At 45.4% G+C, this 142,568-nt stretch overlaps 6 protein-coding genes across 8 annotated transcripts in view; 2 read left to right on the forward strand and 4 right to left on the reverse strand.

Annotated features, from left to right (window-relative positions):
* The first annotated feature begins 8,139 nt into the window (after positions 1-8,139).
* On the forward strand, positions 8,140-86,651 carry LOC115381379 (pre-B-cell leukemia transcription factor 1). 3 transcript variants are annotated; one of them, XM_030082711.1, is made up of 9 exons: positions 8,140-8,370; positions 8,862-8,935; positions 61,512-61,756; positions 69,638-69,828; positions 72,710-72,845; positions 74,298-74,346; positions 77,138-77,250; positions 79,025-79,114; positions 83,965-86,651. In XM_030082711.1, the coding sequence occupies exons 1-9, from the start codon at positions 8,183-8,185 to the stop codon at positions 84,055-84,057; spliced, it is 1,179 nt and encodes a 392-aa protein (XP_029938571.1). In that variant the 5' UTR covers positions 8,140-8,182; the 3' UTR covers positions 84,058-86,651. The 3 variants fall into 3 exon arrangements, with proteins under 3 accessions (XP_029938571.1, XP_029938572.1, XP_029938570.1); XM_030082710.1 differs by having other exon boundaries at positions 8,141-8,370; positions 74,298-74,457; XM_030082712.1 differs by lacking the exon at positions 77,138-77,250 and having other exon boundaries at positions 74,298-74,457.
* A 10,824-nt stretch (positions 86,652-97,475) lies between these two features.
* med8 (mediator complex subunit 8) lies at positions 97,476-103,900 on the reverse strand. The gene is made up of 7 exons (XM_030083253.1): positions 103,831-103,900; positions 103,203-103,324; positions 102,564-102,708; positions 102,311-102,451; positions 102,124-102,211; positions 101,767-102,006; positions 97,476-97,834 (listed from the first exon to the last, which is right to left on the reverse strand). The coding sequence occupies exons 1-7, from the start codon at positions 103,834-103,836 to the stop codon at positions 97,764-97,766; spliced, it is 813 nt and encodes a 270-aa protein (XP_029939113.1). The 5' UTR covers positions 103,837-103,900; the 3' UTR covers positions 97,476-97,763.
* A 1,779-nt stretch (positions 103,901-105,679) lies between these two features.
* Positions 105,680-109,780, reverse strand: aldh9a1a.1 (aldehyde dehydrogenase 9 family, member A1a, tandem duplicate 1). Its single transcript, XM_030083529.1, has 12 exons — positions 109,691-109,780; positions 109,382-109,541; positions 108,790-108,935; positions 108,397-108,526; positions 108,170-108,304; positions 107,325-107,521; positions 107,110-107,250; positions 106,830-107,018; positions 106,661-106,748; positions 106,203-106,344; positions 105,913-106,025; positions 105,680-105,801 (listed from the first exon to the last, which is right to left on the reverse strand). The coding sequence occupies exons 2-12, from the start codon at positions 109,521-109,523 to the stop codon at positions 105,707-105,709; spliced, it is 1,518 nt and encodes a 505-aa protein (XP_029939389.1). The 5' UTR covers positions 109,524-109,541; positions 109,691-109,780; the 3' UTR covers positions 105,680-105,706.
* Positions 109,781-124,442: 14,662 nt separating this feature from the next.
* tmco1 (transmembrane and coiled-coil domains 1) lies at positions 124,443-128,915 on the reverse strand. The gene is made up of 7 exons (XM_030083097.1): positions 128,705-128,915; positions 127,563-127,640; positions 127,429-127,488; positions 127,298-127,344; positions 127,152-127,219; positions 126,878-127,022; positions 124,443-125,629 (listed from the first exon to the last, which is right to left on the reverse strand). Exons 1-7 carry the CDS (start codon positions 128,772-128,774, stop codon positions 125,531-125,533), a joined length of 567 nt encoding a protein of 188 aa, XP_029938957.1. The 5' UTR covers positions 128,775-128,915; the 3' UTR covers positions 124,443-125,530.
* A 4,693-nt stretch (positions 128,916-133,608) lies between these two features.
* On the forward strand, positions 133,609-140,366 carry uck2a (uridine-cytidine kinase 2a). Its single transcript, XM_030083198.1, has 7 exons — positions 133,609-133,724; positions 136,163-136,322; positions 136,401-136,497; positions 136,938-137,080; positions 137,366-137,463; positions 137,632-137,680; positions 139,040-140,366. The coding sequence occupies exons 1-7, from the start codon at positions 133,620-133,622 to the stop codon at positions 139,177-139,179; spliced, it is 792 nt and encodes a 263-aa protein (XP_029939058.1). The 5' UTR covers positions 133,609-133,619; the 3' UTR covers positions 139,180-140,366.
* Positions 140,367-141,880: 1,514 nt separating this feature from the next.
* The window catches only part of aatf (apoptosis antagonizing transcription factor), a 1,930-nt gene continuing 1,242 nt past the window's right edge, over positions 141,881-142,568 (reverse strand). The window contains exon 1 of the mRNA XM_030083179.1: positions 141,881-142,568. This exon is cut by the window's right edge and continues 1,242 nt beyond it. Coding sequence (XP_029939039.1) covers positions 142,174-142,568 — 395 coding nt within the window. The 3' untranslated portion in view covers positions 141,881-142,173.

Below are 142,568 nucleotides of genomic sequence, written 5' to 3' on the forward strand. Positions count from 1 at the left end.
CATCACATGATGTGACCCTGTGCCTGGAGCAGAAAGGTCTTCCTCTCTCTCAGGTGCCATGGAAACCAGCCCACCTCTGGCTGGCTGTCCCTCAGTCCCCCTGTCGAGGCTTCCAGCCTGCTGACTGTCTGAGACACTTGGAAAACACAATATTACGGCTGTGACAGAGGCCTTAAAGGTGCAAGATGGAGCATTTCACCACTTGATTAGTGATTCTGTTGGTTCAAATGAACCTCGCTGATAGATCTGCCTCTTCTCGCCTGCGCCAGCTGCCACACACATGCAACTGAAACGTTTAAAACTTCATAACAGTGGTAGTATAGATGTACAGTTTGTCTAAGAAACTAAATCACCAATATTTAAAGTCCTGATATGATGTTCCATGATGTTCCGTCGCCCCTTTCTGGTGCGCTTGGCTCCGTGGTTAATACTGCTAACATGTTAGCCTGACTCCTGTTCTGTTCACACAGCAGTTTCAAGTGAAATGCGAACGTTTTGTTGCATTTTGGGAGTCTGGTGTTCGGAGCCACAGGAAACGCAACTTTTTGAAACGTGCTCGCACCGTGGAACTTTTCTGTCAATGCTCGGGCTGCTGAGTGAACGGGTGAAAACATGACTTTCTAACTTTCCGTCTCCATGGAGATGGTGGAAAATGCTCATCATTTTCAAAAAGTTGCTGTGTAAATGCAAATGAAAACACAAAAATTCCACATATGAGAGCATGTGCCACTATTGATAGGTGGCTGTATGACAGTGAAGCAGCTTTGAAGACTTGGAAAAAAAAGATGCAACAATCATTTCAGGTAGCGACTAGCGGAGAGGGAGTCGACAATTAATCATTAAGCTGAGTAATCGTGTGCATCCTTTCTAAAAGATGATGCCATATGTGGTCCCACCTTTACAGCACATGAGAGAATGTTCAGAAATTGCATTAAAAAATGTCAATTCACCACATTAGAAGTCCCATATCTACATAGATCTACATATCTGTATTTACGGTAAATTATTCTTTAAATATTGTTAAATTAACTTCTAGCGAAAAAAAAAAAGAATTGACCTACACATTTTGATTTACTCAGCTGAACTTACATCAATTCAGTTAACTTTATATGATAAATTATCAAATCTCATCCAAAATAATTAAACTAGTACAATTTAGCATTCTAGTCGACAGGATGACACGAACTGATCAAATCCGTCCTGCCTCATGCTGTTCACAGTTTTTCCTCTTATTTAACAGCAATTCACACGTTTATTGATAACATTTACAAATAAGCATTGCATGTTAAAGTACAATATTTTGTGCACGACATCAATAAAAACCTCCTGAAATAAAGCACGTCATATTTTCAGTCACGTAATATAGGTCACAGAAGCCCAAAAACATAGTATATAAGTTTGTTTGACCCAAATTCATGTTATGTTCGGAGTTTGAGCGGTCTAAAAAGTGACTCTCAGGAGCCCTCCTCCAAACAGCCTGATTTTCACAGCCAACTTTCGGGGGCGGGGGAGTCAGAGGCACATTCCCTCAACCGTTTTGTCTTAAGTTTCAGTTTCATTTTCAAAAATGTGGTGTAGTGACACAAGGAGGAAAAAGACAATTTTCAAATGAGGCTATGGCAACACATACTACTATAACCACCTATCCGGGGCCCCCCCAAAGGCTGGATCCTCTTCCGGAGGGGCGTGGTATTCCTCTTGTTGACGTAGACAAAAGTAAGATTTCAGAATCGCGTTTGAGTGTATATTTTCTTAAAAGTGGAGTGTGCAATTGAGGGAGGTGACTGAATTTTTCACTTCTGGGGGCTCATACAGAGGCTCTGGGAGGTAATATGACTGTAAAGACACCTTGTTAAAGTGAATTTGGCATAATATGACTCCTTTAATGCTGTTTTGAAACCTGGGGTGGGTTTAACAGTCTCACAGAGGCTGTATTTGAAATGAAATGAAAAGGAATAATGTTAACCAAAGCAACATCTGCAACTTGTGTGCACAAAAAAAAAAAAAGCATATACCATGTTCTTTGTTTTTGGTCTATTCTCATGAGCTGACACTTCAGAACAACCAGCTGCTGCAAAAAGTGAAACTGTATTGGAAAAAAACACCATGTTAGTTAATGTTTTCCGTGCAGACTGGCAGCAGCCCCATTTTCTCATTTCTCTTCAAATCGCTGAATTTTATTGATAAAACTAACAAACAAACAAGCAAACAAAAACATAATTCTGGTTTTCTTTGGCAAATGGAAATGTCTCTGAGGTTCCACTGATGGCCTCAGATATCTGTTGGCTCCTGCTCACTTTTCTTCTCCAAAAGTGTGATCGAAGACTCCTGAGTGACCAGTGATGAGAAGGATCTAACAGTGTCAGATGAGAATGTGCATTTCAAACATATCCTTTATTAAAAACACCTCATGTCGATCCGTGTGTTTACATGGGACTTTTCAGTTAAGTTTAAATCTGAATAAAGCCGGATTCTGCTCTAAAATGACTTTGTAAAGGCCTGAAAACTTTATTCAGAATTAAGTTTAAATCCAAATAGACCGGCGAGTTTATTTTCCGCTGGAAGCGGAATTATATACTAATAATTAGGTGCGACTTCATTCTGGCCGGTCTGCGCATGCTCCGTCATGATGACGCAATATTCCAACATGGCGGCCCGCATCCCGCGGTTCGACTTGTACGGAGACGGTTTATTTAACAGGAGTTTTAGAAGAATTGGACATAATGACACGAGGGGATCGACGGGCGCTTAAAACGCGGACATCTTCAGCTGCTGCATCAAATTTCATCGGAGAAGAAAGAAGAGAAAAATCGACGCCAAATTTACTTCCGGGAGACGTAAGTACGTCACGGCTGCCCCCTGTCCAATCAGAACGCTTCACAGCCAACAGAGGTACAGGGGATTTCATCCTTCGTTTTTCACGAAAACACTGTCTTTGTAAATGGAAACAGCAGAAACATTGAAAGCAGTGTAGTTAACATATTGGTCCACTAGTGGGTGCTGTTGGTTATTTTCGTAGTGAAGCCACACATGTTCAAAGAGAACAATACTAATAATGGAGAACACGGAAGTTTATATGGACAGACGACCAAGTCGGATTGTTATTGTCAGCTCTAAAACTATCAAGTCCAGGAGAATCTGGACTGGGAGAAAAACTTTGTCCTTACTGTCCTTCTACGGAGCATGCGCAGAAGTAAGATTTGCTTCTGCCGTGGTGCTCATGAACAGTAGCAGCGTTTTCAACATTTACACTCCACCTGAGTCTGAACGCTTCCAGAAAGTTGCCTTTTTAGCACGTTTCCGCGGAGAAGGAGTCGGGGCTTTTTTGAAACGTTCCACTGTGGAAGCTGGTTTCAAAAAGTTGCGTTTTCCCCTGAACTGTTGTGGCGTCAACGCGGTCTTGAATGAACCGGTCATTGTGGTGCCAGTTCGGTGGACGGTGCTGATGATTCTCTGAACCGAGGTGTGTTTGTACCAGGAAATGTCCAGAACATGCAGCACAGTGTCTCTCCCGCTGCAGCGTGAGAGAAAAGAATGAATAAATCTCTTCTTCTGGCTGTGTTTTATGTATTCAGGTAATCAGATCACCTTGTTTGAGCTCTTTTTAACGGGTGTGATTTATTTGCAGTCATGTTTTGTCCTCTGCTGCGTGTCTACGCTGCCGAGGTGCGAGCTGCCGTCCTGTCCTACACCTGGGCGTTGTATTTGCCACCACAGTTAGAGTCTGCCTTTGTTACTTTTAATAACTGTGACGCTCTCACAGAATCCCACTAGGGCCACCATGGCACTCAGGATCCAGCCTCGCCACTCTCTAATAATATACACCGCCTGCGTCTCTGAGCGCTGTACAGGTTGGGCGGCCATTAGCATCTCCGTCTTTATCACTGGTGAGCATCAGGCTGGGAACCGACGGAAGGAGATCACTGCCAACCTCTGTGATTTTTCTGCCTCGCCGTGCAAACCTCTACGTATCAGCATATATTTAGATTTCCAAATGCCCCACGAACATAACTTAGCAGATGTTGGGGAGTCATATGGATGTTGGTGTACCAGAGACCCCCTCAGGTATTCTCATTATTCTACTACTGAGCAGATGGCAGGGAAAACTTACCACACTTACCATTATCCATCATACATATTCTGCTCCCAATTTACATAGCCGCCGATTCGCCGGCGCTCCTGCGGGGAGGATAGCGAGCTCCAGGACCGCACCGTGGCCCCACCTGAGGCTTAGGGAGACCGTCTGAGATGTCACTGCCACTACGCCTCAAACTCAAATATGCTAATGGCTGTACAGCGAATTCCAATGGGTGCGCTCCAGCGGTATATTTGGAATTGGGAGGGAGAACAATGTCCAGCTCCATGATATTTAATTCAGTTTAATATCATTCAGGGAATCCTTTTCGTTCCCGAACAGCCTTAATTGGATGGTAAAACACTGACTTTTACTCAGTCCTGAAGTGTTTGCACAGCCAGTCACTCAGATTTTTCTCTGTCGATGCTTTTGAACTCTGTATTGTGTTTCTGCACAGGAGAGCTATTTCTTTGTTTTTAAACAGTATTTCTTGTGTCAGGTTTGTGTCCCAAAAACCATTTACCAGCATAAAACTGCTACAACCTTCATGAGTTTAAATAATACCTACGGATATTTCAGGGTCGTTGTGGTTGTTGTTTATATTTGCAATAATCTGCATGTGGCACAGACTTTTCAGGGAAACTGGAAATATGTCAGTTTGAAAGAAGAGCATAGATGAGGAAGTACACCATTCACATTTTTATCACTGCAGTTTTAGCAGTTTGGTTCTTGAAAGTGAAGAAATAATTTTTACAGAGACACTTAATGTAAACACAACTTCTGTCTGTTATAAATTGTAAAATGCTGGCATCGAAGTGTAACTTATACTTCAGTGTGTTTAAAAAAACTCATAAACTCCAGTGCATTCAGTAGGCATACCCTTTATTTTCCATCCAAACAGCCTGTTTTAGATATAAGACTCGAGTCACACTGAAAGTCAGATTATTGTGAGGATACAGGAGTTGTTAGTTTTATCAGTTGGTTTGTGTTGATTTTTAACTTTTCTGAAATACCACCTTTAATACAAAATTATTAAGACTACAAGCAGAAACTGTTCAGTATTATTAATATTACAGTTAAATCAAAGCTCAGGAGACATAGAGCAAAAATACACTTGAGGAGAAACAAGACCGACATGGAAAATGAAAAAGACGTGAACATGAATAGAGACATCAGACACAACAGGAAACAAGAAAGCTGAGAAAACAGACATGAGCAGGACTTGACACGAACAGAAGAGGATGAAAATATGTCTGACCAAAATGTAAATAAATAAAAAGTACAATATTGAAACCACAATAACAACTAGCAATGCTCATTTTAAGAGGTTGAGTGTGAGTACCACCCTTTAGCTACAGCTGCTAGCTGATACTGAGTACAGATATCAGTACTTATTAAATATCATTAATCCTATTTTATACTCCATAAGCAAATGATACGTGAAGGCTATGTGTTGCCGTGAACCACCTCTGTGTCGACGCTACGTACGCCTCCAACAGCCTGGAGGCTCCAGTCTACAACTGCACCCGGAACAGTAGTGTATCGTCTGTATACACACTGCGCTGTGCAAACTGCAGACTGAAGACCGAGGGACCCAGCGCACCGTCAGTGAGCGTATCAGTCAGACTTTAATCATGTTTAGCACTGGTGTGTGAGCCCAGAAACTCTTTAGCATGTAGCATCACTGGTGTGTGAGCCCAGAAACTCTTTAGCATGTAGCATGTAGCATCACTGGTGTGTGAGCCCAGAAACTCTTTAGCATGTAGCATGTAGCATGTAGCTCCTCTTGGAGTAAAATCCTCCTGGATCCACTGAGCAGTGAACCCACTGATCCACATCGTTCTAACTCTGCTGCTCTAAATGTCTCTGCTGATTAAACTTCTGGTGATGTACTCAATACTAGTAGCTGTATCAGTACATCCCAATAACAACATTAACAGTTCTGTGAAACTATACATTTTCAACCAGAGGAATAATTAACTTAAGATTAAACTGAAGTGCTTTCTCAGCTTTTCTGTGTGGAGTTTGCATGTTCTCCCTGTGTGTGTGTGTGTGTGTGTGTGTGTGTGTGTGTGTGTGTGTGTGTGTGTGTGTGTGTGTGTGTGTGTGTGTGTGTGTGTGTTGGTTTCTTTTTGGCGCTCCAGTTTCCTTCCACAGACTGAAAACATGCATGTGAGGTTGACTGGTGGCTCTCTGTGAATGTGAGTGTGTGTGTGGTTGTTTGTGTGTCTGCATATGACCTGTAAAGGACTGGAGACCGGGGCTGTCCAGGTCTGTCCAGGGCTGTCCAGGGCTGTCCTGGTCTGTCCTGGTCTGTCCTGCCCTCCAGCCCCCCCGGCCCTCAACAGGATCAACATGATGGACGGATGAAGAATATTAACCTCAGGAGTAAAAGCCGGGTGCTTTAATGCATGTGTTATTTGAATACAGCGGGATGAACAGACCCGATGCTTCCTCTGGATTACTAAATTGACGTCCTCGCTCTCAGCCTTCTTTTGGATCACGTTCAGTTGCTCTACCTGTTTTTAAACTTTTTAAAACGGACTCTTATAACCTCCTGTCAGGTTTTCTTTTGGTTCCCTTGAATAAAGGACCTTACCATGTCTACATGCGGCCCTGAATGGGTGTCTGCACATGTACATATCTGATGAACCCATTTGCACAGCAGTGTTTATACTTGGGTTCCACACTGGAGCTTATTTCACCCCTCCTCCTCCTCCTCTTCCTCCTCCTCCTCCTCCTGCTTTCTTCCCTCTGAATGGCTCTCAGTGGCGAAGGGGGAGCAGCGGCAGTGAGGCAGCACTAGGCCTGAAGGGCACTTTTCAGCCTGGCCAGACACACTCGGGCCTTGCTGCTTGGCTGCGCAACATGGGTCACCGCCTTACATTAGGAGGACCCTGCCAAAGTCAGCCAAGCGGCGCCCGGCAACATACCTGAAAATGAATGAACAGAGTGCCCACTCACTACAAAACAAGTGCACCTCCGCAGCAAGGCCGCGCTCCCAACGCCCACATGAAAAATTCATGATATCAGAAAGGTGTTTTTCATTACGTCTCATTAGCAGATGGATTCTCCCGGCCATAAATCGTTACCTACATTATCTGTGTCATTTATTTTTTAACAAACGAGAGGGCTCCGGCTCCAGCTCCGTATCGGCGCGCCTTATCTTGGCACGGCGTGGAAATGAAATGGCCTCCCGAGGAGGCGGCGGAGGCTCTGGAGGAGGTCAGACGGAGAAGCAGACCTCTCGTGTCGAGCATGGTTATTTATTTAGAGACGGGGCTCCATCCATCACGCTCCGGCTGCGCATCTCTCCCCAACTTCTCTGCATCCAGCGCCCTCAGTCCCGATAATCGACGTTTCACAAGAGGTACCTCAAGGTGGGGCTAAGCGGTCTTACAGTAGGCTGTATTCCCACTCATGTCGCCGGGGCGGAGTCAGAGAGCGGCGCTGCTCCCCTCCCTCCGCCCCAGCCTGTTACAGTACATGACAAAAGCTGAGAGGGGATGGAGTGAGCCAAATAAATCCACACTTCTGATTCCTCGCAGCCACTTTCCCTCTTTTTTTTTTAACCTGGTAACTGCACAGACAGAGAGAGAGGGAGAGAGAGAGAGAGTGTGTGTGTGTGTGAGAGAGAGAGAGATAGAGAGAGAGGGAGAGGACAGGTGGACGGGAAGGAGGAGGGATGTTTGGATGACTGCGCGACATTACAAGAAAACGAGCGTGTCGGTTGTAGAAAGCAGCAGCCTATCTCTCTTTACGCACAGCCTTCTCCGGCAGCGCAGATCAGATTTCACATTCAGCTCCGACCAGCTGACAGACAGAGAGCACGGAGGGCTCATTTTCTCCGCTTTCCCTCCTCCTCCTCCTCTTTTTTTCTTTTCTTTTTTTCTTTTTTTAAACCCCGATCGCTGTGCGCAACATTAAAACAATATTTAAGCAGAAGACGCACGCCGGTGCGCCGCGCAAATTTCCGGATTTTACCTACTTGTGGGGTTTTTTTTTTATATTATTGCTTTTTAATTTTTTTTTAGATACATATTTGCAGAATTGTAAAGAGCGATAATTTAGAAGGCAGGAGGTTGGGGGGGAAAGAGCGAAGCCGCGATGGACGAGCAGCCGAGGCTGATGCACTCTCACGCCGGGGTGGGCATGGCAGGGCACCCCGGCCTGCCGCAGCACATGCAGGAAGGCGGCGGGGCGACGGACGCCGACGGCAGGAAGCAGGACATTGGAGACATTTTACAGCAAATCATGACCATCACGGATCAGAGCCTGGATGAAGCCCAAGCCAGGTAAACCAGCTGACAGCCGGCGGAGGCGGAGGCGCGGGCGGCGGCGGCAAAGTAGACAAATAACATGTGTGTGTCCAAACTATTAAATTTGTCACGTGTGCGTATTTACGCAGGTGGAAAGTCCCGGCGCTTTTCATTAATCCTCATTAAAAAAAAGCTCCATATAAAATTATTCAATAACTTAAACTGCATATTAAAGTGGCGTTTATTGCCAACGTGTCCGTTTCAGTTTTTTAACTCTTTCTACTTATAATTATGAAAAATATATATCTGAAACTGTCGCCCCCAAACTTTTCCATTTGTCCTATTTCAAGTTTAAATAGTTTTATCAAGCTTTGTTTATTAAGCATTTATTAAAAAAATATTTTTCATTGGAATAATTTTAAAATATTCTTTTCGGTTACTTAAAAAAATATTTCTGAAGTAGTTGGAATTAATCCTTTAAATTACTGTTATTGAGTCACTCATGCAGCTTCTCGCCTCGTTTGCAGGAAACACGCGCTGAACTGTCACAGAATGAAGCCAGCTCTTTTCAATGTCTTGTGCGAAATCAAAGAGAAAACAGGTACGTCTTCACACACCGATTTCCTGCAACAATTCCCCCAATTAGAGGAGCTCCCAACTTACTTTCCAACGCGGCTCCCCGCACACACACACACACACACACACACACACACACACACACACACACACACACACACACACACACACACACACAGGGCTGCCTCTCTCCAGCAGCTCAGACGGGACAAATTCAGCTGTGTGTTAGGGAGCTGCTCACATAAAGACACTCATTATACCTGTGTGTGTGTGTGTGTGTGTGTGTGTGTGTGTGTGTGTGTGTGTGTGTGTGTGTGTGTGTGTGTGTGTGTGTGATATTCAGGCTCATAATCCCATTGTGGCACCTGATGTTCAGTATTCAGTCACAACACAATTCTCCATTTAAATTTCCCTGACATGTACGGATGTGTGTTTCCTCATGCAAGCTTTTAAGTCTGCCTTTTCCCTCCTCCACCCTCCTCCACCTCCCCCCAGCACCCTGCTACAATAAGACCTGTGGACAATTACCTCCAGCAGTCCTTATCAATTATGGTGTCAAAACAAGAATGAGGACTTTTTGATGTTATTGTGGAGTAATAGAGTATTGAGCAGGATTGTCGCCGGGCGCGCTGACGTCTCCCCTCGTGTGAGTTTAACTGTCAAGCCTGATGAATGCGTCTCCTTCTATTATGTATTGTGTCGCTCCATTAAAGCACTCTTGAGTGAGAGTGTGTCAGCAGGATAATTGGAAGGACTGGAAATAACATAGGATATGTTGTTTTTTTTTTCTTCTGTATGTGTGTGTGTGTATGTGTGTGTTCCCGCCGTCACATTTTCTTTCATTCGGCCCAGGTTAGATCTTATCTCCTGCAGCAGGACGCCTTCAGAGCGAGCAGTCAGTAGCCGTGCTTCCTTGCAATGAGCCTCACGCTCATCCTTGACCTCTGCGAAGGCAGCATGTTTATATTGTTCCCTCCCCGGTGTGTGTGTGTGTGTGTGATCCCCACCTCACCTGCTGCTCTCACTGGGGTCCTCGTTGAGGTTCAGCTCTGTGCCTCGCACCCCTGGCGACCCCGCCTGGAGCCTGGCGCTCTCTGCTGGAGCAGGGTCGGCGTCTGGGTGGAGAGGAGGGAGGAAGAGGCTCCTCCAGCCTGCTGCCTCACACTTCTCTCTGTTGTCTTGAGAGGTTTTTTTCTTTTCTTTTTTTTGAGAGTTGGGGGTTGTAGTGACAAGGTTATGTATAGTGTTTTACTCCCTGGCGCTCCTCGGGAGTTCATCCAAAGTTCGGCGCTGGTGGGAGCTCCGAGTGCCTCGGACTTCCTCCTGCCTGCACGCCCGTCTCTCTTCTGGCTCCGAGCCGCCAGCCTATAAACGCGAGGTGTGCATCCTGTGGAGACCCGGGCCGCCGCTCGGGCTGCTGCTGCTCGGCTTTGTTGTTGCTTCGCCAGCAGGGAGAGAGAGAGAGAGAGAGAGAGAGAGAGAGACGGGGGTTCACCACACGTGTTCCTCAAGTTTGATGGTTTTCATTCAGAAACTAGTTTAGCTGAACACGCTGAGAGTCGACTCTTCAGCCGTCGTTCTGAGCTTTTCCCCTGCTCTGTGATCGAGATCACTGATCCCACACTTCAGCTGTGCTGCCGGTTTGTGTTTTTATAAAAGTAGACTGGCAACAAGACACATCTTCTCTCTCATGTATAAAGTGTCCAAAAGAAATTATCACTCATGAAGCTGTACTCTGAAATTCACAGTGTTTGAATACTTGGAGGCATTTTACAGCAGTTTCATAATAGAAGCACCTGAAAATGGTTGATTGGGGATTTTGCATTTGGACGTGACGGGAAGACGTTTGGGAAAACGGTTTGTCTGTGAATCAGTTTATTTATAATATTTACAGTCTGATATATCTGATGGTGGAAAGTTGGTTTTCTCTCTTTATAGTCTAAAAGTGTCTCAGATTCATTGACATTGCTTTAAATTTAAATTAATACATTGTAACTGATATGTATCGACACCAACATTGCTGAGATTTTGTTGGATTATTTTTGGTATTTTCTACATATATTGCAGGATAATATGGATCATATTGACATAGAAATTAGCCAGGCTGCTCTTTGCTTCCTTCAGTGAAAATAACCCCATTTGTTCTGTGGCTTGCAATGAATATCATATTAAGAAAAAATATATTATGTGAACTCTACTGCAGGAGAGAGTTGGTTTTGCATTCCCGTTGCTGTTACTTGTGTCAGCATCTGAAGTCAATTAAGAGGATTAAAATATGTATTGATGAAGCTTCAGATTCTTCCTGAAATGTTGTCTCAAGTCCCAAACATCAGTCCTGGACCTGGAGGACTGAAGGAAGCCCCAGTGAGACTGTTAGGTTTTATTTTGGAGGGGAAGCTGTTGTTTTATCAGATTATATGCTGGCGGTTCAGTGTTTTATTCACTCACAGGTTCTCGGTGTTTAACTGAGCCTCTGCTTGGTGAGTGTTCTGAGTCTGGACCTCAAACGGCTCCTTCCAGCTGTAGCCCGCCGTCCTCGGTAGCATCTTCCCCTCGCGGAGGAAGACGGCGTGAATCCGGCGAGCTGCTGCTCGCTGCCTGCTGCTGCTCGTGTGTGTGTGTTTATTTTGCATCCAGTCCCGGCCGTGTCTCCGGGCGGCTGACAGCACCTGCAGGACTCCGCGCTGATCCAGGGCCCCGGCTTCTCCCAGCCCACTCTCTGTCTTTTATTCTTCTTTTCTTGTTTCTTATATAGCGGAGATGAAGTGAAGGAGAAAAGCTGTGCATCATAAACAAGCAGAATACTTCTCTGACACATAATTGGAGGGAACACTTTCTTTAAACCCCTTTTTCAGGGGGTTTCCTTCCCCCCTCTTTCTTTTTTCTAATGTTTGACAGGCATCGTCTTTACCCAGTTTCATTCCAGGCATATTTGGGCTGTCTTTTTCACTTCAAAGGAATGCTGCTTTTCTGATTCCGTGTGTGTGTGCGTGCGTGTGTGTGCGTGCACGCGTGTGTGTGTGTGTGTGTGGCGCGGTGCCTTCCTAAAAGGAAGCGAAGCATAAAATGTATGAAGCATATTAATTGTCCGTGTGTGTGTGTGAAATGTGGAGCGGAGGTAGAAGCAGCGGTGTTTGTCTGTGGTGGCGTTCATCCTAGCAACGCGGCGCCGCGCTGCCTCCCCTCACCGAGACCCAGCAGCAAAGCACCCGGCGGTCTGACTCCGGCTCCGTTGCGCCGTTGATAACTTCAGCCTCCCACAAAGCCCGGCATCAGGCGCGGCGAGCACAGAGAAGCGGAGCGCTAGCTCCCACCTATCCGTCTGTCTGCGCGGCACATGGCCGGCCGTCACTTTTCAGCTGTGATTGATGAAAAACGGCCCTCTGCAGATAAACAAATGCCTGACAAACTGATTGGGAAAATGAGCTGCCTTGACCTCTGTAAACACTTGATCAAAATCATAAATCTCATGCGGAGTCAAACAAAAAAAAAAAAAAAAGCCTCTGCTGGGCCGAGCCGCTCGCTGAGCGCGCCGCTCTGACTTGCTGTTTAATTTTTTCTTTCCCCTCAACCTCAACAAAAGGGCCAGCCTTCTCCTGGCCCCTTGTTTGTGTAGTGTAAGGTTTCGAGCCTAGGGGATCCTCCATTTATAAAAATGACTGGGCGAGTGATGTAATGTTATTTTTTGAAGGGTGAAAATGGGGTGTTTTACGGCGGGCGGCCGAGCAGCGTTTGACAGGGTGAAATGAGCCAGAGGTCTGATTATGGAAGGTGCGTGGAAGTCTACACTACATTGATTTGTCAGAGCGCTCGGGATGCTTGGCATCTGCCTATTTGTATTACGGAGGCCGAGCATAGCTCAGCGCCGCCGCGCGCCGCTGTGAAAACAGTTTGGAGCGGCCTTCAAGGTGATCGGCTGTGATGTAATGTGTGAGATGTGATATAACCCGGCGCTCCGCTCAAACAATGGGTCAATTCATTAGAGGAGGAGTGACGGGGGAAAAAAAGAGACCGAAGAGAAAAAAATATATCAAATGTTCCCTCTCTCTAGCTTCTCTTTTCATACTTTGGTTTGCCACTGACAGTCAGCAGATTTCACTTAGCTCTCTTAGCATGCCTGTAAATGACAGTCACGGCGTCTCCGTCTCATCAATGGGTCGGGTTGTATTGACGACGGGGCTTCGTAGCTTTGGCGTAGTACTGAATGTTGATTATAGCAGCGTCAGCCCGGCGGAAAAGGTTTTCCCTCCACTGCTCGGAGGAGAAATCCTCTGTTGAAGCTCTCCGCTTTGCCTGGCTGTCTCTTAGCATTCAGCAGCAGAACCGTCTTCAGCTGGTTTCAGATGTTTATTTCACCGAGTCCTCCGAGCGTCCGCGATGTAGTCGGCTTAACTGTTTGTGAAAATGATTTACTAAAATGAGAGAATAACTGCTCATCAATCTCTTAAAGTAAGTCACGACGAGACCGAGGAGTTATTTTATAGGTTCATAGTAGATAGAGAATGTTTTTCTAAACAAAACAACAGTTGTTTACTGGCTTGATGTTTCCACATTTGACATTTAAGGAGTTTCACTTGGTTTTCAAACAGGTCACAGAGGAAAGTATTTGCAGTGAATTGAAAAAGTATCATGTTTATTGAGTAAATTACATCATTTTACACATAGAAACGTCTTATTTTGTGTAAGAAAACCCAACAGAATTCAAGTGAAGCGGCTAGAATTTCCAGGCTTTAATGTGTTTTTGGTCGTTTGGTGTCTTTGACACCAGGAAAACCGAAACCTTCAAAACTCAGGAAATGAACTGGCATCTGCTAATTCAGCAAATCAACAGATTAATTCTCAATGGAACAGGGACGATCATTTATTTTTACAACTTGACTCGCCATCCTTAAAAGGAAAAAAAGAAGTAAATGTGTATGGAAGCAGCACTTTAGTCTGCAGTTTATTGACCAAGCGGGTCGTCTGTCAATTGAAGCAATCAACAGGCGCTTGAGCGCATTAAAAAGAGCCGGTTTGACTCATTCATCACCGGGTGTGTGGAACGCCAGGCCGTGGTGAGGGATGGCAGCGGCGCTCAGCTGCGGCCCAGGGAGCTTTGTTTGGGTGATTCCCCTCTGGAGCGGCCTCCAGTTGTTAGGAGCCGCTGTAAACGCCAGCAGATACCGTCCTCGCGCCGTGGCAGCTTTTGTCACCATTGCAGCAGCAGCAGCAGCAGCATTCGGGTGGGGGGGTGGGGGGGTTGCAGGAGGGGAGGGGGGGTGCCAAGGTGGCCGCCACAGCTGTTTCCCCAATTTCTCCCGCTTAATCATCCACCGAGCCCGAGAGAGCGAGGAAGAAAGAGGAAGAGCCCAAGTCTAATTCTGCTCTCAGGATGTTGACAACTGTGGGGGGATAATGTGCTGTGATTAAGCAGCAGAAGGCGCACGGCGACTTTTCCCTCCCGATGCCCAATCGGAGCGCCATCGCTGAGTGACAGCACCGTAAATGGCGAGTTAATGCCATTACAGTACGGAACAATGTGGTTACATTATACATTATGCAAATTGTCAGTGGCCTAATTGATACATGTTAATCATATTAAGGAGCTTAATTATAAGAATCTTACTGTGCTGCCGTTTGTTAATTAACACTGACATCGCATGTAGCAGGAGAAGTGATCCTTTCCTTTTTTAAATATATCCAGGAAAGGCTTCTCCGCCGCGATGTTCCCTTGTCTCGTAAAGGAAACTGTTTTCGTATTTTTAACTTTTGAATTTCCCCCCAACCGATGACTGATTTTCTTTCCCTCCCTCCTCTTCGCCGAAGGCCATCAGAATGCAGCAGCTCATCGAAAAATTACACTCAGCCTGAGAGACAGGCGGAGATTACAGAACGGAGAACTTGTAAAAGAGCACAAGCCTCAATCTTTTACCTGAATGTCGACGACGACGGCTAAAATATAGCTTTTCTGCCATTTACCTCCATCAGCGCTCGCTCTCTGGGAGCAGCCCCTACAGGTCTGTTCTGCCCTTTTATCCTGCCTCCCCCCTTCCTCCCCCTCCTCCTCCTCCTCCTCCTCCACCCCGGCTTCCTTAATATGTTACGAATTTAATCAAGTCTGCAAATTTGTTATGCACGTTAAATTGAACATGCAATGGCACATTTGAAAGCGGTGGCCATAGCAAGCGACCCAGCAGCCCCCCCAGGAGTTCATTTTCCATAATATAGTGTTTGGAATCTCATTTCCTCCACTTTCCCCCTGCTGCTGCTGTGCAGACGCCACCCTCCAGGCTCCCACTGTATGTTCACTGTGAAAGAGGCTGGAGCTGCCACGGCTTTTTCAAACACTGGAGGGGAGGAGGAAGAGCGAGAGAGAGAGGGAGAGAGAGGGAGGCCTCTCTCCACGTAGTGGAAATGACACAAATTAATATACACTACTTAAACCAGACCAAGATTAATGGTTCCCTTTCGCTGCAGCTTAGTCCCACTGTCAGTTGCCGGGTGCTCGTTGGACAAAATCAACACTAATCAACATTTATTCCACTTTTGCCCTGGGCTCTCAGGAGTCTGGCAGGACTGCTTGGCTCTCCCCACCCTCCCTCTGCCTCACCTCCTTCCCTTCCCTTCCAGCAATCCGCCCCGCGCCCCCTCCCTCCCTCCCTCCGTCCGTCTCGCTACGCTTTTCACCTCTCATCCAGCTCCTCCATACATCACCCTCCTCGCGCCGCTCGGCTCCTCAGCTGAGAGTGCGCCCCCTCCTATCAGGCCACATTAGAGTCATGATAGATTTTCTCTTTTCATTTGCATCTGATATTTAACACAGCAAAGCAGTTGCTCTGTCACTTCGCGGCACGGGTGCTGGAGCGCGGTCTCCGCTTGGCGTGCACGTCTCTTTTCGAAGCGGCCGGTAATCTTATCTCGCACTCAAGTCGCCGCTGCATTATGAGAAACAGGATATGCTTTCACTGTTCAGCCAGGAGGCAGTTAGGAGTGTGTGTGTGTGTGTGTGTGTGTGTGTGTGTGTGTGTGTGTGTGTGTGTGTGTGTGTGTGAGGCAGTGTATTTACAGGTTTTTGTTTTCCGTTAACGTAACCTTTTAGATTTCACCCCATCCCGGGGATCGCGTCACGCCATCAGCCCTGCAGCTCATCCTGAAATTACAGCACATTCGGTTGATCAGTCCTGAACTCCCGTTCAGTCCCAGTCATTTCTGACGGTGGTTTCCAGGTGTGCGCTCACCTTCTCGCTTTGAACGCTTGTAATGGTTCAGACCAGTACAGTCCATCCGGTTTGGCCTTCCTACTTTCATTAAAGTTCAGGATTTCCCAAGACAAACTGCTTAACGTAATAAAATAATCAACAGGATGTGAGTTTTAATTAAAAAAAAAGTTTTATTGTCACATCAGCATTGAGTATTTACTTTATTATAAAAAGTTATCAGCTTAAGTAGCATCTAACCTGAAGCCTGCCTTAATGGTGATTCCCCTGTGTGCCACATGGTGGCGTCATGAGTCACTTTTAACTGGAATTTAACCAGAAGATTAAATTACATCAAGAAGGCGATTTGCTGGTTTGGAAGAAAGAAAACATCTCTGGTCATCAGGAGTAGAAGAAGGCACCGACATCTCATTATTTAAATTTCTCATTAAAAGGGCAGATGAAATAGCTGTTTTGTACGATAGCAGTGTCGGGTATCAGGTTCAATGCTCAAACTCATAAAAGATCCCAAATACACCCCGGTGAGTCTTATATGTAAATTATGTTCTGACAAAATATGAAGTGATAGTACAGTAGAGTTAGCACCATGTTGCTCATTAGTTTAGCTGCTCAGTATGGAAAAATGAGTCGTGCTACATGCTACATGCTACATGCTAAAGAGTTTCAGGGTTCACACACCAGTGATGCTGCATGCTAAACATGATTAAAGTCTGACTGACACACGCATCAACAGCTCGGCGCCTCGGTCTACTGTATGCATACAGCAGTGTGTACATAGATGCTACACACTGCCCTGTGCGTACTGTAGACACTCACATAGCCTCACTAGCTAAAGTTTAGTCCTCACTGCTAAAATCACTAGCTAAGAGTATTATTTTGGGGTGTTTGTCGTTACCTGACTGTGTTGAATCAATTCACAGTACTGCAAACTGCAGAGTAAGGAGCTGTCCTTTGTCAAAAATAAGAAAAATAAACACTTAGGTTGATGAACATGTGATCATATGTAATATGTTCGCTGTGACCAGTTCTTGTTTAAGTGGTTCAAACTGGAGAAAACAGTGAAGCGTGTCACATGTGGACTGTATGAAGCATGTGGAGGATTTCGGGGTAGATGGATGGGCGAGCCGTGACCTCGTCTCTCGTTATTAGGTTCGTCACTTAAAGTGGGCTCATGTGAAGTATTCCAAATTGACGACAGAGTCCAGCTTCTTGGACCTGAGAGATGCTTCCAGGTAGGGCTGAACGATATATCGTTATCATATCGATATCGTGATATGAACATTCAGGACATTAGTTTCTCAAAATCAACGATATCAAGATTTCCCCTGCTTGCCCTGCATGTAAGCTTGTCCATGCACAGGTAAGGCCAGCCAACCACACACCTCGTTTACTGGTTGACAGCTGATGACAGAGGGCGGTTGCAGAATCTGCACAAACGAGTTTGGTGGTAGTGGCAGTGAGTTCTCATAAATAAAACTGCTTTTCTTTTTTTACATCGTATTATGATGTTTTTATTTTTCTGAAAAATGCTTAACTTTCACTGAATCCATTGTAATATATCGTATCGATATCGAGATATCTGGCATGGATATCGAGATATGAAATTTTGCCCATATCGTTCAGCCCTACTTCCAGGGTTATAAAGTAATATGAAGGGCTACTTGTTACCCACATCCTAGTTTAAGATCAGGTCTTATGTTGACCACTGATTGAAGGGGGTCGATGAGCCCGGTGCTGCCTGCTGCCGGATTGAAAGTGGAAATCACGAATCCAGTTAAAGACACTAAACATTAAAGACTTGGAAGTCTCAGCAAGACATGGTGAAAAAGCTCTGAAACGGAAATCAGATCTGCTGAATGATCTGATGGCTTATGGGAAAGAGTGTGTGTGTTGGTTTCGCCCTCGCTGGGACTCTCATTCATGCAGCTATTGTCTTGTCCACTCGGTCCTATTTAGGGAGCAGGAGGAGCTGGATCTATTCCCAGCATGCATTGGGCTGAAGCCAAGGGAACACCCTGGACGGGCGAACGGTTCACCATCGCGGCGGTTCAGGTTTTATTAATGTCCGGTAACCGGAGGTGGGACCCAGGCTCTAATCTGGGAGTGTGCGTGTCGCTTTGTTTCCCCGGTCCTGAAGATGAAATTGTGCGAACAGCTGATGCCTCCGTTCTGCCCGCCTTTGCCAAGATACTCAGCGCAGTGTTGTCCATCTTGTAGGGCTGCGTGGCCGGAGGCATTGTCACGGCACCAACTGGCTTCATCGAAGTGACACTGAATGCTTTGTCAGCTTTGTGTCCCAGGTGCCAACCTGCGCCTCCCAAAATAAACTGTCATGCAATGTGGCACAACAGGAAAAAAAAAAAAAAGAGCTGGGGTGGGGGCAAGGTTGATGGCTCCCCTCCTGCAAGGAAACAAATGCTCCGCTGCAGAAATGCATTGTGGTTTTTGGCGGGAGAGTTGAAATCGTGTGATTAATTGCGCCGTTGTTGTTTGTGGTCTGCTCGGGTTTTCTTCGCCTCTCTCGTCCCGCTCGAGTCATTTAGTAGATTTTTACCTCACTCCGGGCCCGTTTGAGTTTGACAGCGCTTTGTTATTTGCAGACATCCTCTTCCCGAAATAGCTTATGCTTACTGTAGTTACCTCCTCTTCCTGCTTTATAAATGGTCTGTCATTTTGTCTGTGTCGTGCAACGGCACACCGGCAGAGGATAAACAGAGGATGTGCACTCGGTCGGAGTCACTTTCAGCCTGACGCCGTCAGAGAGTCCCCCCCCCACCTCCGGAGTGTAACCGCCGGCCGTGTCTGCCCCTGTTAGCTCCGGCCCCGAGCGCGCCGTTCCTGTTAGATCTCCCCGTGGGCCCGCCGTGTTCCGCCGCCGCCGTGACATTTTTATGATTAGCGGCGAGGTAAAGGTGGGACTCACAAAGGCTTGAAATGGACGCTCAGTCCGCACCTCTGTAATGAGGAGCCGGCAGCTAATCATGCAGACAAAGGGAATGATTCTGTAGGCTGACAGCCAGAGATATAATTATGTTTCACTAAACATGGACTGCTGAGCTGGATAGGTTGTGATTTGACCAGTATTGGAGTCAAGAATGTAGAGGAGGCGGTGAAATAGTCCCATTAATACCTCTCCCAGGGGGCGGCAGCTCCATCCAAGTGAGACAATAAACAACGCTGGTAAAAAACCCTGCATAATATACCCGACAGTTTTATTCTCAACACATAAAATTATTGAGAATTTGTCAGAAATTATAGAATTATGTGTGTGAGACTCACAGTAGCGGATATTACAGCTCACTGGCCGCACTGTGCCTGTCTTCAGTTGGGTTAACTTCTATTCTGCTGCCGTCGGGAACGCAGGATCCACGAGCTGGCGTTTAGATCGGAAGTGAATAACGAACAGCAAAGGTTCTCGTCACGTCTCCTGCGCTCTTTTCTTTATGCGTAGGGAATAAATGCACCTTTAAAATATCTAAATCTATTAGAATCTCACGCTCACGTTTTGGTTCCTACTACTTACATTTACTGATCGGCGACTATCAGCCATATGGATATACACAGTAATTCAAACATGACGGCAATTCTTTGGTTTGGTTTTAAAAAGCATTCTGAGTTCGACTGTGTTGATTTCATGTTGATTTCAGGCGTAGCTTTCTTTACTACTTTCCTGATTAGATTAATATCTTCACCTTTTTTAAAACTGTCGCTCTACTTTGTTGCTACAGTCACTTGGTTGCTATCGAGCAACAGATTCACCCATATTTTTAGAATTGATAAAAAATTAGGAGTGAATGTTTAATTGTTCTGGTGATCCTCAAAGCTTTTTAATATAATAATTTCTCATTAAAACAATCTGATCAGGTGCATAGCTTCAATACAGGAAAACAGCTATGAAATTACAACTGAATAGTGTCTTTTTGACAAGTTCTCATTTATTAAACTGTTTAAGTTAGTCAATTAAAAAAGGCTTTGAACCATTGTATGTACATTTTATCTGTCTGCGTGGCAGCGTGGCTATTTTCTGTGCACGTAGAGTGAGCACATGGCTATTTTTAATGTCAGTCCGATAAAACAAGCCATCAGGAGCATCGCCGTGAGCCAAGTGAAATCATGATGGGCACTTTGTGACTATTTGCTGACATTTCGTCGACCGCACGATGAGTCGGGTGATTAAAAAGTAAGGTTTTTTTAATTGATAATCACAGTAATCATTAGCTTGAGTTTAAAGAGCCAGCTGGCTGCCCTCTGTCACTGCTATCCGAGCTGATAAATACCCCCGGCTCCTGCCTCCGCTGTAAAGAGATTGTGTTGATAAGTTAATATTCTGACAACAGAGACGAGATAAAGTGGTTTTAGGAGTTTGGAGGATAGTGTAACCTTGATAAAATGCTCATCTCAGTGACACTGATTTTCCCCATCCATCTTCATCTGATTTGAAGTATGCAAATGGTGGCATCGGCTGGGAGTGGAGTACAGTGCTGTTAAATGGGCCATTTCAAATGTTCTTTGTACCATGCTGACTTCCCAAAAATTCACTGTCGGCCGGCTCGGCACATACTGAAGTCTATTTGGAGACACTTTCCTGCCTTCATCTTATATCTTTATCTATTTCTCTCTCTCTCTCTTCCCCCCTCTTTCTCCTCCCTCCCTCCCTTCTCTTCATTTCCCCCTCTCCTTGCTTGCCATACAAATTAGGTAGACAGTGACAGTGTCAGAACAGCTACTCATGAAATATTAACAGCTTGTAGAGAATTTTACATTGCCACATCTCTCTTCATTTTTAACTTTGTCAGCTCAGGCTGTGGGACATTTATTTGTGTGAGTTCAGGAAGGCTATTACCCTAACAGCTTTTTTTTTTATATTAACGTTGTGGATGATATCTATCAAGCTCTGCTCCCGCTGCATGCAGTCTGTCTCACCCCAAATACCTTTCTCTTTCAGTTCCAAGAGGCTCGGTGTAATATTGTGTTTATTGCCCTGCGAGGCTGGTAATTATCCCTTTATGCATAAGATAAGACCAACACTTTGCATTAAACAACATATGGATGGTTGTTAAAGCGGCTGCATGGAAGGTAAAGCATAAACCCACTGTGATAAACAATAAGTCCAATTAGAAGTCGCCTGGAGTCAGTATTCCCGAACATAAAAGAGAAGTCTAAGAGGCATTGCGCTGGAAGACAGCTGATTTTGCTTTTATTTATTCCACGCCGGCGACTATTCTCTAAGCAAATTGGGCTGGGTGGGCGGGGACGGCCTCTCTCTTTCTGCCTGTTCTGCCGGATGGCCCCTGTTAAGATGGAGCTGTCAATCACACACAGGCTTCCCGAGTCCTGAGAGGCAGCGCCGGCTCCCCCTGCCAGACGACAACAATGATTTTTATTGTCGCGCCTGCATTCTTCTGGATATTTCACTGGACGCCGCCTTGGATTGTAAAAGAAATTTGGCGTAAAAGGCCTGATTGCAGCTTGTAGGACACAGTCTGAATAAATAGATACCAGAATATTATGGTATTAGGTTTTAAATCTAACCTCTCATTTTGGGTTATTATAAAAATAAATATACCGATCATATGGAAATCAGCGATGTTATCGATGCCTTTACTTGTCATTGGATTGGAAAAGAGATCAATTGGTGTCGCACATTAAAACTATTTATTTGCTAAAAGCAGGGAAATGGAATCTAACCTTTCTTTTTTTGAGTTGTTTTCACCAGACACTTTGTCATTTTGGTCTTTAAGGCTATAATGGGAACATCTTTCCAGTCAAAATGCATCGTGCGAGTTGTGATCGTCACTGTTTTTAATACATACAGCAGATGGTTTTAGGCTCTGACCTTGAGTTTTATCCATTGAATTATATGGCAGCATGACCAAAATAAAGAAAAAAGTAATTTTTAATGGTATGTTTCTCTCTGCTAAAAAAAAAAAAAAAAAAAAAAAAGTGCTGCTTTCCCATAGCTTTGAAAAAGAAATGTGTTTTTTTACAGCCTTGCAAACCTCGCAGTGCATCATCAAGCCTCGTCATCTAAAGTCGCCAGTAAAGGTTTTCATGGCTCGTATCGGCACATTAATTGCTAGTTACTGTCTGACCCCGTCCCCAGACGGTGAAATGAGATTAATCAACTGACTCAGAGTCCAGTAGATCAAGGTGTAGATCTTTCCTTCTGCTCTTGCTTTTGTTGCTTAAAAAACAATAACAAACTGAGGGGGATTAGTTAATGAGCGGCGTCCTCCTCCCTTATTAGCCGGGGCTCGGGCTTCCTTCTCCTCCAGACTAATGATGATGTGTGGCACAGGTAGCTGTCAGCAACCCATGATTAATTAAAAGGAAAAGTAGGACGATTTGTCATGTTGTTCTGGCTGTGGTCAGAGTGCATGGCGAGCGGCGCCGCCGGCTCGTCCACGCCCCTCCGCTGCTCCGCCCAGACGTCCACAACTTGTTGGGTTCTTCCAGCTATTGGTCAGAAGTCTCATCAGCTCTTTTTCTTCTCTTCTTTCTTTATCAAGCTCAGACTGTCTAATACACACACACCGCGATAACAATTAGGAAGGCGTCTGCTCAGGGATGGTGCGCTGAAATATGAGAGCCAGGGGATGCTGACATAATGAGCAGATCCTGCACCAGAGGAGAGCGCTCCCTTTGTCTGAGGAGTTCTGAAGTCTCCACGCTCCTCGCTGCCTTTATTTCTGCCGCTAACGCAGCCCGGGCTGCTTTTGATTTGTGGTGTTTGTGTTTTTAGAGGTCCGTGCATGCAACAGTGATTAGCGTTGTCGAGGGAGCCACGGTTTCTTTGGCCCTCTCGCTCCCTCGCTCGCCCTCTCGCTCGCTCGCTGGCGGTTGCTCCTTCGCCGCCGGCTGTGGGTCTCACTTGCAGACCACCCTGTCATATCTGTCTCCGGGCCTACGCCCGCTCTCCCACGTCACGCCAGCAGACTCGTCCCGGGAAAGACAGGTGTCAGCAACTCGCCTTCCCACGACGATCCACCCCACACACACACACACACACACACACACAGATGCCTGCTTGCAAACTGAGTCCGGCGCTTGAAGCTGAGCGTCTGGGAAAGAAGGGTCATCTCTGCCACCCGTTCGCAGTCGCCATATCGCAGGAGACCGAAGCCCACATCAGCCTGAGAGAGAGAGGGAGAGAGAGAGAGAGAGAGAGAGAGAGAGAGAGAGAGAGAGAGAGAGAGAGAGAGCGTTCATGTCAGATATGCAGCATCCACCAGAGGAGACTAGTCCCAGTCCGAGAGCGTTACGGAGGGGGGCTGCGGTCCTGAGTGACTGACACCCTGACTGACAGCTTTATTGTGTCCTTTGAGGAACGAGGATGAAAGGCTCTCATGAAGAGGCCTTCCAAACACAAACCGTTACTCACTCCAGCTCCCAGAGCACCACTCGCTCTCTTTGTATGCAATGCTGTTTTTGTTTTGTTTTGGGGTTTTTTTTCAGCAATTCTTTTAGTTGACAACACCCCCACCCTCCTCCCCTCCCCCTCTTCAATTGTCTTATGGAGTCTCCGGCTGAAAGACAATGGTACAGTTTGTTCAATGGGGACATATTGTCTCCGTGTATTTGTATTGATGTTTGTACCCGTTTCCAACGAGGTACACAAACAGCATGATGAGGATGAAATGAAACGTATCGATTCAGCGCCGGTGTCACAGATTGGCTGGGATGGGACTGAACCGAGGTCTGGACTCCTCTACTGGGTGGGCCAGGTCGCTCTTTAGAGACGTGTTCAGCGTTTTCCTGTCTGTTTGAAAATAACCATCTATCATCCAAACATCCCTCCATCCACTCATCCATTCATCCATCCACGACGAGATACGTTGATCAGCATCATTTAACAGGATTGGAACAGCTTTTTAAAGACATCCAGTCAAATTTTTAGCCTATTTAAGAGATGATTTTAGTTTTTGTGGGACATTACAATGTGACTTGGTCAGCTTGACACTGACAATAGGGGCAGCAGATTTCTATTGCAGTGGTTTTTAAGACTGAATTTAAAAACCGTCGATGTCAAATTAGTCCGAACCAACATGCAGGTGTTGAAATTTTTCAGTGACAACCCAAAAAGTTAACTTTTTAAATGTCAAAGGCATTGAATATTACAAACATTTAAATGGATTTTTTTTTTTTTTTTTTTTGGAACTAAAACTTACTTGGTTAATTAGAGTCACTTCAGATAATTGAGCTTGAGGAATTAAAAAAAAAAAAAAAACTGCATTGGGTTGGAAATACATGAAGAAGAAAGGGTTCAGTCATCTGAGTCACTGACGCATTTTTACTTGGATACAAAAATTAATATCCAGAGACTTTATTGACCGGTTTCATCCAGACAGAAATCTACAGTCTACCAGCAGGTGGTTTATGAAAGCTGTGTGTATTTTGTTTATCGTAAAGCTGTGGTTGAAGTTCAGTAAATGCATGTTAGGAGTGTGGATTGTTTATTGTAGAACGGACTCCTGATCCCAAAGTTAAAACGTCTCCCCAACACCGTGAAACAGTGCATTTCTTCCCCCTCAGCCACTGGACCTCCACACCAGCTCATTTAAGCACGTTGTTGTTGTTGTTGTTATAGTTGTAGCACACATCTAAATAACAAAATGAGGCAACAGATTAACAGGTTTTGGATTTTAAAGAATAAAAATCTGCCAAAGGGTGAATGGGGAAAAAACCCTGTTGGACTATTCTTTAACAAAGACTGCAACAAGTATGTCTGCAGTGCCTGAGCTGAAGCAGTTTAGTAGCATTAGCTTGTTGCTCAAACCCAGTGAAGTCCAGACATGGTTGAAGTGTGAAGATAAACCCCTTTCCCGCACAAACTAGCGTGTCGACCCGCTAACGATCAGCAATTGACTCATTTCCCACCGCCTGCAGACCCGGGTCTAATCGCCTGCAGGCGAGCTGCGTGGTTACGTTTGTCCCACGTTGATGACATCATCAGCGCGACAGAGCACAGCGAGGAAAACAGTGGAGCGGAGCACAGCTCCCGTTACCTGTCGACGAATCTCCTCTTCCCCGCCGATCAAGAGAAGCTCTCTGATCTGGCTATCTTGCCAGTGCTGGGTCATCCTGACGAACACAACAAGACCCGCCATTGTTGGCTCCCGGTCCCCCCACCTGGCCACCGCGTCCCCCCGCCGCCGCCACTGCTGTCCCAGTTTGAGTGTTATTTTTGTCCAGCATCTAAATTGATCCGCAGCACGGCCAGACAAAGATTGCTGTATATTTAATGTCTTTCAGCAGCCGCATTAGAAGTGCGGTTTCTATGTTGGTGGTGGGTGAGCGGGGGGAGGGGGGGGGGGGGGGGCAGTGTGACATTAATAATTTAATTGCAGTCGTGTATCTGAATGCTGCAGGACCGATGGATGATGGATATTTTTAATGATATGAAGAGCAAAGCCCGGAAAGATCAATGCTAGCACACGTGCGCACACACGCACGTGCACGTGCGCAGAGTCTCTGTCAGTGTGAACCGCAGAGCCTGGTGAGGATGATTGTGCTCCCACATTAATATTGTTTTGGTCCATAAGCCGTCTTGTCTGGTCTGATCTTAACGGGGCTGGAGGTCTCTGGCCCAAATGACTTTGTCCCCCCCGCCAACCTCCCACTCCCCTCACCCTTCCTCCCACCCTTTCCCCTCACACACACACACACACACACACAGACACACACACTTTTATTTCCTCAGCCGGTGCTGTCAGAACTGACAGTCCTCATGTTTATTTCATTTTGCGTCTGGGCTGTCTCGTTTCCCTATCCTCCAATGTCATTAACGCTCCGAGCCAGGACCCTGCAGTGGCGCGCCTAATGAATTCCTCTGCGGCTCTTTGCCTCCTCACCTAGTTACCCCCAGCTCAAGGTGTCAAATTAAAAGGGGCTGAGAGAAAGAGAGAAAACAGTTTGTGCATGTGTGTTTGTTTTAAGTGGTTATTACTGAGAGAGGCTTGATTTCCTGACCACTGAGAACAAGTGAACTTTTAATCTCTCAATTAAAGAAAAATGAACCAGCAGCAGTGAGCACAGAGGAAAGCCACCTCTCTGGAGCGGCAATGAGTCTGAAGCTGCAGCTCCACAGCTGCCTCTGATGTCGACATGCTGCTTTAACCTCCGCTTTACTTTCATGATTTGTGAGATTGTCCTCTGCCACTTGATGAAGAAGTGCTGCTTTTAACATTCTGGATCTCCAGAATAATTTGGGGAGTGGAATTGGCGGAGGCAGCGGCGTGGATGTCTGGATGATTGCTAATTGTGCTTATTTAGTTGTCATTGTGATAAGCGTAACGAGGCCAGACGTGTTATTGAGCTGTGAGGCTTCAGCGGGGAAGCAGATTTCTTGCGTTTACTCCGCATTGACAGAGCTCGTGTCGAGGTGGATTTGTGCCTGTGGGATACTCACGCTCTGAATCCTGTTGTTTTGATGCTAAAGCATGTAGCAAACATGGAGCTGGATGCTGCCACATTCTAGGGAGGTATCAGTTGTTCTGAACTCGGGACAGATTCAGTTTGACCTGAGCACTGCTTCAGAAAGCTAATGATAGCTTTGGAAGGAATAATCCTTTGGAGAAAAAAAGCAAACAGGGAAAACATTACAAACCATGTCATGTCTAATTGGCCTTAACTGTTGTGATTGTGAATTTACGATACTGTATAAAATAAAATAACCTTAGATAGCGACAGTGTTTGTACATCAGAAGCACCAATACCAGAAATTCAAGTATGACACATACTTATTCGTGCTCAGTATTGTGCACATTTGCATTAGCTAGCCAGCTTGTATTTGCACAACAACTCCTCTGGATACAGAAAGTTTTGGTTTAGGTTGGTTTGTGTTGTACTGATGTCTGGCACAGTCTGACACCCTGTTTACAAGCTTACTGGTGTTCAGAGCCACTGAAAACACAACTTTTAGAAAACTGATTGCAAGCTGGAACTTTGTGAAAATGCTCAGGCCTCCATCTCTGTGTAGACAGAGGAACAGCAGCTGCTGTGCCTGAGCACAGGTAACTAGTTAACTAGTGGCCCGGCATGAAAACTGCTTCATCTTCACTGTTTCTGCTGTTTCTGTGCAAACAGACATTGCTTTCATTATGTTGCTGAACTGTTCCTCGGCAGAAACGGTGCGTTTTCAGGAGAAACACTGTGCAGACGGGGCCTTGGCAGGCGTTCAGAAAACACGGCGCTGTGCTGCAGATAAATCTGAACCTACAGTGAACATCTGCAGCCTGTCCAGTCCTGATAAGGACCGGTGAGTCACTTTAGCATCTAATCTGTCCTCACGTCTGAAGAGGAGAAGCAGGAACAGTGCTCAGCAGTGGCAAAACCAGAAGTATATCAAAGTCAAAGTGAGCGCCGGAGTGACGGACTGCCTCAGCCACGGCGCTGTTTTGAAAGCATGCTGATACATAAGCACAAGGTTTCACTTACTGAGGCAACATTGTGAATTAAAATCTTCCTAACGACCAGATATTGAGAAAATAGTGAATAGTATCAGGGAAAAAGTCATGTTGACTTGGAGTCAGAAGATGCTGGCATCAAAGAGAGATGCTTTAGTGCAGCGAGGGTCGTGCTGTAGTATAGAATCTGCTTCTATATGTCCTTTTTCCTTGTGGGGACCCATTACAGTAGTGACCACAGTGCTGCAGCCTGCCTTGCATGGCTCTCTCCCTCTCTCTCTTGCTCTAGCTCCCCCCCTCTCTCTCCCTCTCTCTCTCCTCTGACAGGCCTGGAAGATGGAAAATGGTGTCAATCAATTCATCAGGCAGTGCTGGGTGGCTGTGCGGAGAGGTGAGCTGGGGGCGTGGTAATGGCAGCATGCAGGAGGAGCGAGGTGCGTGATTATGGCTCCCTGCTGCAGACCCCCAGCACCCCCACCCGCCCGGCCGATCCCCTCCGTGGATGATGCTGCAGTGAATCCTTTAATGGACGTGTTTCGTCCTTAGCGGGACCACGGCGGTGTTTTGGTTGGTCTCCAGCTCCTCGGCATGTGCAGCTTGTTAGCCTGAAAGAATGTGCAGCTTTAATTAAAGATGTGTAAATATGCTCAAACGGGCCGCATCTTCGCATTAGGAGAGATCTGAGGAATCAGCGCTGTAATATATTTTAATTAAGGATTAATTAAAAAATAATGGGGGTTTTATTTTGCCTGGCAGAGCGGGTTTGAGCGTGCCTGGAGCTCGTCGGAGGGATATTGAGCGCCTCGCCGGCTCCCAGCAGCTCTCCCAAGGTCTCCGCGAGCAAGAGGAGCGCTGCCCTCTCACCTCTGTTTGGAGAGGAAGAAAAACAGACATTTGCTGTGGGGAGGGAGTGGCCAATGTGTTAATTAAATTTTTTCTTTCCCTCCCCTCATCCTCACCTCCGCCGCCCTCCCTCCTCTCATCCTCCTCTGTCTCTCTCTCGGTTTTCGGCTGGCAGAGCAGCAGAGTGGCTCTGAGACACGGAACACTAGTTGTGCTGGCAATTATGTTAATGGGATGCTATTAGGCCATGATTCCGTATGAGCGATCGGGGAGAAGAAGAGCCCCGGCGGCAGAAAATGATAACGGAGCGTGCGCCTCGTTGATACCGCTCCAGCAGGATCATTTGCATAATGAACCCTCCCCACTAACGAGGGGTGTGGCCTCGACACCGAGCTACTTAGAAAGCTCAGGAGTCGCAGCGTGAGTCAAGCCGACAGCCACAAGAGGAGGGAGGGAGGGCTGGTGACAAGAAAAGAGTCCTGGACTTTGACAGGAGGTGTTACTGTGCTGTACAGCTGCCTTTTTGTAAAGTTTTTACTCCTCTCAAGGCTTGATTTCCTTCTGCAGAGATACATGACAATGCATTTTCTTTGTAATGCGGCCCTGTCCTGAAAAATGAATGAGGAGATCTCCGCATGGCTGCTTCTTTGGTCTAATTCAGTCTTTAGTCTTGGCACATATAGCATATTGTTATTTCTGGCAGCTACATTCCAAAATGTCCTCTGCTTCCATAAATAGTTCCAAATCAAATATTCATTATGCTGCCATTGTCAATTTATTCATGCCCTTTTCCTTTTTTTAAAACTCTCAACCTTTCTCTTCAGAGTCAACATTTTGCATTCCATGTAAAGCACTCTTGCACACACACACACACACACACACACACACACACACACACACACACACACACACACACACACACACACACACTGTTTTTTTGGCTGTATGATTCACAAAGTGCTAAGAAGGAAACTACCTTGGGGCACCAAAGCCCTGTGGATTCCCTCAGCAGCGGAAATAAAACAAGCTGAGCACGGATTGCTCCACTTCGTTGACACTGCTAAAGACGACGCATGTTGTTTCTTTTCCACCCCCATCCCTCGCTCTCTCTCTCTCTCTCTCTCTCTCTCTCTCTCTCTCTCTCTCTCTCTCTCTCTCTCTCTCTACATATATATATATATATATATATATATATATATATATATATGCTTTGTAGGTAGTTACTCCCATTTCATTTACATTACCTGAAACCACATTTTCGGCACATTTCGAATTGCAGTATGACTTTTCATCACAAGGTGGCGTGATGAGCTCGGAGGCGCTGAAAACTCAACTTTATGAAAACAGCTCACTTGCATTTTCACTCAAAGCGGCGTGTAAAGCAACAGTGTATTGGGGTGGTGGTACGGTAAGAGCCAGACGGACTGAGGTTTGGCTTTACGAGAAGATGCCTGATCAGTACCAGTCCCTTGAAGTTATAAATGTGTCTGTCCATGGGAATAAAACAGCCTTTGACAAATCTTCCTCGCAGTTCACTGGATTTGTTGAAAGTCGTGGCGTCTACTGACCAACAGCAGACTGATGAAACCACATAGCGTTCAACATGGTGGCGTGTTTATTTACACCCAGTACCAAACAGAAGGTCTCCATGTTAATGGAGTGATTCAAGAAAAAAGAAGCAGCAATCACAAAATCTAAACAGATAAACCCTCCACTGACTGACAGTAAAGGTCAGAAAATGATTTGTTCGTATGTAGCTCGTCACTCAATTTACAGTGTAACTGAACTTATTTTAATGTGAGAACAATTAAATATCAATAGCACGTTTGCTTAAATGTAGAGACACGTGATTCGTCCGTTCCATTAAATCGACTGTTGTAATTTTCATGAATGTCTCTTAGGAAAACAATTTTCTCCATTCATCAATGTCTCGTAGCTCTGAACATCTATTAGCAGCAAACTATCAAAACTCTGAGGCTCCGTTTACACAATGCTTCAAGCGCAAACGCATCGTTCTCCATGTAGCAACGTTTTGAAATCGGCTAGTGTCCTTCTTCTCGCTCATGTGCAGAAGAACTAGTAGTATCGCCGTTGCAGCGTTCCATCTACACAGAAGCAGACCCCGGGCATTTTCAGAGTGTTGTATTTTACCCCGTTTCCATGGAGACAGAGTCAAAGCATTGTTGAAAAGCACCACCTTGATAGTCTTTCTCAAAAAGTTGTTTTTTCAGTGTCCCTGAAAACAAACGCCCACAATGCAGTGAAGGTTTAGCACTGAAAGAGTTGTGTTAATGAGTCTTAATTTAATTGAATCATTTCATGAATGGTCTGCTGTGGCGTCTCGTCTGTCCTCAGTTTACCGGGGAGAGCAGGAGGCGACAGGTGCCGATGCTTTTGGGTTTGTAAACTTCTGCTAACAGCTAACGGCTAACTCTCGCACCGCTGCTGTAATTGTCGGTCTAGCACGTCGGCGTTTGTCCGGGCCGCCTGGTGCTGCGTTTTCGTTCTCGCTCTCTCAGGGCGTCTTGATATTTTATTTGCGTGTCAGTGTGGCGTGCCCGTATTTTCCCGAGGCGCCGTCCCGTCGCCTTCGCACACGGCCCGCGGATTTGATGGGAATGATCCGGAAGGCCCAGGGGAAGACATTAAACACCCAGAATGCCCCTCAGGCTCGCTGCTCCCCCCTTCCCACTCCTCTCCTCTCCTTCTCAACCTTTCATTCTCCCTTAATGAGAACTCCTCCTAATTATTTCAGTGGCTGGAGCCCACGCGGGAGAAGGGGGCACCGCCGGAGCTGGATCCCCCTGCGCTCGGACGTGACTGCTATGCTGATGAAGGCGGAGGGTGGGGATCAATAATTTAGGCCCTGGTCTTAATGGTGGAGTAGGACAGGGAGGTGGAGGGAGCGATACATCTGAGTCAGAGATTGCATTTTTCTGAAGCGGCGGCCGGAGTTAACTAGAAACCCCTCCCCTGCACGTGTTTTCTGTAAACAGCTGACACGTTTATGTTTACTGGAATCCTTATTGCTCTTCCTCTAAAGCCCAAGTCTGCGTCTAAGTGCTTGTTTACCCGGCTCTGGATGTCCCGCATTCAATTACTGCAGTTTGCGGAGTCACTCCTGGAAGCGTCTCGCTCGCCAGACAATTTGCATTGAAAGTACACGGGGATATTATTGATTTAGATGCATGAATATTGATAGTATGTTATCAGCTCGGAGCCCCATCCCTCAAACCGCTCCGTGGTGGAATAATGGTCCTCTGAGCATTTTCCTTGGTCATTTTGCTTTAGCGCACGCGTGCACACATAATCTTTAAGTGTACAGAGCCCGGGCTCCTCCATCTCCCTCCGGCGAGGGAACCATGCATCTTTTAAGGACTCTTCACATCAAGAAGGGGGCCTGGGCAGAGTACCCTGCAGTCTCTGCCTCAATTATTAAAGCTGGGGTTTTTTGATGCTCCTTTTCTTTTCAGCCTGAGAGAGAGAGAGAGCGCGAGAGAGAGAGGGAGAGAGAGAGAGAGAGAGAGAGAGAGAGAGCAGCGAAGGGAGCCACATGCAGAGGACAGTATCAAGCCTCACATCCCTCCCTTGGAGGAAAAGAGAAAGATGGTGACAATTTTCTGTGGCAGCCTATTAGAGTTAGAAGAGCCTTCTCTCTCTCTCTCTCTCTCTCTCTCTCTCTCTCTCTCTCTCTCTCTCTCTCTCTCTCTCTCTCTCTCTCCCTCTCTCTCTCTCTCCCTCCCGCTCTCTCTCTTTTTATGTGTGTGTGTGCGGTGGAAACTTGGAGGAGCTTTTGAAACATTCATATGGATTTCATATCGCAGACATTCGGCTTCAAATGGAATGATTCACTGCGGGTTGCGTTACAGTTTTCCAGCACTGCGTACACTGTCGCTGTGTGACAGAGAGAGGGGGGAGAAAAGGAAAGGAAAGAAAAAGAAACAGGGAGTGAGAACGAAGGGCTGCATCCAATTATAACAAGGGACACATTTGCTGGCAGTGTTTCCTCTGATTGATGTGTGAGGGCTGCGTTCGGCGCGCTAACGAAGCCCCGTTGCTTCAGATCCGGACGTCTCTTATTGACGCCGCCTGATTAGGACTCAATAATTAGTGAACAGTCAAACCAGGTCCAGGTGGCATCTCACGTTGAGGCTGATTCACTCGTGTGTGTGTGTGTGTGTGTGTGTGTGTGTGTGTGTGTGTGTGTGTTTTATTATTCCAGAAATTCATACAAACTTCTCAAAATGGCTGATGGCACATTCCATCTATTTTCTCTGCGAACTGCCGCTGCCTTTAACTCCGATTAAATATTGATGTCCGTGTAAACACTTCCCCCTCATTGAGGGCTTTATTCTGGGTCTATCTGTGCCGGCGCCGGAATGAGCCGCCGCCGGCGGTGAGAAATAAGGCCCGCCGTTGTCCGGGATCGCTTGTTGATTTATGGTGACAAAATAAAGCGTTCCAAAGTGAAGCGAAGGCCCCCCAGATGACTTCCCCTCCGCCGAGGTGGCAGAGGATCGGAATCAACCAAAGGCGCATGTCTTTGGGTTTATGGCGCCTCCATGGTAATTTAATATTGTCTTCAGCGGGCATAAATATTCTCCGGTTGGGAAAAGACAAGAGGATTAGTGTGGCCTAATTGATAATTGACTAGATTTATTCAGCATCCACAATCAATCAAGACAACACTCGGCAAAGTGGTTTGTTACGCGGAGGCCGATCATGTTGTTGATTTGCAGGAGTGCGGGCCAAAGTGTGTCAGACGTGCTTATGAATGGCGACTGGAGAGACACCGTCTGAACCTGTGTCTCCGTTTCACAGCTGGCTTCAGAGCAGCCCCTCTGCTGAGGGTGTGTGTGTGTGTGTGTGTGTGTGTGTGTGTGTGTGTGTGTGTGTGTGTGTGTGTGTGTGTGTGTGTGTGTGTGTTGTTGTGTGTGAACCTAAAGCCACTTTCAGGTCCATTCAAGAAACCTGAAAACACGAAATGCCGGAAACCATGGCAGTTGTGTATTTATTTTTTCATGTTGGGCCACTAGTGGGCGCTGTTGTTTGTTTTGTAATGAAAAACACATTTTCAGTGGCTCTGAGTTGTGTAGCTGTGTAACGCTGCTGTGTAAACGAGGCTTTAATTCAGAACTGAAAGGCATTATTCTGTTGATTCAGCAGAGTTTACATATATTTCTTTGTTGATGGACTGGTGAGCAGCTCAGGGTGTGTTCTACACCTTTTCACAATGCTAGCTGCAGCTAGCTTGACCCAGATCTGGAGTCAGATGTTCCATCGACGTCGCTGTATTGTAACATGCACTCACCGTTTCTCTCTCGTCTTCACCTGCCGAGCAGTCCGGCATTAAAAGTGTCATCATGATCTTCTTCAGACCGGTAAAGTGCACCTGACTGAAGCAGATCCATTTGGGAATAATTAGCTTTCTTTGAAGTCCAGTTGTTCTCTTCTTGCCGTCGCCAGGTGCTTCAGATTAAGAGCCCCGAACCGGCTCAAAATGTGAGCGTCGTCATTTCAGGCTCTTCGTGTGGAGGCAGAGGACGAGTGCTCTGCCGGCTCAATAAGTGGAATCTTCAGTAACGCCTCTCTACAATTTCCTGCCCAGATCATGTTGATTTTGAAGACATGGCAGCCGCTCGGCGAAACAGAGACCCGCCGTGAAGTGAGACTGTTTCCACACCGCATCGTCTGTGAAGCTAGCAAGAGAAAACACTAAACCTCTGGTGTGTTTTGGGAGTCCGTCTGCAGGACCACGGCGGTCGGAGCCACTGAAAACTTTTTGAAACGCTCGGAGACGACTGTTATTAGTATGAATCAAAAACCACTCCAGTGAGTGTGTGAAGCGGAGCTGGTGAGTGTGGGACTCGAGGCTAATTCCCTCACAGTTGTTTTAGCGTCCAGTTAACGAGCGGCGCTTTAAACACTAAATTCCGCCGCAGATTGTGGTTCAGCTTTCGCGTTTTCACCATGAGAAGCGACCACATTAAGCAAAGACATCAACTCTGCAAGTTTCTCTTTCATATTTATGGTGATTTTTATTATTTTCCAATTAAATTTTACTCACCCGGCAGTCAAACATCTGTAATTAGTTATGGGGAGAAAAGGAGGAAGCGGTGCGGAGGAATTACCGAACACAGTTTCTGCTGTAAAGAGACATTCCAGTTGCTTCCAATTTCCTGTTTTCTCGTTGGCGGTCGAGCTGCCACAATTAAACTAAACACTTCCTGCTTAGATACTTAAAGACTTCCAGCAGCCTGAGAAGACGTTTCTCTCTGGTCCTGGCAATATTTAGAGCAGCATATCGGCGTGGCGGCCCGTCCCGCTCATCGGGGAGCGGCCCACTGTGTTCTACAGTCTGCATCCCTGCACCTCTTCGGAGAACTTGGCGTTCTCGTGCAGCGGAGGACCTGCGAGGGGACCTGGGGACGCCGTGGCCCTGGATTGCATCCACAGATTAGCTGGAGGCGCGGCGGCGCTCGCCACCACCTGCATCTTTCATCCTGCCTGCAATCGTTGCCACATACCGAGATAATGCTACAGCGAGGGGAGACATGTTCTCCGCTCCTCTCTCTCTGTTTTTCCCCTTCTCTGTCTTTTCTCTGAATAATAGATCTGCTGCCAGCGAGGCCTCTGCTCCACCGCCCTCGCCGCTGTTTTCTCCCGCTATCTCAGGGTCAACTCTACAAGAAACAAAAGCGTTATGGACTCTCACTTTGAGACTTTACAAAGTGATGCGCGTTGGTGCAGCACATGGCAATCCATGTCTGAAATGGCGTGTTCTCCAGAGATTGGTGGGGGGGGGCTGCACTCTCCACATATAAGAAATGAATGAGGTAATGTGCTGGGAGGTAATGGGTTTATGCAACATACTGGAACAGAGAAGCTCATTAGGAGACTGGAGCCTTAACCCCAGCGCGGCTTGCCTTTACTCCCTTTGTCATAACAGAGCGGTGGAAGTCGGGGGAATTCACTGCTCCGGGGTGGGGGGGGTGGGGGGTTGGTGGGGGTGGAGAAGGGGGGGGATCCATTTTGGGAGAGGGGAATTTAATACTGGGAGCCTTTGCAGAGGAGCACAGGTGAGTTATTTTGTGTATGAAACAGCCTGTCTGGAAGCAGCAAACCAGCCCGGACGCGTTCGGAGAAGCACGATGGATCAAAGAATCCTGGGTATTAATATCGTATCGGTTCCTCATGTGTCACGTCAAAGGAGCGGAGGCGTCCGCAGGAATCTGAATCCTAAATAGAACGGCTTCTACGGGTTGGACCTGAAATTTATTAGTGATTGTTACAGACTTAAAGTCTTACTTTTGTGTTGTTTTTTGGCCGGTCCTGCGATTCATATTAGGAATCGACTTATATATCAACATATAGAGACACGTTCCATCTGGGACCACCGGGCATCACTGAACGACAGAATATAGAAAATAGTCAGAAAAACACGATAGTTTCTCTGTGGTATCTACAGAACCAGACGTCTCTTTCAATTTGTTCTTAAGTTTAAACTTTCTTCAATTTGATGCTGCTTCATCTTGGTTATGTTTCTTCTACAGTAGAACTTGTGTTAGCATCAGATGAACTTTATGTAAGAATTGATAATCCACAGAATCGACAGGGTTTACTTTAAAAGGTATTTTGGAGCAAGGTAAAGTGGCTGCATTTTGGAAACATAACTTTTAAAGAAGGCTCTCGCCTGAAGGCTTGAGCGCTAACATAACAGAAAACATTGCATATTGTGTGTTAAGTGCAATTAATTCTATTGTTTTATTATCCTGTTTTCGAACAGTTAATACTTATTTCAACAATATAGTCAAAATATTTATAATTTTGATTGTTCCTGTATAAAAAGCTAGGATATAAATTTACCAGTCGTTAGTTTTTTGAGCGTGTCTACGTTAGTTCGTGGTTATAGGTGTGCATGTGAGCTGCTGCCTGCTGTTGTCCTCGACTAGCTGCAGACGCTTCTTCTGGGTTTTGTAAGAGAGTGAATCCACCCACAGCCGCAGAAGCACTTGCTCATGTCTTCATGTGGATTTTGTTGTACTGCGAGTGTAATGCCTCGCTGATAGCTGCTGCACACACACACACACACACGCACACACACACACGAATGCCACGGACAGAAAAACTCCAGGCTGGGCCGTGTGCCACGCGCGGCGTTATCACACATCAGTGGACAACACATCAGCTGAGCGGCGCCGAGCGCGCCCGCAGTATGTGCACACCTAAACGGTGTCAGCGTCATAACTGGCTGCGCAACACGCTCCAATCATGTCAGCCGTGTGTGATTGAGACGTGGTCGGGGGGCTGTGCGGGCCGGCGGTCTGTTTGGCATGCAGGCACTGGCAGGTTTGTGGCCCGCGCGCAGGCCCAGTTTCCGGTCTATTTCCAGCGCAGCGTGTTCATTCTAGGTGACTTGGGGGACTGTGTGTGTGTGCGTGTGAGTGTGTGTGTTTGTGTGTCATTAAAGGCCCGTCCTCCGCCTCTACCCGAGTGTGAAATGCTGCGCCTTGGAGATGCTGGTCTGCTTTTGTTTGTACAACCGGCGTGCGCAGTGCTGGGCAGAAGGTTGTCCTGGCTTTTCTGAGGTCGGGAGCGAAGTGAAGGTCGTATGAACCTCGGCTTTTTATCGCAGGCTGAACGTCCCGATGCTGCTTCTCTTTGTTGTGAATCAGTGATATTAAAAAAGGGTTCAGTTTCAGAAGTAAACCTTCCATCGGTGCATCCCATAGCGTTTGCTTGGGAACAGAGGAGCGCAGTAAAGTTTTCAGCAGACCCTGAGTTTCTCATTTAGCGCGTTGTCTCCGGTCGTTAACCTTCTCCCTTCGCCCAGTTACTCATATGTACTTATTTTCTGACAAGCCCACCAGTCTCTATCATCAGTAATCATCAGACAGCGCTGGCCTATTGACACACTACTCTATATACCACCCAGTTCTCTCATTTACTGTCACAAAAAAGGAACGGGCCTCTTGGGACGTATCACACAACAATAAATCCCTTCAATTACCCCCTTGTTGACAATTTCAGAACCATTTCACAGTTGATTCAAAGATATAAAACTTTATTAGATAAAAAAAGATACAGGATGGTGCACTGTGTGACTTTTCTTGGCTGCGGTTTATACTGTCTTACATTAGAGGTCCTTCATGACATTTTAAACTTTATTGAACAGGACTTGAAAATCTGGGGGCAGTATATAAAAGCAGAATTTATTAGACTTTGCGCCCTTTTTGCGCAGGTTGCGCATGAAATATGGCGCCGGGAGAGACAGATGAGCGTGTGTGTGTGTGTGTGTGTGTGTGTGTGTGTGTTCTTTTAATGCCGCAGTCGGTCGGTAATGACGCGCAGTAAAGAGCAGGTAACAGATGCTGAAATAAAAGGAACATGATATATCAATATTTAGCATAGCAGATGTGATGTGGTGTTTTATAATGCCAATAATCCCCAACTGACCCTGCAAGTGTGGAACAGCTGAGTAATTAGTGCATTTATTAAATCATTAAAGGCAGACACACACACACACACACACACACGGATATATACGTAGGTTTCGATTCTGTTTTCAGGGTCGTCTTCCAGGCGCTAGTTTTGAGCGTTTCCTTCTCAGAGAATGATATGTTCTAGACGTGGCTATAAAAGACCCGTGTTGAGCCCCAGACTTTTTTTTTTTTTTTCCCAGCCGGTGCAGGTGCGCATCCTCCGCCACGAGAGCAGAATTTAAAAGGAGCCGGGGAGAGGAAGGGCTCTGCGGGGAAACCAAACTAGGAAGTCAATAAGGCCTGAATCTTTTATGAAGGCAGAGGTATTCAGATCACAGCTCCGCCGACAGAAAGAGCAGGCTGCTGCTTATATGAGGAGACAGAGAGCAGTAGAGGGTCTAAATCTCTCCCAGATTTACCCCGCTGCTCATTAACGCAGGAGCTGCTGCTCGTTATGGCCGCCGTGCCGCATACCCGGCCTTCTCGGTGCCGCCGTGCCCAAGCCCAGCTGCAGTGTGGGAATACCGCACACTTCTCTTCAATTTGTGTGGGTAACGTCGGTCGGATGTCATAAGTAGGCTGAAGTTACAGATTGCCTTCGTTATTGACTTGGCTCTTACTTTGTTGGTTTGTTTGTTTGTTTATAGTTTTGGTTGAATGTGGTGAAATCGGCTCCCCGAATGATAACAGAGCCTCGATCAAATTAGTGCGCTCAGCATGTCCAACAGCGCCTCACGGCTCGCCGCTGCGGCGAAAAGCCTCTCTGGAAGATGAAGTGAAACGCCTGGAACCTGGAGCAGGTACAGGGAATCCAGAGCGCGCCCCCTGTGGCCTCAAAGGGCTCCTGTTATTCTGGATTTATGCTTTGTTTTTCTTCTGGGCTGAGATTCAGAATGGACAAAAAAACAAACATTCTTTTGGCAGATACCTATTGAAAAACAAAGTGCTTCAGCCTCTCTAAGCTCATGACTGCTTTCGATTCTTACCTGGCGCATACAAGAACAAGTGTTCCGTTATTTGACGCCAGCCTCGGTCACAGTCTAAATGCTAAGATTTCACGTTGTCTTTCAGATTCAATATGAAAACTGAATTGTGTAAGGACGCTGGATTATTTTAAAGATCCAGAGTGTAAAACAACATTATTCAGTTGCTTCTCTGACTCGACCCTTCATGTGCTGTAGGAGAACCTACGGTGGCCATTCAACATGCAGCGAGCCTTCCTGAAGCCATCTTCTGTTATTGGGCGCTTATCACACCTTCATTCTGCTTTTAAACGGACGAGCGGTTCCTTTTGCCGTACCTGACCCGGTGTTGAGAATGAACATTAAAAAAAACTCGGTGATTCCCACTTTTCAAGGGAAAACGCAAAACTGTTCTCATGTCTTCGGTGTGGGTTTCACAGCAACGGTGCTGGGAGCCACTGAACAGGAAACTTTTTGAAAACGGCCCCCGAGGGACAAGTTTTTGAAACGAAGGTCAAACGCAACTCTTTGAAATATGCTCGGGCTTCGTTGGAGACGGTGGGGACGCTGCTTCTGCTCACGTGCACATCGGCTGTGATAAATTAATAAATAGTTGTTCTGCACATGCTCAGTTGCCTCCTGGTCCAGATCCTCCTGGACTTGGTATCACACATCTTGATATTACCTCAAAATAAAACAATCCTCCGCTAATCAGAGGAAAACAGCTTCTGCGCAACTTTTAACTGCCAGAGCTGTAACATTTATATTATGTCTGTTCAGAGATAACTTGGGCAGAAACATCCAAACGCCCAGCAGACCCCTCAGCACTGCTGAAAGTTGAGAGCTGGCTGGTTTGTTTCATTCCTGCAGACGTGTCGTCCAACTGTTGTTCTGAAGTGGAATGTGTTTACACTCTTCCTGAGCGCAGGGCAAAAAGGTTCTCCAGGAACCTGTTCGAGGCGTTGGTTTGAGTTATGTCCATCGCAAAAATACAGAAAGACCCCGATAACACGGTTTCACAGTCATACAGGGAGGAACACACCAACGGAGCTGCTCAGGTTTTGGAAGATCAGATTTAGCAGGATATTTCTTTCACTTTGTACATCAGAAAACCTTGAAGCTCATTTCAGTACTTTTGGATCTGCCTTGGATGAAGCCTTACAGAAATCTGAGGGAAATTTTCACATTTCAACTGCAAGTAAATTGGAACTCCTGCAGTATTTTGCGTCATTTTTATGGCTACAAGTTATTTTCATGGTTCTAAAAGGTTCCGTATGTAAGAACTTCCATACTGACAACAAATAATATGAGCATCATGAGATCCCAGCATGATGTTCTTATGGCTCCTTCTATCAGCGTCAACCTCTGCGATGACTCACCACACCATCTGGTGGTCTGATACAGTACTGCATGTCTGGACAGGACCGGGTCAGTCAGTCAGTTAGTTAGTTAGTTAGTTAGTTAGTTCGTTTTTCTTCTTACTTTACATCTTTATTATAGCAGAATTATGAAACGTTGCAGTTGTGAAGTCACAACCATTATTGATCGATTATCAAACGCTATTGACTTATATGTTGATTCATTTCTCCAGAGTGGCCAATACTGACTGAAATGAAGTCCTGCAAAAATGCTAGAAGTCGTGGTGGCTGAGACATACACCGGTGCATGAATACACACAGACACACACACACACACACACACACACACACTCGTGTTACGCAGAGTTTCCTCAGCCTGGTCTCCACTCAGCTCGCGCAGGCCTGAACGACTCACTTCACCCTTCATCATCCGCTGTCCTCGCTTCACTCCGAGCCTCTCTGAACGTATTCACAGCTGCGAGTTTCTCTCTGGAAGAGCCGACGTCTGAGTGGCTCTTGTTTACCAAGGCTGCGTGCATCCGGTGGCGGAAGTTTAAGTCTGTTATCGATCAGGGGAGCCGGAGTGCATCAGAGAAAAACTGTTGTTTTGCGAAGCGTCGGCTGAAGAATGGCCGGCGTTGTTGTCGGCGGACTGAAAATAGCCCTTCAGCGCCTAATCAAATTAATGCGTACTTGCCAGCTTTGCCAAGATCTAATTTAGCATGCCGGTGAAACGCACAAAGACACCAAATGACACTGGATGAAAAGGGAAAAAATTAATTTGAGAGGGAAAACAAATGCGCAGCGGGGCTCTTAATAGATTCCTGAAAATGCAGCGGGACTCCGATCCCCGCTCGCCCGAGCCGCCGGCCGGGCGCGCCGACAGGAGCAGGTGCGGCGGTGCAGAAAGGTCGAGGTTAGTTTTTGTGAACGCTGGCCAGCCGCCGCCGAGGCCTGGGAGACGTCCACAATAACAAACCTTTCTCTCTCTTTTTATGTCCTTTTTTTTTCTCTCGCCGAGCGATGCTCTGCTGGTTCTCACTGCAATTAAAACCAAGTGTCCATCAGAGGCTATCTCTGCACTGTGTGGCCCATATGTTTGGGTGCTGATAGAGCGTGGATTACTCTGTTTGGGACACAGATAACAGGCTGTTTATAACCTTGGCAGAGTCTGGGGCCTAATCTGGCAGGAGCATATTTCCCCTTGCTCTCTGATAAAGGCCTGTTAGCAGCTTTATCACACGGGCAGATAGAAGTCGAGCCAGAGCGAGACGAGAGCCCAATTTGGCACCGCGCACGCACACACATGCTAACCCAACCCAGCACAGCACAACACGCGCTGCCTTTATTTTTAGAAGCCTTCTCCCACACATTTACACGAACAGCACTCCTTGTCTGAAAGAGCAATTAATTTCTGTGTCTGCCTTCTAAGGGCAATACGAGGACCAACAAACAAATTAGAAGAACAATGCGCCCATTCATCAGCGGAGCGTTCTGGAGTTGCCTGCAGTGCAACTCAAAAAAAAAAAAAAAAGAAAAAAAGCAAAGAAATCGGAAATGTGTCTCTCTTATAGGTGTTGTAGTTTATTATAGGTTTGCAATTAGCCTGATCTGAGAAACAGGATGTAGCTGAAGCTGTTCACATGTTTGCATTAGCAGGTCCTTCCATCCATCTATGAATGAGCAACTAAAGAAAAAATAGGACTAAATAAGAGGAAGGCTTTATAGCTGCTTTCCTGCTTGTACCTGTGAGTTGCTCTGGGATATGTGCACGGTTATTTTCTGTATCCCCGTCCCCGTCCGCCTCCCATCTCCATGGCTCTGCGTAGGCACAATTACAGAAAGCGCTCCTTTCACAGCCAGAGAAAATTGTCATCCTCTGTAAATTGCTTTTGCCGCAGCTTAAAGAAGATCTCTTGTTACCCTCTCATTCAGTCTTTCTCACGAGGCCCCCCTCTCCTCCCCGACCTGCCGTCTCCCTCCCTCCCTCCTCCTCCTTTCGGATAAAATTGCTTTCTCGCAATCAACAGATTGCTTGCTGCACTTAGGGGTAAATACAGGTAGACTAGAGCATTAGCATAACATTATTCAGACAAGTGTCAACCTCTAGGCACTTAGCACTGCATCTGAGCTCAGTGTGAGGTGAAATGAAGTGCTGCGGAGTTGGAGGAGCGGCTGCGGCTGCGACTGCAGAGACTTTGTCCTCTGAAAGGAGCTGGAGTTGAGCGAAAGTGCGACAGCATGTGATGCACTTCACTGTTCTTGTTTCCTGGAAGAAATTACCAAGCCTGCAGAATCAAATCCTTGCACATTTTTTTAAAGGGGTTTTTATGCATTCATGTCTTTAACTTGCTGAGATCAGTTTATGGAAATGAATCAAAAACAATCACTCGACCTGCTAACCGACAAATTTAAATGCTCTCAGTTTTGCTCCAGTCTCATCCTCAGTTATTTGTTCATTTGTTTACATATTTTTAGCCTTATATATTATGTGGCTACTTGGGGAAAAAGGGTTGAACTACAAAACAGTAAAACCTGCTTGTAATTTGACATCAGCCTCATAGTTAAATGTTCATATTTTTGTTTATTTACTTCTTGTCTCTACTTACTTGGCCAATTGAAACAGTCTTTGGCAATTTATTTAAAGCTTGGTGTATGGATTTCCCCGAGTTGTCGTCTTTTTTATTTATTTGTTTTAAACAAAGGCTGAATTTATTGTGAACACAGCAAAAACTTACTTTTCAACTTCTCTGAGCAAAAAACTAAACCGTAGGCTGCCTTGACATTTGTTTCCAGGTCATTTAATTCATGTTCTTCCTTCTGTTTCTTTTGAATTCAAGGTCGCATTCGATGTTTGTTATATGACACCAGCCTCGTGATCTTGTAGGCCACAGCTGTGTGGATCAACTCCTAGAGAACGGCACAGCATGATAACAGCATCTCTTTTCTCAAATGAGTTATTTAGACCCCATTTACAACGTTTCTCTTGAAAACGCATCAGTTTTGAGTTTACGTTTCTGAAAAGTTTCACGTTTACGCTGCAGTGTTTTGATGATGAAGTCCATTCACATGAAAACGGTAGAAAAACTGAAAACGGTGTAGTTAGCATGCCAGGCCAGGAGTTGGCACTGTTGGTTATTTTGGTAATGAAACCCATGCATGCAGAGGAAACCAGTCAGGAGACTCTGGAGGAAGACATCGTTCTTATTGCCCGTCTACAGAGGAACTGCTCAGGACAGGGCCCGAGTGTTTTCAAAAAGTTGCATTTTCAGTGGCTTCCAGCACCGTTGTCTTGCAAGCAGACTCCCAAAATGCAACGGAAGTTTTGCGTTTTCACTTGAAGACGTTAACCTCCGCACTCTGGCACGTTCAGTATGAGCAGTCCCTGCCCTAACGTTCTACGCTCCATGCGACAGAGAATAATACAAGCATAATAGGCCCCTTTTAAAGGAGTCCGAGCGTGGAGATGTGGCAGCGGATGCTGCTTGAAGGTGACTTTACAGTTTCCTCTCTGTCAGGGCTGCCGGAGGAGTCGGATCCCGGACTCTCTGGAGGTCTGCGGCATGTAGGTCATACCGGCTCATCATCCAACTGCAAAGCATAGCAGGATGCTGGCCGGGATGGCTTTATTGGTGCGCTGGTGATATATGGTCCTGCTGACACCCGGCTGGAAGCAGGGCAGTCTGCTGTGGACGCCCGATCAGTCCTACTTCAAGAAAAAGGAAAAAAGAAAAATAAATGTTAATGCTTTATTTATTTATTTATTTTCCCCTCCTCACTCGCGTGTTGGTTTGCTCAAATTAACCTCACAAGCAAGAGTCTAATTAAGTTTCCTCATTGAGGCTTAGCATCGCATCCCTGCTCCTTTCTGCTGATGATTTGATCTCCCCCGTGCCGTCCTTGGGGACGAGCTGCGAGGAGCAGCGGGCCGCCATCTCTCACCGATGAGGAAGGGGGGGGTGGCGTGGGGGTGAAGTCCGCACCCGCTCGCTGTCCTCCCCTCCATCGCCGCAACCTTTCCTTTGCTCGGTCTTGATTGACAACAGGGGTTCTTCTGACCTACATTTGCATCTGCTCCCTGACCCAAATAGGACCCGCGTAATGAGCCGCCCGCTCGGCTATTTTCAATCTCCAGCGTGGAACTTTCGCGGTTGTTCATCCTGCTGCTATGAGAAGAGGGTGTGTGTGTGTGTGTGTGTGTGTGTGTGTGTGTGTGTGTGCGTGTGTGCGTGTGTGTGGGCGCGTGTATGGGGGGGGTACACTTAACTGGTCTGCGGTAGCAAGGCTCCCCAGGGCTTTGTGTCTGTAGCTACAGGGGCTACACAAAGGCTGCCTCCTGACTCCCTGCCTGCCTCGGCGGCCACCCAGGGCCATTCTGGGTCATCTGATTACTCCTCGCTGTGATCACCAATCAGGCGACTTGTGCTAATGTGCCGTATCGCTGAGACGCAGAGGCAAAGAAGAAGAAAAGAGTCCTCCCTCTCATTTGTCAGGTCTCTCAGCCGTCAGTTTTTCTGGCGTGTCTGCTCAAATACGGCAATAAACACCCACAAAATCCACCCGGCGTCCGTTTCCAAAACTGTGCGTTGGGTTGTAACGTAATCTGACTGTGCAATGAGCCTGTTATTGTTTTCTCCCCAAACACTGGGAACAGTCGACGCTGGTAAACAGCTTGTACACAAACAGAGAGAGGAAGGAGGAGGCAGAGCGAGATCCCCGGGGATCTGACGGTGGATTCCGAGAGCGAGCGTGAAAACTGTTCCCCACATCACAGCGTCGACGCCACTCATCACATCTCAGATATGAGCCTTTCTGAAATTATAACCCGGCTGCTTGATATATTAAAGCAGAAAACAAATCGCCTCGTCTGTGTTCTTTCGCAGTACAGTTACATGTGTCAGGCATTGCAGGTCATATACAGTATATATGTAGTGTTACTCTGTTACTCAGTCACAAATAAAAACCACACTTCTGCCTGAAGCTTGGAATATCCTCAGGAGCTGGAGCAAATGAAAGACTTCTGTGTAAGAAGCACGTTCGATGAGATGTAGGATCGTCAGAGCACAGCAGCAGCGTATCCTGAAACTGAAGGCCTGATACCGTTTCTGGCTGCCTTCACCGAGATGTAGTTGTAGAGCTGCTGGCAGGCCTGACAGACTCTAAATGTCTCTTGTATCCATCCGGAAGCTTCTTGTGCCTGTCTGCTGGTAGTTTCTGGCACTCTGTTTTGATGCGTTCAAGAGTGCCGTGGATTTTGCAGGAGTTCTTTCTGAAATGTCATATTTCCACTCATTGCTGACTATTTTAACTCTTAGGTTTCTCTCCTCAGACGACTGTCAGGACTGACAGGAAACTTCTCACAATCACAACTGTAATTAACCATAACAACGATTAAAATAGTGTTTTTAAATCCAGAGTTTATCAGAAAGCATTAACAGTGCATGAATGTTTAATATTCACCAGCTTGTCAGTTTATCCACTACCAGAGGCAGCAACGCAGCCCCCCACTGCATGATGATACCGCCACCATGTCTCTAAACAGAAAGAAGACACTTTATTGGAAAAGAAAAGCTTCCCTTGCGTCCTTTTTGCATCCTTCTTTTTTTTAGTTTTTTAGTTTTTTTGTTTGTGTTTGTAGTCTGCGGTGTTTCAGCACAGAGAGACTGAAGAGAGTTTAGTTCACTCTCAGACTTTTGGACAGTTTCCTGTCAGTCAGGCGTTTCTAGATTCTCAGCCGTTGTGTTTACTGTTCTCTTCACCGGCTTTTTTGACCTCCGCCGTTTTTCTTCCTGTCTTTTTTTACCAAACACCGGCTTGGTGTCCCATCCCGCGGTTCAAAGTGGTTTTACATACCTGGACTGCTCATGCTAGCAGGTTTGCTGCTGTTAAAGAGGCTGGTTGTAGATTTGCTCAAGCTAAAGAATGCTTGGCTTCCCATTTCCTCACATTTTATCGATCATGTGGGTGTTTTTTTGTGCTTTACGTTGTGGTATTGTGATCTGTAGTCACATGTTTAATGCTCTCAACTATTCTATTGACTACTGAAGACTGACCACGGCTGAATTGCATTTCTATATGTGTATGGGGAGAATAATTCTACTATTATTGATTGTGCCTATTGTAGCCCTATTTTAACCAACTGCTTTGGACAACTCTACACTTAAAAATCAGAACTGTGGGTGATGTTGAGCGGGTCAGTGCAGATGGTGGAGAGAATTGAATTTAGCTCTGGCAGAAATGTGCATTTCCACTCGCCGGAACAAACTCTGCCGCTTGTTTCCCAGTTTCATTTCATGTCTCTTCAGCATGGAGTTTTCTCTTATCACCGGCATGATATCGCGTGAGTAATCTCATTTTCCTGCAGCTTTCATAATGACAATTTGCCACATTCCCGGTTCTGATGAACATCCTCGGCACTGTAAGCAGATAAAAACCCGTCCCTCTCGCTGGAGAGGCGGAATGAGACATATTCACCTGGAAATTGCCTCCCTTTTCATTCGTTTCTCTCCTGCTTTAGTCCACCTCATTTCAGATATTATTGCTCCCATCTGTGCTGAACAATCAAAAAGAAAACCTTTTCTAGTGGCTGCATTAGATGGCCTTTCATTTTCCTTGAGCCTGAAATCATAATGACATAATGTTGTGCACGAGCCTCTGCAGGGCTCCTCTCCCTATCTCTTCGCACTCTAGCAGCTTCACTGTTCCTGATATGTAAAATACCAAATCCTATTATTTCTCCGGCTAAATAACACTAGTCCCAGAGGCGCTGTGTGATGTTTTAATGAGAGCCCCCAATTCCCAGACGCTCGGCGCCGTCTTCTCCTCTGCATTTCCTTAAACTGCCAAGTAAGAGCGCCATTAATAATTCAACTCATTAAAGTGTGTTAATTAATCTGGAGCGGAGTAACAGGGAGAGACTGGGGCGCAGGGAGAAAACTCTCCAGGGGGGGCGGCAAGAGAAACATTGGGCTAAGAGACACGGCACACCCGCCGTGATGGAACAGGTTCCCCGGCACACTGCCGGTCCGCTCGCATCGTTTATCTGGCAGGAAAAGCTACAGAGAGGCGCCGCCGCCGCCGCCACCGCTGCTTTAACCCAAGACGACTTCAGGCAGCTCAGCCAATCAATGATTCAACATGGCTGCATGCAGGGCGCTCGTTTGTATGTGTGTGCACGCATATTCACTTTAAAACTAGAAAGTCCTTTTTTTGTATAAAGGTACAAATTATACATGCAACCAAACTTAAAAACATAATAAAGATTCAGATAATTTTGAGCTTGAGATAATGTGAAGAAATAACTTTGGTAGTAAAAGGTCAGTTTTTTTGAGGTTCTAGAAAATCAATCACACATTCATTAGGACATTTTATTATAGAAATGTACATGACGTGTGTTGTGAAAACAACGTCTGTACATTTCTTTGCATGGACATTTTGCCATACATCCTTTTTCTGTCTTCAAATTTTCAAAGCAAACATACAGGCATACATCAGAGCATGAAGAGGCTTTCATGGAAACCCATGCACGCAGACGACACCACGCTCTGCATTAAAGGGGCTGTATCATGCTTTTTTAGCTAGTCCAAACCCTAGAAATGGCATTAACATGGTAATAGTTTATTTTTGGCGCTAAGTTAAAGTCATTTTGTGTGAAATAAAAGATTTTCTGGGGCTAATTCTGAAACCCGGAAGAGAAAACGCTCCGTTTCACTGAAATCCCGCCTCTCCCCCTGTGGACTTTGACTGACAGCATATTTCAGCCAATCAGCGCTTCAAAACAAATACGGTAGCTAGCTTTAGCTCTTTAGCTCTAGCTTCTCCACACGCAAAAACGTCTTTTCCTGTGAGAAACTCACCAAGCGCAGACCCTTCAGACCCTTCAGACTCTTGCTCTTGCTTGACTGTTGCTTTCAGACGATGGTCAAAGTTTATCTTCGTAATCGGAGCTGCAGGAAGCAGCAACGCTGATTGCCGAGGGCCTGCGGGAGGGGGGCTCAGGGGAGCCGTCTTCACCGTGTGACGTCAACATGGGAAAACAGAGCGTTTTCACGGGTGCGGGAGGGGCTGCCTCTCTGAGCAGCACAAATGCAAGGAAAGCTCAAACACACAGGCACGGAGGAAAAAAAATGCTTTGGGGGTGTTTTTGGTGAGTACATAACTATATAACAAGGTTAAAACATACAAAAAGTGAATTTTACATGATACAGCCCCTTTAACAATGAGACAACACAGACAATGGTGTGGACAGACCACCAGGTTGAATTGCTATGGTTTGGAGGTGACATAGCTTTTGCCGCAGAGCCTGTGTTTCGGTGGTTTTTAGCAATGCACAGCCTTTCACTATTGTTTGAGTATGAATTGTGTATTAAGCCTAAATTCAGTTCATAAGTTCTCGTATCGGTATCAGTAGTTGGTTGGTGGTCGTGGTTGGTTCTCGTACTTGTTCTCGTCCTTTACAAACGTCATCTCTATTTTACATACTTCTTCTTGTCAAGCCATCACCACTGGTTTTGTTCTGAGCTTTCCAAATGTTCGGAGCTTCCCGGTCCAACTGTGAACTGCAGCTGCTCTGTACTGAACACACTAGAGTGCTGAAATAACTATATTTAACATGCATATTGTAAAGTGTGAAGTTATGGCCATTCACGGCTGTGTGGACGCTTCACTTGTGCATTATTTCCAAAATAGCTTTACTAGTTTATTTATTTAGAGTGCTTACATGAGGTCAAATTTCAAGCCTATTAATTAGGATACAGAGAGTGGGCGGGCTTTAGGGGGTCAGGGCAAACAAGGAGGAGCCACCAGAGACCCCACAGGAGGAGGAACAAAAGAAAACAACAACAAATTCTGCTCAAGTGAATAAATGGAGACTCCTTAACAGGCACGTCAATGGTAGGATGGCGAGTTATCATTTGCACACAGACTCTCCGCTCGCCCTGCGTTCGATACCCTGCGGTTTAATATTCCCGCTCACAGGGCTCACTTCTGAGAAGGCCTTGGCACGTCTTCAGATTTATAAACTGCTTCTCTCATTCTGAAGGACAAGAAGTTCATCTTTTTATTAAGTTGGGTGTGTACGGGGTTAAACGTCTGGTCGGACGGAGCAATGTGACACGGTTCGCTCGGCTAATGTTTGACTGCAGATAGAACCGTATGAACGAGGCGGCAGCATCCTCTTGACTGTTCAGTCCAAAACATGACAGCGGATCGCTTACTGCGTTCAATTCCTGGAGGGCTGGGATCCTGATGTTATCCAGCCTGAAACGACCCTCCTCCTCGTCACACAATCTCTGACATCTGCTCCGCTGGTGATGTTTCCACAGCAGCTATTCCCCCCCGCTTCGCCATGGCGGCTTCAGGTTGCTACGACGAGCGGGAGTCGCCAGCCGGTTTCATTGTGTTTCGGCTTGTTTCAGTGACGGCTATCAGCATTTGCTGCGTTCATTTGTCACTTTCTGCAGGAGTGAGTCAGTAAAGCCACGAGGCGCCTCAGTTGTAGACCGGCTCTCGGTGGAGAGGTTAGAGTCCCGGGTTGTGTCACAAAACGTGTCCATGATGGCTATAGGTTCATTCCAGCGTTCCACAGTGTTCAGTATGAAGCATCAGGTTGTTATTGTAAATGAGAATCACTTCTGAATGAACTTACCTGCTAAAATAACGGTTAAATTTAACAAAGAAACTTAGTTTAATGAGCATTGAGTCATAGTCAAAGAAACACCATTTATTTACTTGTGTCTCAGTTGAGACAATGGATTAGGTTGCTGTTATTGTCTTATGTTAATATATACCAAAATTATTTGTTTGTATTTCTATGAGTCAGTCATTTTCCACTTCACCTGCAGCAATAAACACCATTATATTAATTCATTCATTGTCCTTTCTATTACCTTGATTCCTGAAGCTTGAGGCATTTTGAAAATGATTTGGTTCATCACAACCAGGAACATTATGACTGCTGAAATACACTAAATACAGCAGTAAAGAGCGTATAAATGCATTAGCAATGGTCGTGTTTTTCATTCTTCATCCGTATTGTTCGGATCCACAGAGATTGTCGGCTGTAGTCGCCTCCCCTGATGCCTGATTGGCCAAAACTTTACCAAACGCTGACTGGCACACCACCTCTGCCTAACATAGAGAAACAGTCTGAGCTGAATTATTAACACTTTCTGAGTGGTTGGCTGTGCAGTTGACTCTCATGTTGGGGTTCTGGCTGCCCAGCAGTACAGACCCCCCCCCCCCCCCCCCCCCCCCCCCCGGCTCCTGAAACCAGCGGCTCCAGAGACCGTGGCCGTGCTTTCAGCTGCCCCAGGTGGACCTCGGCAAAGCTGTGAGCTCTCAGCGTACCTGCTGCCACTCAGGAATCCTCCGCTGCTCCAGATGTGGCTTAATTTACTGCGACTTGGCTAATCATCCTGATTAAGGATTAATTACTCTTAATCACTTTTACATAAACTGGTTGGCGGTGGGAGAGCGTAGCTTGGTGGAGAATGCCGCACGCCGTCAGGTAGTGGGAGTACGGGGCGGAGACGCCAGCTGCCAGGTGCTTCCCGTTTCTCTCTGTACAAACTGAAGCATGTGAACCCGGAACGCTGCGTCTGCTGTGTTTGTTTACAGTTGCCGGGCCTCAGTTTGAGTCTTCTTAAATTGTGGTCGTCCTGAGCGGCCAACGGAGGAGACATAGTCAATATTCGGCGCAGCGGTGGGCTCTGGTCAGCGGCCGCTGCCGCGGCCGTCGGGCCGCCGGAGATAAGAATGTGAGGGAACATAACCGCTGCGAGTTCCATTAACGCAGACTGACAGGGGAATCACACGGACATCAGGGGGTCCCGGGGATGAGTCTGACAGCCGAGCGGCCGCGCCGCGCTCGCACCGCCACAGCCCTCCCGTCTCCCCGACCCCTCCTCCCACGCGGGCTGAGGGTGGCAGCCTGGTCACCTTCCCTCCGTGGCCTGGTTTCCCGCTGTGACATGCTCGTCTGCTCTCCTGAAGGAATGGCTTTAATAAGGTGGAGCAGGGCCGACTGTTAATGACATTGCAGGCCCATTCAACACGCACACACACACACACGCACACATGCGCGCACGTACACACACACCCAGAGCCCCCGAGGCCATGGAAAAGACCCGGGCCTGGTGAGTGCTGCCGGACCCTCGGTGCGCTGTGCGCAGGACACTCGTGTGGAAGCTCTTTAACTGCTTCCCATCCTGCACGGCGGGGCCAGTCCGACCAGAAGGGCGGTGAACCGTGCCTTTCGCTTCTCCGCTTAATCAAATCACATCCAACACATAACAATTTACTCATTCCCATGCAGAGAGGAGCGACCAGCCAGCTCGCCCGCCCGGGTGGCGTGACTGGAGAGCGTTGCCTTTTAAAGCCTAAAATGCAGAAACGGTTAGATCTGCGTGATATCAGGTGAACGGGAAATAATATTTTTGAATACTGCAGTTTGATATGGCATTGGTTCCCATGGTTCCCATGATGCCCGACCTTGTTCTACACCCAGTTGACCGCTGTAAACTTAGGCCACAGAAATCCAGTTTCTTTGTTTATCATGTGATGATCACTTCCTCTTCTCTTTAGGTTTACATTAAAACTTGAGGGGTTTTTTTTGCCTTCTTTCAGCCGTTTTCACCACAAAAATTGAATTCAGTCAGATGTTTTTCCATTGTTTATTTTAAGTCATATTCTAATAACTGTCTTGACTCACTATTTTTTTTCTCCTCTTGATATTTTGGCAGAACCTTATTTTACCGTCTTTCTTTCTTCATTTGTTCTCATATAATATTATTATAATATATTATAATATTAAAGATGCTCCAAACTGCTCGTCTTCTCTTCCCTACCTGCTGCTGACGCCTCGCGGTTCTCGCCCGGTCGTATCGGGGAGCTTTCATGAGTTCTGCATCCTGGTATCGGTGCGCCCCTGTTCCACAGGTCTGTGTCGTCCAGTCGAGAGCATCAAAATGTTGACTGTCAACCTGTGTGTGCTGCCTTAACAGAAGTGTGTGTGAGCCTGAGGCTGTCGGAGCATTAGCTTCATCCTGAAAAGACCCAGATTAGGTCGAGTATAATATTCCCTTAAAGACCAAAGTTTCCTCTGAAAAAAACAGTAAATGTTATGTATGTGTTTGTTTAATACCCTTTTTGGACGTGATATGTAAAGGACACATCACATGTGTGGGGAAACCTATGTATCGAGGATGCTGCAAGCTTTTTCATGATATAAAACTTTAAAATGTGACTTTCTTCTCTGTATTTAGTCTTAGGCCAGGGCTCCACTCCCAGCTGTGAAGGATACATCGAGGGAAAGGAGGTTTGGGAGGTCGATATCTGGGTCCAAACTAACGTTCTCAAAGGCAGCGGTGCTTCTTGCTCTCTCGTGAGGGGGGGTGGGCGGTGGTAGTGGGGGGGCGTACAGACGTGCAGGAGGAGAACGTAGCAGTCCGCTTTAATGCGAAGGCTGTCAGCTCCACTCTCCTTGATTTTCACCTTCCGAAGAGCACAAGGCCTTATCGGCTTAATTGATTCTTTATCTTTTGGTTAATTTCCTCTCCAGTGCTCGGGCCTTCTTTTCTACCTTTCTCAAGTGTCATTTCACATTGGCGCGCTGAGATACTTCCAGGAAGTGGCTGTATAGATTAGTATATTTCATAAAAATCCAGATTTCTTTTTAACAACACCGTTAAAGAGCTGGGTCCTCGCTTCATTGTCGTCACCGTCCATTAACCTCTTTGATATCATCCGGTAACCTTTTTCCCTTAAAATGAATTACATGACTTTATGCTTTGAAAGTAAGTGCAGTAAAATTATGCACACACACACACACACACACACACACAGACATCCTAAAGCACTTTTCCCCGCATATCATAAGAGTGAATTAGAGTGTTATATTGCTGGCAAGAGTTTAAAGTCTTGAGACTTTCCAAAAAAAAAAGAAAAAAAAAAAGGCAAATAGAGGGGACTTAAGGAGAGGCGGATTTAACAGTTTGATGCCTGTCGTCTTCCTCCTGGTGTATGTTGGTTCTCTTTCCATTCCAGTACACTTGCGACTGTATAATGAATTATGCCGATGTTGAATTAGCATGTAGCTGTCGCTTCGGCTCTGGCGCCCGCCTCATGACAGGACCACCGTAGCACAGGCTGGTGCGGAGCGAGAGGCTTCCGCTGTGATTTATTAACTGCTGAAGCCACAATGAAGTGTGCCCACTGAAGCACCAATGCAAACAAATAGGGCCAGGGCCATCACTGTAAATTCAAGCGGACAGGCCGACCGCAGCCTGACCAGAAAAGGGTTAATTATGCAAAAGCGCTTGGCTCTCACCAGACGGGATGGTTTTTAAAGGGGCGACTCTTTGAGGCTGGAGTGCACCACATGCTGTTTATCATTAGAGAAATGTTACACCATGCTTTGGAGCAAACTCCGCTTCTTTTTTATGGCTTCGATCAGTAATAATTTAAATCCCTTTTAGGTTTTCTTTTTTTTTTTTTTTTAATCGGGTAGAAGCCAGGTTCGTCATGTCACAGCAGAAAAAATAAGCTACTGAAAGATTATGAAAGCTACGCTGAAATGAGCTGGGAGTTTGATGCTTTTGAAGAATTTTTAGAGTTTATAGAATAGTGTTTTATGCAACGTCTTAATGAAGTTTGAGTCAGTGTTTTGAGCAAATATCAAGCTAATATAATAAAGCCATTGCATATCTGAGCACTGATAATTCTCACTGTTAATGTTTGCACGATTGCTGCAGACGGTAAACTGCCTCTGCTCAGCAGTTTGCAGCACTGCAGGTCAACGCGGCTCTATTGCAGATCTGGGATTATTTTAGCTCAATTATCGTGCTTTTATAAGGAAGTAATTGCTGTAAAGTAATAAGATGATTTAAGGCTGCCAGCGTCTGCTGTCTTCACAATTAAAACCAAACTATTTCCTCTTACAGTTTCTCGGTAACTTTAATGATAAAACTTTCTGATTCAGCTCGGTGGTGGGATTACACTAACAATGAGTTTAGATTCAACGGAAAAGATTAATTAAAAATTACAAAACTCACATCAGTTCAGTCGAAGGTGTTCAGCTGCCGTGACCGGAAACTGAGCTGAGATGTTACTGTGTAGAGAAGTGTGTTAGCAGAGCGTGTTGCCTTCCGCAGAGGAAGCAGGAGTTAGTGTGTCCGCTCAGGAGGTGCTAGGCTGGACCACCATATAAAGTCTAGAATAATAATTTTCTCCCTGTTTTGACCAAAATTTTGAAAATAAAAAAGCCAAGAATTCTACTTCATTACCCTAATTTTAAGAACAGCATAACAATTAGCGCTGCTCAATATCAATACGAACTAAGTTCATATTTCAATACTCTTGCTCCCTGTGGCCACACTGCTGAGTCACCAGCACAAAATCAAGGAAAAAATTACCAAAAATAACACAGTCAACAAACTGCTCAGCTTCTGTAATATTACCTGCAGACTCATGTGATGACCAAACCAATGCCGCAGATACAACTGGCGAAAATTAGAAACAAGAGACAAGAAAATGTAAAAGCAGTAAACCATTAACTAAGAACTTTGGATTCATACTAAATCATATTATCACAGCAATGAGCCTCTGCCATGCAGTAACAGGCTTTTATCTACAGCAGAGGACACGGACTGACTCTACGGAGGTGAAATAAAGAGGAGCGTGTAGCCGAGCGCTCTGATGAAAACATCACTGGGTCTGAAGTCCTTCTCGTCAAAGAGCTCTCAGAAATGTCAGAGCAGGCGGCTGCTGATCTGCCCGGGCATGCTGCTGTCACCTGACCGGCATCGAGTGTCACTCCTGGCCGGCTCTCCCCGACGCTGCCGCCGGTGACGCAACGCCGCGGATCACATTACAACACGAGGGCGCGGAGCGGAGGGTCCCTCCAAAGGTCTCCACCGGGTCCAGCCCAGGCGTCCAGGCTCTGTCAGAGGCCTCTGTGTTTCCCCGTCCGTCTCACCGTGACAGAACAGCCCAGCGTCATTAATTAAACATCAGGGCCCCCCGACACCACCACCCCAATCACACCCATCGCCATGACGGGCTGCCATGCCAACGGTCCCTGTCGACACGCCTTCGGAATCGAGACGGGGATTACATATGGTAATGGTTTTTGACAGCCTGCCATTTGCCTCTGTTAATCTGATAGGATGAGGTATCTGGACTGCAGAGCGTGGCGGGCTGCACTTCTGTTGAGTTTGAAACTGTGATACCCTGAAGAAGAAAAAAAGACCAAAAGAATAATTTCTGAAGACGCGAGCAGTGTCCTGGAAGAAATCTTAATCCCCTTGACAAGCTCTTGATACAATTTCCAAATATTGTCACAGACCCAAAGTGTATTTTTAGACCTGAATCTTGCTTGTGCTTCCTGTCAATGTTGATATTTCCCACATTTATGAACTCCTATCAAGTACGGTGAGATTATGTGCCAATCTCTGATGGACCTCAGCGATAGGATCTCTGTCTGAAAAAATAAATAAAAACGCTAGTTACGGTGCTCAGGGCGCTAACTCACTTTTGTTTTGACACAGTTAATTCCAGTTATGGCAGAAAACTCATTCTCAGGCCAGCTACAGATTTTATATTCACTGTTAAAAAAACACTTGTGACATTTGTTCAGATTTTTTTCAATACGATATAATCCATTATAAGGGTATGTGGCTGAGGTGATCCACCAGAGCATCCAGTTCGTCCTCAGTAAAACTCTGTAGTGTTTTCACATTGTGGTATTAGTTAAAGCCCATTTCTTCACTCACCGCTTCTCATACATTGCACTAAAGTGACGTGTCACACCATCTTGTGGTAAATGAGGCTAGCTTGTTGCTAACTTCAGAGGATGTCTGACAATATCCTGCAGCCTGACTACCAGGCTCTAATGTACTTAGTTACTTTTCAAAGTTGTGTCATCTGCAAAGAACTTGATAAAGAGAAATACAAGTAGGAGGCCTAAACATTGATTTCCTGTGGAAAGTATTTTTGAAGGCCACAAACAATGCAAGTTATTGTTCCAGATCTGGAAAGTAAAGTCAGAGCTTTCTCTGTAACGCTGCATCTCTGCTGTGATTCCTTTAATCAATACTCTGGTAGCCGAACCGTCTTCATACAAAACTGAGCTTCTCAAGTGACCACATATAAGAGGAACGCAGAACGTTACACTCAAAATAAGAAACAAAGTCGGGAACGTCCTCCCCCTTACATTCCCAAATACCAGTGTAAATCAAGCATGATATTCCCAACCCCCTTCGTTGGTTGTGGAAATGAAATATGTACTCCCAAACAAATGATCCGACCGTTAGAGCCTCCACCGCTCCGCCAGCAAATCGTCCCGGGCTTCTACTAAATATTGATTTGATTTGTAAAAGGCCAGATATTGGGAGGTGAAAGGAATGTCATCTGTGTCCTCCTCCACTTAGCTTTCTCTCTCGCCCGGTGACATTCTGTCCGTGAGCTGCTCTACAAATATTTTTCCCCACCTGGGCGTCTTCGGTAAAGTCAGAAAGCTGAAAGCAAAACGCATGTTTGTTTGTTTGTTTTTTTTCTTTTTAATAACGCATAAAATGAAGCAATAAACCCCCGACGTATGCGTCCTTGTGAAAATTGCTTGTCAACAGCGAGGAGTGGGGGGGTTGTCGTCTGACAACAAGCCATCTCTGGAACGCCTCCATGTGGGAAAAGGCATCCATTAGAGCCATACAGCAGAATGTGTGTTCACGGAGGGGGGAGTGAGGCCAAATCTCTCTCTCTCTCTCTCTGTTTCTCTCTCTTACACACACACACACACACACACACACACACACAGGATTGTTTATCCCTGGGAGAACGTTCAGTGTTTGTCTGCGGGTGGCTAAGTAAGTTCAGCAGCGCTATTGGACAGGGAGTGCCCAGCAGACCCAAGGCTCGACAAACATTAGGATGAATCAATTAGGCTGCCATTAACCAATAAAGTGGCCCTCACTGAGTCGTGTAATTATGACCCACAGCAAAGCCTATTTTATGGCGGCACATTATCCCTCATTTCTTTTCTTTATTAATTTTATTTGTTTGAGATAATCCCTCCATGGTTTTAATTATGGGCTTTCAGTTCAGTGTGGTATAAATAAATCATCGTTGGGAGCCGTTGTGTCATTTTTTTTTTTTCCTATGAAAGGTGCCGTGCGACAAAAGATTGTCTGGAAGAGCTGATTGCATTTGTTGTTTTAGTTCACGTGGGATCCAGTGTGGGATCGGGGGCTTTTCCTACCAGATTGAACGACAAGAGGCGCCGGGATGGAGCCGATGCTATAGGCAGGCAGCTACTTAGCTTGTTTCCAGCTCGGAGGACGCTGTGTAAGTGTGACAGTGTGCTGTCAATGAGGGATGACAGTACACAGCCAACATGGCGTAATGCATTGTTCCCTTCCTGGGTCCCTCTTGACAGATGCTCTCCGAGACGGCTGGATCAGCAGCCAGAGCCGAGCCGGGATCCCGCCGTACGAGGAGGGGACGCAGCGCGCCGCTTATTAACGGAAGGGGCGATAGACGTGTCAACAGCCCTCGTCTGGGGAGGGTGTCGTGGAGTTCCTCTAATTATCAATTATTTTGGTTAACCGTCGTCGTCGTTTGCTTTCCATCCATCCCTGACCTTTTGTTATCTTGAGTTAAAAAAAAATGTCAGCGTGTGTGTGTGTGTGTGTGTGTGTGTGTGTGTGTGTGTGTGTGTGTGTGTGTGTGTGTGTGTGTGTGTGTGTTTTCCTGGTTCCTTTCCAAGAGATCTCCTAAGAAATGACCTTCTTTGCAACAGGCTCTCTTCTAGCTTCGATGCTAACGGAGCTTCACGCCAAGTGAAATAAACACTTCTCGAGCGCAAACGCTGAAACTTGGCAGACGTGGATTGCTTCTTCTTTTCTTTTTTTTTTTCTTTTTTCTGTAGACTCTGGGAATTTTTATGTTCCCTTTTCACTTGACAGTCTAGACACTTTATGAGTCCAGGGGAAGACATCTGGCCCCGGATCACTTTGCCTGAAACATCAGAGAAGAACTTCTCTTCGTACAGTTGCATGGCGGCGTTCTGCTGATTTCCCGATAATAACCACTGTATCTAAAACCCTCTTTCCTCCAGAGATACTGCCACTACATATATTTTTCTCCCATTTGCCGTCCAGGCTGTTGGGTATCTGTTGCTTCCGCCATCGTTTCTCTTTGACCGATCCATCCGTTTGCGAAAGCTCCTGATTCTTCTTCTCTTCTCGTACTGAACCTGAACACAGGAGTGACTCGCTGTACCGTCTCACCAACTTAACATTGAAACTTCGTTGACGTGAAAACGCCACTCTTTCATTGCGTGTTGGGGGTTCGTTCACAAACATTTATTACTGCATCTACATCGTCACAAAAGTGTTACTCAAAGATGTTTCATGCATAAATAACAACACTATTTTAAGCTTTAATTCACTTACTTTGATATATTTTGCATTTACAGCATATCATTGGCACAAAATTGAACCAGTCAAGTAATAAAATGACCAAACTGTTTATGTGTAACAGCTGTGGGTGTTTTTAGTGCTTCATGGGAAAACTAGAAGCTTCGTTCTTGTTTTGTACATTTGGTTCTGGAGGAGCGTTCAGCCTCTGATGAGCAGTTTGGAAAGAAAATACCATGCAAATTTAATGACTATTGAATTAAAGGCAGTTCCACCACTGTTTAATATGTTTCAATAGTTTTTGAGAAAAATACGGTAGTGTAGATTTTCAGTTGTACTTCCTGATTGTGTTCCTCGTCTTTGTGAATAAGTTGAACGAACTGTTGGAGGCCTGCAGTTGTTTGACACTTTTAGGATATAAAGAGAGTAGTTAACATTACTTTGACTGTTTTCTGGCATTTTAAAAGGCAAACAACTTCAGATGATCTCACTCTTTAGCCTTATAATTTCCATGGATTCTATATTTTCCAGTGTGAGACGAGGCATTGCCAGCTCACTGAACTTTTTCTGTTTTTACGGAAAAACCAGGTCTTTTTTTTGTAATGGAGCGCCAAACTTGTCTGGAGGGTACCTTAAACCATAAATCTCGTAAAGGATTTTTTTATTCAATGTAACTTGTTATTGTGCACTTGGTCACACGTTGTCAGTCGTCTTTCTTCCTCTTTAAGTGCGCTCCGCTCCGACTTGTTTTCCCAACTGGAAATTACTTCCAGAAAGTGCGGCTCATTTTCTTCCATGGGATATTGTGGTGCGCTCTCATTTTAACACCCACTTTAGTCTGGTATTTATGAGGTGGTAACTGTAGGAGGGGAGGAAGCAGAGGAAGAAAGACCCTCTCTGTACGGCGAGCGAGCGGCGAGCGAGCGGCGAGCGAGCGGCTAACTCAGGCGGACAGCAGGGTTTAGGGTTTCTGGCGTGCGGCCGGGTTTTGACATGGCCGCCGAGATGAGCTGAACCCCTCCATACGTTAGCGGAGTGACGAGGGGATCCGGCTAATGAGACCGGATGTCGGTACAGTCCCGCCGTCCCCCGGGACCCCCTTTCCCCCCCTCCTCCCTCGCTCAATCTACCTCCCGCCGAACGCCGCGCGCCGCGGCCTGAACCCCTGACCTTGTCCACTCGCCAACAGTTAGCGTATTTGCATTTCCAGTCTACTTAAAGGCAGAAGCAGGGGTATGGAGGGGGTGGGGGTGACTGTGGGACTACAGCCGGCTTCATTCTCAGCCCCGGTGACCCCCCACTGCCCCGGAATCGGGGCCCGACCAACCCGGACCGCAGTCTGGGGTTAATGCACCAAGCGCTCTTATTGTCTCTGAATTAATGAGGTGCTCTCTGCCTGTCTCCTCTCATTCGGAGACAAATGATGAGCTGCGCCTTCCTCAAGTGGCCGTTGACACCCACCGGGGTGTGGAGTCACAGAGCGCGTGTCGAGCCGCCCCACCCCGCCCCCGCCACCGCCGCCACCACCACCTTTCCCAGTAACCGCGGCGCCAGCTGCCGCTGATGCGCCCTCGATGTCCACTCTGGGATCAATTTGGATTCTGTCGCGGCGCTTCACTCCACAACCAGGAGCCGGCCTTTTTATATTGAAATGGATGGCTCTCAGATGAAGGAGGGAGATCAAGCAGTATTTTTCACCTCAGAAGAGATGATGGGACACAGCGGCGCTACAGAATGTCGAGGGAGACCTCTAGTGGCGGCCAGATGCAGCCGCCTGATACGGTCTGCTTTATTGTACAGGACAACACATATTTGTCCCATCACATCAGATTATTCTGAACCACCCTGCAATGTTTTTGGTGGCTGTCCAGCTCAATCCTGCATGAAAGACCTCCATTCTCTCCGAACTGAACACAAATAATCATGATGAATGTAGTCAAGGCTCTGTCGGCTGGAAATTCATCAGCTGGAAAAAACACTCGAAGAAGGAAAAGTTTAAAAAGAAAAAAAAGTAGAAATGTTTCAGTCATAAATCCATCTTCTGAGAGTTTTCTGTGGAAATAAATGCTGACGTTCCATCATTGTTAAGATGTTCCTCTCTCTTTTTAGCTTGATTTGAATTTATTTATGGTCTATTTTTACAAATTGAACTACATTTTTAAAATGTTATGACATTTTGAAGACAAAATAACTCCTGGATTAGTTCAGAAAATTACATGCAATGTATTGCCAGCTGAAATGTATCTTTTTCTTCTTATTATTTTCATTTAAAGGTCTTTTTATGTGTTTTTATAATTCCTCCATTATTTTGTGTCTTAAAGCATTAGAAGTATTTAGTGGACACATAACACATAATTCTTCTGTGTATCTCTTATTGCATTTTGTGAAATAAACACCTGAAAGAAGAGTAAAGAAAAAAATATCAAAAACAGCCAAATAACAAAAACCTGTATGAAACAGTAACCACCTGTAAAAGCCAGTAACAGCGTAAATCATTGATGTCTGTAAAGAGAGATAAAACACCTGAAAAGATAAGTGTGGCGTGGATGTGGAGGTTTTTCAGTGTGTTTTCAGGCTTTGTGCAGATCTTGGTGATCTGGTGTGTTGGAGCCGTAATACTTTTAAAAAAACTCTGGAATATTTGAACTTGATGAAGTGAATTTTAGCTTGATTCTTAGCTGACTTCAGATCTAAATCCTTTAATTTACGCCGCGGTCCAGGCGGAGCCGCTTCAGGTTGGAGTGGTGCTTCTGCAGAAACCGTCCGTCTCCTTCTCCTAATTTGTCGGCGCTCTTACCTCTCCCTCCATCCTGTGCATGCGTGTCTTCCTCCTCCTCGGCCTCGACCCCCCGACTGCCCGGCTGACAGCTTGTTACGACAACACGCCGCCGCAGGTGTGACCTTTTGTGACTGACCTTTGTGCCCTTCTCCTGTCATCGCAGTGCTGAGCATCCGCGGCGCCCAGGAGGAGGAGCCCCCGGACCCGCAGCTCATGCGGCTAGACAACATGCTGCTGGCGGAGGGCGTGTCCGGACCGGAGAAAGGCGGCGGGTCGGCCGCCGCCGCCGCAGCGGCCGCCGCCTCGGGAGGCGCAGGGGCGGACAACTCGGCCGAGCACTCCGACTACAGAGCCAAGCTGTCCCAGATCAGACAGATCTACCACACGGAGCTGGAGAAGTACGAACAGGTGAGGACCGCCGAGCCCCGGGTCGGGACGCCTCACGTCATCAGGACCGCCTCAGACGCCCCCTGCAGGACACACACTTCTGTTCACACCAGATTACTGACATGACATGTACTACCGATTCATCACGGAACTTCAGACCGCATTAAACAACACAAAAAAAAGTAATAACTGGCCTTCGTCAACTCTATTGCAAGAAATTGTCTGTAAATTTATCTGTATCTACTGACAAAAGAAAAAAGTGAAGTTTTTAAGCTCTGAGAGGAATCAGGCAATCTCATGTTTCATCTCAAAGCTGCTATTATTAACATTATTCTGTTGATGTCACGTCTTATTACCTAAAGGTCGAGTCACTGGTGGAAAAGTGACGTAAACATTTGGCTAAATCAGTTGTTGAATAGCCAATGGATCGTCTTCAATCCACCAGTAGGCCAGCGGCACGCATACCCACTTCCCTAGTCCGATTGCTGTCTTGAACCCACTTGTACATATTCAGGGTTTCACTCCCTCGATTACTGCTAGCAGACTGTATCTGACCCCATCATGCTGATGCTACATGGCTAAGGCAGACTGAAGTGTGGCGTGATAAGACCCATAATCGCAACTTTCAGCTTTTCAGTCAGTTTGTCCTTCGCCAGATAAAGACACACTGAAAAGTGTTGAGCTGTGCTTTTCAGTAATTAGTAAATGGAACTGCACAACTGACCATGCGAGTTGACTCCAGTATCACTGCCTCGTTTTGTTACAGCCCTGATTTAGGGATTTTGACCAGGTGCTTCATTATTGAGCAGGTGTAATTTCCAACATTAAGTCTGTAGAGTCATGAAAATCCCCCCAAATCCTAGAAAATAGACCTTGCATCTATCTTTACTGATTGAGTCAGAATTAAACAACAAAGCCTCAGTTGACTAATGATCGATTGAAATTAGTGATGCAGTGATTCCTTTTTTTTAAGCATGAGTATCAAACTTTGCCTACTCTCCGATACCAGGTAAAATCAAATTCATGCTCCACATGCAAACAACAACGTTGCCATGAACCCCCAGGTGCAGTAGACTTTAGACCGGGGGATCAAGATGCTGCTGCCGCCCCGGCTCACTGTTCATGTATCAGTCATACTTTAATCACATTTAGCATCATTGGCACAACAGTCTCAAATCTCATTAGCATGTAGCATGTAGCATGTGGCGCTGCTCAGAGTTACGTGCTGAACAGTTAAACTAATGAGCCACGTCGTTCTAACTCTGCAGGTTCTCTGATGATTAAGTTGCTGGTCTTGTACCAATTATCTTTCTCCTCCTTATATTTTGGCCAAACATGATTTACAGTCTTGCTTTTGTCATTCTCATTAATATCAAAGAATGTCCAACACAAACCCGATACCAGTATTGGATCCGGTACTGGTATCGGTGTCAGTTCATCTCAAATTGAACTCTTTAGTTCCAGCTCCGTTAAATTCTGCATTTACTCTGTGAGCTACCCAAACACAGGTTTGAAAATCAGTTTGATAGTTGCAGTGATGGTGGTGGAGGAGGAGGAGGAGGGCGAGAGGTGCAACTCGATAAGCGATGCGTTCACAACAGTAGCAGCAACGATCGCATCCCCTCTCAGATGAGTGAGAGCGAGACAGATGAACATGCAGATAGACAGACACAGACAAAAGCCTGACATGGCTGAATCCAGAGAGAGATCGACAGGAGGAGCAGGAATAAGAAAGAGGAGACAGTCAGAGACACCGGAGTCAGGGGTGTATTATTGAGGCAAATTCATGCCCGGTGTCACACGGGGTGGGTGGGGTGGGGGTGTGAATGAAGCATCACGCCATGTTTGTGTCTCAGGGCTGGCTACGCTGTGAAAAAGTGTATATGTGAGAGGGGGGCACAGCTGTCATTGATTCCTTTCAACATACTGCCACCACTATTTCAGTTAAATATGAAACATATCAGCACTCATATACACCTGCATGGGCCTCATGAGAAAGCTCAGCCTACAGCTACATTAACCAAGGTGTCAAGCTTTTTGATTTGTTTCATGAGTGGATTTGAAATCCACGCACCCTGTAGTTAAGGTTTGACACCATGCATTGACAAATCGAGAACTCATCTGGAGTTTTGTTCAACTTTCAGTGAGTCAGCGTGTTGTACAGAATGGCTGAAGTAAGCTTGCAGCTGCTGGAGCTTCAAGTTATTGTTGATTTAAATTACTAATGCTTCTTCACTTTTTGGACTTCAGATAGGCAAGAAGCTAACGTGTATAAAAAAAAGTTGTTAACCCATTTTAACTGATTTTTGTTCTGTCTTTTGTTTGGTTTTGTTTTTGTTTTGCAAACTTTAAATTATTTACAAACAATGTCGTTCAGCACTTGCCTTTTATGGCATTACATCTTGATTCTCCCTTAGCAACCAGTTGATAGTTTTGATTATTCTAGCTAACACTCATCGATTAAACTGCTTGTTTTCCTAGTTACGTCTGTTACTAGTTAAGTACAGATGAGACAAGGTCCAAAACACCTCAAAACTATTAATCCCTACTAATTAATACATTTTGTATTATTGTCAATGTAGCTTTCAAAATGTAGTGTAAATTCTAAAAAGTTGTCAGCTGTAGCAACATATTGGCCTCACCACAGCTCAGAGCTTTGGCATTGGTTTGTTTATAACTTTTTACAAAGATCTTCAGGATTGTCTAATTATTCAAAAATCAGGTCTAGAACCCACAACTTCCTCTTTTCATGTTGGAATTGAGGACAGACTGGATGCTGGATCAAGTGTCCATCAAGCATTTTCACTCAAACTCTATTAATTGATTGAAGTTATTCAAAGAAGTTCAGTTCTGAACTTCTGTTCTTCAGTTCTGTTCAGTTTTAATATTTCATCATACACCTGTCAATACTTCATGTTTGACAGTTAGATGAAGGTAGTAACTGTGTCATTAATTCTGTCCTCACTTAAACGCTGAGGGATTTCATGTCTTCTGTAAATATATAATTGACAATAGCCTCATAGCCATAACATGAACAGACCATAGACATTTATTAATCGACCTAAACACATTGTCAACCTTGGAATTAGTCAAAACTAGAAATAAATGCAGCACCAGAACAGCATTACTCACACAGATAACAACAATGAAACTAAAGCAATCACAAAGTTAAAACATGAACAGTGTCCCTCAAGGAATGTATTGTAGACACTCAGATGTAAAAATGAGAAGGAATGATCAAAGTTTGAACAGAAAAGAAATTCTCGCTGGAAATTTTCTGAATCGGGAGAGCAGATGGGCGAAAACATGGTGCTGCTGCAGAGCAAAGACACCAAAGTCTCTCCGGAGACTGAGCTCGGTACCAAAGGCAAGGAAACCTATTTGGTGGCTGAACACAGGGCTGAAGGCAGCAAAGCTCCTCTGGGGGCAGAGCAAAGGGCCAAAGGCAATGAAGCTGCTCCGGGGGCCGTGCAAGGGGCCAAAGCAATGAAACTTTTCTCGGGGCCACGCAAGGGGCCAAAGCCAATGAAACCCATTTGGTGGTCGAGCAAGGGGCCAAAGGCAATGAAACTGCTCAGGGCGCCAAACAAGGGCCAAAGGCAATGAAACCTGTCTGGGATCTGTTCAAGGGGCCAAAGGCTATGAGGCTGCTGTGGGGGCCACGCAAGGGGCCAATGGCAATGACGCTTCTCTGAGGGCCACACAAGGGCTAAAGGTGGTGAAACCTGTCTTGGGGCCTAGCAAGGGCCCAAAGGCAATGAAGCCTGTCTGGGGTCTGAGCAAGGGGCCAAAGGAATGAAACCTGTCTGGGATCTGAGCAAGGGGCCAAAGGCAATGAAACCTGTCTGGGATCTGAGCAAGGGGCCAAAGGCAATGAAGCTGCTCTGGGGGCCATGCAAGGGCTAAAGGTGGTGAAACCTGTCTTGGGGCCTAGCAAGGGCCCAAAGGCAATGAAGTATGTCTGGGATCTGAGCAAGGGGCCAAAGGAAATTAAGCCTGTATGGGGTCTGAGCAAGGGGCCAAAGGAAATGAAACCTGTCTGGGATCTGAGCAAGGGGCCAAAGGCAATGAAACCTGTCTGGGATCTGAGCAAGGGGCCAAAGGCAATGAAGCTGCTCTGGGGGCCACGCAAAGGGCGAACGGCAATGAAGCTTCTCTGAGGGCCACACAAGGGGCCAAAGGCAATGAAACATCTCTCAAAGGCACGCAAGGGGCCATAGGCAATGAAACCCATTTGGGGGTCGAGCAAGGGGCCAAAGGTAGTGAAACCGCTCAGGGGGCCAAGCAAGGGCCAAAGTTAATGAAACATGTCTGGGGGCCTAGCAAGGGCCCAAGGGCAATGAAGCCTGTCTGTGATCTGAGCAAGGGGCCAAAGGCAATGAAACTGCTCAGGGCGCCAAGGAAGAGGCCAAAGGCAATAAAGCTGCTATGGTGGTTGAGTAAAGGGCCAAAGGCAATAGAACTGTTATATGGGAAATGCAAGGGGCCAAAGGCAACAAAGCTTCTCTGGGGGCCATGCAAGGGGTCAAAGCCAATGAAGCTTCTCTTGGAGCCAAGCAAGAGGCTGAAGGCAATGAAGGACATCTGGAGGCCGAGCGAGGGGCAAAAGGCAATGAAACTGCTTGGGGGGCCAAGCAAAGGGCTAAAGGCAATAAAGCTGCTCTGGTAGCTGAGCTAAGGGCCAAAGGCAATGAAGCTTCTCTGGAGGCAGCGCAAGGGGCCAAAGGCAATGAAGCTGCTCTGGGGGCTGTGCAAGGGGCCAAGGGCAATGAAACTGCTCTGGGGGCAGTTCGAGGGGCCAAAGCAAATGAAGCTTGGCTGTGCAAGGGCCAAGGGAAATGAGGTTTCTTCGGGGACCTAATGGTATTCCAAAGGCAATGAGTCCCTTCTGGGGGCTTTTCAAATGGGGCCAAAGGCAATGAGGCTCCTCTGGAGGCCAGCTAATGGGTGAAAGGCAGTGAATATCCCTCAGGGGCCAAACAAGAGGCTAAAGGCATTGAATCTCCTCATGGGACCTATAGGGCCAAAAGCAACAAAAGTCATCTGGGAGACAAGCATGGGGCCTTAGGCAATGAAGCTCCTGTTGGGGCAAACTAATGAGCGGAAGACACTGAAGCTCCTCTGAAAAAAGAAAAGAGCTAAAGGCAACCATGCTCTTCTGGGGTTTTGCAGGCTGCCAAGGGCAACTAAGCTCTTCCAGGGGCAAAGCAAAGGGCCGAAGGTTAAGAAACCCCTCTGTGCCTGAACAGGAGGGCAGTATGATTGAAGGAAGATATATCAAAGACAGAGATCCCTTTTGGGGGCTGAGCTGCCACATGAATGAGCACCGAAGCATGAAGATGTGAGATGTTGCCCCCCCCCCCCCCCCCCCCCCCCCCTTGGCAATAGGCACAGGAACCGAGACAAGCAGAAGAAGTGTCAAAGACATATCCTCCGGGACCCCCTCAAGGCTCGGTACAGGGGCACAGTGAGGTAACTCTCCATGGACCCTATCAGAGGCCAGCAGAGGAACTGGGAGAGATGGGCCTTCACTTGCTTCTAAAAGGTGGACACAAGAACATAGGGGGAAGGTCATCCTGGGACCCATCAGAGAATACTAGTGAAGCTGATAAAAGTGGGCCTTCATAGACCCCCTCCAATATGGGGAAAAATTATTTTTCAGAGGTGGGCTCTCCAGAACCCTCTCAGAATTGGCCAGAGGAACTGCAGACCCCTCTCAGTTATGGGCAGAGGAACAGAGAGAGGTGGGTTCTCCTGGAACCCCCATAGATGGGTAGAAGGACTGTCAAAGGCAGGTCCTCTGGGACACCATCAGGGTTGGGTGTAGGAGCAGACCGAGGCGAGACCAGCAGAGGAATTGACAGATGTGGGCCTTGCAACCACTTCTAAAAGACAGCACAAGAAAGCACAGCGACAGAGAGTGGCAGCTCATCCTGGTCTCCATCAAAGGATGGTGGAGAAGGTGAGTCCCTCTGGACCCCTTCAAAGATCAGTAGAGGAAGTGTCAGAGGTGGGTTCCACACAGTATTGGGCAGCATAAATGAAAAATGCAGGTCCTCCGGGACCCCTCAGGGTTGGGCACAGGAGATAGAGCGAAGCGAGTCTCCGTGGACACCCTCAGAGACCAGCAAAGGAACTGGCAGAGGTGCACCCTTCAGGACCCTCTCAAAGTCGGGCTACAGAAGTGACGAAAGAAGGATTCTTTGGAGATGGATGAAGGAACAGATGGCAGTGGGTCTGAATAGACCAGTAACCTCCAACATGTGCAGCTCCAAACTGTCGATTCCCATGTCGAAAATATGCATCACAGGATCAATGATTCTGCTAGACCTCTGCAGGCTCCACAGTGGGGTTGATGCACCCAGAGATGATAGATGGAGCAGTGACAATATCTCTGCTGTTTACCAGCACTAGTTCTGTGGTGTCAGAGGCCCTGTTCATACTTGGCATTGACCTACATCTCGGGTGAAGTGTCAAACAGGAACCAATATGTCTTCATGCATCTGCACTCAGACCACTTTAAAACATGGTCTGGCTCGTAATTGCTTGCATATGTTTCGTGGTGCATCTTGAATGGTTTCGAGACAGCAACGCAGCCAGAAAATACGTCATACGTAATACATCAACGTCAACGTCAACACGTGCTCTGCGTCAGTGTTTAAATCACCTTGAAATCAAAACTAAGCATGCAGCAATCCTTCTGTGTCTTTTCCATCGGTGGACTGCATGTTTCTCCCTGTCAGTTTGAAAACTTGGGGCAGTCCAAAAAGCTGGAGTTGGTCTTGTAAGGTTGACATTGCTAACTGACATCACCACTGTGCCCGGCACCCTTTGACCTTGTATTCTCATCTGAACCGGCTTGCCAGAGAAAAATGTGGACCAGTTGTTCCTAGTGCAGGCTCTGGTGTACCAGCCCCCTGAGCACCCACACATTCTTTCTTCATCTGGCAGAGTTTGAGCTTGCAGGCCTTTGGGAAGCTATCTGGTGACTAGAAGGCTTGGGGTTAACAGGCTGGCAGCCCTTGAGCTAGCAGCCAGAGAACAAGCACGATGAGAGGGCTAGAGGGTTTGGGAGTTGAAGGCTAGATGTTGACAGCCTTGAGGCTCTCAGGCCTAAAGTACGGTCTTCTCTTTGATAGCTTTTTGGATTGCTGTGTTCCATTGACATTAAGGAGTGCCTCCATTCTGGTCGAAACAGCCAGGGACTGTGGCTCTGCCAACCCCAAGCAGGGGAGCATCCCTGACATGATCAGAAAGTACAAAAATGACACATCTTCTGTTAAATCCATCTAGGTTTTCCTCTTCAAACTAAGCATGAAACCGTCACTTAATATGAACATTATCATGAAATAAAAGTGGAAATTAAATCGGAACCAGATCAGAACCAGAACACCATGAAACACGATTACTCCCCGCCCTGAGGGGGGCGGGGAATATGACAATGAGACAAAACAAAAATCACAGTGGGTTGATCTGGTTGCCACCTTCAGTGATATCCATGTAGCATGATAAAGCAGAGTGCTGATTATTATAAATTCTTTTAACCTACCTTGTTAATTGCTGCACTACATTGTAACAGGTTGTGAGTTGCAGTGGTATCCATTCTGTCCTCGGTATGGCTTTCAGAGTTTTAGCTGTATTTCTATTTGCCATTCTTTCTCTTGGACTTTATTTTTCATTAGTAAGATTGAGTCCAGACAACATTCTCTGGTGACCTATCCACCACTTGTTGATATAATTTTGTATTACAAGACAAAGTATTCAGGCTTGCTTGCACCACATTCATGATGTGTTTGAGATGATGCCGTGACTCTCTAGGATATTATTTAACACCTTTAAACATATTGTACCTTCAAGAAAAGTTCCTTGATGTGCTTCTTTGTATGTATGTCCTTCTCACAGGCATGCAACGAGTTCACCACCCATGTGATGAACCTGTTGCGAGAGCAGTCGCGCACGCGACCCATTTCACCCAAAGAGATCGAGCGCATGGTGAGCATCATCCACCGCAAGTTCAGCTCCATCCAGATGCAGCTCAAGCAGAGCACCTGCGAGGCCGTCATGATCCTGCGCTCCCGCTTCCTTGATGCCAGGTGCGTGTCCTCCTTTAAAATGCCACGCTGAAAACAGCCTCCACATTTAACCACATCACACACGCATCCTGTGCAGCCTGATATCCATATGAATGCAGGAAGGCCCTATCATGCTGTAAACATGCTGTTGCACTTTTCGCTGCGTTTTACCACACATGCCGCGGATCGTGCGGATGCCATTTGGAATGCTGTAGCTACCAATAAGAGCTCCCTGCGTGCTCCATAACGCTAACTGTTTCCCTTTTCTAATGTAATCGCTTGTTCTCTTTGATGCGTGTTTGGGATTTGCATACATTTCTCCCAAGGATAAATCTCACTCAAAGTCTGAGTCGGAGGCATAACATTTAAATGAGGCATGCGCTCCCTTACAAAGCTCCCTATCTATTCTCTTGCAAATGATTGTGGTGGCGCGGTGGCAGGAGGGGAGGGGAGAGGAAGAGGAAAAGCTTTCACTGGTTGAGAGGCGCTGCCACGCTCGGCTCCACTGATTAATCTACTGGCTGCTGGAGCCCATGCTGCGCACATTTACATATTTTCATGCAGGCTTTCCGAGCTGGGGACAGAGATTTTAGTACAAATCTCCTCACCGGTGGATACACGCAAAGAGATTTTACAGGGTTCCCCGCCAGTTTATGTAAAGCCCCCTTTAGATGTGGCACATTGCAGACATGCTAGGTACAGGATATGGAGGGTCAGTCAAGTCAAGGGCATCAGCATGTGATATCTCTGCATTAAGGAGGGGAAGGCTGGGTTGGCACAGATCGTTTTCATATTCATGATCAGAATGTATGTCATTGTGTTATGCTGGATCCCCTCCAGTGACGCCTGTTTTTTTAATACTTTGAAGCGAGAGAGAGAGAGAGATTATGCATTTACACTGTTTCTTTGCACATTTGTGGAATTAAAAACTATTAGCTGAGATTAACATTTAAAACCAAAGAAAGAAAAACCACCAATGAAATTGGGAGAAAAGTATGAAATAACAATAACATTTCAAAGAGGCATTGAAATCTGCAAAACAGAAACCAACATAACAACAATGCAGTCGTGTAAGTCACACAACATATTTAGCTAAATTAATTCTCTCCACTCAAACCTGTGATAATGATGATACCCAATGCTGGTATCAGTATAAATGCATCCCAATATTTAAACCACACTGTGGACAAATACTAGTAGATACAAATAATGTAATATGATTCAAAAAAGATGTTCAGTCGTCTAAAAATGTCTTCATAAATAGGGAATAATGTAGATATTTTTCTAGTATGTCAATTGATGAAATTCTGAACTGAACTTCAATGATTGAGAGGAATGCTTTCTTTTTTCCATTTACTGTCCTATCTTTTCTTCATTTTTTTGAAAAAAGTAATATTTCTTTATTTGAAAAAAAGAAAATAGTATTGTTGCAAAGGGTGTGTAGATCAGATGAACTGTTGCTTTTATTAAAAATTTATTTAATGCAGTTTCTGCTCCTGTCAGACACTAGATGATATCAGTAAGTCTTTATTATGTTTACATTACTTTCAAATCAAATGACATTTATTTCAAAGAAATATCAACTGGTGTTAAACTCCACTAGATCCTTTTTCATAATGTTCTCCTGTAAAATGTTTGAACAGGACCCCCTTTCCACAACAAATCCAAGTGAGAGTGTGTTGTTGTTGCATTTTTAACTGGAGAAAACTTCTGCGTTTACATGGCAGCATTTTGAAACGGAATGTTTGAATTCAGTGTTCTTGGTGTAAGCACAAACAGCGGTGAGGAAACCTCTTTTGTCACTATTAATCGCAGACATTAACTTAATTATTATGAGCCAGTATGTGCTTTTATTATTGCCACCGCTAATGGTTTTTTAGCTGCTCATAAATGGAGCTGCACAGCAGCAATTCCAGGCTAAATTGTTCTCTTGTGTCCTGACAAAGTGTCTCCGAGCAAAACTGCAGCTCAATTGAAAGTTTCTAGTGCGGGAAGTCGATCCAGAGTAGGACGAGGCGAAGGTGAGGCGTGCCCGTTAATCTCAAGCTCATGTCAGTAATGAGACAGTCTCACAGTACTCGAGTACTCGCACCCAGTACTCGTGTTCCTCCAATACAACCCACGCTGTTTGAAGATTCTTTGATATGAACAAGAATGAAGAAAGTCAGACAGACTATAAGTTATGTTAAGAGGAGGAGAAAGGCAGTTGGAGAAGCAGCAGAGTTTCTGGGCTCACACGCCGCTGATGCTACATGCTATCTGTGTTTAAAGTACGAGCGATACTCTCTTTAACAGCGAGTGCAGTCTGCAGTACGCATGTGAGTATTGTCGGCTGTAAGGTTGTTGGAATCGATCAGAGGTGGTTCATAGCGTCACGCATCGTTTGGATGTGCAATATAAATTAGACTTTGTGATATTTAATCATTGCTTGTATCAGCAAGAAGCTAAAGCCACTTGTACTTGTCCTTTAAAAAAGTGTCATTTGTTCATTGCTGTTTCTCAAGGCTTTTCAACCATTTGTGAGGCAACTGGTCATATTTGGTAACAATCTTAAAGTCTAGTTTCATTCAAACTAAAGATGATCACAGAAAACATGCAAAATCATTTTTATGACAGATTGAAGTCTGTGTTGCTTCTGCAGGATTGAAGTTTCACACACGTTAGTCACTGAGCGTGTTCATCGGCCTTTACTGTCAATAATTTATTTTAGAGTTTATAACTTCCAACTGAAGCACAGTGAGATACAAGTTATTCCATACATTTAGAAAAATGTGTATTTGTAGTCAGATTTATACATTTATTCTAAATAATGTCATATATTGATGGTAATCCATTGTTGTGTTGGATTGAGTGTGTGCACTTCACTGACTGATTGTATTTCTGTTCTAACTTCTCGTTGCAGGCGGAAAAGACGAAACTTCAACAAGCAGGCAACAGAGATCCTGAATGAGTACTTCTACTCACACCTCAGTAATCCCTACCCGAGTGAGGAGGCTAAAGAGGAGCTGGCAAAGAAGTGCGCCATCACAGTGGCCCAGGTACGTCGTGCCGACCTCGCCCTGTCCCACCTGTAGCGCCGCCGTGGCGCCGCGCCGCGGCGAGACGAGGACGTTTTTTTCTCCCGTCTTCTTTAATGTGAAGCTGCCGAGAGCATTAAAGCGAGTAACCTAATAATAGGTTTCCTGACTGTCATGAGTACAGACAGCTCCTCTAATCTTTCCGTGGTACCTTTCAATGGGACAACAAAGGACGCACAGTATAAATACCCCGTGTCAGAAGTTTGTAATCTCGCGAAGCGAATCGAAGCAGTGCTATTTTTGACCAAGGACACGGTGTTTCCATTGAAGTAACGCACGCTGAGCACAGCACAGTGGTCACTGCCGGTATTTCATCTCGGCGTGCGGTGGATCGAGTTTTCTCTCAGATCTGAAGGTACATTTTACATACAGAAGGTGTGCTTTCATGTGCAACAGAAAAACACACAGAAGGGACGCGATTTTTACTCAGCCTACAACCACAATCTGACATTTGAAATGAAAACGGTGGAGACAGCGCGACTCCTGGAAGAGTGTCTCTTACCACATTTTATACTTTGCGTCCTCAAGCTAGTACATGTTTTAAATTAAAATTATTGGCGTCGGTTATTATTATCACCAGTATTCCTGAGTATTCTTGCTGTTATACGTCAGTAACCAGCGGATGAATACGTAACTCCGGTCCCATGTTGGCGTGAGCGCACGCCGCCGCTCAGCCGTCGGCAGGCCCAAACGTTTTCGGCGCGGCGCTCTTGTACTTTCTTCATCTCTGCCACTCTTAATGCTCCGACCGTTCGAACGCTGTGAGAACTGATAATAAGGAAGGCAATGACATCGCCAAGGTAAACAGCAGTTTGTGTTTTGAATCCATCATTTGGGAATGGATTGTTTTCTCACTTGGTTTCATTAATTTATACCGAGCGATTGAAGGATGCAGCTGGGCCCCGGTGGCGGAAGGGGCTCGGTTAGCCCGATGATTTGTAGAGTTTCCGCTCCTCAGCCATAATAAAGGGGAATGTTTACCTACTCGGAGCATGGGAAACTTTGCAGGATTGATTTAGTTTTCATTTTAATATTGTTTATCATTAGCGCTGGGATTACCCCCTGGCTTCATCTGGGAGTCCATTAGCCGTAATGGGTGTTAGCGGATGTTGACTGATCGCTGCTTGCGTGAGTTCTGATGATAGCTGCAGTCATGGCGACATAATGAGACTGTTATTGGCAATCATTCCATTTTGCCGCTAATGCAGATTCACAGCACCGGTCTCAGTAGCCCCTTACGTCTGACGGGGGCTCTCCACAGTGCCGCTCATGCCGCCAGAGCCATGCAAGCTAAACACTGATGAAACCCTTTGCTTTGCTCCGGGAGGGGCTGTGTGTATGTGCGTGTGTGTGTGTGTGTGTGCGCGCGTGTGTGTGCGAATTAAACTGCATTCCCTTGTTCTGTCTGCTCAGGTTTCCAACTGGTTTGGGAATAAAAGAATCAGATACAAGAAAAACATTGGTAAGTTCCAAGAAGAAGCCAACATGTACGCTGCGAGAACTGCCGTCAATGCGGCTAATGCATCCTCACATGGAAGCCAAGCAAATTCACCCTCAACTCCAAACTCTGCAGGTGAGACAGGAAGTCCCTGGCTCTGCTCAGCTATTAGACATGTACCTCCTCTCTTGTGCATTAGTGCAATGAAGCAATCTGAGGCTTTTTCAGCGCTCACACTGGTGATTTGTAAGGGCTAAGACCATTAGGGCCTTGAGACGAGGCTCGGCCAGTCGACAGTGCACTGCTGCTCCTCTACTGAACAGGTTTCCCTTTAACAAGCACAACTCCCCTGTAGGCCGAGGCGCTGTGTCCCAGATTAGCCGGCCTGAGCCCCATGCCAAGTCTCCATATGCTTACTGTCCTTTTGTCTTGGTCTCAATTAATCCTGTTTTTCATGCCTTTACTGAGTCTCTACTGACATTTGAAGGATAAGTCTGGTGAGGTTACGCTGTTAATTCGACCGAAATCGATCACGCAGACGTTTTCACAACATCTCCACTTTCAATCTCTGAGCCGCTCCACCGCGACTGATCTCAGGAAACACACACACACACACACACACACACACACACACACACACACACACACAGAGCGTGGTGTTTGGACGAGTGTGACTCCAGCGGTCATTCACTTCGTCTTAACTCAAAATCAGTTTTTATCCAGCTGACTGTCAGCAGTTTGCAGCCATGAGTGGGAAAACGACCGGTTTCAATATGTTTTCTGGCGTTTGAAGGCCCACGCTCTCACAGCGGGACCTGAGTCCGCCGTGGTTTAATTAATCAGGGGTGGAGAATCAGCACCTAGCTTCAAATATTACACCAAAATGGTAAAACTGAGTGGTTAACCAATACTTCACAGGAAGATAAGCATTTTATCTGTCAAATTACAGGTGTTTTAAGGTGGACATTGATGTTTTGGGTCAGTTTGATTCTATTAATTAAAATAAAATAATGATTTAAAATCTTTTAGTATAGAAATGTAGTTTTATTTAATGCATTTTAATTGCTTCTTGTTATATTTACTAAATATATTCACCTTTAATTTAAAGCTACTCTGAAAGCATAATTTCTAATGAGTCAATTTAAAAAATTAGAATAGATCAATAATGGTAGGAATTAGTTTTTTTCATTAAATTTATCCTACGACCGTTCAGCTCTTTTCAAAATGTAATTCACATTCTTAACCTGTGTTTCCCCAGCCCGATGAAAAGTTTCCTTCCTGAATTATAAGCCGGCCTTTTTTTTAAAAGAAAATCCACAGACTGTGATCCAGTTCATAATGAATGCACGTGCACGTAACACTCCTCTTAAAATCACCTGTTGAAATGAGTGAACCAGCCACTGATCAGAAACTCAGCACACACGCATTACTCACTGCCGAGGCCCGTTCACACGACGGCGTTTCAGGTGAAAACGCGTCGTTTTTGCATTTATCTACAGTTTGTTGCGGCCGTGGTGAGCGTGCGCAGTCGCAGCGTTTCATCCGTTTCCAAAAAGTTTGCATCTTCAGTGGTTCCGAGCAGCGTTGTCGTGGAAACAGACCAACAGGTTCGGTAAATGTAAACAGTGTACACAGGATTCCACACACTGCTCCTTTAAGTTTTGCCGAACGGCCACAACCAGTTGTTTAATTACAAGCAGCCCATTTAAACGCAGTCGAAAAGATGCAGGTATTTCTACAAAATGAGGCGTGAATGGAGGCGTAATGATTCGCCTGTGCGGTGATCACTTCACACCAGCTGGTTTTACCCACATTTATCAGGACGGACAGACATCCTGGATTATTGGCTGTTACTGCTGAATCAGACTGGAGCCACTACCACGACGTCCAGCACCTGCAGCAACACACACCTACACACACACCATCAGTGGTAGAGATGGCAATAATATTAAACAATAATAATAATTATTATTATACCTATTGAGACTATTTTGTCTCCAGTTTTATGAAAGTTAACGACAAACCACGGGCTCAAAACAAAAACAACAAAAAAAGGAAATATTACACATTTTAGTAAAATTGAGTGCTGGTTTTAAGACATTGTACGAGTATAATCACTAAACCTCCTCTCAGAGTTCTTCATATGTATTTACGGCAGCCGTGTGGAACGGGAGGAGACTTTTTCAGGCTTTATGTATTGATATTAATTGATATTTGGCAGAGACATTAAGACTCAGGCTCAGAGGTGGAGAAACATGTCAAGTTGTGGAGCTAAATTGTGAAATTTCAGTTGTGATTTATGGAATACCATCAGACTTATCCTCTCAAACTACCATCCTAACAACGAGTGAGAAACGTCTTTGCTGTCTTACTGTGAGTCATCAGGACCTGGGAGTCAGTCTTTGGCTGCGTATTCAGAGAAAACCAGCTGACACAGGAAGTCGCCACTACTTTACTCTCATATGAGGTGTTTTGGTCAGTTTCATTGAAAGCTGAATAGTTTGACTCTGGGTAACGCAGCAAACGAGCGTTTCTCCTGACGCTGGACTGCGTTTTCAATGCCTTTATCTCTCCTGGATCGGTGCTTATTTGTTGTTTGAAACCATGAAGCGGACGCAGCTCGTCTGTCCTCCAGTTTCCCCTCAGCTGCTCTAACCCCGCGGGGCGTGCCTGGCTGCCAGCTGACCCTGTGCATGCCGCTCCGCCCGGCCCGGCCCGGCCCGGCCCGGCCCGGCCCGGCCCCGGGGCCCCTCTCGCTTCGCCCTGGCTTGCTTCCTGTCTCTCTGTGATTCGACTGCTCCGTCTCTCCTTCCAGGTTCTGCTGGCTCTTTTAACATGTCAAACTCCGGGGACTTGTTCATGAGCGTGCAGTCTCTCAATGGGGACTCGTACCAGGGGGCTCAGGTGGGAGCCAACGTGCAGTCGCAGGTAGGGCCCCATTCGCAGAGGCGACGGGAAGCTCTGCTCCCTCCGCTGACCACAGGAAGTCATTACAAACAGCCGGAACGCCGCCGGCGTCGCCAGAAGCTGGAGTGGTTTCACAGAGCTGAGCTGTTTAGCTACTGAGCCTCAGCGCAGCCGTCCCGTCAGACTAGAAGTACTGATTGATTCAGTGATTTATTTTTCTTTTACTTGTCAGTTAAATCAGACAGGAAGCCGATGACTTTTCGATGATTATAGTTTATCAGTGGTCTTAACGATAAACCTGCTCCAGGAAGTTTTTGTAATACTTGGTAACGTAGTTCTCTGAAAAGTTTTTTTTTTCTTTTTATCATTAGAACATGTTATTAGTCGTGTATAAATCAATAGATATGTTATTCGTCTTGCTTCAGCCTGTGAAAACCTGACTGGTTTTGCTCAGTAGCCAGCATAACGGCGCTACCTGCTTTTAAAGCAGGACGCGACGCTTCAGGCCCCGTTTGCTCCTCGTTTCAAGTGAAAGCGCTTCGTTCTTCTGCTTCCATCTCGGAAAGGTTCCGCCTTCATACAGCGGCGTTTTGAATTCGATGTCCGTTCCCACGGAAACGGAAGAAACTCCTGCAGTCCTAATATTTGTTTATGTCCAACTCATGTGAAACCCGTAGATACATGCTAATGCTACATGCTAAAGAGGTCCAGATCTCACACTCCAGCCACGCTGCGGACTGAACATGATTAAAATATGACGGATGCTCTCGGTCACAGCGAGCTCGGTCCCTCGGCCTGCAGCACACACAGAGCAGGGCGAGGTGAGCAACAACCGTCAAATTCTAATTAAAATTATTATTTTATTTATAAGAAAAAGTGCTGAAAAATAGGCTGGATCAAGACAATGTCGCCCCTGCTTGTTTCACCTCAGGTTCAAACAGTGTTCTCCATTTATTGATAAAATTAATAAAATTTATTTTTCAAAAATTGTGGAATATTTTCAGACTAATGAGAAAAAGTAAAATTAATGAAATAACAGAGAAAAATCAAACGGGTCACACCTAGCATGTCCAGCATGAGCATCAGCGGCGTCTCCGCCATCTGCACAGCAACGGGTCCGAGTGTTGACCGTCTGGTGTTCTCCCGTTTCCACGGAGACGGAGCTTTTCAGAAAGTTGTTTTCTGTGGCTCTGAGCCTCCGAGGTGCAGCGAAGGTTCTGTGATTTCACTTGAAGATGTCCGGAAAACGGAGCCTGGATTAAAAACATCTGCTCAAACCTATCAGTGACCAATCAGGTGTTCAATACCTCAAACATTGGTGAGAGTTTTTCCCTCCATCCAAGATCCAAAAGTCTGTTGTTTTTGTTTCTCTTGGTGCCTGACATCCATCTTTTGCGGATCTTCTCCAGATATTGCAATCAGCGATTGGAGTCAGATTATCTGAAGCGTCGGTTGGCCACACTGATAGTCAGTTCTGGACAAAAATCCAAACACAGTGTGTCGCGTCTGTTCAGATTTGAAGCAAAGTGTCAGAAACTCCATCTCCAGGATGAACAGTTACGTTTCGCCTGGCAAAAAGCAGACATTTCTTTATCCCTGACTTTCCTTCCTTTCTTTTTGTGTTTGTTTTGTTTTGTTTTTTTTTTTTTTTGTTCCATTGAACCCCAGAGTCTCCAAGGGCATGCTCGCAGCGCTGTACTGCTGTTGTCTCTCTTGTTGTCTTGTCATTCCTCTGCCTCTCCTTCCTTTGTGTTGACTCTGACCTTGCTTTGTCTGCTGCTTCCGAATGTTTCAGGTGGATACCCTTCGCCATGTTATCAGTCAGACAGGCGGATACAGTGAAGGACTCACAGCCAACCAGATGTACAGTCCGCAGGGCATCAATGTAAGTGTCTCGCCCCCCTTCCTCCTCCTCCTCCTCCTCCTCCTCCTCTCTCTCCCTACCAATTATTTCAAAGCCACGGGGCTCAGAATGCCACTTAGTCAGACTTGTCTCCCAGTCTGTGGTCACCTAGTTGATTGCTTGTGTATCGCTCGCGCCACGAGCCGCCGCGGCGTCCGCCGTCCGCCGCACGCGAGGGGACGGCGTCTCGGGCCTGTCACGTCCCATCAGGTCCCGGCGCAGCACCTGCAGCCACGAGCGGGCCGGGCCGCCGTGAGAGGACCGCACGGACAGGTGACGCCCGGCGAGCCGGACCACCTGACTCCTGATTAGCAGCCGCCTGGGGCCGGCGGAGGGGGGCGGCGGAGGGGGGGCAGAGGGGGCGGGCATTCCCCCGGGGCGCAACACCTCCGACAACAAACACAACAAAGTAAAACCTCATCGGACTGAAAACAAACTGTGAAAATCAGATCACTCCCAGCGTCACAGGTCTGTCCTCCTGTCTTCGCTCTGATCAGTAATTAAAGATGAAGAAAACACACTTTGTGTCTTCACCATGAGGACCCAGCAGGACTGTCGAAGCTTCCTGAAACCCTCCACTGACGACTTCAGCCTGTTTAGGATCTGAGAAACAACAACGTTTTCCAACGGACTGTTTAATCACTTCTAAATAACAGTAATTTATGGTCAACAATTTCTTGATTTGATTTATGATTTTAAATCAATTTCCAGATGTTTCCATGAGAAATAGAATAAAAGGTCATGTAAATTCATAATCAGTGTTACTGCATTAGAAAAATACTGAGCAGATCTAAAATATTAAAAGCCTTTAATGAGGAAATTGGTGAATTTATATTCAAGAATGTGTAAAGGTCTCGACCCTTTGCTTCTGAGTAAAATAACTACATATTTATATGTGTGTGTGTGTGTGTGTGTGTGTGTGCGTGCGTGTGTGTGTGTATGTGTACCCATATTAGATATTTTATTTGTTCATTATTTAATATTGTTTGTTTTTTGTAATTTACTTACATGTGTTTTGCTCGTTGAATATTTACTCACATTTTATCTCATTTTAGTTTTTAAATGTCTCTTATTTTGCTTTGTTCTTTAATATAAATATTTTTAATGACTCCCCCTCTTTTGAGCCGGGTTCAGAGTTTCAGTCTGGTAGTAGTTCTGTGTGTAACACATGTTTGTGTTGCCTTCTCGTCTGTTATGTGAAGAGTGAAAGTTAAACTTCAGGTGCAAACAGGCCGTTTGCAGCCGCCTCGTCTCCATCTCGTCTTCATCTTTTCCCCTCAGAGCCATTTGTGTTCTCCGTGCTCGTTGCAGACTGAATCAGGCCGTCGTCCGCATGTTTCTTTAGGTTTTGTTAACTTCACAAATCTCCCAGCGGCTGCGCTGCACTGATCTCTCCTTTAACCCTTTCATAGTTCAGTCACAGAGATGCTCGGAAATGGAGAATTTTAATTCTCTGCTGTTGTTAAAGAATATTTCAGGACCTGCTTTCTTGAAAAAGCACTTCTACATATTATTCATATCTAATGAAAACCTGTGGGAAATTATAAATCTGATCATATTTACTCGCAGTTCATAAAATCTCTATAAGTCACTGGATGTCTTCAGAAAGCTTTTGCAGTGCTGCTGTTTCATCCTAATCAGATCCTGAAAAAGAAAAGAAAAGAAAAGCGATGGTTTCTGCGGTCATTCTGGTTTGTTTATTCGGCGGAGCTTCAGGAGTCAGAAGCTTCTCCCTCACTTCTTCCTCTATGTTTTCACCGATTTGTTTTCACCCTTCACTTTATCCTGCGACGGACAGAACGTCTCAGTTTCACGAACAGTTTGAATTCCTCCGTCACTGTGACAGTGGTTCCCAACCTGTGGTCTGGGACCCCTGTAAGCGCGCCTCATTCCCCCTGAGGGCCGCGGCGCTGCCTCTCCCCCTGATGCTGTAAATATTTAAATTTACGGCTTCACTTAATGTTCATTGATACGGGCTGTCCTCTCAGCGGGCGGAGCGGGAAGGGGGTCCGGGTCTGGGTGGAAGCGCGGGGCTCTCGGGGAGGATGGGGGGGGGGGGGCCGCTAGCTGGCGGCGGCAGAGCAGCGGGGAAATCCGCAGCGACAAGCCGTGTCGTAAAGGGGAAAATCGATACGACAGACACAAGGAGAGCGGAGTGTGGACTCGGGACAGCGTTCCAAGCGCATTGCTCAGATCAGGCTGCCGCCGCGCTAATGGCCCTGACAGCGAGCCGCGCCGAGCGGGACGGAGACGTACGGCCGCGGCTCGGCGTCCTCCGCCGCCGCCGTCACGCCTCGCCGGACATATGATAATCAGATGAAACGTCTCCTGAAAAAAAAAAAAACAAGTGCAACCTCAACAACTGTGCAGCCGGGGCGCTCTGCTGAACGTAAACAACAGAGCAGATGCTGAAACTGAGACAATGGGACGGCTTCAGCCCGGCTTGGCGGCGTTATATAACAGCTGTCAGCAACATCTGGAATGAGGGGGGCTCGCTGGAGGTCCCACTGGCGGGGGTGGAAGCTGTGGACACTTCAGGACCTGGACTCTGCTGCTCCGGCGGCGGCTGCGCGGCGGCGGCGGTGAAGGGTGCAGCGTGTGGTTGGGTGGAAGCTGAAGGTTTTCATGCAGACTTCATGGACGTTTCTTCACTTTCCCCCCAAATAAATCATGTTTAACCTTTGAACCCGTGAAGAAAACAGAGTGCGGAACATTGTAAAGTTTTGCTCGAGCCACAAAAACCGTCTCAGTTGCTCTGAAGTTGCCTGAGAATAATATAGAACCGTAAACATTGCACGAGATTTTTAACTTTTGTTGCTGAATTATAGGAGTTTCACTACTTGTAAAAAAAAAAAAAACATGCCTTGATTTATTTTGGTTTTTTTTTTTATTATTTTTTCTGTCTTTTCAAAATTTTTTACTCCTTTTTTTATGTGATTTTACCTCTTTTAGAAATTTAAACAACAGTTTTAGATTTCAGCTGCTGTTTTACTTTTTAGCTCCTCTTTTTTTAACAACTTGTTTAAAGCTGTTTTTTGCGAAGATATGAGTCCCGTTTGAGTCTGTAAAGATGTTTATTGTGATAAACTCCTGCCGACCCTTCAGGACGCTGAAACACTGACACCGTCACACATACAGATGTAGAAGCTGGACCGTCTCTCTGATGGAACAGTTTTCTAAAGTTGTTCCAGGACTTCAGATGCCATTTTGTTACAGATTAGTTAAGATTCTCTTTTCACCTCCAGCAATGTGACGGACCTGTTTCCAAATCCTGCTTGTTTTCTAATCAAACTCAAAGCGAATCGTCTCCGTTTCAGCGTCCCACGCCTTGTTTATATTCCCTCAGATCTGCATTGTGCCTCGGTGCTGGAGTTTCCCCCTCTCCTTCTTGTTGTATATTCAGATAAGCGGGGAGCCGTACATCACCTGAGCGCGGCGGCGCCGTAACCCCGGAGAGGCTGCTAACGTATGCAGGCCCTGTTCGCCCGCGGTCCTTTGACCTCACAGATACGGTTCTCCTTGGACGCCTGCCTGCTCTACCACATCTTACACTGCCACAATAGGCAGTGTTATTCACTTTTACACCCTGTAAAGAAGGCCTGCGATGCATAATGTAAGAGCAGGAGATATGTCTGCCAGCCTGTTTGCTGCTGATTTATGTAGGCGAGGAGAGAACGCCGCCCGCCAGTTTCTGCTGCTCTTCTTTTACTACGGTGTTGTGCAGGTTTGTGTTGTTTGTGCAGCTTTTGCCAGAGTAGTTAATCTTAATGTGGCTGTAGGTTTTCACTGAATGCATAAAGCTCTTAAACACAGAAAGAACTACTGAATCTTTTCTGTTTATATCAAACAGAATTCATGATGGGAATGCCACAGTACTGTGGATGAGGGGTGTCAAACATAAGGAGTGTGGCCCAAACACCTGCCATCAAGAGGCTTAAATCCGGACCACAGAATCAACAGGCTAACAGTAAAAGAAAACAGTGCATTTTTTGTTTTGATTTTACACGGAGTCGTTCAGAGCAGCAGACAGAACACAACCCCGAAATATCAGTGATGCTGCCATGAAGCTAGCTAACTGGCATTAGCCTCAAACGGTCAGTTTGTAGAAACATGCAGGAGGCAACAGCTAGACGAGATGTTTGTTTGTTAGTTTGTTTGGTTTTTTTTTTTGCAGCAGAACATTTCAATGAAATTGGCTTTTTTGTGATTGCAGTCATTTTCAGTAGTGATAGTTTGGTTTTGTGAAAAAAAAAAACCCCAGAAACTTTTATCGTGTATAATCTGCTCCACTCCAAGCTTTAGAGTTTAAATTTAAAGGTCATCACGGCACTGTTTTCGTTTTTATTATTATTATTTTAATCAAACGCCATCATACGTCCTATGTTCTCACGGTAACCTGAGCAGGCGGTGAGTTTGGGACGAACGTCCTCGTCCTGCGGTGACTCCAGCTCGCTGTACTGGTGTCGTTTCTCCATTCTCTTTCCATTTATTGTCGTGATTTGAATTGACAGCTGCAGGAGTTTATTTTTAGATGAAATCTTATCCCGGCAGCTTGGCTTTTCTTCTGGGGCTGCGGCGGCTTCATTACGGGAATTTGAGCGCGGCGGGGATGATGGGGCCCGGCTTGCTTAATGTCAGCCTCGCGCCGAGATATCCGCGGTAATTTGAGGTTGGTACACCCGAGCCGGGGGGGCGGCGCGGCTCGGGGCTGGGGTCCGGAGTGTTCCAGCACTCGTACCTCGCCCTCAGGTCCTCCACTCGCGCTCGTCGGGTAATGAATACAACCACAACAACCCCCCCTCACCCCCCCTCTGCTTCGTCTCCCCCTGCAGGCAAACGGCGGCTGGCAGGATGCTCCCACCCCTTCGTCAGTGACTTCGCCCACAGAAGGACCCGGAAGCGTTCACTCCGACACCTCCAACTGATTCCCACAGTCTCACTTCTCCCCCCGCCCCCCTTCCTGAACCGTCAGCCCACCCACCACTTCTCCTCCTCCCCCCGGGGTGGGGGGGGGCGACTGGACGAAACACACACACACACACACACACACACACACACACACACACACACACACACACACACACACACACACACACACACACGTGGGGGAGGGCGACGAAGTTGTTAACTGTTTACGGACTGACAAAAAAAAGAAAAGAAGAAGAAGAAGACGTTTTTGTTGTCTGGACCTTCATCGCCGGCCGACTCGGACTCCCGTCTGCTCCTCAAACATTTGTACAGTTTTCCGCTCGTCGTCCATGTTTGCGTTTCTGTTTTTCCTTCTTCTTCTTTCTCATTGTGTTCACAGTCAGCCTCTCACTCCCCCCACGGTGTAAATTTATAACTGCACTCAAACAACCTTCTGCTCAAAGTCAACAGCAGACTGAACATTGAAGAAAAAAAAAAGCTCTTCTGTTTTTACACCTTTGTTTTGTATTTTTGCTGCAGACTTCCTGCCGTCTCTTTGTCGTTTCTTTTCTGATCTCGAGTGCCAAAGTTCAGCCCTGGGTCCTGTGAAGGTTTCTGTCTCTGGTCCGAACGCCGTTTCCCTGCTCCAGACCGGTTTCTTCACTGGTCTCACTCTCATTCAGACATTTAGGGTGTTTCTCTGTGGTTTTGTGTGATGCTTCATGTTGTAGAAGTGGATGAACTGAAAAAGCAGGAGCTGCTGAAACAGCCATCATGTAACCAAGCACAACATTTGAGAAAATCAGATGATTAGTAAAGTGCTGTTCAGTCCACCGATTGGATACGACTAAACACACAAATATATGCAATTTAATTTGTGTCAAAATTAAATAACGGAAACAGTGAACAAGAACTTCCTGTTTCTTCATGATCTGGACAAAAATGTGTTTCGACGAGGGGGTTTTAAATTATTTTAATTAAATTAAACCACCATTATCTGTATTGACTCAGATTTTGCCATCTGTGAAATAGAAACAGGAAACAAAGACAGAAACGATCGTCAGGTTTATCTCCTCGTGTCGTCCTGAGCTCATCTGATCAGACTAAAGTCGTTCGATTTCGGAGAGAAGACCTGAGATTTTAATCACAACTGAGCATTTCAGTGCTTTTTTTTTTTCTTTTACACTTTCTCTAGAGACATGTGGGAACAGTTTTCTCTTTTCATAACTGAGTTTAAAAGTATTTTCAGCCTGGATCAGTTCTTCTGTTGCATTTGGGTAAATAGAGGTGATTTTAGAGAACCGGATTCAGTCTGATTTACTGACAAGATCCAAACATATTAGGGGTTAGAATTCCAAACGTATAAATATTATATCAGAAATCTATTTTTTTAAGCCCAGGTTTTCCACACAGATCAGGCTGTAGTGAAGTCTGATTTTAACAGATCTCACGTCGTCTCTCTGAATTCAAGCCGACTTTCAGTTGGAAAACAGAATAAATGGCTGGTTTGGAACTGTCCGAAGTCCATTCAGTGACAATTCTGTTTGGGCGGTTGTTTTGTTATCACGTTTAGTCTGTGACGTGATTCTGTTTGCGTCCGGCTGAAGTCATGGTGTGAAACGGCGTTTTCTTTGTTCGGCGTCTCTTTTAAACCGACCTTCCCTCCGTCCGTCACTTCCAGATGTGGAATTAAACCTGAGCCGTCGGGCCGTGGCTCGGCGGCGGCGGCGGCTCCTGGGGGGAATCCTCCTCTCAGTGGTACTGGTGGGTTTCCCATGATGCTCCAGTCCTCGTTGATCAATGCCAAAAAACTAGCAGCGGTCGTGTTAATGTGGATAGAAACAGAAACACCCTGACGGCACAGAAGTCCAGATGATGTTTGAATATATTTTTATGTCTGCATTTTGTGAATAGCTCATGTTTCTTTGTTGGTTTATTTGCTTTAGAGTTACTTTTCACGCTACAGTTGTATGTGAATTAGCCCGAGAACGCTCGCTCTATATACAGTATGTAGATATGCACCTTTTACTCGTCTTTCTTTCCTTTTTATTTCTTTGTTTTTATTTTTGCATCCTTGAATTGAGGCTGTGACCGTTTTTAACGCAGCCCCTTCGATTTTTGCGTGAAATCCAGTTTTTGATTTTTCACGCAGACCCCCGGATGGCTTCACTCGACAGGGGTGAAAAATTATTGTCAACGTCGCCCCCTGGCTGGGATTTCTAGATTTACTAAGAATAAAGATGCGTTTTTTTAAAAACCGCGGCTTTCTTTTTTTTGTTGGTTTTTAAACAGGTATTTGTATTTATTACACATGTACAAAGTCGTGGAGAGTTACACCAAATAAAATTAAAAGAGAGAGAGAGAGAGAGAGAGAGAAAACCCAGAGAGAGGCCCGAACGACCCCCACCCACCTCCACCCGGCTCCCCGCTCGGCGCCGGAGCCGAGGGGCCGAGCGGCGCCGCAGTGATGCACAGATTCCGCCTCAGTCGTGTCTTCAGAAGTCATTGGAGTGAACTGACAAGGAGCGGCCATGCACGGCAAAGCACCAGGCTCGGGGTTTTTTTTTTGTTGTTTTGTTTTGTTTTTTCTATTATTTTTCCAGGGAGGAAGGCACCTCCACCTCCTCCTCCTCCTCCTCCTCCTCCTCCTCCCCCCTCCTCCTCCAAAAAGAAAGGAAAAAAAAAGGCTTAACTCTACTCTTCACTTTGCCTGTCAAATATTATGGGAGCTTCATGTAATGACGCTTTTTAGTTTTTCATATAAAAGGAAGAGAGACATGAAAAGAGTAACAATTTGTAAAACATAAAATGTTTTATTTGTTGCATGTCTTTTTGTTCTTCAATAAAATAACGTACTGCAGTGTTTTTTGAATGTTAACTTCTTTTTTATAAGGATTTCAGAGTGAAATTGTGGAGCCTTTTTCTTGACAGGTTTTAAACTTTTAGGATCTCTGCATATGTTTAAAAAAAACAACAACCACAACAAGGTATCAAAAGGGGAAGAAAACTTGTATTTTTTATTCTGATTCTAAACCTGTTTCTTTCTTCTTCTTTTTTCCTGTGAAGAATAAATAAAATAGCTGAAGGAGTGTAGGTTTGATTATCTCTTAATTTGTACTGGCAATGCATATCCCAAATAAATGGTTCCTTTTGTTGCATAAAGGCGTTGTTTGTTGCTGTGTGTGGCGGAGCGCCGGGGTCGGGGGGTCAGGAGCCACTGCGGGACACGACTTCACACGTCGCAGGCCTGTCAGCGACTCGTCTCGCCACAACGCTGCACCTCTCACTTTTCTGACTGCGCGGCGGCACGCAGGCGTTTTTCCTCTTTCTTCTCTGTTGGTTTTTTTTTTTTTTAAGCCGCCACACCGACCTGGGAGAAGGCCGTCCTCCTCCTCCTCCTCCTCCTCCACGGCCCCCCAACGCCGGAGCCAGCCGAGGGTGTGAAGGGGGACATTCTCACAGCTTCCACAGTGAGTGAAAGCTGCATGCTCCGAGCAGACAGACGCCGCCGCCGCCGCCACCCTTCCCCAAACCCTGCAATCCCCTCCGAGGCACGGCTAATGTGCGTCCCCTGGAAGAGGCAGACTCCACACTTATCTCCCTCCTCCAGATAAACCAGACGGGACGTTTGATTCCGTTACTTCTCGACGCACCGCCTCCTCTGGAGGGAGGAAGGCCCCGGAACCTTCGCTTGTGGATTAGCGGCGAGGTTCCCGGGAGCGTGGGGAATCAAGGGAGCGTGACGGAGACTGTGGGAGTGACACATGCAAACATGATCAAGTGTAATTACATGGAGGAGCCTCCTTGTTTCTATCAAAGGCGCCTCTTTTTAGCCACTGTTCCTGCTCTGAAAGGCAAAAAAAAGTGCCGGACGTGTTTAATTTATTCAAGCGCTCCGACGAACCGGGAGCCATTGTGAGGCTCATTCAGCCGCTGCACGGTGAAAAGGTGTAAATCCCATTTGGGGAGGCAATGCGGCGCTCACTCGCTTGGATTTCTGACTCCTCCAACAGACGAGGCAGGGTGGCGTGGCAAATTCTCTGCAGGTCTGCGAAGACTGTCGCCCTGATCATCAACCGCTCAGCGCCGTGAAAACACGTCGGTCCAACTGGGGTCTGGGCTCCTTCTGTTTCACCCAGTGACGAAGAGCGTGTGAGGAAGAATAGATGCTAATTCCCCAACAGATAATAAGAAATAAATGACAATTTAACAAAAAAGAGAGAGAGACTTCCTGTTGATTTCTGGGGCCTTGAGTTGAGTCTGCTCCTGGACAAAGGCGCTGTCACGGTCTTGTTCGGCGTCAACATGGCGGCAGATCACTCTTCCTCACTGAACAGTTCACTGATCAATTCCATCTGGAATCTCAATAGTTTCTACTCTTCTATTTAAAGACTGCCGCGGTCGCAGCATCATGACTGCATTTGCCTCAAAAATCAGAAAAAACCTACTTGATTCTGCTCATCACTGATTTACTATATGTAAGTCCAGGATCCACCGCCATCAGATAGGCTACTCAGGTCCAGAGTTCACCGCCATCAGATAGGATACTCAGGTCCAGGGTCCATCTACATCAACGACTGCTAAACTGAACAAAACTCCTAACATACCGCTCATCTGTTCTTCCCGTAGTTGCAATATTCCACCGAAGGCAGCGCCAGAAACTAAATCAGATGGAGAATATTTGACTCTAGCAGAAGAATCTTATTTGATTTCACAGCAAAAATATAAATAAATGCACAGTGCATTACTGAACCAGCAGCAGGAAAAGTTTAAAGAGTTTCTGAAACTCATAATGGAAACTTCAAACATCACAATGAGTGGAGTCTGCTGGTTGTTTCTGATAAGACCTGAAGAGCAGAGCAGCAACGACACTCCGGGTATGAAGAGAGTCACCTGGAAGAAAAGTAGAGGAAAGAAGAGAAAAGTAGAAGAAAGAAGAGAAAAGTCGAGGAAAGCTACAGATTTCACAAAACAATAAAGTTGAGAGGAACAGAAATTCTCAAGAGAGACAAAAGACTGAAAAGAACTCACATGTGCTGGTACAGAAACGAAGACTTCACTGAAGTTGGAGGAAAAACAGGAAAATAAATGATACCAGAACCACGAGCAGAAATACAGAGAGGATGTTACCAACTCTCCCCGTGACTAACTGATCATCCATCCTCGCCAGAGCACCGGACTCCACATGGACATCTGGGACGGACGGAACGAATGAGACATCCAAAACAAACACTGAGAGACACTGAACGCAACGTTGATCATCAACTATGTTTCACAGCATCGCCAACAACCGCCAGTGCTACAAAAGTTTAATAAATGAACATGAATCCTCAGTAATCTGCTTCAACAGCTGAAGACTCTGTCAGCATTCCTGCCGACTATTTACACAACCATTCCACGTCAGTTAATTTCCATTAACTTGGACGAGCTTTTGAGTTAGATGGTACGGGCTGATTTGTAAAAATGGAGAAATTGAATTCAAAATGAAATGCATGCAATCCAGACCTCTTCTGTTTAAAGTGTAATTAGAGCAGGTTTGTTATGTGTCCTAATTCAGATGTTCAGCTGAATGCTGGTTACACACTAGAAAATGCTGGGTTATTTTGGGTTATTTTGGTAACCTAATATATGAGCTGCTCATGTTGGGTTAAGTATTTGGGTTATTTTTATAAAGAGTAACCCACTTGCTGCGTTCTAGGGCTATTATTTTAACCCAATTTCTGGGTTTTCAAGGTTAAGCACCATTTTTGGGTTGTTTTTCAGAGAACAGCCCATTTTCAGGTTAGAGGCTTGTTTATTTTTCTTCTTCTTCTTTTGTCTTAAGGTTGTTTTTTTTTAAAGAGAGTATTATGGAGTAATCTGATTAACATTATTTATAATCACATATGTTATGTACATGAAATGCATCCTTTACCTTTTAAAGTGGTACTGAATAATTAAGCATGCTGTATGTGACGACTATGACCACACATGACAATCTTGATGGTGGTAATAATAATAATAATAATAATAATAATGATAATAATAATAATAATGATAATAATAATGATAATAATAATAATAATAATAATAATAATAATAATAACTAGAATTTGGCACTCAGAGAGCGCAGACCTCCGCCACAGGTGAAATCGGTCACCAACAACAATAAGAACACCATATATATATATAAATATAACTAAGCAGATGTAAACAAAGCCGTCATCAATTTAAGACGCAGTACTGAGGCCCTCTGCTGGATAGATACAGTACTGCACTGGTCAAATGAAAGTCGTCACCCTAACGTAACTCAGCAATAAAACAACACAATGACGGACATGCAGAGATGCGTAACAAAGGAAACAAACAGTCCAACATAGGGTGAAATCACTTACAGACGAAGCTCTGATCAAGTTTTGAAGAGAAGTCAACTTGTGGCGATTTTCTTGTGCTGCTGCGCGACTGTTCCGTCCGTGAAACAGGTCCGACTAGGAACTAAAACTAAAGTTCCGCTGGGCGGTACACCCTATCGGTCAATGATAAAGAATCCTTTAAAAAAAATCGTGGATCCAGACAGTGATCCGGATCATCACCAAAATATAATGGATTCTAAGTTAGCCCAAGACCCACCTTTCCACAAAGTTTCATTGCAATCCGTCCATTACTTTTTCCGTAATGTTGCTAACAAACCAACCAACCAACAAACCAACAGACGGATGCGATTACATAACCTTCTGGCGGAGGTAATAATAATAATAGCTGTCTACCATTTAAAAATAAATTCTCTGGAAATGAAAACATAGATAGTAAATACAATGGTTGGACCTTTCATGACGTCACCCATAGCGTTCCAAAAGCCCTAGCCAGTTCAGCAGGACGTCTCCATATTGAATGTTTGAAACCGGATGTAAATGTGACTGGTCCAGCCTGTCACGTGACCGCATCACGTGGACAGAGGAGGCGCTGTTATAGGGCGATATATGAAAAACTTTAACTTGTAAAATAAAATCAACAGATGATTTATGTGAAAATCAGAGTCTGGTGAACCGAGCTGGCACAGTTGTAGAAACTAGTAATAGAGACCAGACACGTTCTGAAACCGGGCGTTCTATATGTTTATTTACATTATGAAAATCGGCATTTTTGACACATCGCCCCCTGCTGGAATTCCCCAGTGTTACAGCTTTTCTGCACTTCAGCATTATCTTCGTGTTTTACCAGCGGAGGTTGGCGCTTGTGTGAGGCAGTGCAGTGGGCCTGGATTCTGAGGTGATGGAGGAGGAGATGAAGTGCGGTGGGTGGAGTTACTGCATTTACACATTCTTGTCAAAATTGTCTTTCTCATTTTTTGCTTTTATTGATTTTAAGTATATTTTTAATGGAATAAAAATAATTCTGCCAAAAAGTAAAAAAATAGGATGAACCTGGAGTGAAATACTGTAATGGGCCATTTTCACAGCTCCACTACTTCCTGAAATTAACTGTGCACATTCATTTCCTGTCTTGCATTATTGGCCAAAATGAATAATCCAGGTGTGTCTTGTTGCAGCAGTCTAAACCAGACACACCTGGATTAATCAGTTTGGCCAATAATGTAAGACAGGAAATGAATGTGCACAGCTATTTTCAGGAAGTAGTGAAGCTGTGAAAATACCCCATTCCTCCTGCTGAGACCACTGGGGCAGTGGTTAGTGATCTTGCCTCACAATAAAAGGATCCTGGGTTCAAACATCACCTCTGAGACAATTTGGCAAACTGCTCGAGATGAGCCCTGCCTTCACTCAAATGAAGCAGGGTTTGGCTCCAGACACTCAAAACTAGGGGTGTCCTCAGATATTCGATGATTCATTCGAAGGGGTCTGATTCAACTGCCAATCACGCAGTCGAAGCATCGAAAAAATGTGGTTATTAAACGAGGACCATTCCATTACAGCTGTATGGGGGTGCTGAATGACTGATTTTACATAGAATTGCTTGTTTTTTCCAAATAAACATGATATAAAGCTTATTTGATATACATGTTAGCCTATCAAATACACTGTGGATAAATTTACTTAACTTGTAGTTTTATTCAATATTCTATCTATTTAGTGTTTGTGAATGAACCACCATGGTGAGTGGCACAATCCCATTTTGCGCAGAGCTCCGTTACAGAGCAGCATCTCGGTGGTGATTTGGCTGAACTTTAAAAGTCTTACAATGTCGGAAAAAAAACAACAGAACTTTAGACCAAGTCAAAGATGATCCAAAAAAAGTCTAATGCAAGTTGTGTCCTTTCATATCACTCCACAACAACATGGCTTTCCGCCTTAAACGGGTAAGTAGCCAGATAATTGGGCTAATAAAAGACGGTTACGTTACTCAATTCTCATTTTTAATGCTGACTTTTATTTTGTTTAATTGTAATATTTTAGGTTATTGTTATTTTTATTTATCTAAAAGGCTATTTCTATTTAATTTACTGTTTGTTTTTGCATGGACGTTGCGCTGAAACGGACCGACACAGTGCAATTAAGCCTATTTCATGAGCACTTTGAGCAGATAATGTGAGAAATTGTTTAGCCAAAAAATGTGAGCTTATCTGCAGAGCTTATAGATATAAATAAATGACATGCTTTAGCCCGTTTGTTAGAAGTGGGTTTGGTTCTGGTCATTTGAACTATACTTCATTTGTTTGATGTCTAAAGTTACCTATACTTTGTTCCAGTCTGTGTTTCAGTGTGTAGGGAAAAAAAAAGTGTTGTTTTACCTGCCTGCGCTGTTTTGTTTTTTTGTTTTGTTTTGTTTTGTTTTTTTTAATTGTTTTATTATTAGTGCAATCAGGGCCGGCTGTAGGCATAGGCGCCCCAACGCTCCGTGTGCTGTGTGAGCACCGCTCTGCGCTGCTCCGACGCCCCGTGTAGGCATGCTTAACCCCCCCCACCCCCACCCCCAACTCCCCCTGCTCCGCCAAACACGATGATAGATTCGACTATCAGTCGACTATTGGCAGGATCGGACGAATCAGATTCAACTATGGAAATACGCCTCTACTCAAAACATAAGAAGTTTTTCAGTTTCAGCTTGTGCAAATGAGGCCTGAATCAGTGACTTTCTTCATTTCTGTGTGTTGGTTGTTTTTTTGTTTTGTTTTTGTTTTTTTGTTTTTCTGATTGCAATGAAAAGCAAGCGCAAGTGAAGTTTTGCTTCTCGGAATTTCACTACATAGAGGCTAACCCAGATGGTTAATGGGTAAATGGAGTTTGGTCAGATATTTACAGCTGACGTCTCAACGTGCTCTGTCAGCATGGCCCATGAGCAGGGCATGACGGGGAATCAAACCCTGACCTGGAAGCCAGAGCTCGTAGCCGTGTTTGCCTTGTCCGGCCTCATTGCGGCTGATGAGCTCTCTTCGTGGCGGAGGCTTTGCGTCAATCAGCCCGAACCAGACGGCAGTGCATGTGGCAGGCCCGGCAGGGCCGAGGGCTCAGCCCCCGCATTATATCAATGACAGTAACGAGGCTCATGAGAAGGCTGGACTACTTCATGATGCATAATGCGCCCGCCAGCCCCGCGCGCTTCATACGCCAAGGCTAAAGGAAGCCCGAGGGAGGAGCGGCCCCGGCAGACGGCGCGCGGGAGGTCCGGGGTCCGAGGGCAGGGACGCAGCGCAGAAGCTTCGTCTCAGGAGAAGGGTCTGCCTTAATGCGACGGAACAAGTCTTCTGGAGATCTCCTCCGAACTAACTCCGGAGAACGGGGCCGCGCGCAGGAATAGGGTCAAGTAATTAGCGTCTGTGGGTGTGTTCCAGTCAGCTCTGCAGATTTCAGATTTGGAGAGTATTCAGCTTGGCACAGCCTCAGTTCTCCCATTGCCTATGCCACCCACAGATTGCTAATGAATTCCTCTGATCCCCAACTTTCAGAAAGAAGACGTTTGGAGAAGATTTCACAGATCAACGTGCGTCATCTCAGCCTTTCAAGTTTCTTCAACCGTGCAGCATTTCAATTAGAATCCGCGGCTCTGTTTAGGCCCTTCTGTTTTTTGGGGTGTGGGAGTTTAAGGCTGGAGACTTGTTTTCTTTAGATTTGCCTAAAGCTTCCATAATGAGCGAGATAGGGACCTTATCGTGTTCTTCAATTACAGGGGGGGGGGGGAGAAAGGCTTTCAATTGGTGCCAGGAGACATGCTTATTAAAGAAATGAGAAAGTTATCTCTCCAAAACATGAATCAAAAGGGAAACAAAACGCATATTTTCCTGCCGATGATCAAGGACGCGGGTGTGCAGGGCTGTTGCAGTGATTAGCGGAGCGGGATCACTCACGTCCACTCCGCTGTCCGCCTTTTCCTCCGCCGAGACGCTTTGTGGACATGAAGCCATCTGACGCGCTGGGTCAGCGCAGAGTGTCGCGTTGTAGGGAAATCTTGTCTTTTCACAAGATACCGATGCTGATTGTGTTGTCAGGAGGGATTTACGTCCGGTTCCAAGCTGCCCTGTTGCCCGCGCTCCGCGCTCCCCGCCACGCAGCACTGTACATGTTAATGTATGAGGCAGCTGTCATATTGAGTTTCTCCGTTACCCAGCATGCACTGAGTCGGTCTGAACGCACTGGGTGTGATTCCAAAATCTGGATCTGCTCCTCAGACTCACAGTCTTGACTTATGAGTGCAAATTAATGCTCATATCAGCAGTCAAAACAAGGGGACCGGACGCCGGCTTCATGGGACATGGCAGCTCCGCTCTGCTCTGAAGAGACCCGGCGGAACGGCGAGGCACTGCTGACCCCTCACGGACAAGTGCAGGGGTCAAAGTGCACACACCACATCCTATGCTTCTCTGGTCTGAGCAGATACCCGTGACATTAAACCACCGAGGCTAATGTAGGAGACTAAAATTAATTAGAAATCAGAAACAAACATAGAGCCTGAAGCGGAGGCGATGATCTCATTTTAGGCGCCTTTCACACATTTCAAGAGAAAACCAGATCGAAAAGCTTCGCCTTGACACCGCGACCTTCTGAAAACAGTGCGCACCGACACTGAAAAGGCATGGAGTTAGCATGCTGCGCCACAAGTTGGCGCTTTTGGTTGTTTTTTTAAAGAAACCAGACACAGAGAACAATACGCTATAAACATCCACAATGGACAACAAGCTGTTTGCATTTACTGCAGTTTTCTGTCTCACCAGAGAGGCTGGATTAAAGACGTCTGGCTTTCTTCTTTTTCAATGTTAACTGTGATTTTATGCTACGTTACTATGAATTACTTTTTCTGTAACAGACACAGAAATTCTGCTGTACTGAATGATATTGCAGTGAATACCTGAGCTGCAATTTTCCCGCTGGGAAATTACAAGTTTGAGGTTATTAAAGGCGATTTATCGTCACTTAACAGTCAAAGCTTTTCTACTTTCCCCTCATTCATGAACCTACTTTGTGTTTACTTGAGAAAGTTCGCACAACGTTTCTGGTGTAAAGACACCGTTGTGCTTTCATTTCAGAACGGTTTGGCATTTACATTTACATGGCAACATTTTTAAACAACATCTGTTTATAGGAATGACAGAAACATAATGTAGTTGGCCTGTTGGGCCACCAGTCGGTGCTGTTAGTTATTTTGTAATGAAACCAGAGAACAAGCTATAAAACAATAGCAGAACACAGACATTCATATGGACAGACCAGCAGTTGTGATTGTTATTTCAGTGACGGTCAAGTCTAAAACTACCAAGTCCAGGAGGATGGCCCAGGACCAGGGCCAGGAGAATCTGGACCGGGAGTCATGACGCTCTGGAGGAAAACGTTGATCTGATTGTCCGTCCACTGAACTGCAGAACTGCTGTTTGCTCTGAGTAAACAGTACGCATGTGCAGTAGTGGAACTTCTGCCGTCTGCCATGTAAACAGGCCACACACAGTCCGGTTAGATCTGAGTAAAATTAAAGCACAACAAAGTAAACTGAAAGAGTTTAAAATGTTGAGTGCACTCTAAGATAAGGTCAGCACATGAGGTGGTTGATGTGTGGTTTTGGCAAAGCAACACAAACTGTACTTTATGTTGTCGTTCAGGGTTTTTAGCTATCGTTTACAGCTGTAGACATCTCATTAATTGTTAGCATAGCTATCTTTTTTTTTTTTGTGATTGTGGAGGTTTTATTGAGTTCTGCAGTTTTACTCTTTCAGCCATTTGAGCGGTTTTATCATTTATCGCCGTCTTACCTGCGAGCTGTCGGAATCCTCGTTTTTACCACGACAGTTTGGGCAGAGACACTGAAAACGCACCTGAAACTACAAACCCTCCTCTGAGCAGACTGCAGGAGCGCATGGCTCTCAGAGGTGGAACTTTTACAAAACACTCCGCCTCTGCGTACATTTGGGGAAGCGCAACTTTTCCTCCTTTACAGCACGAGTGTGGCTTCATTACAAAAACACACACAACTCGTGGGCCAACTCGCTGACTACGTTCTTTTCAGCGTTTCCATGCAAAGAGACATCATTTTCAAAAAGTTGCCCTGTAATCGTGACACTTATGAAAGGAAAATGTGAAAACGATGCAGTCTGATTCCAGCAGCGCCTCTTTGCTGTGCAGAGAGTTCAGTCATAATCTGCTCTTGGTTAAACGCATCTAAACTTGTCTTCAGTTGATGTTGATATTTCATATCGATTTAGTGGTCTACAGGTTAGATAAGTGGACTTGAGAATCACAGCTCACCTGAGCATGACCCTTGACCCCCAGATGGGGGTTGTGACTCATGGTTGAAAGTGGTCCATGACCAGCTGGGGTCAGACTGGAGAGTTAATGATATCTGCACCGTCCTTTGTTTTTATTATTTGGGTTATTTGTGTAAATCTTGAACTGAAAGCAGAACTCGGTGACCCTTCGACCTCGGTGGTCCCACCTCTGTGGTTTAGTCATCGGCCTCCTTCCTGCCGGCTCAGCTCAGTCCTGGGCGCTCCGCAGCATGTCGCCTCTCTCGCTCTCTCTTCATTTTGTTTATCATTTTCAGCCTCATCTGCGAACCAGAGTGCGACCTTGTGCAGCTTTGAGCTGTCTCAGCAGAGCACCGGAGCGCGGCGGCTGACGCAGCGAGACGTCGGCGGCGTGGCGCGGGGGCACAGGGGGGGGTATGTAGGTCAGCTGTGGGCCGCCGTGACAGCAGGCGCGGTCACTGCACGGCGCGGGGCCGCGACAGGGATTGGAGTGGACAGAGGGCCCCCGCCCCGCCCGTCAGCACCGATACTCCCTCACCTCCCCCCTTAAACACTCTGACATTATCAGGCCACGCAGAGCGACGTCCAGCCTCATTACTCTCACCTTTGCTGCTGCAGCCAAATGGACAAAGAGGACGGGGGAGAGGAGACGGACGTGAGACGCGCCGGCTGGTCATTTGATGGGGACTGTCCCCTCTGACTCAAAAGTTATTATTTTGCTCACAGACACACAAACACACACAACCTGAACGGTGCTTCTGCACAATGTAAAATGCTGAATGACACATTTATTGAAAAAGGCTCCTAAATTAAAAACATGGATGGCAGCATAGTGCCATCTAGTGCCTCACAGCCGTTTCTAAAACACAGTGCCACTGCTTCTTCCACGCCACCTCGCTCAAAGGCTGGCGTGTGTGCGTGTGTGTGTGTGTGTGTGTGTGTGTGTGTGTGTGTGTGTGTGTGTGTGTGTGTGTGTGTGTGCGCATGCGTGTGTATGTGTTGTGAAGGTCCACACAGCTGTGGAAGGGTCTCTGAGGCATGGGACGGACGCAGAGCTCAGCGGTTGTAAGGGTGCATCGACGCTGAGGCAGATTTGATGTTTGTCTTGATGCTGCTCGGCATTTTCCCTGAGAAAACACAGACAGAGGAGGGAAGTTTACTCACTTCCACCACACATTTATTAATTCATCATTAGAGCAGTGGCAATCAACACAGTCGATCACGTAAAGCACGATGTTTGCTGCAGCAGCACTCCATCACTTTATCAGCTGTTAGCAATATGAATACTGAACCACCAGGTAAGGTTAATCTGTGTTACAGTTTAAAAGGTGTTTGAACTGTGAGAGACGGCGATGATATAGGCCATTCACAAGCAGAACATTTCTGCCCTTGACAGCTTCACTGCAGATCACGGCAGTGGGACAACAGGTAATCCTCTCAGGCAGGCATCATACATCTGATCTGGTTTGTTTCTGTCATTTCACCCTGAACCAAGCCAGTCCAGCAGAAAACAGCCATCTGAGTTCTGAGAGGTTTCCTCTTTCCCACGGTCTCTTGCTCACGTAGCACTGTTTTTCTTAGCGTCCACAGGGCGGCTATTAGAGCTCCATATCGATTTGGGTCCCCAAAATCAATGTGATTCGATTCACAGGGGCCTGATTCGATTAGGGCAGTCACAATTATTACAGTATTTGCCAATCGCGATTATTTTTCATTTTCGCAGTTACCGTGAATTATTTATTTTATCCACAAAGTTGCATAAACTCAGAGTCTGACGTCATCATGGAGCGGCAGCAGCATGCCTCGCCCTGCTGTTTCCCTCTCGTCTCGGCTGGATGGTTAGCGAGGCTAGGCTGATAACGTGGAAGGTGAGGCGGTCCTGGTGCCAGGGCACCGCTGAGGATGCATTTCGGTTTTAAGCCCAACGATAAGGGAGAGTCCAGTGACGCGAAGGAAGCGATGTGTAAACTTTGCCGTAAAAAAAAAAAAAAAAAAAAAAAAAGTGCTAACATGCTAGTTATAATATTGTAGCGACTGCGGGGTCGCTGTTGTGCGCTGCATGCCGCAGGGCATGCTGGGAGGGTTTTGTTTGGGCCGTTCAGGGCCATTCTAAGCGTTTATTTGTGTTTGTCTTGTTCATCAGTTGTGCTTGTTCCTGTGTTCTAGCGTTCATTTGTGTTAATTTATAACTTCATTTCCTGTTTCTCCGTGAGTCGGGGGTTGCTGGGGGAGTGGCTCTCGGCCTGCGAAATGCGGTGGTACCGGAGAGCTTGATGTGGTACAATAAACCTCTGGAGTGTTGAAACAAAAGCCTCTAGTTATTTCCTGAGTCGCCGCTCAGCGCTACAAAGTAATAGTAGAATACAAAGAAGAAGAAAAAAAAAAACAGGCAATATATTCGTCAGTCGTGATTATTTGTCTGACAATTAATCGTCTCCAAAAAATCCATTACCGTGTCAGCCCTGGATTCGATTTGAGATTTTCCCATCACAGTACAAATTTTACTTGAATATGGAAGAAATTCTCAGAAAATAATCTCTGTAAATAAACCAGCGCTCAATTCAAGGAGATGTGTCCCACCAAAACGTGTTGATTTGGGAGCTGATGAAGGAGCCGAACCTCAGCTCAAAGCAGAGGATGCACTTCCTGCAGCAGCTGAAGAAGTTCAGCCCGCCAGCGAAGGCGATGGTGCAGCTATACTCCATCATCCTGGCCCCAGACCAGGACAGACTGCAGAGAGTCATCCGCTCCACTGGCTGCAGTCTGCCTCCCCTCCAGGACCCTGAGGCCCGCTGGCAAGATGGCGGCCGACCCCTCCCACCCTGGACACCAACTCTCTCTCCTCCACGTGAGCCCACGTCTATTAAAGGACTGTGCGGAGCAGCTGGCATTACCCCTTCAGACACTTTACAACTGTAGTCTTCAGTCAGGTAGAGTCCCTGTTCTGTGGAAAACATCTGGTCACATTCCTGTGCCAAAACAAGTGCGTGCAACTAGATAAAAAACTTCAGGCCTGTGGCTGTGACCTCGCACATCATGAGGACATTAGATCGTCTTGTCCTGCGCCTCCTCAGACCACTGGTGCAACATGCACTTGACCCACTGCAGTTTGCCTACCAGGAGGCTCTGGGAGTGGAGGATGCTGCACCAGACCTACTCCTTCCTGGATGAACCTGGTGGATATGTGAGGATTATGTTCTTTGATTTTTCAAGCGCATTCGACACGATCCTACCAGACGTTCTCAAACAACAGCTGGAGGGGTTGGGTGTGGTCCCATCCTTCATAACATGGATCCACAGCTACCTGACGGGCCGGTCCCAGTACGTGAGGTTGGGCAACATCACCTCAGACTCTGTTGTGAGTAATGTTGGTGCTCCACAAGGAACCGTGCTCGCTCCTTTTCTCTATACTGTGTACACTTCTGACTTCCAGTTCCACTCTGACACCGGTCACATTCAGAAGTACTCAGATGACGCCGCTATTGTGGCTTGTGTTACGAACAACCAGGAAGGGGAGTACAGGGACTTGGTTACAGCTTTTTGTAACTGGAGCACTGACAACTCACTCATTCTGAATCCAAGCAAGACCAAAGAAATGATCATCAAATCTGGCAAGAAAGAGAACTCTCTCCAGCCAGTCAACATTCATGGACAGGACATTGAATGTGTGCTCACATACAAATATCTGGGTGTACACCTCGATAACAAGTTGGACTGGGACATCAACACTGAGAGCCTCTATAAAAAGAGTCAGAGCTCTTTTTCCTCAGGAGGCTGAAGTCCTTTGATGTGTGTAACCAAATGTTGTCTATGTTTTATCATTCTGCTGTGGATGCTGCTCTGTTTTCTGGCGCTGTCTGCTGGGGCAACAACATCTCTGTCAAAAACAGTAACAAGTTGGATAAACTGGTTAGGAGGGCTGGTTCAGTGGTTGGGGGGTCACTGGACACTGTGGGCGCGGTGGTGGAGAGGTGCATGGGGAGAAAGTTAATGTCCATCCTCAGTCACACCAGGCACCCTCTACATGAGACTGTCTGCTCAGACCGTGTCCTCTCAGTGCGCTGTAGGACGGAGCGCTTTAGGAGATCATTCGTTCCTGCTGCCATTCCATTTTATAATGAGCATTGTTAATGTAACATTAATGTACTGGGGTTTATACACAGGATTCTTCTTTTTTTCTGTTGTTTTTAATGCTATTTATTATCATTCTGTGATGTTTTATCTGCGTTGCTACTGAATCACCCCTGAATTTCCCCATGAGGGGATTAATAAAGTATCAATCAATCACATTCACCCCCTCTGAATCACCTCCACCCTCCCAGAATCCGACTCAAGCTGTGAGGTACATCCCAGTGCCTGAGCCGCGGCTCAAAGTTTTCCGTCTACAGAACGACTCATGAAGAAGATGTAGTTCATGTGCCAGGCCTTTAGGTGGCGCCATAACTCTGGCCACAAACGAAGAAGGACACTGAGCACGTTCAGCTTTTGTGCTGTAAACAAACACAACAGGAGAAGATATGGCCTCATCACACCAAACATCTCCAGAAGCTTCTGATCAGCTGATCAGGATACTTCCTTGTCTGGGACGATCGGACAAGCGTTAATATGGAGTTCTGCCCACAAAGACTGAATTATTCATGGTTCAATCTGGGATTTAGAGGCCAGGAGCCCAAAACAAAATATTTGGATGCCTGACCTGTGTGTTTCTTAGTGAGTTTTTCATGGACAAAACTGGTTTTTAGTTGCAAACGGTGACCTGGTGACCGTCTAAATCCACTGCTGAGAAACTAACTCAAATTTGATGATTTAAAATATTAATGTTTACACTAACAATTGGGCCCAGTTACATAAACCATGTGAATGAGGTGACGACAAACACACTGGCAGCAAAGCCAACGTCCTTTGTTTACAAAGCTTCCGTGCATTTATTATACGTTAGTTGACAAACAATCGCAAGAGTATCAGAAGAGAAACAACCAGAAGAGTTGTTTCTTCACCCTGAACTGTGCAGGCAGTGTCACAGATGTGAATCAGGTCTCTTCATGCAGGGTACTCTTACCTGGCTGCCCCTGCTGCTGTGGAGCTACAGGTCCACCCATCCCAGCCTGCTGGCCTGATCCTCCACCCAGTGTGACCTGCTGTAAAGTGGGGCCTCCGCTCATCATTGGCCCCTGCCCAGGGTGCCCGGTGGTCACGGGACCAGGGGGCCGGCACTTGGAAAGTCCCTTTCCAAAAGCCACAGCACCCACTAGTGCATTGGTGTCAGCGGGGTTGAACGACGGTTTGTTCTGTCTCATTCCTGGAAGTTTAAAAGTGAATGGGAGAAAATACACACACAAACACACACAATGGAGACAGTTCTGAATTGCTGAACAATTTTTTTTTCTGAAACAAAGAGCAGCAGGAAGAAAATTACCTGCACTTTCTCCATCTCGATCCTCGCGTGGGTTGTTGAGCTTCTCCAGCAGATTTGAGCAGAGTTTGTTCAAGGTCTGGATCTGTTTCTGTCCGGAGGAAAATACGGCGGGAAGACTTCAACACCAGTGAAAACACTCAAAGGGTAAACAGTCATACATCAGGGAACCACAAGGGGACTAACTGACCTGGGCCACTTCGGGCCCGATGCGCGCTGCCTCTGTGCTCAGCTGCTTCTCCTGCTCCTCAACCTCCGGGTCGGGCTTGGTACGCAGGTAATCTGGCACAATCTCATGGCTGAACACAGGCACTCGCTGTTCCGTGAGTTTCTGTCAGGGAGCAGGGGGACGCATCAATCAAAGAGGCAAGTAAACAAAACACACACATGCGCACACACACACACACACACACACACACACAGGCTGCTGCAGCAGTACACACCGCCAGGTCCTCGTCTCTGTCCGGGGACAGGAGCAGTGGGATTATGACCTGGTTGCGAAATGATGGCGTCTTCTCGTTCCTCAGTAGCTTGTTAATGGTGTTAAGCTGACCAGACAGCAGTGCAAAGTTATCCAGAACAGACGGCCTTCATTTGGGACAAGAAAAAATAAAACAGTATGAGTTTTCACAAATCAAACAATCCATCTAAAGAAACAGCACATTTTCATTAAAACGACTTCTACATATTACTACTTCATGTAGTATTTTAACCAAAGCAACAAGTATGCTAAATTACTCATCCCTTCTTAAATCTGTGGCTATAAACACATTCAGTTGTTGCCACACGATGTACTGATTAAGAGGTGTACCTCTATAGATAACCATGACTTGTGCAGCGCAATCACACCAGTGCCTGTTGACAAATGGCTTCACTGAATGCAACAAAATAATTTCCCCAGCGGGATCAATCAGGGATCATCTGCTCACAGCCACTGACAGCCAGATGCTGCAAAATGATCACTACGCTGTAAGTAGTTGCTAAATCTAAGCATCTGTGTGGGGATGCACCTGGTTTTCGCCTAAGAAGAGATGCTAAATGAAACGTGATTACAGGTCGCAGGATTCAACCTTTTCACTCACCAGGCCAGACGCTCGTACTCGTTCTCTAGTTTGAAGATGAAACTGTGAAGAGCATTTTTAACGTGAGAGACACGGGAGATGAGCGACTCCACCGATGCCTCTAACTGCCTCTCTTCTCTTTGCTGAAAGACACACAGAACGCGGATAAGAGAACATTTCTACTTGTGTTTACATGGAAGTAGCTACCCGGAACTGGTGTTTTGTCTAAACTGGTTCCTATGATAATTGGTGACTGACTTCTTGTAGTCTTCTTTGTTCGTTACAGTAGCAGCAGATGTAAAAAAAAAAAAAAAAAAAGGTGCAGAAACAGGAGCTGTGCTGGCGACCACTGCGTTACCGCATTCACAATAAAGCTTAGAAATGTACCGTTCAGGAGTCTTATCATGACATATGCTGTTGTTACGAGCAATGCTGAATGCAGACACACATTAACACGGACACCAGTCAAATCGTAACACTGGGTTAAGCTAAGCTAAGTTTAGCAGTTACTGTAATGTGCGACCCGTTCAATGAAAACCGCACTGAACCGGAAACTAACAGGCCTGGCAAAAACAATCTCCATTCATGCATTGTTGACTTAATAGCTTGTCTCTCAAACAAAAGGCGTGTTTATTTAAAAGATTATTACCTGCATGTCTGAGAAACAAGCCCACCTTCCCAGATCCCGGCACCCACGCTCATTTCCTCTGACGTCACGCACCACTTCCGCCCCACTCCCCCCCCCCCCCCCCCCCCATTTTTTGTTTTCTTTTTCTTTTTCTTTTTTTTGTTTGTTTGGTTTTTTTTTGTTGTTGTTTTTGTTTAATTTAAGGAGAATCTGGCAAATTGAAAGTTTGTACTCTTGCGTGCTCGTGAGATACTGTTCATCTTCCGGGTTAAGTGAGATCAGTGTGTGGAGTCTGTTGTGGTTCCTGTTCAGGTGTCATTCTTATCCTTTCATTCACGTGTTATCCATGAATGAGCATCTTTCTCCAGACATCTTCTGTACAAGAACAGCACCACAAAATCAATAAAGACAGAAGAGGAACGAAATGTTTTTAATCATTTTCCAAACTGGAAACCAGAGGAAATGTGATTAATTTAAAGATTAATTTAAACTTTTTCAGGTTATTACTGATTTCATGCAATTATCTTGATTATTGAAAACATTTTATTTTATTTGTAAGAAAAATGCATAATTAACGTTATCAAAAGGGAAGAGAGTTTTGTTTTCTATAATGTTCTGTCTTGTGATTATAGTGTCTGAACATTTGATAGTTTTTTTCTTTTTCTTTTTTCACCTGTTCTCTCTCTTTCTGGACTGTCTTGCTTTTTCTGCTGAAATGTGTCAACACAATTCCAAAATATTGACTGTAAAGTAAAAAGACATTGCTGAGTATTTTAATGTTATTTTTGTTTTTCATTTTCTGAAAAAATGATGGTATGGTAAAACTTTGCAGCTTTCTGGGCTGTGTTATCGGCATTACAAAGGTTTAACACGGTTTTTGTGACTCCAGATAACTTTTATTTGGTGGAAGATGACAAAAACGATTCTTTTGGTCATTACGTTTGTGGAGTTCAGGAATATACTGAGAATAGGGGGGCACCCAAAATGAATAGATACCTCATCAATACAATGATGCTTTACCACCATTTCACAACTATCAGTTACATAATGAGGGTCAGATATGTGCTGGTGGAAGGTAGACCACACCTGGTAATTTGTCATTGGTGTTGATTTCTGGGAGATCTACACTAAGCTGACTTCCTTTGTCACTAGCCATGTTTGTCCACCATGTCACTAAAGGTCTATCTGGCTCCTGCAGTCTGTGCTCTGTCTCTGCCATACCTCCCTGCAGGATCTGATGGTGGAACTGAAAACTCATGGTCTGAGTCCCCATTCCAGATCCGCCTGCAAGAAATGGACCTCTGAGTCTGGTTCTGCAGAAAGTCTCCTCTGACCCTGGTTCTGCAGGTTTCGTCCTGTTTAAACCAAGTTTTTTTGTTTCAGCTGTCTCCTCTGCTTGATCATGCATAATTGTTGGTTTTTCGCTGTAAAAATGCCTTGAAATTATGAGAGAAGCGATAGAAATAAAATTGAAATATGGCATTAAATATAAAATGACAGAACTAAAAGTGATACAGAAGCAGTTTTAGGTGAACAGCTGCCAAACGGCACTAAGGAAGCCCCATATTGATGTGCCGATGTGCCAGTTAGCGTCTCACTGTCACCATTCAAACACGGCCACACAAAACAGTTTTTCCTGTTAAGTGTTTTATTTCCATGTGAAGAAAACAGTTGCTGGAGAAAGTGATAACAGCACAGAGTACAAAAAGCTATCTGCCGTTAGTAGTTTTCCTGCTACCGGTGAATTCACAGCGTGTCCTAAGTGGCTCCTGATACATTTCAGCTGTATTTTCTGGGTCATCATTTCAGTTTGTGTCACATTTCAGGGGTTCTCTAGGATATAGAAAAAAAAAGGCAGTGAAAAGAAGAGTTTCAGCCGTGGGGGAACTGGAAGCTTTCAGAAGAGGCTTTCCACGTCGCCCATCTCCACCACCACGGTCTTCAGCTGGGAGTAGTACTCGATGGTCACCTGGCCGTTCTCTCTGCCGAAGCCTGCGGAGGAGAGCAGGTGACGGGCTGAAATCCTCTCTCAGCAGCACAGGCCACTCTCGGGACCAAAACGTCTGGTATTCACGGTAACCCTGGAAGCTGACGGCGTCTCACCGGAATTCTTGTAGCCTCCGAACGGGACCTCCACGGGGCTGACGTTGTAGTTGTTGATGAAGCAGGTTCCCGCCTGCAGGTTCTCCGCCACCCGATGCGCCCTGGAAATGTCCCTGAACAACGGAAATGACAGTTGAATGCAGCAAAACAACCCGCTGCGACGCCAAGGATTAACTGGACGCCTTCACCGGCTGTGCCAAGTTGGAGCAAGTTGCCTTTAACGATATTAAACAGCAATAAACTCCTGAGCTTGAAGAGCGCCGCCGCCGCGGTTTAACAAGCGCGCTGACCTGGTGAAGACGCCAGACGCCAGTCCAAAGGTGGTGGAGTTGGCCCTCTGGAGGACCTCCTCCTCCGTGTCAAAGGCCAGGACGGACATGACGGGGCCAAAAATCTCCTCCTTCACGCAGGTCATGTCGTCTCTGCAGCTGTCTGCGGCGAGAGATCGGCGGCATCGTGTACGTCAGCGTTCGCCGAGCACACAGCATCCGGGCAAGTTAATGCAGAAGCAGAAACATCAACGGACTAACAGCTATATGGGAGGAAAAGGAGCTGCAGGGAGTTTCTGTTTAAAAATAAATAAAGATGTGAAAACTTACAAACTTACTCTAAAAAAACTTACTCTAAAGTTGGATAAACAATGGCAGATCGGCCATCAGATGAGGCAACGTGTGTAACATAAATCTAGATGTCTTTCCACACTACCAGCAGCTAATTGTGTGTGTGTGTGTGTGTGTACTCTACATACCAAGCACACAGGGTGACATGTAATAGCCCCCTGCCAAGTTAGGGTCACTTGGGGTGAAAGGTTCTCCTCCACAAAGCACCTTGGCTCCCTGGGAAATAAATATTTATTGAGTCAGAGAACTGAATGAGCCGCCAGCGGCAGCTCGTCGCCGTCCCACGACGCCACACACCTCTTTCTTGGCCTGGCTGACGAACCCCAGCGCCTTGTCCAGCTGGGGCTTGCTGATCAGAGCGCCCATCCGGGTGGCGTCGAGCAGGGGGTCGCCCACGGGGATGGCCTTGGTCCTCTTCACCACTTCCTCCAGGAACTTTGGCATGATCTCTCTCTGCACAAACACTCTGGTGCCGTTGCAGCAGACCTGTGGACGGTCCAGACACACGTCGCCTCGTGAGCGTTCACACGCCGGCGCCCGTCGGTCACGCTCAGCACTCGGGGGCGGCGAGCCTCACCTGGCCCTGCGTCAGGAAGTTTGCCATGAGCGCTCCCTTGATGGCGTTCTCCAGCTCGCAGTCCTTGAAGATGATGAGAGGAGACTTCCCTCCCAGCTCCAGGGTCACCGGCTTCACCCCTTTGGCCGACATCTCCATGATCTGCGGGCGGGGAGGCAGAGGTGTCGGTGACGGCCGGCGGGACTCGTCGCACGCACACGGCGCCGCGGCGCTACCTTCTTTCCCGTGGGAACGCTGCCGGTGAAGGACACTTTGGCCACCATCGGGTGCTGGCAGAGCAGGGTTCCGGTCTCGGGGCCTCCCTGGACCACGCAGAAGAGCCCGTCGGGGGCGCCGGCCTCCTTGTAGATCTCGGCCAGGATCACAGCGGTCACAGGAGTCATGGGAGAAGGCTTGAATACCATGGCGTTGCCTGAAAACACACACACACACACACACACACACACAGAATCGTGAAGAGAAATAAGCGAAACAACGTGAAGCCGCAGACATCACAAAAACACACATCCTGAGCATCTGTTTAAGCTCGCAATCCTTTTAATACGTCATTTAGCTTTATCATCAAAGTTGCCGTTGGTTTAATTGTCCCTTTCACAGTCACTTATCTGTGGAGCACTTATCAAGTCCGACTGACCGGACCGACGAGTTGTCGGCTTTTATGGGACTGGCGTAATAAAGTACAAACGGTGCGACCCACTGAGCCTCCGCCGCTCCCCGAGCCGTGTCTGAGCTCACACTCCACTGGAGATTAGCCGGACGTAAAAACAGCTTTGGCTCGCCGTCCCGGCAGAAAATGGATTCGATATGTGGGCATGCGAAGCGACTAATGTCGCTGAGTAGAACCAGATGCAGCGAGGCATCTCAGACACAACCAGACGAATTGAACAAAGGTCGTATTTAACTCAGGACAACACGCTGCTTTGACGTTTCGCTGCAATAAAGTGGTTTCACAATCTCTGCTGAAGGAACAAGGCAATGTGTAATTCCTGTGGTGGAAGACATCCACGGCTTTTCACAGGCTAATCTTCATTTAGACGACTGGCGGTAGACATTAACTCACCGCACGCCAAAGCGGGGGCGGACTTCACCACTGCGATCTGGAAGGGGTAGTTGAACGCTCCGATCCCTGCGCAGACGCCCAGAGCCTCCCTCCTGGTGTAGGCAAACGCTCCGCTGGGCAGCTGGATGTGTTGGCCTTGAACGGGGAAGAACCGCGAGTCCGGGTTTAGACCGCGGTGAAGCGGAAGGCTAAAGAGCCGGGAAGCGCACCGCCGCTGGGTCACCTACCTGCCAGCGTACCGGCCAGGCCGGCGTAGTACTCCACACACTGCCAGGAGAAGTCGATGTCCGCCAGCGCTTCGGTGATGGACTTGCCATTGTTGATGACTTCCAGCTTCGATATGGCCTCCCTCCTTTCCTGTTTCAGCGGGAGCAGAAGAGCAGAACATGTGATTCCGCAGCGCTCGGTGAAGATTATGCAACGTCAGCATTCAGTCCACTCTCTGTTCATCGTGAGACAAAAGCAGCAGAGCGGATTGGGTCAAACGTAGGCCATCAGAGGAGAGAATGCGCTGCTGTCTGGCGCTGGCCTGCAGCAGTAGATATGGATGTCAGTTATGTAGCCAGTCTGAACAACGCGGCTGCTCCACACGCGTCTGAACGCCGACCTGCCCGGCTCACCCTGATGATTCGCGCAGCCTCCAGCATGACCCGGGCCCTCTCCATCCCCGACATCTTGCTCCACTTCAGGTAGGCAGTGTGGGCGCTCTGCATGGCTTCGTCCACCTCCTCGGCCTTACAGGGGATCAGCTGGCACAGGACCCTCCCTACGGAGGAGAGGGTTCAGACGGCCCAGCAGACAGGAAACCATCAAACTATCAGCGCACCGAATCCAGGTGAATGGATTATCTTAAGTCACCATGACATAAAAAGCCCCACTGTGAAGAAGATACAAAGGAATGTGTATATTTTTATGTGTCAGACAGAAGCTCTCTGTTCCATGTGTGCAAAAGGGTGTTAGAATGCGTGTGTGTGGAGCTTTAGAGTTTTCACTGTGGCACTGCGGGTCTGGACAGGAGTAAAGTGTGTGTCTGTGACAGTGGAGGTGGGAACGGGGGAGACAGGGACATAAGCCGAGGAGAGAGGACGCGGTGAACTCCTCCCTACAAACCGAGGAAAAACAGTAGAAGTTTGGCGTTATGCAACAGCTCGTCCTCAGCCCGGGGTCAGCACTCCCCGCCTCACTCCCAACGGCGAGGGCCTAAAAACTCACCGGTCGCCGGTTCGAACACATCCTGGGCGTCGGCCTGCTGCCGGGGAGCCACGCGCCTCCCGCCCCAGAAGTTGAGGGGGTCGGTGACCTGCAGGGTCCCGGTGGAGGCTCCGGACATCGCGTCGAGGATCGACTGGGCCATGCTGAGCAGATGGAGGGCCTGGACGGAGACAGCGGCGCGTGAGCGAGGCAGCGGCGCGTGAGCGAGGCCGCTGCAGCGGGCCGCGAGCGGCGCGCGACACGGCCCGCAGCCCGCGGCGCGCGCCGCTCGGTTTAGCTACAACATTCGGATGAGCCGCGGACACTCACAGGACAGGGGCCTCTTCTCTGCAGATGCTGGAGCTGAAGGAGTGTCGCTCGCGGGGCCGGGAGACCCAGATGAGGCGGCGGACTCCACGCCCCCGGACGGGACACGCCCCCTGCCGGGCGGGCTGCTCGCGAGCCGCCCCGGGTCCGGGGGTGGGGCGGTGGCAGACGTTACACAACACTCCGTCCAGATCAATGCTGCGTGCATACGTTCAGGCACAGGGGAAAATGTCTTGTCTGAGTTCCCTTGAGCAAGGCACCGATTCCCAAACTGCTCCCAGTGAATGGACGGAGTGTCTTGCATGGCACGTGCCTCCACTGGTGAGTGAATTCGTGAATTTTTTTGGTGAGCAGCAGCAGCGGGGTTTAAATGAGTGGATGGTTCGATTCCCTCAGGGATAGGAGAGGCAGTACCACCCAGCTGATCTGCTGCCTCACAGCTCCTATCCATCCAGTGTGTCCAATGCAAAAACAAAAAAACAAAACAGCAAAAGTATTAGATTAGATCTGGGTTCAGCTCCTTTATGTGTGGTTTGCATGTTCTTCCTGTGTGTGTGTGGGTTTCCTCCCACGGTTCAGAAACATGCATGTGAGGATAACTGGCGGCCTTAATGTGAGTGTGTGTGTTTGTCCATCGCTGACCTTTCCAGAGTGTATCCTTTATTCATCACTCAGCTGCTGCTGCACCTTGGAGCGGTAAATTATGACCCTCACTCCTGAGTCTACAGTATTTTGTAGCATAATGTATTGTTGAAATTGGCTTTATGTTACACTGAAAAAAGTATAACCCCACTTAAACTAAAAAACATGATGTCCAGATATCACATCTAAAATGTTTGGCTTCACAGAAACTAAATTTAGTGACTTCTTACGACCTGATTATTTTATGTTGATGTAAACAATAATACTTCTCCTGAACCAACCTTAATTTTTTGCCTTGATCCAAATTATTTTTTAACATTTTAATTACTGAACCAAATTATTAAATTGAAATTGAATCAAGCTAATTTATTACTTGCAACTGAATTAACATGTTTACAGTGACACCAGTTAATTAATTTATGTATCACCAAACTATATTTCTCACATTTTGTTTGACCTAAAATAATTTGCATTGCCAATTTTATAACCTCTATTAAAAAAGACACTTGGCCAACTGATTACTTTAAATATATTTATTAATCTTTAACACAAACCATATGCAACATACTTAACATCTGGCAACATATAAACCAGAGATGAGTCGAGGATGGAGAGACAAGAGGGGAAAGAAGAACAAAGCAAAGGAAGAGAAGCAGATGAGAGGAGAGGAGAGGGAGGGAGAAGGACAGGATGGAAAACAGTGGAAAACAGAGGTGCAACAAAGTGCCACCGAGGTTCTCCTCCTTGTAAAGTTTTGGCTAGAAGCTTGTGGTACAGGCTACCTCAACAAAAATACACACAGGCAAAGATTCACACACTGGATGCCGGAAACACACATCCACTCATCTTGCTGGAACCAAGCTCCATCAGGATCTTCAGAGCCTCAGAGGTGAACCTGAACCCCTGTGGATATTCCATGTTCAGAGCATAACAGAGTCCAAAGAGCATTACCACTCCAGTTGCCACTGTGGACTTCCACACCATCGATGATGATCCTAGTTTTGAAGTTGCCAACATGTGAGTTATTTTCAATAAGTTCCATTTACAGTTGCTCCAAGCACTGTTGTCATGTAAACACTTACAAAACCACAGAACACAACAGAGGTTGTTGTTCACATTCAGCCAAATTCAACATTCAGCCACCAGCTAAAAGCCTGTGCTTAACGAGAGCCTCATCCTAAGTAATTTTATCTTCATACTTAACACCATCAGTGTGTTTTTCATACAGCTTGGACCTGTTCATCAATAAGTTTCATGTTTTGTTGTTGTTGTTGTTCTTTTATAGACAAAAGACAATGAAACAAAGACAAAGGGGAGGAAAAGTAAGTACAAAATATCAATATGTACGGTTCTTGCTTGACCGTAACAGAAGTGTGACTTATTAAGTTGATCCTTCCTTTTCAGGAGTCAAAAAGTCTGAAGAACAGATAATTAAGGAAGAAATACAAGACGCACCTGACGAAGATGAGTACAAACAGTACCTCAAGACTTTATTTGAAGCTCTTCTGCTGTTGGGAGAACAGAACATTCCTCCTACTCGCCCCACATATGGTCAGACTGAAAGTTCTGGGTCGAGCAACTTCCAGGCATTGCTGGAGTACGCAGTGGTCAATGGAGAGGGAGTCCTAAAGAAGAGGCACGACGTGAATAATGGCTGCTGCTCCGCAGAGCAGCTCCAGCAGCTGATTGAAACCACCAACAGATTAAGATAGAATAATGTCAGAGCGTTGATAAAATCACTGGGGTCACCAGCTTCAGGTCGCCGATGTTGATCCTCTTCCTGGACGAGCTGGCCCCGTCCTCCAGGGTCTTCTTGACACTACGATGGAGGACTCGCCCCGGTTTTAGTATTCAGAACAGCCGAAGATATGAAAGGGCTAGAAGAGCCGAGGAACTCACTGTTGCAGGCACGGCGGGGTCTTGATGCTGTATTTGACCACTGAGGCGTCCTCCGCCTGCAGCGGCGACTCCATCACACCTTCATCTTCACTTTCTGTATCCTCCTCATCACTCTCTGCACGTCCTCAGACCTGTCTTCCTCTGGTTTGCTACTCTCCGCCTCAGCATCGTTGCGCTCGTCTGTCACCTGTGTGCAGTCTGTCACAGACAACATGACGCATTCAGGACAACACACTGAATTTATTAAATTAGCTTTATTCACTCAACTAGACTGTTTCTTAGCACGAGCTGGAGTGTCAGTCACACAGCAGCATTCACGCTCCACATTAAATTCACATTTTACTTTTCATTCATCCATGCTTTTTTTTGTTGAATTGTTTCTTATGTTGGGTGAATGTGCTGCAAGTAGAAAAGCATCCTGACAAGCATAAGAAAAACAACCTTTTTTATGGCTTTTAAAGTGAAGATGCGAAAATGTCAGTTTGGCGTGAGACACAGCCGGGGTATTGTGAGTTTGGTGGCACAGAGTGACTAACTCACCGTCACTGCATGCAGACGGTGTTTCCATTGCTTCCAGGGCGAAGCACAGATTCACAACAATCTGGAAAAAATGGAACAACACTCTGAATTACCACTGAGAATGGACTTCTTTTTTCAAACCATCGGTAACTAACCTCCTTACATCTTCCACCCCTTCCTGAGGGTCGAGTTCTGAGACTTCCAGCAGCTGCAGAGACGTCTCCATGCCGAGCTGCGTTCTGCTGGGCGCTGGGAGCTCTGCTTCCTGTTTGTCTGCACAGTGAGCAGCAGGTGGAGCAGCAGAGTCCAGGACTCGTCCGTCCAGGCCGAGGTCAGGTCCACATCCCCCATGCGCCTCAACTCCACTCCTGCTCGGAGGCTTCGGATGGCCTCCAGGCTTTAGCAGCAGTCTTGTTTTTGGCGGGAGCTGCAGATGCCGCCATGGCCGGTCTTTTCAAACTCTTCCCTTTGCCAGCCACTCAGCCAGTTTCGCCCTGTTGGAGGAAAACGGACACTTAGAGATTTGAAAAGTATCTGAAAAGCAGACTGTGTGAGAAGATGTTTACCTCCTCTCCTCGGCGGTCTCCACGGTTGATCTGTACTGACTGAGGCTGCTGGAGGCAGCAGGCTTGCTGACCTTTGGTTTGGTAGCTGGCATGGTTCTAGCAGGAGGTCAAGCTGAGGAGAACGCCGCAGGCTGCCGAGTTCCCCTCGCCGGAACCTCAGAAACAGACTTGGGCCTGCTCTTGGCCACATTCCCGACCCGTCCACTCTCTGTTGTGGCTGCTGATGCCTTCGGATCCGGAGCACTCAGGTTGGAACTGAACTTCCAAATGGATCCGATCTTGGACTGGATAATTCTGCCTTTGTACAATTCCGGAGCAGCTTTCACTGGAGCGACAGCAGTCAGTGGCTTCGGAGCTTCTGCAGATATTTTTTTGAGCGTTGCAGCCTGCTCATTGATGAAGGCTCGGCTATGGGTATGTCGCTGGATATCAGCGGCGGAGCCTCCTTTTCCATTTCTCTGCACGGCTGTGACCTTTTTCAGAGCCACACTGGACTCTGACTTCAGTTCAGATGGCTTTTCTTTAGTCTTCAGAGGGTCATTTGTGGAAAGGATATCCTCTTTTTCGTTGCCCTTTGGTTGGAAAGGAGTTGCAGATGTCTTGTCTTTTTTCGAGAAGCTCTTGGTTCCATGAGCAGGCTGAGTGTTCTCCTTGTTCCCCTGTTACAATGACGGCAGTGTTGGTTAACTCAGCAGTAAGAGGAGAAGTGTTTCGTGTGATCAGAGCAGGATTTCCCTCAGTGCTTTATAGGCCTGGCGGGCTGCCAGGATTTTCTTGCCCCCCCGCCAGGCTAAGCGTCGCTGGTTTATTTATTGTAAATATGTTTTTTTATGCACCAAAACAGTGATACCAAAGACGGTCTATAGAGCTTTTAATCGTATCCTGTGATACGGTTGAAGGTACAATGGCGACACCTTATGGTCGATACGTGAACACATAGGGGGTCAGAGGTGAGGTGCAGGGCCGTTTCTAGCTTCATGGGGGCCCTAGGCCAGATTTTGTCTGGGGGCCCCTATTTTGTCAGACTGTGAAGAAGAGATTCCTAACCCTTTAGATGGTCTACTAAGCCTAGGCTACAGTTAAAATCAAACGTCTTAAGAGTTGAGCCACTCAGGCAAGTTAAACCGATAAAACTATAATACGAGGAAAACCATCCTCTATATGTCAATAAATAAAACAGATTGAGTGTTTATAAAAAGAAACATGTTTATTTTGAATAAGAAAACATAACAAATCAACATGTATTTTAAAGTACAACAATCAAAACAAACCACTGCTTAAAATTGTGAGGTGGGGTTATGGAAAGGTTGAGTAATGGAAAAATTTGACCTGGTTGAAGTTTACTATCAATGAAAGGGGTCTGACCGGGTGTGAGCACACTTGCCAAGGAAGACACAACACAGGGAGTTGCTCTAAGAGTTTGTATTAAAACCAGTTCAACCCGAAGGCGGCGTCTTCCTCTGCTCCGATGCTTCCTGGACAGAAAAAGGTTCTGATGTTAGGGATTGTTCTGGAGCTTCCTGGACAGAAGGAGATACCTGATGGCCCCGGGGCTTCCTGGTCAGGATGTTCAGACGATCTCTCAGGCTCGATGTCTGGAGCTCCGAAATATTTTAGAATTGCTCCTGCAAAGTCAAAACTCATTAGGTTATCAAGCAAAAAATAGATCCTGAGTACATAGTCTATTTTATTATTAGTGTTGTTGCAGTAATACAGAAAATCAAAATTACCGGTAATCTGTTTTTATATTAAACATTGTGATGTACAGTGTCCCTTTAAAGTTTGTATCCAGTTACAAAGTTGCCACTTTTAAGAGTTTTCTGCATTAGTTTACAAATTGTACTAAAGTAATAAAACTGAGACAAATAAACCACTGCCACAACAGTCTGAAATAAGAATAAAATGCCATGAATAATATTTATACATCAATTAAAACACAATAATCAAATACATTTCTTGTATTTGTTTTTATAGGTTTAATCTTGTTTTATTATTTGCTTCATTGGCTTTAAATTATGTAGTTATTTTTAATTCATATGCTTTAATTTTATTGGAACACACTTTGGTCACTGTATGTGTTGTATAGGGCTCTATTGAATAAATGTTGATTGATTAATAGATTAAAAACAAACCTTTAAAATAGTTTTTTTAAATTAAAAGCTAAACAAAACAGTAGCAGTTTTAAGAACAATGTAGAGACCTTGCCCTCCGGGCTCGGTCCCTGATTAGAGCCCAACACAATACACACTAAACTTAGTAAAGTAAAGGTGCTGTAGGCAGGATTCCGCATCTCCGCCATCTTGCTTAGGGTTACCTAAGCAAGATGGCAATTTGACCCATCTAAGATGGCAATTTGAAACCCAGCACAGCCAATCCTGTCCTGTTTTCTCTGACACCACGCCCTCACGCAAGTTAAGCCCCTCCCACAAGAACGTGCAACAAACGCCCCTCGACCAATCACGGTTAGAGCCTCATGGGCTCTTCTGATTGGTCAAAGATACCTGGAGCTGTCGAGATTCCTTTTCAGCTCAAAACAGAGAGAGATGGAAACGCTGCGCTCTCGCGGTAGTGCAGTTATGCTACACTCCTAAAGGATTATCAATGGATACTCTAACATTTAATCCAAAGAAAACACAGAAAAATTAGCATTGGCTAGCAAAATCCTGCCTACAGCACCTTTAATTCTAACTAATCATAAAATAAAGTGTAAAATATGTGAGACAACTTCTACTGAACAATGACAGGGCAGACTACTACAACCACATGCCCCCCTCCTCTCCTCTCCTCCCCTCCTCTCCATCCATCTGAATAAACAGGTCTACGGAGTCAGCCAATCATTCCCACGGTAAGACAGGCCAACTTTCATGAGACAAACCTTAAAGCTAAGTTTGTGACGAACAGATGATATCCGGCAGCAGGCTAACATTTATCCGACGCTAGCTAGTTGGCAAGTGGGACAAATAAACAAACTTGCAGAAAAAAAACAACAAAAAACAAACAAAAAAAACTTGGTTTCACCTCCACCTCTCCAGCCCACATCACCAGCAAATGACTTACCTTTATCCTTTGAACGTTTTTCTTCCTCAGTCTTGTTTTTCTTCCGTTTTTCCGCGCCGCTGGGATAATTTGTTTTTGATGCCATTATGGTTTGTTTTGTTAATGACGGGTAGCTGTCAATCATTCCCATCGTACCTGTCGGCAGACCGCTACGTGACGTCACTTGCTGTGTGACAGAGTGGTCCAACACACTAATAAAGCCACTAAAGCACCAGCCACAGCTTATCACTGCAGTTTATTTTATTCATATCCAACGTTTATTTTTAAGCATATAAGAGGTGTAATAAACACAAGAGCTAGCTACAGATGAAAACAGGACATTTTAATTATCCTCAGAAGAGATTGAACATGCAGCTTTGGGGCCCCCTGGTGGCTTGGGGGCCCTAGGCATTCGCCTAGTTGGCAGAAACGGCCCTGGTGAGGTGTATTTTCATCACCTGACCCCTACAACCACTGCCTGTCTTTACCTGTCTGCACGCTAACAACTTTTACGCGACATGTCACGGAGAAAGGGTCAAAAAACATTGGAGACTTCCTTTTTCCGAAGTCAGAGGAGCACAGGAGTTGTCGATGAGGCCGCTCGTTCACCCCCCGGCCAGCGGGGGGCGCCACAGCGAGGCGACCGAGCCGCGACTCGATGACGAGGCAGAGCCGGTGCGAGTTAGCATGGATGTTAGCACGTCTTCAGAGCCGCGATGGTAAACATCAAACTAGCGGATTTAATCCAAAATGGTTTGTGTTCTATCCTCAAAATGATTCACTGTCCAAACGGTGGAACTGCGGTGCTTCTGTTTAATGAAGCAGCCACGAACAACATGCTTCATCAGTCTGGGGGATTCCATTCATACACATTCTTCTTCAACACTGCACTATACATCTAACAGAGGGGGGAAGCCAAGATGGCGACTGAGACAGACGCAAGTATTCACAACTGAGCAATAATTTGGATTTCTATCCCTGGCCTTCACCATCTAACTTTCAATATGTTAAGCTAGGTACCTATGAATAGAAGGTTGACAATCTCCCACCTTCTAAAATACCGGTCCTTCAATTAATATTGTTGTAATTGTCCTTTTTGCTAACCAAAACACTCGAGCGCAACCGAGCTAAAAATAGCTACATTGCTACCGTGTGTGGAGCCTCAACCTCCGTCAGCATGAAGTCAAATGAACAAAGGAAGAAACGTAAAGACAAAGAACCCTCTGCCCACAAAGAAGGTATGATTTTCGGAGTACCTTTGAATATTCACAAGACACCGCCAAGCTCCACGGATACCACCGCGTGTGCTGCTGCTACTCCTGCCTGCACCGACCACCAGTATGCAATCTCTGGAGCCCATGCTTGTGATCAAGATGCTGATTTTACACCCCTGCCCCTGATACACCGGTCAAGCCAGTTGAAAAAAAACAAAAAGCTGACATTTCTTTAACTGACTTACAGAACAACATTGTCGCTGCAATTAATCAGCGTGCAGATAATCTGGAGGGCATGATCACAAAGAACACAGTGAACATTGAAGCCTTGAAGAAGTCCATTGATTTCGCCTTTGCTGAAGTTGAATCACTAAAAGCTGACATGCGAGAAGTCAAAACTGCCAATGAAAGACATGACCAGCAAATAACAGAACTGCAACTTAAGCTTAATGAGGCTGAAAGATATGGACGGAGATTGAACCTCAGACTCCATGGTGTCCCTGAAGGCAACCCAGAAGATATCAAGGCCAAGTTATCAATATCTGCTGTGATATGATACCTGAAGCGCAGCAGAAGATTACTGATGACATCGACATTGTCCACCGCCTAGGAAGACACCAAGAAGCATCAAACAGGCCCAGAACAACCCTCATACGTTTCACAAATAGATCTACAAGAGACCTCCTGTGGAAGACGGCTAAAAAAAGTGAATACCTCAAAAACAACAAGCTGAGATTTGCTGAAGATTTAACTGCGGATGACAAAGCAATGCGAAACAAGCTGTGGCCAATGATTAAAGCTGCAAAGAAAGAAGGAAAGAAGGCACATTTTGCAGGTACGTCCAGGGCAGCTTGATTGGTACCAAATGGACACATCATCAGCTGGTGCTGCCTCCCACACTTAAAACTTTGTCATGACGTCGGCCATGATGTCAGTTCAAAGGTTTACCGGACTCTTGACCTCTGAGCGTAAGGTGTTATGGTGTGGACTCATCACCTTTTATCGCACTTCACACGAAAAAACTGTTCATATTTTCCAAGAGGACTACTAAGACCTACTGAAGTTCTAACATTGAAGATGACATGATATAGCCTGTGCTTTATTTGGATATCGATGGGGGACAAAGATAGGACACAATGTTGGATGTAAAAGTACAGTTTGTTTTTTATTTTTTTTTTTGTAAGATCGGTTTAACCTTTTGTTTTTCCCCTATTTGTGTCACTACAGCCACTTGTGGCCAGAATATTCTACCTCATGAGGAGATTGGTTAACACTAGATCATATAGCTTTGTTGTTTTCTGTTGTTCAGGGATAGAAATTACTCTTCACATTCTTCCAGTACTTAAGGTTTTCTACTTTTTTATGGTATTTGTTCCCAACACTTCTTTGTCACACTGTCTTTTTCTGTTTTCTCTCTTAACGCCAGGGGGCTGAGACAGAATATTAAAAGAAAAGCCTTATTTCTATTTGCAAAGCAGCAGAAAACTGACTTTTGTTTTTTCCAAGAGACGCATTCTACAAAGAATGATGTCCAGTTATGGAAAACGCAGTGGGGCAGTGATATTTGGTTTTCTCATGGCTCAGAAAGAGCAGCAGGTGCTGCTATTTTGAAGAATTCTTTTGCAGGTGTTATCTTGCACTCTGAAGGTGATGTTAAAGGCCATTTCTTTATTTTAGTTCTTAGTATTCATGATACTGTAATCCTACAAGCTAACTTGTATGGGTACAACTCTAAATGTGAAAGTGATATATTGCTAGATGATTTAGAATCTCGCTTTACACTTTTGCTTTCTAAATATCCAAATGCAATGATAGTGATTGGGGGAGACTTCAATATTGCTCTGGATGGTCTTCAAGATAGATGGCCTCCGCGGCCCAATCACTCTGTGGCCTCTCATTTGTTACAATTTATGCATAAATTCAATCTAACTGATATACGGAGACAAAACAAATCCTAAAGTGAGTTCATACACTTGGAGCAACAAAGCATGTACTCGTTTATCTCGCATAGACTTCTGGTTGGTTTCCAATTGTTTTGATAGCAATGCTATCAAAGTCAATATCCTCACTACTCCTTTAACAGACCACAAAGCAATTTCAATACAAATCTCTGTAAATCCTAATGTTCACCATAGAAGTTCGTACTGGAAACTGAACAGCTCTATTCTAAAAAATGACGCTGTATTTAAAACTGTTCACTCATTAATCGAACGCTTTTGGCGCAAATCTTTATCAGAAAAGAAGTTTTGTAGTAATTGGGAACTATTAAAATTCGAATTATCCAAATTTTTAAGAGCACAGGGAAGTATGATCACTAGGGCTAAAAGAGCTGAAGAAGAAAATTTAATCTCAGAAATAACATCAATAACAAAAAATATACCGATAAATTTAACTGAAAGTGAACATCAACACTTAATGAGTCTGCAAAACAAATTGGATGGTATTTATAGATTGAAAGCTGAAGGGGCCTTTGTGAGAAGTAGGAGAAGATGGCTGGAGGAAGGGGAGCAGAATACTGCCTATTTTTTTCGACTTGAAAAACTTTCTGCTAAAAATAACACAATACCAAAACTAAATATTGATGGGAACATTACAGATGACCCTCGAAAAATTGCCAAATATTGTTCAGATTTTTATGCCAAACTTTATGATTCAATATATAGTGAAGAATCCAACCGCTATTTTCTGGAGTCTCTTACAGATGCTAAGTTTATTAACACTGACTTGAAAGAATTATGTGTCAAACCACTAACACTTCAAGAAGTTATGTCTGCTATTGAACACCTCAAGCTTAATAAGTCTCCAGGCACAGATGGTATTACCTCAGAATTCTATCAAACATTCCCCAAACAGCTTGCACCCTTCCTCCTTGGTCTTTTCTCAGAATGTATAGGCACAGAATCTCTCCCTCCTACCTTAACCCAAGGTCTAATAACTTTAATACCAAAACCAAAGAAAGATTTACTCCTCATTGACAACTGGCGTCCAATCTGCTTATTAAATACTGATTACAAAATATTAACTTTGATATTTGCTAAAAGAATAAAAACTGTTTTGGAAGATATAATTGATGAAACTCAGTCGGGCTTCATGAGGAACAGGCATATCTCCAACAATATCAGACTTGTTTTTGATTTAATTGATTATTCAGATTTTTGCCCTGACGAAAGTTTTATCCTCTTTCTAGATTTTTACAAGGCTTTTGATACAATTGAACATAAATTCATATTCCATGCCTTAGAAAAGTTTGGCTTTGGTTCATATTTTAACAGTGCTATTAAAACAATGTACAGAAATGGTAACTGCTCGATCATATTGCATGCTAGTACCTCCCCCGTTTCCTCCTAAGACGAGGGGTAAGACAGGGATGCCCCATTTCACCCTATCTATTTTTGCTATGCACTCAGCTACTCACTGACTCTATAAAGCTTAGTCCATTAAAAGGTATTTCAATAGCAGGCAATGAAGTTACAATCAGCCAACTGGCTGATGATGCGACATTATTTTTAAAAGATCTCTCTCAGGTACCTATAGCTATTGATTTAATAAATAAATTCTCTACTGCATCTGGACTTTGCTTGAATTTAAAGAAGTGTGAACTGCTTGCTCTCAAACATTGTAACATCTCCTTTATTTGCAATATACCTGTAAAAGACACAATTACTTACTTAGGAATCGTCATCAGTAAAGACAGAAATACCAGATGCAATCTGAATTTTGATGTGATTATTGACAAAACCCAGAAAAAATTGAACCAATGGCTACAAAGAGATTTGTTATTGAAAGGCAGAATTTTACTGGCTAAAGCTGAGGGACTATCCCGTCTTACATATGCTGCTTTGTCTCTTGATGTTAACAAAAAGGTCTCAAAAAACTTTGACAAGATGTTGTATAGCTTCATATGGAGGAACAAAATCCACTATATTAAAAAAATCAGTCATAATGAACTCACATGATAAGGGTAGCCTTGATTTTTTAGACTTTGAAACTTTAAATAATACTTTCAAAATAAATTGGCTAAAACAATTCATCAAGAACCCGTCTTCAACTTGGAACTTAATACCAAATTTTATTTTCTCTAAATTCGGTGGTCTAAATTTTCTATTACTTTGTAATTATAATGTTGAAAAAATCCCCTCAAAACTATCCTACTTCCATAAACAGATGCTTCTCTCATGGTCATTGATCTACAAACACAAGTTTTCCCCACACAGATATTACATATGAAACAATAAAGACATCCTATATAGAAACAGATCCTTATTTTACCCTTTCTGGTTCACTCACAACATCCTTTTGGTTCATCAGCTGTTTAACCCAGATGGATCATTAATGACATACCAAGAATTTACATTAAAATATAGTATCATAGTTCCTATTACTGAATTTAATATTGTTTTTAATGCAATCCCTGATGATGTATCTATGTTATTTAAAAGCACAGCAGGACAGAATCCTGCATTACTACCAATTGACCCAACCAAACTTGAAATTGGTCAAATTTGCTTCTCTTCATCACGTAACAGTAATCGACATATACGCTCCTTATTTCAGAAAGATGTTGTATCAGTCCCATATGTGGTAACCTATTGGAACACCTTTATCAATGACCTCAACTGGAAAAAGATCTGGAACTTGCCGGCTAAATTTATGATAAATAAAGTTAAAGAAGACGTATCTTTCAAAATTCTTCATAGAATTTACCCATCAAAAACTTTTCTACAACGATTCCATAAAAATATAGAAGTAAATTGCACTTTCTGTGAAGGACACCCTGAAGATGTAATTCACTTATTTTGGTCTTGCCCCTTTTCCACCAAATTATGGGAAGATATTTGCAACTTCATTTGAACCAAGTTTTTCTCTTTGCTTTGAACATATATCGTTTGGCTTCACTGATTACCCATCCACAAAAAAAAAAAAACAATTCTTTATCATAAATCTCATTATATTTTCAGCCAAATGGCACATCCACAAATGTCGATATATTAATCAAAAACCACTGTTTTCCATCTTCGATAGTGAGGTCAAATTAAAATACTAAAACCATTAATCATTCCACTAACTTGAAAGCCATTAAAACTTTTGACCTATGTACTGATTTCAATGTATTTATGTAATGTGCTATTTTAATATGCTGCTTATGATGAATGTTTTAGCCCCCTGGCGGTATTCATTGTTTTGTAACGTTTTGCTCTGTTCTGCATTATATGTGTTAATAAAGTTTGGAAAAAAAAAAATAAAAAAATCTAACAGTAACAATGCGCCCTCTGCTGGACTGAAGGAGGTACTGCTGGACTTCTGCACTGCTGTGAACTCCATATAAACAACAAATACTTAAAGAACATCATGGCAGCAACAAGTGTTACCGTAGCAACTGGCAATATGTAAATCCATCAAACAGTCAATGATTTACTGCGATACTACAGTTAGCTGACCCTAAATTTAGCGGATGGCTACAAGACTGAGCATGGTAAGCATGTTTTGTACAATATTAAAATATTAACTGTATTAATAACTGTAAGCAATCTAATAATTTTTCAATAATTTTTCTTCAATTTTTCATTCAAAAAGTAGACGAGGTCACAGTCCAGCATACCTCTTCAGTCTCTGAATGCCCTGTTTTTACACCTTGATCATGTTTGCACTTTATTTTTGTTAATTTATTTTACCTTTAAAGGTGCATTAAGGAGTTCGCACGTTTTATGCGAAACAGCGCCCCCTGCAGGCCTTGGGCGTAATGCAGCTTAGTGAAACACTCGTGCCTGTGGCTTGCATGCACTGAAGAGGGGAACTCCTCCCTCGCTCTTTTAGTAGCGCGCGAGTAAAATTTAGAGACTGTCCTCCCCTAATAAACGACCACAGTGGTCGTTAATTCATGCCTCAAATTACGACCACGGGTATGTTTTAAAATCAAACTAAATCAAGCAATTGACCGTATAAATAATGTCACAGACACCACGGACGGGAGATCTTGTTCTACTTCATTCTATAAACAACACGAAAGCGGACCAATCACAGCCCTCGATGTTCATGTCACCACGCGTCGCCGAACGCGAAGTCAGGATTTTTGGGAGGTGCGCGTCAACCCCTAGTGTAGCCCCGACGCAGGGCGCGGCATAGACGTCGTAGGAACGACGTTGCGGCGACGGGGGAGCATACTGAGGCCTTTAAGCCGCTGTGCGCCGGTAGGACTGGAGTCATGTTTTTGTGAAACTTGACATTTTCATCACAAATACTTAAAAAAAACTTTAAAGATAAAATTTCTGGCTCAGTTCTGTTGTACGGCATGCAAACCTCTTCCAACGCAACTGATAAACTATTTCAACATCTTTTTCGGGCCTTGACATAAACAAAACTGAAGCTCCACATTCCAGACTGTTGGAGCGATGGGAAAAAGGCGAGGGACAACACCAGAGGTGAAAGACAAAACAAATTCTGCCACGGACCTTCAGGGTCGGGCCACACAATGTGGGCTTTTCTGTGTGTGTTTCCTCCCACAGTCCAATAACATGCATGAGAGGCAGATTGGAGCCTCCTATTTAAATGTGTGTGCACGACATATTGCTGGACTGAGCTACCATTGAGCCGTAGGACTGCTTCGAAGGACAGAAAGCAAATTAAAGTTAACAAAAATCAGACCTTGAAAATTTTATTCTCTAAAACAGTAACAAATGTGAAATAATTAATGCATTCAATTTTAAAATGTAGGCATGAAACTTCCATAAAAACCAAAATCCTATAAAAACTCAACTCCAGAACAGCTTCTTGAAAAACACCAGATAGTCAATACGCTTTCAGAACTAAGATAATCACTTCTGCGGCAACACTCGAAGCAACCGAAGAAATCACAGACGCACTGAAAAAAAACAAAAAACATGCTGTCGGGATTTTTATTGTTTTCAAGACAGTCTTTGATACAGTCAATGAAATTGAGCCAATCAAATTCCAAATATCTGGTATCAGAGGGTCAGCGGGGACCGGATAAAAAGCTAATTATTTGAAAGAGATCAATATGCAAAATTAGGACTGTCATCTGGAAAACTTGGCATTTCCTGTGGTGTCCCCCAGGGGTCTGTATTGGGACCAAAACTGTTCAATATCTATATCAACAATATCTCAATTGTTAAAACTCACAGTTTATGCAGATGACCCTAATGTATTCTGCAGAAATACAATCATAATGAACTCAAAGACAGTTACTGAGGAATTAAATACACTTAAAAAGTGGATGATGGTAATGGAAAAGCACAAGTCAGACACACAAAAACAAAAATCTCCAAAAGCTCATCAATTATAAAGTAAAACTACTCCTGGATGAAAAAGCTCTCTGTTCTCTATACTGCCGTACTGCACATATGGTGTTGAGGTTTGGGGAAACGGTGATCAATCAATACATTAGTCACATTACAGAAATTAGTGTCAATCGTTCATCAGGTTGGATTCTTAGAACACACACACAACCTGTTAACTTAATCAAAACTATTCAAAACTCAGTTTTTTCTCTATATCAACTGTCCATTTTCAACCCCTTCAGGCATTCCAGGAAGCATTTGAATGAATGAAATGAAAAGAAGAAAAACCTTTAGTTTTTTTTGCATTTCTTTCTTTTGAAAGCACTTGTCTTATTTGATTTGTTCAACACAAGCTCATCTCTTCATCAGAGACCAGCTCTCGGTATCTGAGAAGAAAACACCTGGATAATGAAAATGAATCCGTTTTATTGCTCAATCTAAATGAAATGAATGAATGACAACAGCTGGATAAAGTCATTGACAAATATAATACTGAAAACAGATCAGATGTTTCGTGCGCTCATCAACAGTATTCTCAAATTGTACGACGGACTTGTTTTTGGTAAAACGTATTTCCAAATCGTTTCTTTTCCTAACGTCCTAAACAAACAACACACAAAATCAGTCCAGCGGACAGAAGCTGCGAGGCAGACGCCACGAAGGAGCGGCCGATCAGGAGAACTTGGCTGCTTGCGGAGGAGGTCCGAGGAAGCCTCCCGCCTGCTTGGTGGCAGCTCTGGAGGGCGCCAGGCCCAGCATCTTCTGGATGTTCTGGAGGGGAGACAGACGCAAACCGTAAACGTCTGAGACAGTTAGGGGAGTGTCTGAAGAGGCAGGAACAAAATTATCTTCAGATATTCCATTATTTCAGTGTTCAGTCTTTTCTGTGGTAAATGGGAGTCTTTCCAGTGTGAGAGTTCAGAAAACGAGCTGTAAGAACCGACCCTCAGAGGGTTGGTTCAGGGTGTGTGAAGGCACCGAACTGACAGGAGCAATTCAAAATTACTGAGCGCAAAGTGAAGAACCGTCACGTCTGCTGAAACCATAGCAACATGAATTACAGTCATTACTACAGTACTTAAAGACATGGGTGCAAAGTGCTGCTGAAAATAATCAAACCCTCCCTTTAAATCCCCCCAACAGTTTGTTTTTCTTGGAATATCCTCAGTAGGAAATCAGTGATAATAAAAGGATTGCAGGTGAAGATTTCAGAGACTTGGAGGATTATGGAAGAGCTTTGGTTTATAAACTGCTCCAACTCAATCAGTGTCAAATTTGCTCACTTAGGTCTGCCAATTCCTGCTCCTAACATGAAAACCTTGACTTTCTGCTCAAAATATCTCAGGAACTAATTGATCAACGCTAGAATATCAGGCATGTAGTGGAATAATAAAGAGAAGCAAAGATGCCGGGGTTGACCTGCCGGTGGCGCCAGAGCACACACCATGTCACCTCTGAAAAGGAGCTGCACTCTGACTTTCAGTGTTCAGAAGGTAACTGGCAGTCTTATTCTTAACGTCCAACACTTGGAAACACACAGACAGCTCAGGAACGCATTTAATCTGCCATGAGTTGTTTGAAAATCCCTCCTCAGCAGTGGAATACCACACTACAATGGTAAAAACACTAAAGGTAAGGCAGCTGAGACGGAGCTCAACAGTTTTTGAATCCTTTATAACAGGTCTAATCATAAATTAATTCTAAACTCTGTAGCCAGGCCGCACAAAGGGCATTTAACTGAATGAAGACAGCAATAACTGTCAAGTTTTTCCATTCAACCTGTAAAGTTCTTGATCAACCACACAGTGGAATCTGACATTGCGTCTACGCCTTGGGGATGAAATGTGTTTGTGTAGCAGTCTGCAGACGCACCCGCGCTCTCACACTTTCACCGTCAGTTAATGGCTTTATCTTCTTTAACAAAATCCACAAAGCAGAACTCCTCCAATACACCAATGCTAATGTAATCCAGCAGAAGGTACACCAATGCTAACCCACAGGAGAGGCGGTGGGAGCTACCTGTCTGATGGACATGGTGCACAGGATGTAGAGGAAGATGAAGGAGCAGTCGGTGTAATCTTCGCCCAGCAGGTTGCGGTGTGAGAGCCCTTGGATGTATGACAGTGGCACAAATGGCAATTTTGCCACCACTCTGCCATCAAAGCTGGACAGGAGAAGAAAACGTTGGTAAGAGCTTGTTGGAATAGCTGAAAAATGGAGCGTAAACAGATATTCCCACCCTTCTCAACTTGAGAGTGATTAGTCTATGAAGCGATTTATTTGCTTGACTTACATGGAGTTGAACATGCCCATCAGAGCCGTGAAGCAGAAGCCAATTGCGAACATGGACTTCATGCGTACCTACAGACAATGTAAGATTAAAACATACAACACAACAATGACTTAGTATCTGACTGTAGAGTGAAAACACTCTCTCACCATGGACAAGTCTCTGTTGTTGTTCTTCAGCTTTTCCTCTTGTCTTTCTGTAACACATAAATCATGAGTTAAAAATAAAGCTGTCAATAAAAAAGAGGAGCACACCGACATCCTGATGGCAGAGAGTTTACCGATTTTCTTCTTTTGCTGACGTCCAGCAGATTCCGTGATGGTTTCCTTTTTCTTCTCCACTGAAATCAGGTGAAGTATAATTAAGGTTTGAAGCAGACTGGGAGGAAACAGACTTACATGGAGGGACACTTACGCTTCTTGCTTTGTTTTTCCACCTCAGCCTTCAGCCTTTTGTACTTTTCAGTGCGATAAACTAAAACCCAGGTAATTCCTAGGAAAAATGAGAATAAGAGGGGGAATGAAAACACATGCTGAGTCAAATCGTTGTTGACAGTGTCAAAAAAACCCACGCTGTTGTAGTTGATTCTATTGTAAGGAAGAAGATAAGGGCCACAGATAAAGCAACAGGAGATTTTGTATCCCAACCAACAATCTCTCTGTCTGTTCTATCCTTTGCTCTTCTTCTAACCCTTGACCCCAACTGGAACAGGACAGTCGCCTCTGAGTCTGGTTCTGCAGAAAGTCTCCTCTGAGTCTGGTTCTGCAGAAAGTCTCCTCTGAGTCTGGTTCTACAGAAAGTCTCCTCTGAGTCTGGTTCTACAGGAAGTCTCCTCTGAGTCTGGTTCTGCAGAAAGTCTCCTCTGAGTCTGGTTCTACAGGAAGTCTCCTCTGGGTCTGGTTCTACAGAAAGTCTCCTCTGAGTCTGGTTCTGCAGAAAGTCTCCTCTGAGTCTGGTTCTACAGAAAGTCTCCTCTGAGTCTGGTTCTACAGGAAGTCTCCTCTGAGTCTGGTTCTGCAGAAAGTCTCCTCTGAGTCTGGTTCTACAGGAAGTCTCCTCTGGGTCTGGTTCTACAGAAAGTCTCCTCTGAGTCTGGTTCTGCAGAAAGTCTCCTCTGAGTCCTCTGAGTCTGGTTCTACAGGAAGTCTCCTCTGAGTCTGGTTCAATGGAACTGTTGGGTTTTCTCTGTAAAAGTGTCTTAAAATGTCTGTTTTATATAGCACTACAGAAAAAATAATGAAAAAAGCAGCTTTTGCATGTTTGAAGACGCATACATAACATACATATGAACATATTATGAGAGCATCAGCATAAATGTGATTAAAGAGAATAAATATTAACATTAACCAGCAAAGTGTTTCTTCTGGGGGCTTTAAACTAGCATTAGCATTAGCACAGCTAACTGGATTACTGACAGCATGCTCACAGCGCCTCCGCCTAACCATAAAAAAGTAAAAACAAACTGTTCTTTTGAGAACATAAACGGTGCCCTGTCGCATATATTTCTGCCTTGGTGAGTTTTTTGCGGTTGGCGGTGGTCGACACGCCGGACGTACCTTCGGCGAGCAGCGCCGTGCAAACGGAGATGAAGACGATCAGGATGGTGTCTGCGAACATGGTGCTCATGGCGGCGGCGACCACTTTCCGTCCGAGCTAGCTGAGGGGGAGACGGAGCAGTTTTCTTCCAGGGACTGCTGCCTGACGCGTGATGCCCGTGAGCCCGGCTTCTCGCCACTCACAGCTCGGTCAGCACTCCCGAGCAGGAAGTCGGGACCCGGACGGGAACTACTTCCGGGTCATTTCCGCTACGAGGTGAGAAAAAAAAACTTTATTCATAATAACAGATTGACAGCAGGATAAAATAGACTCAGCAAAAAACAAAATTACACCAACAGTTCAAATACGATACTAAAATAAAATAAAATAAAATAAAATAAAATAAAATAAAATAAAATAAAATAGAATAAATTAAATTAAGAGACAAAGAAGATACAAAGAAGAAACAGATTTGAGTATGAACACATTAAGTACAGTACAGATTTCTACTGAAGCAATAAGATACAAAAATAAACAAACAAATAAGCGGATAAATTGCTGCTTTAAAGATACTTAGGGAGATGATACGGGCCAAATTAAAGTAATGGGAATCAAACTAGTGAACGTCTTATCACAAGCTTACTTTTTACTTACTTTTTCAGCCAAAGGTGCTTCTAATTCACACATGAAAAAGGAATTTGGAGTCTGGGACTTTTACATTTCCACTGTTTCTCCCCAGTTCTTCCATTCTTTGCTTGGTATAAAAATACCAAACAACTAACTTGACATTACTGACATAATAAAAGTCACAGGTAATGCTCAGAGTTTCTAGAAAGAGATTCAGAAACTTCAGTGACCGTTTTATGACAGCTTTTTCTGGTATTTGATGTCAGCTGCCAACCGGAAGCTGATGTTATTACTAGGGATTATGTATTTATTTTTTTGCATCTCCTTGTACATTTGCAAGGATGATTCTGAACTGAACTGTGTGCAGGTTGTCTAAAATGTCTCGTCTCCTAACCGGAGCAAAGAAATGGGAACATATAACTGGTGCTTTCCTCAATTCACAGGATTCCAGTGAGAAAAAGGATAGAGTTTCTTGTATTTATCTTTAAGTTGCTGAACGGACTGGCCCCAGATTATTTATCTGACCTTGTTGAAGTCCATCAGCCCTCCAGAGCCCTGAGGTCAGCTGCCCAGCTGACCCTTGACATTCCTCAATCCCTCCTAAGAACTAGAGGAGATGGAGCCTTTGCGGTTGTGGCTCACAGACTGTGGAACAGTTTTACGGTGCGGTCTGCGGACGGCCTCTATATTTTAAAATCCAGGCTAAAAACCATCTTGTTCACCCTGGCCTTCGGCTGAGCAGAGTCACCCCAGGATCTCGTGTGCTTTTTCTTTTTTACTATGTTACTCTTCTACTTTGTTGTTGTTCTGCTTTGAATGTTTGATCTTGTACTGTATGTTTTTCTACTGTAGAGCACTTTGGCTCGACACCCCTTTTTAAATGTGCCATATAAATAAACCTGACATGGATATTAAGACACTGTTGCATGAGTGTGGTTATCTCTAGAACATGTTGAACCATGCTGACATTTTGTACAGTTTGAAATCACTAACTATGTATGGTTGATATGGTTGTCTCCTTGTAATCATAATAATAACAGTGATAATAGCAATCTATCTCCTTTTGATACTCCTCAGTCTTGAGGCTTGTTTACGCAACAACTTTTTAAATGAAAATGCAAAACTTTTGTTGCGTTGATCAACTGACAGGACAATGCTGATCGGAGCCACTGAAAAAGCAACTTTCTGAAAGCACTCTGTATCCATATCAGTGAAGATGGAGGAAAAGCTGCAACTGGTCATGAACGCCACAGTAAATAGATGTTCTGCACATGTTCAATAGATGGACAAAAAGAAAAGTGTTTTCCTCCAGAGTGTCAGGACTCCCAGTCCAGATTGTCCTGGTCCTGGTCTCAGTCCCAGTCCAGTGTGGCTTCATTACAAAAACAAGTAACAGCACCCACTAGTGATCCAACAGGAAAACTAGATTGTGTAATTGGACATCGTTTTCATAACTTTGCTGTGTAAACATGAAACTTTCCTAAAATGAAAACGCACAAATTAGGCCTTTTTACTTCAACCATTGTCGTGTAAACAGGACTTTATACATGTCTGGGTTTGTTCAAAACATATTCTCAGCCAATATTTCATGTAGATTACTGTGAGAAATGATAGAGACGTGTTGCATTTGTTAAGGAACACAGCTTAAGGAGCACAGTGGATGGACAGAGAAACAGCAACATCAGGGGAAATTTTCTGAGGAGTCATTCATTAAACTGCAACCCAAGGGAGGCAAATGTTGAGGCCTGCTGGATGCTGCATGGGTCCGAGATTCAGCCAGGAAACAGTCATGAGGGGAAAAAAAATCATAGTTTGTGGGTAACGTTCTGCAGAGTGGAGGGCAACATCAACAGTGTGAGCCATGAAGAAGTCTTTAATACCTGAGATTCCAACCCAGAGAAGGTTCAGATGCTGCAGCAGAACGCTTCTCCTTCTCATCCGTCAGTCTCCACATCGGAGTCCCTGAAGGCAAAGAGAGTGTTTCAGAAATGGCCAGCCCAGTCAGCTGACATTATTGATCTGGAGGAGGAGGAGGAGGAGGAGGAAGAGGAGGAGGAGACTTGGAAGACGAAGCAGAAGAATCTCAATGAACAGTAACAAAAAGGGACTTATTGCAGAACCACTTGGATTCAGCTTCCAGGAGTCACACCGGACATGTCTTTCTTCTAAATGCTCCATGATTTAATGTTTTTATGTTATTGCAGCAAGTTTGTGTATTCCAAGTAGAGTACATATGTATCTTCAACTTTACTTCAACAAGACTTTTGCTTCAGCGAAATGTGAACATTCTGTTATAGATAAATGCTAAAACTCGGTGAATGACACAAATCTGTATTTTGGCATAAACAGCACAGAGAGGGCTTTATTAACCAACAACAAAGTGTTATTTGTTGACCTTATTGATGTTTGTTGTTTCAATAATATGGAATAACAACACGATTTTTGTCAGTGACTGGATTTTTATGTTCATGCAATATTGACACAGAAAAATGTGTATACTGCTTAAACAATTATGAGCATTATACAAAGTGCCTTCACTGAAGATGGATGTTCTGTTTCTATGTGTTTTGTGTATAATATAGAAGACTGTGTTTATATTTTCTTATCTATCTATCTATCTATCTATCTGTCTATCTATTTTGTTGGAGGTTTTGACGGATTGTCACGAGCCTTGATGTCGGTGCGTGGCCTGGCGTGGCGTGGCATGATGTGGGGTGACCATGTTTCATCACCCTGCGTCTGCTCCAAGTTATTGGCAAGACCGGACGGGACCGGAGGGATGGACGGTCGTCCTTGAAGCTCTGCGGCACAGTTTGTTGTGTCTTCGGCCACCGGCGGCGTCTCCTGTGTCTTGTCCTTGGCTACAAGTACAGACAAGTCGTGTTTGAGAGAAGCGCTTCTTCCTGACAAGTTGTCTGAGAATCCAGCAAAACATCCCACCAAAGCCAGACGCTGCATGAAGACAACACACCAAGTGTGAAAAGATGCTTCAGCTTTCTGTACATAAAGCTTTCTGATCAGTATTTTGATTTTCCTTCACATGTGCAAATATCGATCAGAGTAAAAAATAAATATTTATTGTTTGGTATTTTCACAATCAGTTTGAGATTTAGATTGATCTGGTACAATTGTTATGATTGTTATTTATTTTACTTAATATTGATTTAATTTTTTCATCAGACCTCATAAAATTTGATCTCTTTAATTAATATTAGATTACTGGAACAAATGTCCAAACTGTTGATAAACTGTTCATTGTTTTTAGCTGTTTTACAGAATTGTTCAGTTTTATTGATTTAGCTATTTAGATTTTTTTTAATCCATTGTGACTATTTGAACCTTTTTATATACTAATTAGCAGTTTAACATTTTTCTTTTTAGATATTTAAAAAAAAAAATTCTTTGCTCTGTTTAACCCTTTGACTTGATGCAAACTTCAGCTGTTCCACATGACCTGCAGTGAAAGTCAGTGAGTAGTGAGAGACATACTTCAGTTAACAAACTCTAAAGACGACTGTCAGATTAATCATGTAAAAGGTGAATTCTGCTTTCCACACGGACATAACACAGTAAAACACAGTAAATCACAACATGCATTCTGAAAAAAAGTCCTGCTAGCTTAATGCTAACTTGTATGGGAAAACCCATTGACATGCTCAACAGTAACAGGTATATATTTCCCACATTCAGAAACAGATGAACAATAATGGAAAAACTGTGAAAACTCTGCTGTTAGCCTACAAACCACAAACAGAAAGTAGCTACGGAAGCCCAAGAGGCTTTGTAATGTTCAATATTCTGACACCAAGATTTTCACTTTTACTGCAAATGAATATCAGAGGTAAATATTGGTTATCGGCCTCCTTGACTGCCGATACTCGGTATTGGCCCTGAAACATCCATATCTCTATGTATCTCAGTCTATCTCTAGTTTTCACTTGAAACGCTGCTGTGTAGGCCTGAAACTCTTTACAAAAGATGAGTTTTTTGTCTGGATTCATCCCTATAAACTTCTCACTGAGCCGTCAGATCATCCACTGCTGCACAGTGTATGTTACATTGATGGAGGTTAGAGTCAGCACGTGCAGTAATGAAAAAAAAAAGATTATTATTATTATTGTTATTATTATTTTTATTATGGAGTTTGTTCTTGCCCATCATATCTGCGTGTTGTGATTGCCTGTCCTCCTCCTCCTCCTCCTCCTCCTCCTCCTCGCGCCGGTGAGTCGGGGCGGGGCGGAGCTCGGACTCCCGGCTCTGCGTGCTCCGCGCTCCTCAGAGGCCGGAGTCGCGCGCTGCAGATGAGGCATGGCAGGCGAGAGCGAGACAAAGGCAGGTGACCGAGCCGAGGATGACGGCGCGCATCGGCAGCCCTTCCTCATCGGCGTGGCCGGAGGAACAGCCAGCGGCAAGGTGGGCTTCCAACCAGAAACCTGATCCGGTCTCCTCCTGGACCCTTATTATTAGTATTATTATTATTACTATTATTACTACTATTAACATTATTGTGATTATTATTATGTTTATTATGAGGCATTTGCTGGGCTAGGATCTGCCATCTGATGTGCTGACGCATTGGGCGCATTGGAAATTAATTTCCCTGAATGGATAATAAAATAAAACTGTTATATTATGAGTATTTGTGAGAGGATCTGCTGGGCTGATTGTGAGGCATGATTGGTTATTGGATAATGTAGGCCACAGCAGAGGAGATGAAAAACAAGAGAAGATGTGCATGGTCAACATAGCAGCAGTTTTCCTTCAGCCTGAGCTGTGTGCTGTTCATAAACCAGACCCTGGGTCTGCTCTGATTGAGACAATTGAGGCAGAAATCAGTTAATTGTTCTCAGCATGCTTCAAAGATGAGGAAAGTCCTCCCAGATCAGCCTCTTCCTCAGCCTGAGCAGCATAAACCCCTGATAGAGGTGGACTCCTGTGTCAGACTCTGGGTTTGTCCTCATGCAGGGTTCACTCTTGGTTTTCTTCTCACCTCATTTCACCGTCTGGCTCATTTGTGACTGGAGACTGAACCGCTGCTTTATCAGTCATGAAATGTGTGCTTTCCTATAGTTTCCTATGTTTGGTCTTAGGCTGATGATCAATATACCAGTTTTGCTGAATCAAACTCTCCAGTTACCTGTTTGGCAGATCCGCCCTCCTCCCTCCATAACAATGATTTGCAAAGCCAGAGAAATATACATTAAGTCTCCTGCAGTGTGCAGAGAAAGAAAACACTCTGAAATGTCATTGCCAAAGTTTTACTCCCTTAAAACTACTGCTGCTAAAAGATACATTATTAATCACTTTAACTTTTGAACTGCATTGTGAACATCATGTATTTGATTAAATATTCTCTCGCAATATATGAAATGACCCTTTATAAACTAATGATTTTATCTTTTTAAGGAATGAACCTATTAGCTGCTTATTTTAAAAGTAGATTTTGTAATTTTTGTAAAAACGGTGTTTTAGAAAACATAACAAGGCAACTTGGAAACGTATTATTTAAGCCACTATGTAATCTTTCCGACCTTGGGGACATTCCTGGTTTTATTTTGATGTTCTGGTGTTATTCAGAAGCACATTGCATTCACTAAAGAAAAAAAAATCCACTCCTTATCTTGTAATGAAAAGATAAGATGCAATACTCTTCAGCACAGTGATAACGGTGATGGTACGTCGCAGCTGACCCTTTCTTAAATGAGGGTGGTGTTAATATTAGTAATTATTGCTAATATTGGTAATTAGTGGCGTCACCTGAGGTGGTTGTGATTGTTCAGGAGGAAAGCTGTACAGTAAATTAAAAACTTGCCGGCGCTCGCTGGGCTCACGGCCTCTGGTTTTTTTTTTCCACAGAAGTAACTGCTCACTGAGCCACCTGTTCTCTCAGGCTGGGAACGGTGAGAGAAAAAAAAACAGAAAAACCCACACATCCTTTGTTTTCTATCTCCAGAACTCTGTTGTGACGCAACCCGAGCGCAGCTGCAGCGAAGTTCCTGCTGAAATGCTACAGTCTGCCTCCAGTCCCACTGATCATTGGGTGTAAGACCCTACAGTTCAGGGGCGTACTGCATTATATATTTACACACTTAGCAGTGTATTTTTGGGAACTTACATATTTCAGGGTTTCTTGCATTTTACACTGCACATTTCCATTTTTCAAATTCTATTAAACATTTTATTCTTTCTCATTTTGTTTGTATTCTGTTTTGAGTGATATATTTGGTCTGTATTCTCTCCCTTTTTTAAATGGACAAATTCCTATTCTAAAGCAGTGCCCTCATAGCCTTTAAATCAAACTTTGGACGCTTTATTTTTGTGGCAGAGTGTACCTCTGTGTGCTGCTGCAGTCTGGAAGCGATGCAGAGTCAGGCTGCTGTAAAACGTAGTGTGCATTAGCACCGTCCTGCTAATTTCAGCCAGATGCTGCCAAACCACATCCTGCACATCTGTCTGTCTTCTAATCAGACCAGCCTGCAGCCAAACTGCTGACTCAGAACAGCAAATCCACGACTATGAATCTTCTGCTTTAAAAACATTTGTAAGTCAGCGGTTAGCGTCCGCCTTTGTTTGCGTTGTGTTGCTGGACATGCTGCTTTCACTGCTTTCCCACGCGACTCCCATGAGGTGGGATCCAAACAAACCCAGCAGGCGTCTCATCTGGCTTCAGGAATGTCGGTGCCCGGTGTATCGTCACGTGTTTACATTTGGCTTTGTGTAAACATGTGTTTGCTGAAATGTTGCTTTTCTCTGATTTTACTGAACCGGACCACCTGGGATCGTATTGAGCTGTGTGTGAGTTTGGCGCCAGAGCATATCCGCCAGTGTTGAACCTGCTTGTTTTTGATCAGTCGTCAGTGTGCAGCAAGATCATGGAGGTGCTGGGGCAAAATGAGATCGACCACCACCACCGGCAAGTGGCCATCCTCAGCCAGGACAGCTTCTACAAGGTTCTCACCTCGGAGCAGAAGGCCAAGGCGCTGAAGGGCCAGTTCAACTTCGACCACCCGGGTAGGCCGGCTGCCCGCCCTGAAAGTGAGCTCGGTCGGCCGTCCGTCCGTAACCCCTCCCTGTGTCCTTTCCTTTCAGACGCCTTTGACAACGACCTCATTATCACCACTCTGCTGGACATCATGGAGGGAAAAACGGTGCAGATCCCCGTTTACGACTTTGTTTCGCATTCCAGGTGAGTCCTCACCTCTGTGGAGATGCAACTCTAATCCCAGATAAACTGCGAGGAAGGGGAACCGCAGCTGTATTGAAGGAGTCTGCCCTTTAACCAGCGAGATGCCTTGACGTGAACGGAGGCGATGCCGCAGACAGCGAGCAGCGTCCCTCACTAAATCATCCTGACCAGATGTCAAAAATCAGGACGGGCTCCGGGATAATGTCCAGGAACCCTAACATTTAAGCTAATAAGCATGCTAAGTCACTCCAGCAGCCGTACGAATCCTGATCCCAACCAGCCAAACGATGAAGTTTCCATCTTCAAGCAACGCCTTCGACGAGAAAGCTTCTTTTCGCAGTAACTTCACAGCAGCTTTTCGCCTCTCAGAGAAACCAGAGTGGAGGTTTTATGGAGGAGATAGAACTGACAGTGACCGCGGTTCGTCTTGTGTTTGGCAGGAAGGAGGAGACGGTGACGGTGTACCCTGCCGACGTGGTGCTGTTCGAGGGAATCTTGATGTTCTACTCTCAGGAGATCCGAGACCTTTTCCAGATGAAGCTGTTCGTGGACACCGACGCAGACACGCGCCTGTCACGAAGAGGTGACCCATTCCAGCACCCTAAAAAAAAACCCCTGTCTTTGACCTCTGTAGCCACGCTAGGAGACATTAAATCACAGGCCATTCAGCGTTTTAAGAAATTTAGGTCGGCTGATACCACATGTGCCACAAAAGTAAATGTTTGCCGGTCTTATCTTGACCTGCCTTGACTTTCACCTAAAAATAACTTCACGCGAAAAGCTCAAAGTGGAAAGCGATCACATTTAAACGTGTGGAGGTGTAGCTGTTGTTTTGAAGACAGGTATTGCCCGTGTGGTTTTCCCACAGTGCTGCGGGACATTAGTGAGCGCGGTCGGGACTTGGAAAGCATTCTAACTCAGTACATCACGTTGGTCAAACCGGCGTTTGAGGAGTTTTGCCTCCCAGTGAGTGCTCACCTCCTTCTTCAGTTTGCATGGTTTCGTTCCTGAACACACCCTCATGTTCTGTTTTCTTTGTGTGTGTGTGTGTGTGTGTGTGTGTGTGTGTGTGTGTGTGTGTGTGTGTGTGTGTGTGTGTGTGTGTGTGTGTCTGTGTGTTTTGACCGAATGTAGACGAAGAAGTATGCAGACGTGATCATACCTAGAGGGGTTGATAACACTGGTGAGTATTTGTTCCGTGTGAACGTTTCTGGTGCGGACGGAGGTGAAGTGCTTCGACTCAACAGTCTGATCAGGACAGACGGAGTCTGGGGTCTGAAACCTGCAGCTCCACAGCCGCATGTAGCCGAACAGCTCCTCTGCTGTCGCTACCTGTGTAAACCTACTCATGGAAGGCTTGAAACACGTGTTGATCTTGGCTATAAAAAAAAACCTAAACCTTTTGCTAAACCGACTAAAACTTCAACAACCCAAAACAAAAAATAGAGTGAGAAAATCAAACCAGCCAAAGTGACACAAAAAAAAAAGACTAAAATACCAAATAAAAGAAGAAAGAACAGACAAAATATCTGAAAGCGTTGAAATGGTTAAAACAACTTTGAAAAATAAGACAATTCAGAAAATCAGTAGAAAGAAGCATAAAATGAAAAAAATAAATAGTAAAATATGTGAGAGTCAAAGCAGTTAAAAAGACGTAAATGCAGAGTTAATCACAAGAAAAAGGTACTAATGAAAAATATTATTAAAATGAAAATAAGGTCAATAATGAAAACTGTGAAATCAACCATAATTGGCAGAAATGGCTGAAAAAAACCCTAAAATCCATTAAAAGAAAAATCCACTGTAAATAAAAATATGTTCAAGTTCAAACATGCAAAAACTTAATCTGAGAAAAATTGAAACCGATTTTAAAGTTCTTGATTTTTTTTTTTAAAAGGAAAACGTGATTTCAGAGCGGCTGCAGGATTAAGCTTATTTCAAACTGAAGCGCTGCTGATGTTATCAGCACCACGCTTGTCCCTGCTCCAGGAAACAGGGGAAATACAACTTTCTGAGAACGCTCCGTCTCTGCAGACCGTGGAAACGCTACGCCTGCACCTGCGCCCTGCCGGCTCAGGAAACGGCCGCTCTGCACATGCTCAGTAGAAGGACAAGAGGAACAAGTTTCCCTCCAGAGAATCGTGACTTCCAGCCCAGATTCTCCTGGACTTGGTAGTTTTAGAGTTGACAGTCGTTTAATAACGATCCAGCTTGCTCATCTGTCCATATGAATGTCCGTCTTCTCTTCATTGTTCATGTTTTTAGTGTATTATCTGCTGCATGGGTGGCTTCATTACAAAAACAAACCAGCAGTGCCGACTTGTGGCCAAACAGGAAAACTACATCATCTTCAGCATTTCTGCCGTTTTTGTGTAAACGCACGAGATTTTCAAAACCATACAAGTGCAAAACTTTTCTGAGATGAAAGCTGTTGGTGTCTCATGACGGCTGATCCGAGCTCCGGATCCGGCTGACTCGCCTCTCTCACGCGTTCGTCTCGGCCGAGCCTTGACTCCCCGTCTCTTTCTGTTTCTGGGTGCAGTTGCCATCAACCTGATCGTCCAGCACATCCAGGACATTCTGAACGGAGGCCTGGTCAAACAGCTGAACGGCTGGTTCAGCGGCGACGGGACGGCGAAGGAGCAGCGGGCCGGCGTGGAGTCCAGCAGCCGGCCGCACTGAGGCTCCACACCCCCCACCCTTCACCCAGGGACGGGCGTTCGCCGCGGATGTTTGCCTCAGCTGGCCTGGCCGTGGCGGATGTGAGGGAATCTACCGTGGAGCGGGATGAAAGTGGCGGCGCTTTCGGTTGTTCTGTTTTCTCTTGAGCTTGTGCACTGTATGAGATCAAAAAAGAAGTGAATGGTGGCCACTCTTCTGCGAGGGAGGAGCTTTCTGGAAGAGGACGCACCACGACCTTCTACAGTGTGCCGAGTGCAGTGAGACTGCATGCCGTCGGACAGCGATCGCTTATCCTCCAGCTCCGCTACGGACCTCTTTGATAAAATGATGTGGATTCTGTTCGTCGCCCCCTATAGAAGCGTTTGAATCGTCTCCCTTAAAGCCGCTTTAGTTATTAAACGAAACAACCGATTTCCACCTCAAAACATGTGGCCAAAGATCGTCTTTGTTAGGTTTTCTTTTTTTCTTTGTTGTATTTCTGTTCAATACGATACAATGACAATATAGAATTACCATGAAGTGTTCATTTCTTCTCCCCCTCTCAGACGCACATGTGTTTAAGCTGTAGAAGTTACATGAAGACCAGTGTGCCCCCCTCGGTAAACGCTGCTTAAAGCTGCCTTTCTGTTCCTGTGTACGTGTTTCCTACGATAAAGCTCTCAGGTACACTCTGTTTGCCTGGATGGTTTCCTAAAAATGTTGCTGGAATGGGGCGAGGTGGTCGTACCCGGGTGACGGCCTGGTCTGTGTTTTTCTTTGATGGGTTGTTGATGCATTAAAATGGGACTAAGTCGTTTCTCTGGCAACACCTGCATTCTGTACCAGTACCAGCAAACTTCTGTCATTCTGATCTTTCTTTCAGGGCTGGCCGGACACTTCCCAAAGCCTTAAGCTGCTAAAATAGACGCTTCAACACACAGTTTCCTGAAAAAAGTAACGAGGGACACAGTTTGCATTACTTTAGTGCTTTAGCTGCATTTTTTGCTCCATAGAATTTAAATGTGTGACGTTCAGTTCATGGCAGTGCCGTGTCAAACTTTTCTGTTTTTCCACCTTCTCAGATGATGAGAATGGCACATTGACGAGTGGTGACTGTTTTCACAACCTCCACCAGGTGGAGGAGGCGGACGCCACGCTGGAAATGTCTGCTGTCTGTATAGTTTTTAAATAAAATCAATAGCACTCGATCAATATTCAAAAGTCTTGTTGCATTTAATAAACTTTGAGCTTTTTGGGACATGCTCGGACCGCTTCGTCTAAAATCTTTCCTCATCAGTCGTGGTAAGTTGAGAAGCTTGAATCTGCTACCCAGTGAACGTGTTTTCTACTTGCAGTCAGCAGAATTTGCATTAATTTTTAATCATTGGTTTTTCCATCCAGGAAGCAGAATACCGCCTGAATGTAAGATTTAGCCTGTTATATGGATATTCTCTCTCCCTGTGTGGCTGATGATGGATTGCCAGTCAGGAGTGGTGAGCAGACGGTTCAGGTCGGCGTCTTCCTGCCTCACAGCCTCCAGCAGCAGCTGATGGCCAAAGAAACGACCCAGCGGCAGAATTCTCTCCGCCTGTTCGGACGGGTGGAGTTCATCTGTGTTTTACGCCTTCTCCATAATATTGGAGCAGGACATGGAGTCTCCAGGGACGAGGAGGAACATCACGGTGCTGAAGCTCAGTTTATCCCCAGAAATAATAATTTTATCTAAAAGTGATGTGGAACACCTTGTGACTGAAAAAGTGTCCGTTTGAACTTAAACGACAGACACTAAACTTCTCATTCGACAGGATGAAAAAAAGCTAAAAACTGAGGTCAAAACTAACACAGCACTGATCAGTTCAATCGCTAAAAGGTGGCATTTAAACAGAACAACTTTTAAAATGTAAGGATTGTTGACAGAGTTCAATAACGCAAAAGAGAAAATGTGAAGAAACAAGTTAAACCCCACTGAGAATTAAAACAAGGAAAATTCTAACAAAAATAATGCTGCATTTCATGGGAATACATTTTTTGCAGTTGTGTAGTTTGAAACTTTCAGGTATTCGTCATCATAATCATGGGTGTTACATGTATTCTGTAGCTATAGTGGAAGCTTCATCAATGCCTTTTCATCATACTATGATGACTGCAATAAAGTGATTTAAGTTATTTCACTACTGCTTTATATTTCACAAGTCTGCTCTCTTCAGAGCTCCAGTCCATCTCTCTCTCTCACACACACACACACACACACACACACACACACACACACACACACACACTCACCTGGAGAGGCATTTCAGGATCACCACTTCACACCCATGTGTTTGGACTGTGGAGAAAGCTGGGTCTGAGTCTCTGGGGAAACCCACACACAATGTTCTAATAATGACTTCTCCCCCTTTTTCAATACGTCCAACAGAACAGAGTGATGTAATTTAACTGTATATTGAAATATCAATGTCCAGTGTTGAACTAAGCATCCAGATTCATTCAGACTGCAGAGGAAAGTCAGGGAAGTCGCCAGGGACTCTCACACTCGGGACACTACTTTGTCCTGTCAGGCAGACACTACAGGACACACACACACAGTTTAACACTGCTTGAAACAATTTATCTTTAAATGCTGCTAACACAGATGACGCCAAACTGATTTTTGGAACAGCTCAATTACAGTTAAATTCTTATTAAAAGTAATGACTGACAGAGACGTTATCAGAACTCGATTTTATTTTCCCACAAATTACAAATATATGCCTATAATGAGAATCCAGAGAGAGAATGGACATGCAAAAAACATGTAAAATATGGAGCAAATCCAGCAAAGGTCTGTCCTGCTTCAAAGGGAACAGCTATTATTGTTTCAGGACGTCAGAGGGCCTCCATTTAAAAAGTTCAATAGCCTGAATGTGAGTCATGTGAATGCTGTCAAACGGTCCGGATGTCGTGGACCGGCAGCTCGATCAAAGCGAGCGGAGAAGGACACTTTGCGGTGGTAGCGGAGACGGGTCCAGGCGCTCAGTCGCGGACGGCGGCGTTCTGGCCGAACAGGCCTCGGTACAGCTCGCTGCGAGCCTCGTCGCTCATGGAGCTGGAGTCCATGGGCGCCATGAAGCCCACCAGCTTGCCGTGGACGTGGAAGCGGACTTTGCGGCCCTTGCTGGCCTTGGTGTCCACCTTCTTCTTGATCTTGCTGCGCAGCTTCTGGATGGCCAGCCACTGCCTGCCCATGGCCACCTGGTCGTTGGGGTCCGAGGCGCTGGTCTTGCGCTCGATGAGCTCCCTCAGGAGCTGGTGGTAGAAGTCGTCGTCGTCGAATATGTCCTCGTCCAGGTCTTTCAGGTGCTGGTTGGCCTTCATCCGCCCCTCCCCCTCCTCCTCCTCCTCCTCCTCTCCTTCCGCGGTGCTGGACG

Source organism: Salarias fasciatus, chromosome 23 (assembly GCF_902148845.1).
Source record: "Salarias fasciatus chromosome 23, fSalaFa1.1, whole genome shotgun sequence".
NCBI classification, from domain to species: Eukaryota; Metazoa; Chordata; class Actinopteri; order Blenniiformes; family Blenniidae; genus Salarias; species Salarias fasciatus.

Coding starts and splice junctions, on each gene's coding strand:
- med8 (XM_030083253.1), bottom strand. Junction 102,007..102,123: donor TCGAGATGGAGAAAGTGCAG/GTAATTTTCTTC, acceptor TTAAACTTCCAG/GAATGAGACAGAACAAACCG. Junction 97,835..101,766: donor ACAGCAGCAGGGGCAGCCAG/GTAAGAGTACCC, acceptor GTGTTTTCTCAG/GGAAAATGCCGAGCAGCATC.
- aldh9a1a.1 (XM_030083529.1), bottom strand. CDS start 109,523: ATGGCCCAGTCGATCCTCGACGCGATGTCCGGAGCCTCCACCGGGACC. Junction 107,019..107,109: donor ACTTCCTGACGCAGGGCCAG/GTGAGGCTCGCC, acceptor GACCGTCCACAG/GTCTGCTGCAACGGCACCAG. Junction 105,802..105,912: donor CGGAGGCTACAAGAATTCCG/GTGAGACGCCGT, acceptor TCTCCTCCGCAG/GCTTCGGCAGAGAGAACGGC.
- tmco1 (XM_030083097.1), bottom strand. CDS start 128,774: ATGAGCACCATGTTCGCAGACACCATCCTGATCGTCTTCATCTCCGTT. Junction 127,641..128,704: donor CACGGCGCTGCTCGCCGAAG/GTACGTCCGGCG, acceptor CATTTTTCCTAG/GAATTACCTGGGTTTTAGTT. Junction 127,220..127,297: donor ACAACAGAGACTTGTCCATG/GTGAGAGAGTGT, acceptor CATTGTCTGTAG/GTACGCATGAAGTCCATGTT.
- LOC115381379 (XM_030082710.1), top strand. CDS start 8,183: ATGGACGAGCAGCCGAGGCTGATGCACTCTCACGCCGGGGTGGGCATG. Junction 69,829..72,709: donor TCCCGCTTCCTTGATGCCAG/GTGCGTGTCCTC, acceptor TTCTCGTTGCAG/GCGGAAAAGACGAAACTTCA. Junction 79,115..83,964: donor ACAGTCCGCAGGGCATCAAT/GTAAGTGTCTCG, acceptor CTCCCCCTGCAG/GCAAACGGCGGCTGGCAGGA.
- uck2a (XM_030083198.1), top strand. CDS start 133,620: ATGGCAGGCGAGAGCGAGACAAAGGCAGGTGACCGAGCCGAGGATGAC. Junction 133,725..136,162: donor GAGGAACAGCCAGCGGCAAG/GTGGGCTTCCAA, acceptor GTTTTTGATCAG/TCGTCAGTGTGCAGCAAGAT. Junction 136,498..136,937: donor GACTTTGTTTCGCATTCCAG/GTGAGTCCTCAC, acceptor TGTGTTTGGCAG/GAAGGAGGAGACGGTGACGG.